We start from the raw sequence: 127,254 nt of genomic DNA on the forward strand, positions 1-127,254 counted from the left end.
CCCGCTTCACGGCAGGTGGCGCCCAGACTCTCCCAAGGGCACAGGCCTAATGAGGGGGACCTGAGGGTGAAACAGTTGTGTGTGGAGACCCCAAGCAGGGATGTTCCAGGCATGGCCCCTGGACACCTCGGCCCAGGCTGCCTCATGAAACCAGGAAGCTTCCCTCCACGGAGATGACTCTGAGTTGCCCCAGACCACGACCTCACAAAGAACAGAAATTGGTTTAGACAGAGATCAGGCTAAGAATCTCTGCTCCAAAAATAACACTTGTGTCCTACAGGGAGAGAATTCTCGGGCTTTTTCTTCACAAAGCAAGGCTAAGGCAGCTTAAAAACAAAGTCATTCAGTATTATGCCAGAGTGTTTCAAAGGGAAAAAAAGAGAGAGAGGAAGGAGGACGAGGGGAAAAAAAAGAGTTGGTCGGTCTTTTTCCAAACAAACAACCTCTAGCACACTCTCTGTCAAAACATCACTGTGATGGCCGTGGTCGGCCTGAGCAGAGCCTGCCGCCTGGCCCCCAGAGCAGATATGCGCTTGACCTCACGCTACCAAGAATTATATAATGAACTCGTGGGTGCCCTTTGGCTCTGCACTGCTGCGCCGCAAACCATTGAACCAGTGCAGAGGTGGAGGATCTGCACAAGTGACCACTGCTCGGAACCACATCACCTGCTTTGCAACCCACACTAAAAATGTTGGTACTTTTTTTTTTTTTTTGGTCTTTGACAGGTCAGCCCAGGTTCACAATTCTGAGTAGAGAAAAATCAGTCTCAGACTCTCCGCTAAGTGGGAAATGACTTTCCTGTTTGTTTGTTTTAAGAGTAAGGATCTTTTATTTATCTTAAATATTTATTTACTTATTTGTCTGTGTTGTGTCTTAGTCACGGCATGTGGGATCTAGTTCCCGAGCAGGAATCAAACTTGGATCCCCTTCTTTGGGAGTTTGGGATCTTAGTCACTGGACCACCAGGGAAGTCCTTCCTATGGTTCTTATGAACATAGTGGTAATCCAACAGGGCAGAACTTTGAGAAAATGGTACGGTTGTCATCACATCACTATTTAACCTTCTCACTGAAAAAAAGATGTTTTTCACTGATGCCTATACCTGCTATGAGCTGCTTGATTCCACTGGCGTCGATACTTACTTTTAATCACTGAGTGATCACTTAACCCTGCACAGTCCAACAGATAAATGCAAAGCCACAGATGTAATTTCAGATTTTCTAGCCACCACATTGAAGAAAGTAAAAAGAAACAAGTTAAATTAACCTTAATAAGGTATTTCACTTGGCCTAATATGTGCAAATCTTTATCATTTTAACTTGTATTTGATATAAAAATTGCTAATGGGATATTTTACATCTTTTTTTGTATCCTGAGTTTTCAGAATTGACTTTGTATTTTACACTTACCAATTCAAGTCAGTCACATTTCAAATGGTCAGTAACCACATGTGGCCAGCGGCCACCTTGTTGAACAGTATGGACAAACTTTCTTCATGTAGCTTTGTCATTCATAAATAAGAGAAAGTTTTTCTTATTTTTTTTTTTTCTAATCAGTAATATTATAGACCATCTGGGTAAAAAAACTCTCTTAGTAATTAAACATGATCTGACTGATGAGAATGGAATTTAAATAGTATGGTATAAAGTTTAGAATTTATAAAATGATTATACATCAACTCCTGCAATTTTAAAGAGTACCATTATTTTTTAAATTTTACCCACTTGAAACAAAAGAGAGGTCTAGTTAAAATAGAACACTTGATGTGATTACTAACAATTAGGATTCAGGGCTTTTCCCAACTTGATGAAACAGTAACTGTAGATCAGTTAAAAAACAGCACTAAATCCTTAGCTTAGAAGCAGAGCCAAGTGCTGGGCACATTCAAGGTACACTGTGCCAGTTGGGAAAATCATCAGAAATCTTGGACTGGAGATGTGGCCCTATGGTTATAAGCACTGCTTGGGAGAGCTGAGTCCTGGTTCTAGCAAGTCCTAGCTGTGTAACCTTCTGCAAGTTACTTAACTTCTCTGAGTCTCAATCTAATTATGGGGAAAAGAGATGATCTATGTTTATTCTTTTAAAAAATTATAGTTGGTATACAAATTATACATTGTAGGTATATAATATTATATGCTGCAGGTATACAATATAGTGATTCACAATTTTTAAAGGTTATACTTCATTTATATCAATGTCGATTTTTGAGTAAGTTCTTGAGAGAATTAAATACAAATAAGTTACTGGCACAAAATTGCCAACAAAGGTCCATCTAATCAAAGCTTTGGTTTTTCCAGAAATGGTATGGACCTAACAGAAGCAGAAGATATTAAGAAGAGGTAGCAAGAATATACAGAAGAACTATATAAAAAGATCTTCACGACTCAGATAATCACGATGGCGTGATAACTCAACTAGAGCCAGACATCCTGCAATGTGAAGTCAAGTGGGCCTTAGGAAGCATCACTACAAACAAAGCTAGTGGAGGTGATGGAATTCCAGTTGAGCTACTACAAATCCTAAAAGATGATGCTCTGAAAGTGCTGCACTCAGTATGTCAGCAAATTTGGAAAATTCAGCAGTGGCCACAGGAGTGGAAAAGGTCAGTTTTCATTCTAATCCCAAAGAAAGGCAATGCCAAGGAATGCTCAAACTACTGCACACTTGCACTCATCTTACACACTAGCAAAGTAATGCTCAAAATTCTCCAAGCCAGGCTTCAACAGTACGTGAACCGTGAACTCCCAGATGTTCAAGCTGGATTTAGAAAAGGTAGAGGAACCAGAGATCAAATTGCCAACATCCATTGGATCATCGAAAAAGCAAGAGAGTTCCAGAGAAACATCTACTTCTGTTTTATTGACTACGCCAAAGCCTTTGACTGTGTGGATCACAACAAACTGTGGAAAATTCTGAAAGAGATGGGAATACCAGACCTCCTGACCTGCCTCTTGAGAAACCTATATGCAGGTCAAGAAGCAACAGTTAGAACTGTTGAACAGGGAACAACAGACTGGTTCCAAATCGGGAAAGGAGAACGTCAAGGCTGTATATTGTCACCCTGCTTATCTCACTTATATGCAGAGTACCTCATGAGAAATGCTGATCTGGATGAAGCATGAGTTGCAATCAAGATTGCTGGGAGAAATATCAATAACCTCAGATATGCAGATGACACCACCTTTATGGCAGAAAATGAAGAAGAACTAAAGAGCCTCTTGATGAAAGTGAAAGAGGAGAGTGAAAAAGTTGCCTTAAAACTCGGCATTCAGAAAACAAAGATCGTGGCATCTGGTCCCATCACTTCATGGGAAATAGATGGGGAAACAATGGAAACAGTGATGGACTTTATTTTTGGGGCTCTAACATCACTGCTGATGGTGACTGCAGCCATGAAATTAAAAGAGCCTTGCTCCTTGGAAGAAAAGCTATGGCCAGCCTAGACAGCATATCAAAAAGCAGAGACATTACTTTGCCAACAAAGGTCCATCTAGTCGAAGCTATGGTTTTTCTAGTAGTCATGTATGGATGTGAGAGTTGGACTATAAAGAAAGCTGAGTGCTGAAGAATTGATGCTTTTGAATTGAGGTGTTGGAGAAGACTCTTGAGAGTCCCTTGGACTGCAAGGAGATCCAACCAGTCCATCCTAAAGGAAATCAGTCCTGAATATTCATTGGAAGGACTGATGGTGAAGCTGAAACTCCAATACTTTGGCCACCTGAAGCGAAGAGCTGACTCACTGGAAAAGACCCTGATGCTGGGAAAGATTGAAGGTGGGAGGAGAAGGGGATGACAGAGGATGAGATGGTTGGATGGCATCACTGACACGATGGACATGAGTTTGAGTAGGCTCCAGGAATTGGTGATGGACAGGGAGGCCTGGTGTACTGCAGTCCATGGGGTCGCAAAGAGTCGGACATGACTGAGCAACTGAACTGAACTGAACTGGCACAAAGAAGTAATCAAAAAGTATTGTAGTGGTTTCTGCCATACATTGACATGAATCAGCCATGGGTGTACATGTATCCCCCATCCTGAACCCCCCTCCCACCTCCCTCCCTATCCCCTCCCTCAGGGTTGTCCAAGTGCACTGACTTTGAGTGCCATGTTTCATGCATCAAACTTGTACTGTTGATCTATTTTACATATGGTAATATATATGTTTCATTGCTATTCTCTCAAATCATCCCCTCCTCTCCTTCTCCCACAGAATCCAAAAGACTGTTCTTTGTATCTGTGTCTCTTTTGCTGTCTTGCATATAGGGTCATCATTACCATCTTTCTAAATTCTATATATATGGGTTAATATACTGTATTGGTGTTTTTCTTTCTAACTTACTTCACTCTGTATAATAGGCTCCAGTTTCGTCTACCTCATTAGAACTGATTCAAATGTGTTCTTTTTAATGGCCGAGTAATATTCCATCATGTATATGTACCATAACTTTCTTATACATTTGTCTGCCAATGGAGATCTAGGTTGCTTCCATGTCCTAGCTATTGTAAACAGTGCTGTGATGAACACTGGGGTACATGTGTCTCTTTTCTAGTTTCCTCAGAGTGTATGCCCAGCAGTGGGATTGCTGGGTCGTATGGCAGTTCTATTTCGAGTTTTTTAAGGAATCTCCTCACTGTTCTCCATAGTGGCTGTACTAGTTTGCATTCCCAGCAACAGTGTGAGAGGGTTCCCTTTTCTCCACACCCTCTCCAGCATTTATTGCTTGTAGACTTTTGGATAGCAGCCTTTCTGACCAGCGTGAGGTGGTGCCTAATTGTGGTTTTGATTTGCATTTCTCTGATAATGAGTGATGTTGACCATCTTTTCATATGTTTGTTAGCCATATTATGTCTTCTTTGGAGAAATATCCGTTTAGTTCTTTGGCCCATTTTTTGATTGGGTCGTTTATTTTTCTAGTATTGAGCTGCATGCTGCTTGTATACTTTTGAGATTAATTTTTTGCCAAGTTGCTTCGTTTGCTATTATTTTCTCCCATTCAGAAGGCTGTCTTTTCACCTTGCTTATAGTTTCCTTCATTGTGCAAAAGTTTTTAAGTTTAATTAGGTCCCATTTGTTTATTTTTGCTTTTATTTCCATTACTTTGGGAAGTGGATCATAGAGGATCCTGCTGTGATTTATGTCAGAGAGTGTTTTGCCTATATTTTCCTCTAGGAGTTTTATAGGTTATTGTCTTAAATTTAGATCTTTAATCCATTTTGCGTTTATTTTTGTGTATGGTTTTAATAAGTTTTCTAGTTTCATTCTTCTATAGGTGGTTGACCAGTTTTCCCAGCACCACTTGTTAAAGAGATTGTCTTTTCTCCATTGTATATTCTTGCCTCCTTTGTCAAAGATAAGGTGTCTATAGGTGTGTGGATTTATCTAAAAAGTATTAACTTTTAAATAATGACTATCAATCATCAAAGTTCAGTTCAGTTCACTTGCTCAGTCTTGTCCAACTCTTAGCGACCCCATGAATCGCAGCACGCCGGGACTCCCTGTCCATCACCAACTCCCGGACTTTACTCAAACTCATGTCCATCGAGTTGGTGATGCCATCCAGCCATCTCATCCTCTGTCATCCCCTTCTCCTCCTGCCCCCAATCCCTCACAGCTTCAGGATCTTTTCCAATGAGTCAACTCTTCGCATGAGGTGGGAAAGTATTGGAGTTTCAGCTTCACCATCAGTCCTTCAAATGAACACCCAGGACTGATCTCCTTTAGGATGGACTGGTTGGATCTCCTTGCAGTCCAAGGGACTCTCAAGAGTCTTCTCCAACACCATAGTTTAAAAACATCAATTTTTTGGTGCTCAGCTTTCTTCAGAGTCCAACTCTCACATCCATACATGACCACTGGAAAAACCATAGCCTTGACTAGTCAGATCTTTGTTGGCAAAGTAATGTCTCTGCTTTTTAATATGCTGTCTAGGTTGGTCATAACTTTCCTTCCAAGGAGCAAGTGTCTTTCAATTTCATGGCTGCAATCACCATCTGCAGTGATTTTGGAGCCCCCAAAAATAAAATCTGACACTGTTTCCACTGTTTTCCCTATCTATTTCCCATGAAGTGATAGGACCAGATGCCATGATCTTAGTTTTCTGAATGTTGAGCTTTAAGCCAACTTTTTCACTCTCCTCTTTCACTTTCATCAAGAGGATTTTTAGTTCCTCTTCACTTTCTGCCATAAGGGTGGTATCATCTGCACATCTGAGGTTATTGATATTTCTCTCAGCAATCTTGATTCCAACTTGTGCTTCTTCCAGCCCAGCATTTCTCATTATCTACCTTGCATATAAGTTAAATAAGCAGGGTGACAATATACAGCCTTGACGTTCTCCTTTTCCTATTTTGAACCAGTCTATTGTTCCATGTCCAGTTCTAACTGTTGTTTCTTGACCTGCATATCTGTTTCTCAAGAGGCAGGTCAGGTGGTCTTGTATTCCCATCTCTTTCAGAATTTTCCATAGTTAATTGTGATCCACACAGTTGAAGGCTTTGGCATAGTCAATAAAGCAGAAATAGATGCTTTTCTGGAACCCTCTTGCTTTTTTGATGATCCAATGGATATTGGCAATTTGATCTCTGGTTCCTCTGCCTTTTCTAAAACCAGCTTGAACATCTGGAAGTTCACGGTTCATGCATTGCTGAAGCCTGGCTTGGAAAATTTTGAGTATTACTTTACTAGCGTGTGAGATCAGTGTAATTATGCAGTAGTTTTAGCATTCTTTGGGATTGCCTTTCTTAGGGATTGGAATGAAATGGACCTTTTCCAGTCCTGTGGCCACTGCTGAGTTTTCCAAATTTGCTGGCATATTGAGTGCAGCACTTTCACAGCATCATCTTTCAGGATTTGAAATAGCTCAACTGGAATTCTATCACCTCCAGTAGCTCTGTTCATAGTGATGCTTTCTAAGGCCCACTTGACTTCACATTCCAGGATGTCTGGCTCTAGGTGAGTGATCACACCAACGTGGTTATCTGGGTCATGAAGATCTTTTTTGTATAGTTCTTCTGTGGATTCTTGCCACCTCTTCTTAATATCTTTTGCTTCTGTTAGGTCCATACCATTTCTGTTCCTTATTGAGCCCATCTTTGCTTGAAATGTTCCCTTGGTATCTCTGATTTTCTTAAAGAGATCTTTAGTCTTTCCCATTCTGTTGTTTTCCTCTATTTCTTTGCATTGATCGCTGAGGAAGGCTTTCTTGTCTCTCCTGGCTATTCTTTGGAACTCTGCATTCAAATGGGAATATCTTTCCTTTTCTCCTTTGCTTTTCACTTCTCTTCTTTCACAGCTATTTGTAAGGCCTCCTCAGACAACCATTTTGCCTTTTTGCATTTCTTTTCCATGGGGATGGTCTTGATCCTTGTCTCCTGTACAATGTCACCAACCTCTGTCCATAGTTCATCAGGCAGTCTGTCTATCAGATCTAGTCCCTTAAATCTATTTCTCACTTCCACTGTATAGTCATAAGGGATTTGATTTAGGTCATACCTGAATGGTCTAGTGGTTTCCCCTACTTTCTTCAATTTAAGTCTGAATTTGGCATTAAGGAGTTCATGATCTGAGCCACAGTCAGCTCCTTGTCTTATTTTTGCTGACTGTATAGAGCATCTCCATCTTTGGCTGCAAAGAATATAATCAATCTGATTTCGGTGTTGACCATCTGGTGATGTCCATGTGTAGAATCTTCTCTTGTGTTGTTGGAAGAGGGTGTTTGCTATGACCAGTGCATTCTCTTGGCAAAACTCTATTAGCCTTTGCCCTGCTTCATTCCGTACTCCAAGGCCAAATTTGCCTGTTACTCCAGGTGTTTCTTGACTTCCTACTTTTGCATTGCAGTCCTCTATAATGAAAAGGACATTTTTTTTGGGTGTTAGTTCTAAAAGGTCTTATAGGTCTTCATAGAACCATTCAACTTCAGCTTTTTCAGTGTTACTGGTTGGGGCATAGGCTTGGATTACCGTGATATTGAATGGTTTGCCTTGGAAATGAACAGAGATCCTTCTGTCATTTTTGAGACTGCATCCAAGTACTGCATTTTGGACTCTTTTATTGACCAGGATGTCTACTCCATTTCTTCTAAGGGATTCCTGCCCACAGTAGTAGATATAATGGTCATCTGAGTTAAACCTGACCCAAAATTATGCTTTCTGATATGCAGATTGGAGATGGGAGCCTGCATGCATGCTAAGTTACTTCAGTTGTGTCCGACTGTTTGCAACCGTATGGACCATAGCCCACCATCCTCCTCTTTCCATGAGATTCTCTAGGCAAGAATGCTGGAGTGGGTTGCATGCCATCTGCTAGGGGATCTTACTGAATCAGTGTCTCTTACATCTGCATTGGCAGGTGGGTTCTTTACCACTAGTACCACCTGGGAAGCCCGGAGATAGGAGAGATCTAGGCAATGTGAAGAAGGTGAGTGCTGGTGGGTTCCATGCCCACTTAGCGTGAAGCTGCCAACTCATGGTCTCATGACCTTGAAAAGCTGTGGGGGCCTGTGGAGCTGGAAGCCAGGGAGATAAGATTCATTTAGTGAGGTGCAAGACTTAGAACAGCAAACTATTTCAACTAAGAGATTTACTACATTCTGCCATTAAAAAAAGACTAAACTCTGTCATGTGAAAAGAGGAGAAATTTCAGTTTGAAAGAAAAAACAACTTTGATGCTCAGGAAAAAAACAATGAAAGCATTTTAGTATCTTTTATGTCTAATTTTGTAAACTAAAGAAAAGAAAAATGCTCTTTACCCAGGTCTTCCAGTATATTTTGCATCATGTTATTTATGATGTGTATACTTCCAAATTTTAAAATACTCTGATATCATACAACATCAGAAGCACAAAAAGACAATTTTTAAAAGCTTAGGTTATGGTTAATAATAGGGTAGGCTTGGTTTGTTTCTCTTTCTGAGAATTTTTAATTTTGAAAATATACTCTATGACAAGGAAAATGTAAAGCTAGGTTTCTAGGAAGACCATGACCATCCTTGACAACAAAAAATTCTCTGCAAGTTCCAATAGTGCATCTGCTTGTGCTTCAAGAATTATGAAATAATTAAACTTGATATTATGTGGTCTCAGAAACAAAAGCTATTTTGAGCAGTGTAAGTTCAGAAGAAGACTAATATGTTAGCATTAGGATACCCAAAGAATCTAGATTCTTCTTCAACTTCTGATTTAAATCCTTGCAGAGTAAAGCTTTTGCTTTTTTCATTCAGTAGCAGCCCTCTACTGGAAGAAAAAGCAAAAGGGTCTGTATCCTTTCAATGGCAGCTGACCACACTTCACTTTTTTTCTTTCACACTTCACTTTTTAATAATTTGAAGAAATCAAGGATATTCCTTGATGGTTAAAATTCACTGATACTAAATGGAAAAAAAGGTGGAGCTAGATAAACTTTATTGCTTCGATGTGGTCACAGAATTTTCTCTCAGAAATTTAGATTTTGAGTACTTTGTCTTTTCTATTGAAATACTGAATGGTAAGACCAACTGGTGTTCCTGCTGAATTTTCTTCAGCAGAGTTCTACAGACAATAGATATTTTCTTAGTGAAATAAGAAAGAAGTGATACATAAGGTATTTTCATAGAACTAAGTATAAAAATCCTATAGGGGATAAATCACCATTCTATCACACTATTTTTAGAGATTTTTTGTTGTTGTTGTGGAAAATCTCAAATGTACATATAAGTAGTGAGAATAGTAAAAGAAACACCCATATGCTCATTATTCAACTTTATTGTCAGCACTATTAGCATTTTCCCAGTATTCTTTCACCTTTATCTAACATCCCTCTTGTTTTGTTTTGAATACTCAATTCTTTCCTTTCTTCTTTTTGTTTTTGGCCTTGAGACTTGTAGGATCTTAGTTCGCTGATCAGGGCCCTTAGCTGTGAATGCGTGGAGTCCTAATCACTGGACCGCCAGGGCATTCTCAATATTCATTTTTTTTTTTCAATATTCATTTTTTTTTAGAGCAGCTTTAGATTCATAGTAAAAGTGAGAAGAAAATACAGAGATTTTCCATATATTCCCTGTTTCCACACATACATAGCCTCCTGCATTGTCCACATCCCCCAAACACAGTGAGACTTTTCTTACAATTCTTGAATCTACATTAACATATCATACCTTTGACTGTGTGGATCACAACAAACTGTGGAAAACTCTTAAAGAGATGAGAATACCAGACCACCTTACCTGTTTCCTGAGAAACCTGTATGCAGGTCAAGAAGAAACAGTTAGAACCCGACATGGAACAACAGACTGGTTCCAAATCGGGAAAGGAGTATGTCAAGGCTGTAAATATACATCCTGCTTATTTCACTTATATGCAGAGTACATCATGAGACATCCTGGACTGGATGAAGCACAAGCTGGAATCAAGATTGCCAGGAGAGATATCAACAACGTCAGATATGCAGATGACACCACCCTTATGGCAGAAAGCGAATAAGAACTAAAGAGCCTCTTGATGAAAGTGAAAGAGGAGAGTGAAAAAGTTGCCTTAAAACTCAACATTCAGAAAACGAAGATCATGGCATCCAGGCCCATCACTTCATGGCAAATAGATGTGGAAACAATGGAAACAGTGAGAGATTTTATTTTTTTGGGCTCCAAAATCACTGCAGATGGTGACTGCAGCCATGAAATTAAAAGATGCTTGCTCCTTGGAAGAAAAGTTATGACCAACCTAGACAGCATATTAAAAAGCAGAAATGTTACTTTGCCAACAAAGGTCTGTCTAGTCAAGGCTATGGTTTTTCCAGTAGTCATGTGTGAATGTGAGACTTGGACTATAAAGAAAGCTGAGCACCAAAGAATTGATGCTTTTAAACTGAGGTGTTGGAGAAGACTCTTGAGAGTCCCTTGGACTGCAAGGGATCCAACCAGTCCATCCAAAAGGAAAGCAGTCCTGAATATTCATTGAATAACTGATGGTAAAGCTGAAATTCCAATACTTTGGCCACCTGACGTGAAGAACTGACTCATTGGAAAAGACCCTGATGCTGGGAAAGATTGAAGGTGAGGAAGGAAAGAGAAGGGGATGATAGAGGATGAGATGGTTGGATGGCATCACTGTTGCAATGGACATGAGTTTGAGTAAGCTGCAGGAGTTGGTGATGGATAGGAAGGCCTGGCGTACTGCAGTCCATGGGGTTGCAAAAAGTCAGACACGACTGAGCGACTGGACTGGAACTGAATCAAACAAAGTCCACAGTTTACACTAGGATTTCCGCCACCCCCCCTTTTTTTTTGCTGGAATATTTTAAATAAAATCCCATCTGTAAATACTTTCGTATTATGTATATATACTGGGTACATATACGTACATAAATATTACACATCTTTTGCAATACAGAGAAGTAGGATTTGGTGAAGCAGCTTAGAGATGAGCTTGAGCAGAAAGCTACTCCCAATCCAGGAGCTGGGGAAGTGTTTTCCTAGACCTTAGGGCCACGGACACCTAGTGATGTGGCTGTGGGAGGTTGAATGAAGCATTCAAGTCCTAAACCCTAGTATGTGTGAATATGGCCTTGTTAGAAAATAGGGATTTTCACAGATGCACTCAAGTCAAGATGAGGTCACACTAGATTTGGGTGGGTCCTAATTCTGGTGACTGGTGTCTTTTTTAAAAAGGAGCGATCTGAATACAGAGACATAGAAGAGATATACAGAAAAAGACCAAGACACAGATTGGAGTAATATGCCTAGAAACCAAGGAAGGTGAAGGATTGCTGACACTGACCAGAAGTCAGGAGATAAGCATAGAACATGTTGTTAGAGACTTCAGAAAGAACCAACTGCTGACAGCTTGATCTTGGACCTCTGGTCTCCTGAGCTGTGAGAGAATAAATTTCAGTTGCTAAAGCCAGTTTAGTCTATAGAATTTTGTCAGCAGGCTTAGCAGGTTGAAACAGCGAGGAAAGCTGGGAGGTGAGTCCTCTGAGATGTAGATCAGAGAAGGGCAAATTTAGAGGACATATCTGAGAATAAGCAGATCGATAGTCAGCATAAGTATCATGCCATTATCCCCCCATCACTGTTACCAATTCCTTAATATCATCTCATATCCAGAATAAACCTATATGTGTTAAGTGTTGAGATTTGGATGTTTTGTTTCCCATCAAAATGGCAGACTTTCTAGTTGTCAGGCTTCTATGGTATTATGGTATAACACCAAGAATTTCATTTAGCTCTATTGCAGTTGATAATGAAACAGTCACTGTGCATCTGAAGGAAAAATCCTTTCATTGGCAGGAATCTTGACCTTCTTTAAAAGCTATAACAGACTTCCCTGGTGGACCAGTGGGTTGAGACTCCATGTTTTCACTGCAGGGAGCATGGGTTCAATCCCTGACTGAGGAAGTTCCACATACTATGCAGTGTGGCAAAAAATAAAATAAAAGCCATACCAAGAAATTTTGCTTTTGAGGCTACTTGGACTAGAAGATTCATTGGAAAAGACCTTGATGCTGGGAAAAAATAGAAGGCAGGAGGAGAAGGGGGCAACAGATGACGAGATGGTTGGATTGCATCACCAACTCAATGGACGTGAGTTTGAGTAAGCTCCAGGTGATGGTGAAGGACAGGGAAGCCTGGCATGCGGCAGTCCATGGAACTGCAAAGAGTCAGACACAACTGAGTGACTGAACAACAACAATAAGACCAGAAGAGGTTGCAACGACCCAAAGAATCTGTAGACATTGTTTAAGTTCATAAATAGTGATTCTTAAGAGCCATAGTCTGGCATTATATAAACATCTTCCTCTCTAAATAGGACTCTGATTGTTCTAATAATGACTACACACCCATAACAGAAGAAATTCTTCTTAAACAAGGAGTCATAAGAGCTGAAAGAGAAAATTAAGTAATTGGTATATTTGGAGGAAATAGAAAATACTTCCTGTTAGAGGTTCAGTTTGAAAATGGATCATGACAGATGCACGAAAGAAAATGGACTGTGTATGTGTTTGCACAATGACACATCAAACATTTGTAAACAGTTCTCCAGAGAGTAAGACATTTTATTAAAGAAGGATAAGAGATTATTAGAGAAGACCAAACAATATAATGTCAACAAAGAAAAAGCAAAGTAAAGTCTACTAAATATTGCTATATATTTGATATATGGGGGAAATGAGAGAAACAGCAAGAAAAAGCTCTTGTGGTTATGATGAAGAGTAAAACCAGGAAACAAAGGTTTTGGTAGAACATAAAAGACTATTGTGGAAGTATAAACTATCAGGTTGAAGATAAGGTACAAAGATATATCAGACATAGGGCTTCCCTGGTGGCTCAGTGGTAAAGAATCTGCCTGCCAATTCAGGAGACGTGGGTTTGATCCCTGGATTGAGAAGATTCCCCTGGAGAAGGAAATGTCAGCCCACTCCAGTGTTCTTGCCTGGGAAATCCCATGGACAGAGGAGACTGGTGGTCTACAGTCCATGGAGTCAAGAGTCAGACACAATTTAGTGACCAAACAACAACAAATATATTTTACAACACAGGGAATATGGCCAATATTTTATAATGACTATAAATAGAGCATAACTTTAAAAAATTGTGATTCACTATATTATACACCCGTAACTTTTATGATATTGTACATCAACTATACTTCAATTTAAAAAATCAGTTGTACTTTATCTTTCTGGCTTACTTCACTCTGTAAAATGGGAACACATGTAAATCCATGGCTGATTCATGTCAATGTATGACAAAAACCACTTCAATATTGTAAAGTAATTAGCCTCCAATTAATAAAAATAAATGGAAAAAAAATCAGTTGTAGTGAGTCCCAGTTTAAAAGAAAGACTATATTATGGAATGGAATGGAGAAGTGTTAAGTGTTTGCCACAAATCTTGGTAAGTCTGCTTCTAAAATATTTTCTTTTTTCATATTAAGTAAAGAATAAAATATTAATAATTATGAGTTGAGAAAATAAGAGAATTGTAAGGAGAACTGAACCAGTTAAGCATTAGATCCCAGCTCAGGGTCATCTGGTGGGGAGGGGAGGTTATATTAAAAATATTTTCAAGTATATAAATACTGTCAAGTTTGATAAACAGTGGTAACACTGGGGTCATTTGGTAATAGCACACAAGATGAAAGCTTTATTTCCATATACAGTGCATGCATGCTCAGTCTTGTCAGACTCTGCGACCCCATGGACTGTAGTCAGCCAGGCTCCTCTGTTCATGGAATTCTCCAGGCAAGAATACTGGAGTGGGCTGCCATTTCCTCATCCAGGGGATCTTCCCAACCCAGGGATTGAACCCGAGTCTCCTCTGGCTCCTACATTGGCAGGCAGATTCTTTACCACTGAGCTACCTGGGAAGACTTCCATATACAGGAGGGGCCATAATAGAAGGCTGGACTCTGGCACGGGGTAGCCTAAAGACAATGCAACATGATTCAGCTGGTGAGCCTCAAGCATCTCAAATCTGATATTCCATTGCAATAATGACCTTGATGTAAAAAAAGGGGATTAGTAAAGGTGGACCTGAGGACTAAGTCATGCATGTCAACTAAAATCCTTATATAATTCTCCTGACATCTTTTCATTTGTTTGTTCTGTGTATTCATTCATCCCACTGGTAGAGGTAGATAGATAGATAGACAGACAGGAGGTTTCCCTGGTGGTTCAGTGGTTAAGAATCTGCCTTCCTTGCAGGGAACAAGGGTTTGATCCCTGTCGGGGAACTAAAATCCCAAGCGACGCAGGGCAATTAAGCCGGCACACTGTAACTACTGTGCCCACACACTGCAGTTAGACAGAAGCCCCGAGCCTACAGCTAAGACCCCGTGCTACCAAGTAAATCAAACATAGATTGAAAAAAAATAGATAGATAAATAAAACATATTATGTCAGATATTGTTCTCGGCACCAGGTGTGCAACCCTAAACAAAGGAGGAAAAAACCCCTGTCTTATGGAGATTACATTTAGTGGATGAGAATATCAATAAACAAAATAAGTAAAATGTATAGTGCATTAAATGGTGGCATTACAAACTACCCAAAACATCGTAGCCTAAAATCACGACTTATAACTTCTCAGGATTCAGTGTTTCATTGGGCAACTCTCTTCGAGCTTCACTCAGTGACCTCATTCAACTGGTGGGTTGGCAGATGGCTGAGCTCGGCTGGGACATCTGGAAGCCACTGGAAGTTTTCAGCAGAGGAATGCTCTGCGTGGATGGACATTTTAACAAGAGCACAAGCTGAAGGGGCCAAGGGCAGAAACAAAATCAATTTGGAGTCTGTGGCGGTAACTCTGATGAGAGGTCAGTGGAGGGGGTGAGAGGGTTTGCTCCTGAGTTGAGTGTGGGGTTCAGCAGGAAAAAAAGGACAAGATCAACTCCGGGGTTTGGGGTCTGAGTAACTGGATGGATGAATTTCCTGTAAATGCAGCTGGAAATCCTCCAGAGGGGTAGGTTTCAGGGAAGATGAAGAACTCCATCTTGCATCCATTAATTCTGAACTGCCTGTGGGGCAACTGAATGGAGATCTTAATTCATCTGCTGGGTCTGTGGGTCTGGAGTATAGGGGAGAGGCCTGGACTGGACATGTTCACTGTCGCCAAGCATATAAATGGTATTTAAGGCTGTGGGACAGGATTGCAACACAGTGCGGTGAAAGCAGAGAAAGTTAAGGACTGAGCCCTAGAGGTCAGAGAGGGGAGAAGGGCAGAGGATGCTAACCTAGGAAGGATGTCCAGGAAGACAGTAATGACAGATGCTGCTGATAGACCAAGAAGCAGGATAAGGATTGAAGAATTGATTGTCCTTGACAGTTTTATTGGCTTCCCTGTGAAGCTGAAAAAGAATATAAAATGGGATGAAGAATGCTGATTTTACTTATAAAAGTGGGTACTTATAAACAACAGGTTATGCTATGTATAAAGGAAAGCCAACCAACCAACATCATAGTATTTTCAGATGAGTGGCACACCAGCATTTACTATTTGCAGATAAACGAACTCTGCTTGACACTTTTAATTCAGAATTTCTCCAAGGTGTTTTTAATAGCAAACTTGACTTTGAACTATTTCTGTTGGTCACCGTGAACAAGGGTATTGACATCACTACTATGTCATGCTGCCTATTTTGGCAGGGTAGGGTGGTGGCAGACAAGACAAAGTTCACATAGTTTTGATGAACAGTGATTAAGTATGCTATTTTAATAAGATACTGAAACAGAAAATTTGCAATTTAAAGTTCACTGGGGAACTTGGCAAGAGCAGTTTCAATGGAGTGATGTGAGGAAACACTTATTAGACTCAGTTAATAAGGAATGGAAGGAGATAAGTTGGAACCAGGCAGTATAAGCTTCTCTTTTTTTTAAAAAAATTATTTATTTATTTATGGTTGGGCTGGGTCTTCGCTGCTGCTCAGGCTTTCTCTGGTTTTGGCGATGGGGGCTACTGTCTAGTTGAGGTACATGGGTCTCTCATTGCCGTATTGTCTCTTATTCCAAGCTCTAGGGTGTTCAGGCTTCAGTAGTTGTGGCACGTGGGCTGAGTAGTTTTGGCTCCCAGGCTCTAGAGCAAAGGCTCAATAGCTGTGGTGCACTGGCTTAGTTGTTCCACAGCATGTGGGATCCTCCCAGACCAGGGATCAAACCCATGTCTCTTGCACTGGCAGTCAGATTCTCTACCGCTGAGCCACCAGGGAAGCCCAGTGTAAGCTTTTCTTTTAAGGAGTTTTACTCTTGGGTGTGGCCACTAGAGTGAGTGTCCAAGGTATGGGTGGAGAGCACACGATCACTGGAGGACAAGAAGTCGGGTGTTGAGAAACCAGGGTATTCGTAGCATCATTCATGTGAATGTTGAAGTCAGCAAGAATGACCCAAAGAGTAGTGATGAGGAGATACACAGAGAGCCAGGAGCTAGTCTTCATCCAACAAAGGGGAGTGATTATGAGGCCATTAGTGAGAAGTGGAATTTAATGACATAAGCATCAAAGCTGGTGGTTTTAGGGAGGGAAGCAGCAATAGAGAGAAATGAAGACATCCCACATATCACCAAACCCATCCATATGAGCGAGCAGAAGGATTGAGAGGAAGCAGTGTTCTAGGTGGAGAAGCAGGCTTCAGAGAGAATAAGAAAGTGAAGTGGACTGGAAAAGGATGAAGATGGAGGAAGCTTTTAAAAATAAAGTTAGCTTTATTTTATTTTTTTGGTTGTACTGGGTCTCAGTTAGGGCACGCAGGATCGTCAGTCTTCGTTTTGGGTTGTGGGCTCTTTAGTTGTGGCATGCAAACTCTTAGTTGTGGCATGTGAGATCTAGTTCCCTGACAAGGGATGGATGCTTTCTCATTGGAAGAAAAGATATGACCAACCTAGACAGCATATTAAAAAGCAAAGACATTACTTTGCCAACAAAGGTCTGTCTAGTCAAGGCTATGGTTTTTCCAGTGGTCATGTTTGGATGTGACAGTCGGACTACAAAGAAAGCTGAGTGCCAAAGCATTGATGCTTTTGAACTGTGGTGTTGGAGAAGACTCTTGAGAGTCCCTTGGACTGCAGGGAGATCCAACAATCCATCCTAAAGGAAAGCAGTCCTGAATATTCACTGGAAGGACTGATGTTGAAGCTGAGACTCCAATACTTTGGCCACCTGATGCAAAGAGCTGACTCATTGGAAAAGACCCTGATGTTGGGAAAGATTGAGGGCAGGGGGGAGGGGACGACAGAGGATGAGATGGTTGGATGGCAACACCGACTCAATGCACATGAGTTTGGGTAAACTCCGGGAGTTGGTGATGGACAGGGAGGCCTGGCATGCTGCAGTCCATGGGGTTGCAAAGAGTCGGACATGATTGAGCAACTGAACTGAGGGATTTGGAACCCAGGCCCAATGCATTGGGAGCTTGGAGTCTTAGCCACTGGACCACCAGGGAAGTTCCAAGACAGAGGATGTTTTGTTAGTGTGAATATCAGAGATCACAGAGGAAGAGTTTCAGAAATTGAGGAGGAGTTGGACTGTGTGTGTGTTTAATTGCTCAGTTGTGCCTGACTCTCTGGGACCCCATGGACTGGAGCCAGCCAAGCTCCTCTGTACGGGGAATTCTCCAGGCCAAAGAGTGGGTTGGCATTCCCTTCTCCAGGGAGTCTTCCTGACCCAGGGATTGAACCCAGATCTCCTGAATTGCAGGAGGATTCTTTACTGTCTGAGCTACCAGGGAAGCCCCAGGAGTGGGAGATGAAGGAATAAAAGGGAATGTAAAGGACTACTTGGGATTAGAGTTAAGAGAATGGGAGGTAAGTTGGAAAGCCTGGGTTTCTTCAAGGGCAGGGTGGTCTCAAAGCATAGGGTGGTACCCAGGCCCTGAGTTTTCCAGGCAGGGAGGGGTGCACACACAGTGCTGGAGCTCCCACGGGACCACCACGGCTGGAGTCGAGGGAGGTCTTCTGTGGAGCACTTGGCCCCTTCCACCTGGTCTATGTAGGCAGAGCTTGCAGAGGTTTGGTCTGCCCTAAGCTGGGAGGAGCTGGTGTATTTGCATAGGTAGATGATGGGTTTGAAGGCTGCCTATGAGGACTTCATAAGGGGCTTGAAGAGTAACTCCTTGACTTTGCATCTGCCTTAAGGGCCAAATGGCAGGGCTGTGGAGGAGTTGGAGGGACTTCAGCACTCCTAAGCTTTAGGAGGTATCTGTGTGCACTCATAAAACTCCAATTCTGGACCATCAGTCAGACAGAAACTCAACACTACCAGCCTCAGGGCTGTTGAGGGCTATTTTAAGCCCAAGATCTGGAAAAGATACACATCCATATCTTTATCCTTAAGATTTAAGCTTGTCATAAAAATTCAGTGTTAGTGTGTTCAATTTAGAGTTCAGTGAAGAATTTCAGGCTACCCTAAAATCTCCATCTTATAATTGGGGGAAGCTGCAAGATTTTGTACATTTAAAACTCTGAAAAACATACTAGAAGAGAGTTGGAATGAATAAAATGTCTGCTCTTTTAAAAAGTCACTTCTTCCTTTACTTATTTCTTCTGTATTTTGATAAACTTCTTGAAAATGTAGCCCTTCTAATGAACTCCAAGGAGCTTTCTCAAATTACCTCCACAGGGGACCAGAACAAGATGAGAAACACAATTATTTTGATTTGAGTGCTTTCTTGAAGAGTTGGACAATAAGACAAATGGAACAACCATTAGTGAATTTTCTTGTATTTTCCACTTAGTAGCAAATGTAAAAAGGTGTTGGTTATGATCTTAAATAATAATATCCATTTCTGTTTTTAAATGCAGGTTTATTTTATATGGATTAAAATGTATAGCTCTTAAGTGTACAGTCTAAGAATTTTGACAAGTGTATAAACTCATATAGCCATTACCCAAGTCAATTTATAGAACTTTTCTTTCATCCCTGAAAGATTTCTTGTGCCTTTTCCAGTCAATAGCCCCTCTGAAAGCCTACCATTCTTCTGATTTTCATCACTATAGTTTAGTTCTGCTCTTTATTGAACTTTGTAGAAACAGAATCATACAGTTAAATACTCTTTTATGCCTGGAAGCTTTTGCTCAACAAAATGTTTTGAGATTCATTCATGTTGCACCATGTATCACTTTTTCCTTTTATTTTTTTAAACTGCTATTCTATTCATTCCATTCTATGAATAGAATGTTATTCTTCTATTGATGGACATTTGGTTTGTTTCCAGTTTGGGGTTAGTGTTTTAAGTATGAAAAGTGCCTTTAAAGATACATTGACTGTTTTTCGTGGGCAAATGTTTTCATTTTTCTTGGGCAAATACCCAGGAATAGAATTGCTGGATCATAGGGTAGATGCATATTTAACTTTTTATGATACTGCCTTTTATTTTCCAAAATGGCTGTTTCATTTTTTATTCCCACCAGCAAAGAAGGAGAATTACAGAGCCTCTGCATCTTCACCAAGACTTGGTGTTATCAGTCTTTTAAACTGGAGCTATTCTCATTTCATGGCAACTTTAACTTACACTTCTGATGGGGAATATTAGGCATATTTTCATATGCTGACTCTCTATTTGTATATCTGCTTTTGTGAAGTACCTTTTTAATTCTTTTGCCCAACATCTAGTTCTTTAATTAAGCTTTTGTTGACAATATGGTCTTATTAGGCAGTATTCTGTTGAATGACCACGTTCTTTAGTAGAGAAGCTGAATGTTTTGTAGACCTTGAGGCAGTGAAAGCAGCAATAAGATAGTTAGATAAGAGCTTTAGGTTTGTATCTTTCTAAACAGCTTACATTTCTCAGGACAATTGTAGAAGCAATTAATTTTATCTGTGAAAGATTTCATGCACTATTTCAGTTCAAAGTTTCAAAATATAAAGACTAATGACTCTATAATCTCTGCATAAAATTAGTCAGGAAAAATATCTAAAAGTGGTATTATAGCCTGGATGACATGATTTTTATAGAGTTATATTTTTGAGACATATAATTTTATTCGAGAACTATCCAAATTCATGTCGTAAGGAACATGTACCCAGGCTCATTAGTTTTTTGATTTCCAAGTCAGCATATTAAAAAATACAAACACAAAGCTGTCATTTCAGAGAGAAAATGAGCTCTAAGATCCTTTCCAATTCTAGGAGTCTGAAAAGAAAGTGCATGTGCTACAAAACCAGGCTGGTTTGCCTGATGCATAGCAAGCCAAACCCTGAGATGCCAAGGGTTTGCAGCAGAGAAAGTTTATTGATGAGGCAGCCAAGTGAGAAAATGGGAGAACAAGTCTCAGATCTGCCTTCCTGAAGGCAAGGGACCTGAGACATTTACGGGATAAATGAGTAGAGTGGTCTCAGGAGTGGAGAAAGGTGATTGGAGGTAGGGAAAGAGTGAGGTAATCGGTGTTCTGTACAGGTGTATCGTGCTTCTTGTGACATGCTTGGTCAAAAATAGAGGTGCTTAGCATGATCCAAAGGTGGAGTTTTTGACTCTCCGACATTAGAAAAAAGTCATTCATGGACACCTATACAGGCCCAGTTTTGTTTTTTCAGTTGCAGCGTGTGGAATCCAGCTCCCTGACCAGGGATTGAACCCAGGCTCCCTGCATTGGGAGCGCAGAGCCCTAGCTACTGGGCCACCAGGAAAAGTCCCAGGCCCAGTTATAAAATCAGTGGTCCCAACCAGTCTTAGCTGGCTTGAACTGGACAAGAGCTGACTCTAATTCCCTAAAAAACAACTTATGCTCCAGTTACTAGCAAGCCATAGGTCAGAGGTGTTATCTATAAAGGTAGTTTATGACTCTTATGATAGATTACCTAGGCCTATGTGAAGCTTGGAGGTAGGCAATTAAGGAAGAAAAAACAAAAAACTAAAGTGAGCTTTACTTTGGCCACCTGATGCAAAGAACTGACTCATTGGAAAAGACCCTGATGCTGGGAAAGATTGAAGGCAGGAGGAGAAGGGGACGACAGAGGACGAGATGGTTGGATGGTATCACCGACTTGATGGACATGAGTTTGAGTCAGTTCTGGGAGTTGGTGATGAACAGGGAAGCCTGGTGTGCTGCAGTCCATGGGTTCACAAAGTGTCGGACATAACTGAGCAATTGAACTGAACTGAAAGCAAGCTTAACCAGTAAGGGCAGGTTATAAGCAGAGGGATTTTAACAAGTTGTTCCCTTATTTATTGTTTCATAAGACAAGCTCAAGAATTTCTGTTAGTCACCAGCTTCTGAGGATGGAGGGCATGGTTTTACATGTAGCAACAACTCCCCAAGTATAAACAACTGTTAAGTTACTTGCTAACATGAATTGTAGCAGTTGATATAGGTTGATTCATCCAACACCTGTTCCCAATGACTTTTCCTTTTTTATTCCTCTACTGTAAAAGTTGGAAAGGCAAACTTCATCTCCCTTTCCCTTTGCTTTAGAAGAGGCTGTATGACAAAATTCTAGCCAACGAGTAATAGACTAAAGACAGTGGGAAGGGTGGCCCTTCCCAAGTAAAAGTCCAAATCTCCTTAAGGAAAAAAAATCCTTCCCCTACACCCCCTCACTTTTCCCCAAGAATGTGCATATGAGTCATGCAAAACAGCAGCAATCCTGGGACCATGGGGGAGAGGGAGTGAGAATGAGATTTTAAGATGAAGATGTCAAGGCCAGAAAGGAGAGAGTCTGGCTCCTGATAGCACCACCAACCATTGTACTAGCCCTGCTTCCTACCCCGGGGTTCTCACTGTGAGACAATTACCGCCATCTTTTAAAGCTACTGTGCTCAGGTTTTCTGACATTTGCTGCCAAATGTATTGCCAGCTGGTTCACTAGTGTTTAAAAGAGACCAGAACAAACAAACATAACTCTACATCATGCACCATTATCTATTTATTAAACCTGATTTATTAAGGATATAACTAGGTTTTCCAGGAACTTCAAGTATTGAGACATAATTATACTTTTACTTGGGAAGAAGGGCTTAACATGTTTTACCATATTATTTACCCCAGAACTTCCGGATGTACAAGCTGGACTTTGAAAAGGCAGAGAAGCCAGAGATCAAATTGCCAACATCCACTGGATCATAGAAAAAGCAAGAGAATTAAAAAAAAAAAAAAATCTGCTTCATTGACTATGGTAAATCCACACCAGTTTGTGTGGATCACAACAAACTGTGGAAAATTCTTAAAGAGATGAGATACCAGACCTCCTTACCTGCCTCCTGAGAAACCTATATGCAGGTCAGGAAGCAACAGTTAGAACTGGACGTGGAACAACAGACTGGTTCCAAATCGGGAAAGAAGTACATCAAGGCTGTATTTTGTCACAGAGTACATCATGTGAAATGCCGGGCTGGATGAAGTATAAGCTGGAATCAAGATTGCCGGGAGAAATATCAATAATCACAGATATGTAAATGACACCACCCTTATGGCAGAAAGCAAAGAGGAACTAAAGAGCCTCTTGATGAAGGTGAAAGAGGAGAGCGAAAAAGTTGGACCACAGAGAAGGCTGAACGCCAAAGCATTGATGCTTTTGAACTGTGGTGTTGGAGAAGACTCTTGAGAGTCTCTTGGACTGCAAGGAGATCAAACCAATAAATCCTAAAGGAAATCAGTCCTGAATATTCATTGGAAGGACTGATGGTAAAGCTGAAGCTCCAATACTTTGGCCACCTGATGCGAAGACCTGACTCACTGGATGCTGGGAAACATTGAAGGCAGGAGGAGAGGGCAATGACAGAGGATGAGATGGTTGGATGGCATCACTAACTCAATGGACATGAGGATGAGCAAACTCCAGGAGATGGTGAAGGACAGGGAAAACTGGTGTGCTGCTGGCTTACAACTTGGCATTCAAAAAATGAAGATCATGGTATACGGTCCCATCACTTCATGGGTGGCAAAGAGTCGGACACGACTGAGTGACTGAACAACAACAAAATCAAATTTTGGGCTGCCCTGTGGCTCAGTGGTTAAGAATTTGCCTGCCAACGCAGGAGACAAGTGTTCAATCCCTGGCAAGTGTTCAACAAACAAAATTTGGTTTGTTGTTTAGTCACAACCCCATGGACTGTAGCTCAACAGGCTCCTCTCTTCATGGAATTTCCCAGGCAAGAATACTGGAATGGGTTGCCATTTTCTTCTCCAGGGAATCTTCCTGACCCAGGGATTGAACCCACCCCTCCAGCACTGGCAGGTGGACTCTTTGCCTGAGCCACCAGGGAAGCCCACTGGGATAATATAAGCTAGTGATAAAAACACAGATTCTGGAACCAGTCTGCCTGGATTTTCATCCTGCTTTTCATTCCCTAGTGTTTTAAAGTTGGGCAGGTGTCTTAGCTCAGGCTGCCTTAACGAAATACCATAGATTGGGCAGCTTAAACAACAGGAATGTATTTTTTCAGAATCTCAGAAATGTATTTCTACAGTTCTGGAGGTTGAAAACTCTAAGACATCAGCATCAGTGTCTGGTGAGGGCTTTCCTTGGGTTGCAGATGACTACAGATGCTGTGTCCTCACATGGCCTTTTCTCAGTGCATATAGGAGTGCCAGGGTAGGAGGAGACACACACACACACACACACACACACACACACACACAGAGAGAGTGGGGGAGAGAGAGATGTCTTTCTCTTCTTAAAAGTTCATAATTTCCATAGGATAGAACATATAAATCAATTTTGGGGGAACACAATTTAGTCCATAGCAATACTTGGCTTCTTGTGTCTATGTTTCCTTAGCCAAAAAAACCCAGAGTTCATGATAACAGAGAAGGGTTTTGTAAGGATTAAGTGAATTAATACATGTAAAGCTCTTAGAAGAGAATTTGGCACATCGTGTTATACAAGGTTTATCATGGTCCTGTTTCAGCAGGATTCTAATAGGGAATTCTACCTTCTCAAAAAAATTATCAAAACGTATATAAATTAGCATTAACCAGGATTTCTCACCCTCAGAGCTATGGGGCCCCATAATCCTTTGTTGTAAGGGACAGTCCTGTGTCTGTTGGGTGTTTAGCAGCATCCCTGGCTTCTACCCACTAGATCCCAGTAGCACCCCTGATCCTAGCTGTCACAACTGCAGATGTCTCCGGACATTGCCAAGTGTCCCACTGCTACAAATCTATCACGGACATAGAAGCAGGTACTTGAATTTACAGTTACATATATATGACCAGGAATAGGATTGCAGGATCACATGACAACTATATGGGGCCTCCCATGTGGGGCAAGTGGTAAAGAACCTGCCTGCCAATGAAGGAGATGTAAGAGAAGGGTTTGATCCTTGGGTCAGGAAGATCCTCTGGAGGAGGGCATGGCAACCCACTCCAGTATTCTTGCCTGAAGAATCCCATGGACAGAGGAGCCTTGTGGGCTATAGCCCTTTGGTTGTGAAGAGTCAGAGATGACTGAAGCAATTTAGCAGCATAAAAACTAAATACATATATATAATGGACTATTGCTGAACCATAAAAAGAATGAAATCATGCCATTTATAGCAACATGGATGGACCTAGAGATTATCGTGTTAAGTGAAGTCAATCAGAAAGAAAAAAGCAAATACTATATGATATAACTTATATTTATTAATAGAATCTAAAATACAGCACAAATGAATGTATCTATGAAACAGAAACTGACTCACAGACATAGAAAACAGACTTGTGCTTGCCAAGGGTAGGTGGGGTGGGGAAGGAATGGAGTGGGAGTTTGGTGTTGCCAGATACAAACTATTATATATAGAATGAATAAATAACAAGGTCCTACTGTATAGCACAGTAAAATACATATGATTTACATGATAAACCATAATGGAAAAGTATATAGGCATATCATCTTAGTCGCTCAGTCATGTCTGACTCTTTGCTACCCCATGAACTGTAGCCTGCCATGCTCCTCTGTCCATGGAATTTTCCAGGCAAGAATGCTGGAGTGGGTTGCCATTTCCTTCTCCCAGGGCTCTTCCTGACCCAGGGATCGAACCCAGGTCTCCTGCACTGTAGGCAGACTCTTTTCCGTCTGAGTCACCAGGGCCTTACATGCGTGTGTATATACATAAATATGACCGAATCACTTTACCATAATAGTAGAAATTATCACAACACAGTAAATCAGCTATACTTCAAAAAGTAAATACTTTTAAAATGTTTAATTCTTTCTTTTTTGCCAAGGATAATATTTAATTAGTAAAATAAGGCTCATGTTCAACATTCTAGTTTCCAGAGATAATCTTTTAAAGGGAAGGTGGAAGGACACTTAAAACAGAATTTAATATACCTAAGGCTCCCATGGAAAGACCTAATGGAAAGACCCATTCTGATGGAAAGACCTTATAAAATGGATGGTCTATACCAACACTGTCCAATAGAAATTTCTCGCATGAGGGAAATGTTCTGTTTGTGATATCCAGTATAGAAGCCGTCACCCATATGCTACTGCTGGGCTCTTGAAATGTGGCTGGTGTAACTAAAGGACTGAATTTAAAGCTTTACTTTAATTAATTTAAATTTATTGGCTAGTAGCTACACTATTTTTTTTTACAGTCTTTTATTTTTAATTGGGGGATCATTACAATATTGTGATGGTTTTCTGCCATGCATCAACATGAATCAGCCATAGGTAGAGATATGTCCCCCCTTCCTGAACCTGCCTCCCACCTCCCTCCCCACCCCACCCTCTAGGTTGTCACAAGGCACTGGCTTTGGGCTCCCTTCGTCATAGAGCAAATTCCCACAGGTTATCTACTTTACATATGGTAATATGCACATTCCAATGTTGCTCTCACAAATCATCCCACCTTCTTTCTCCCCAACTGTGTCCAAAAGTCTGTTCTTTGTGTCTGCATCTCCACTGCTGCCCTGTAGATAGGTTCATCAGTACCATCTTTCTTGACTCCATACATATGAATTAATATACAATATTTGTCTTTCTTTCTGACTTAACTTCACATTGTATAATAGGCTCTAGGTTCCTCCATCTCATTAGAACCAACTCAAATACATTCCTTTTTATAGCTGAATAATATTCTATTGTATATATGTACCACAACTTCCCTATCCATTCATCTGTCAAAGGACATCTAGGCTGCTTCCATGTCTTAGCTATTGTAAATAATGCTGCAGTGAACATGTGTCTTTTTCAATTATGAAAAAGACATAATTGGTTATAAGGTAAGGTTATAAGGCCAGTAGTGGGATTGCTGCATCATATGGTTGTTTTATTCCTAGTTTTTTAAGGAATAGCCATACTGTTCTCCATTGTGGCTGTATCAATTTGTATTTCCACCAACAGTGCAAAAGGGTTCTCTTTTCTCCATGCCCTCTCCAGCATTGATTGTCTGTGGACTTTTTGATGATGGCCATTGTGACAGGTGTGAGATAATACCTCGTTGTAGTTTTGATTTGTATTTCTCTAATAATGAGCAAAGCTGAGCATCTTTTCTTGTTTATTGGCCATCTGTATGTCTTTGGAGAAATGTCTGTTTAGGTCTTCTGCCCACTTTTTGATTGGGTTGTTTGTTTTTCTGGTATTGAACTTCATGAGCTGCTTGTATCTTCTGGAGATTATTTATTTGTCAATTGTTTCATTTGCTGTTATTTTCTCCCATTCTGAGGTTTGCCTTTTCACCTTGCTTAGTTTCCTTCGTTGTGCAAAAGCTTCTAAGTATAATTTGGTCCCATTTTTTTACTTATTTTTTATTTCCATTACACTCGGAGGTGGGTAATAGAGAATCTTGCTGTGGTTTACGTCAGAGTGTTTTGCTTGTGTTTTCCATGAAGAGTTTTATAGTTTCTGGTCCTACATTTAGGTCGTTAATCCATCTTGAATTTATTTTTCTGTATAGTGTTAGGAAGTGTTCTAATTTCATCCTTTTACATGTAGCTGCCTAGTTTTCCCAGCACCACTTATTGAAGAGAGTGTCTTTTCTGCATTGTATATTTTTGCCTCCTTTGTCAAAGATAAGGTGACCATAGGTGCATGGATTTATCTCTGGAATTTCTATCTTGTTCCATTGTTCTATATTTCTATTTTTGTGCCAGTACCATACTGTCTTGATGACTGTAGTAGCGACCCTACTAAACAGCACAGATCTATACCCTTCAAGAAAGAAATGATTTCACGTTTTCTTCCTTAAGGGAGTCTGATTTGTCCATGGGCAGGCCCCCTTCTCCCCTTACCTTACATAGAAGGTTACTACCAGGCAAATATGAGGGTGTGTGGAGTGTTGATAGAACCAAAGGTGATGTCTTTTTGGAGATTTTTTTTGTGATTGAAAACTATGGAGTGCTTCATGTATTGGCGTGTCCTTCTTGCTCAGGGGCCATACTAATCTTCTCTGTATCATTTTTTGGAGCTTTCTGTAACTTTTTTTTTTTTTTTTTGAGAATACTTTTGCCCTGGTTGGTTGAATCCTGGATGTAGGAGCCGCAGATATGGATGGCTGATTGTACTGTATATGTTGCAAGAGAATGTGTTATGTCCCTCCTAATTCCTAGAGCACTGAGTGTCTCTTACAAGGTCCATTACATTCTACTCCACAATGCTATTGTAAATCCAACACTCCCTAACAGACCTGCCACCTCTGAAGAGAGAAAACTTATTTGTATTCAAATTATATTGGTATGGCAAGCAATAAATAATAAAATTTTATTATAAATATGTAATGTTATTCCCAAGTGGCACAGTGGTAAAGAATCCGCCTGCCAATGCAAGAGATGCAAGAGATGGAGATGCAAGAGACTGGGGTTTGATCCCTGGGTAGGGAAGATCCCCTGGAGGAGGAAATGGCAACCCATTCCAGTATTCTTGCCTGGAAAATTACATCGACAGAGGAGCCTGGCGGGCTGGGGTTGAAAAGAGTTGGACACGACTGAGTGCGCACACACATTTACAATGTTATATGTAACTTTTTATAAAAGTAGAGAAAAAGCACAGTAGTAGTTAGCATTATAGGGTTTAATGTACAATAAAGGTCTAAGAATTGCTATTATAACAACCACACAAAGCTTGTTTTATGCTATGTATTATTTGGATTTATAAAGTCACATCCCTGGTGGTCTGGCAAAAATTGTGATTATTCTATTACACTAAAATTTTGGTACAAAGAATTTATATTTTCTTTGTAAGTTCCAATAAATTAAGACAGTAGGCATCTTCTTAGAGGCTAGGATAAAATTCAACTGGTGTAGAACATTTCATCTGTGCTAAAATAGTTCCAACTTTTTTTTTTTTCCTTGGCCAAGGTGAGTAAGTAGCATGTGGAATCTTAGTTCCCCAATCAGGGATGACACCCGAGCCCCTCAGATTGGAAGCTCGGAGTCTTAACACCGGACAACCAGGGAAGTTCCAGTTCCAAAATTTTTACCTAAGATTGTCATCTGGGCAGTTTTTCCCTACTCTCCTCCCTGCCTGTCTGCTACACACATCCTGTTTTGAAAATCTTTCTGGGAGATCCCATTGTTACTGATGAAATGTGCTTTTCAGATGTGTTGAGGTGGTTAAACAAAAAAGGTTGAAAACCATTCTTCTAAAAACCCATGTTGACAGTTCTTTACACATTGTAGGGACACACAAACATCAGGATTCTTACAAGCAGCAAACAAGCCTTTCTGAAAGGCCATTCTCTAATTAAGGCAGAGGTCTGCAATGGCAGTAGTGATCTACTGGGTTGGCTAAAATTTCCTTCAGGTTTTTCATAACATCTTGCAGAAAAATCCAAAGGAACCTTTTGGCCAATACAATACAATGATGGCTACCATTTATGGAGTGTGTACTCTGTTTCAGGCATTGTTCTAGGCAGTTAACATGCACTAATTCATTTAATCTTCATAGCAGCTCTATGAGGTAGATAATATTGTTATTCCATTTTAGGTGAGGAAATAGGCACAAAGAAGTTAAGGACTTTGTGCAATATCACACAGATACAGCTGTGATTCCAAGCCAGGCTGAGCGGCTTCAAAACAGGCGGTCTTACTACTATGCTGCATGGCAGCTACAGCCACTCAGGAAAGCTTATTTTCAGCCAACCTGGGAAAAGCAGCTTGAGTTCCAACCAGTGACTCAGGTTTATCAAGTGCATGGGCAAGAGAAAGTATCAGATTGATCGTAAAGCTTATTCCTAGAAAATCTAGGAAGATGAAAACCGAGAGCAATCAAAAAAGATTGTTTTTTCTAAATGTGTGGATACGCCCCAAATCAAGTGGTCAAAAAATGTACTGCTTGATAACAGAGAACAGATTTGTGGTTGCCAAGGGGGAGGTGTGGGGAATGAGGGATGAATTGGGAGTTTGGGATTAGCAGATGCAAACTATTAAACATAGAATGGATAAACAAGGTCCTATGTATCACAGGGAACTTTATACAGGCTTCCCTGGTGGCTCAGAGGTAAAGAATCCGCCTGCAATGCAGGAGACCTGAGTTTGATCCCTGGGTTGGGAATAACCCCTGGAGTAAGGGAATGGCAACCCACTCCATTATTTTTGCCTGGAGAATTCCAAGGATGGTGGTGCCTGGTGGGCTACAGTCCATGGGGTTGCAAAGAGACCGACACTTTGCAACACTCAGTAGTCACTGAGTGACTACTACGTTCATACACAAAACTGAATCACTTTGTTGTACCGCAGAAATTAACACAACATTGTAAATCAACTGTACTTCAATAAAAATTTTTAAATGTACTGCTATATTCATATCTGCAAGGTCCGAAGAAATACTTCTACTGAGATGGGAAACCTAAAATTAAAGAGAGCTCAACATTTATAAAACCTTTTCTTAATATAAAATCTAGAAATCTTGTTGACATGAATTAGAAAAAAATGTAACAGGCAAGTCATGAAGGTCTCATTACCATCCTCCACAAAAGCTCACAGTGCTACAAGAAATCTGTTTATAACAATTTTTCCTCACAATACTTTTATTCAGAACAGTTAGGAATGTTTTACGCCATAACTAAAAGCACATTATTTTTTAAAGTTCCACTTCTGTTAAAGCATCTTCCAGAAATCACTAAAATGAAGTAAACAGTAGCACTTACCATGCACTAGAAGCTGTTTTCAGTTTTACATTTGTATTCATACATTTGGTCCTCAAAACGATCTGATAAGGGAGGTATTGTTATTGTTATCTACACTATACATGAGGAAACTTAAGTAAAGGGAGAAGTAACTTGTTCAAGGTCACACAAGAAAACGTTGGCACTGGGATGCAAATCCAGGTATTCTGGCACTAGAGTTTCAGCTCTCAGGCTTTAAACTCAATATCAAAATGCAGAGAAAAGACTTTTCCTGTAAGATATTTTTGTTGAACAAAGCCTGACCATGGCAGAAATGTAATGACATAAAGATGGCTATGGAAGAACCATCATGTAAGCATTTCTCATGTATTTTGTTACACCATTCAAACATCCAATATAGAAATCTTACATTTATTTGTATTTAATTCTAATTTTCCTTACATCCAAACCAGTAATATTTTTAAAAATAAGGACTCACTAAAGTAAACATGGAATTTTTCTTTCTTTTCAGAGCGTTACTCAAAGATAGCCCTTGGCAATATTCTGAAAAGCAACAAAGCATTGTTTTAATATTTCCTTTCTTATCAGATGTCTACTAAACTTCTAAAGGAACACTTAAGACACTTTTTTCTGATCCTAAAAGCTTTCTATATTAGCTTCATTTAAATAATTTAAGGCTTATTCTTTAAGCCTAAAGTGAATATTCACCATCACGAGTATCCCAGGTATTGGACACTAATTTAATAGTGGTTCATACCTTTAGAGAACAGGGCATGGATCAGTAAGATTTGGCTCTATGAACTCTTTAGAATAGCAGTTATTCAAGATTCTGAACCCTATATACTTAAAACAATGTATTTTCTGTGTCGTATTAGCATGTTTCTCCGAAATAGTGGCAGCAAAGAATACATCGCAATACATCAGTACAAGCACTGAAACCAGTGTCCCTCCAAACAGCCAATGCTACCTCTAAAGGGGATGTTTGGAAATGTTTTCGTTGGGTGGCACAAGGATCGATGGCACCACTGGTGTTTGGTGAGTGGAAGCCAGGGAAGTGTGATATCTTGTAACATGTAGAGTCTCATAGGAAGAAACATAGTTCAACATCCTACATGACTTTCAAATGTCCACTCATGTAGTAGAAAAATCTATGATTATCTGTGGCTAGAATCTAATTTCTTTCTACATGTAAACACAAAGCACAGTTCTGCCTAGCTTTAAAATCCATTGAAGTTACCGAATATGCAATTAAAATGTAAATCAAGATTGTACATTTGTTCAGAACTTTACTAGTACAGTCCACCATCTTAGGAGGAAAATGTCTTATCAATGGAAAAGCTCCTCACGTTTCTGAGTCACAGCAGTCTACATTGTTGCTGTCTTCCTGCGGTGATTACACACACACAGAGACACACACTCATCAGCCTACTTCATTATGTCTTCTGGTATAATTGTGTCTAAGAATTTACATACTGAAAAAGAAATGAATTATACTTTCATTTCTACTCTATATTACAATTATTACTATATACATTTTAATTATGTGTGGAGACATTTACGTTATTTTACTGCAGGAGAGTAAAGAGAACATATTTTATTAAAAAGCCAGTAATGGGCTTGGTAGGATGATATCTACTCAGATGTCAGCTGTAATACAAGAATACAACTTGCAGAGATAGAAAATTAAATAGGCCAAGATCACAGATGTGTTTCCAATACACTAGTGAGGTAAAATTCAACACTGTTTAACCAAATGGAAGGAAAAACCTGTTCAATGCTTAACTTTTGCACTTGAACTCATGTCACAGTGCGTCCTTTCTGATGAAACAACGTATATTCAACTTTCAGATGGCTATGCAGATGAGCTGATATCACCCCAGATGGGAAGGATCAGGGCTGTATTGTCCCAGTCCCTCCTCCTCTTTTACCCTCAGATACTGATGTGTAATAGAAACAGAGCTTTTGTCTACGGCCATACCACCCTGAACGCGCCTGATCTTGTCTGATCTCGGAAGCTAAGCAGGGTCGGGCCTGGTTAGTACTTGGATGGGAGAAACAGAGCTTTGTTAGGAGGTGGGCCTGTGGTTTTGCTGTGTGGAAAATCAACTTATTACCACCATTCTCCGGATTTCCTTTACATACTGTCCTACAGACTGAAATAACTCAACATTCTTACTATTTCTCTCTTTATTGCAAAGCCAAATATTTGGTTCACATTTTATAGACACCACCTTTTAAGAAGGTCAAAGAGAGGCTAAAATAGCTTATTGCACAAGAAACACATTCAAATGGTCCAAACATTTAAAAAATCCAAACATAATTGTATACTGTAATTAATTCTTTCAGTAGCTAATTGTGAAAAGAATAATAAAGCAAAATTTACAAGAAATCTAATAGTAGGTAAGTTGAAAGCATGCAGAATTCTAATTTCTAATTATTATACTTTTAATATTCTTTTATGTATCCACATTCCTTAGATTCAAAAAGATTCAGACTGGCAAACTCCACAACTGCAGAAGTGAATGGTTAAGATTTGAAGATTTTAGTTTTCTAAATGCATAGCAATAGCCTATGTTATGACAAATTCAAAATGAACTTGTGGTTCCTAAATTATCCTAAGATATTTCCATTGAATGTGAATTGACTTGATAAAATTTAAGTATTTTCTCACACTTATGTTTGCAGGTAATAAAGTTATTAATACAATTTTATTATCACCAAAGAAAGAGCAAATTAATATTTTTTCAAATTAAACAAAAGCATTCACTTGCCAAATTAGTTTAAGTTGAAAGTTGAGCATAAACTTGCAAGAATGACAATTCAAATGAGGTAAACATAATAAACCATTTATTAAAACATCATGTGGTAAAATTAACTTTTTGACCCAATGTGACAATGGTAAACATTTTCCCCTTGTTAACATTCCACCTAAAACACAATTAAATTATAACACAATACAACCAGAAGCTGAAAAAAACTTCTGTCCTTTACCACTCACTAGGTAAGTGCAGATCTAGGTTTTCTTGATGAGTCAGAGAGAGAGGATTATAAAGACACTTGAAATCCCATATACCCAAAGGTTAAATTTTATTTACCCTGTTCCCTGGTCCAAACTTAAAATTGTATCAAATAAAAATTTCATTAATTATCCTCCCCCCTGCCAAAAATAAATATTAGGAACACATTAAGGATAAGAACTGGGTTTTAAACTGTACTTTATTTGTTACTGTAACATTGTCTTTTTAAAAAACTGATCAACCATAAGCATGCAAAAAATTCTCTTCTGAATGGAACCGCTTCAATAACTCCTTGGATATCGGTAAGTAAATTATGAAGGTTGTTCAACGTATAGTCCTCTCCTTTATAGCACTTCTAAGCAGTGTGTGAGACACATACCAGAGGTAGGAAAGACCATCCTTAATAAATTATCGTAATTGTAGAGAATTTCTGAAAATAAAACTGAAAAAGGCTAAACCATGCCTTTGATGAGTCCCAAAAGACCACAGATCCATCTCCTATTCGAAGAATTAGTCCCCTGGAGAGTTCTAGCCTCTGTAGAGCAATTGACGACAAGACCCACCAGGGCTCTGAACAGCTGACTGCGTGAAGAACACCTTCGTTTGCTCTCACTTGCCGATTCTCTGGACCACCCAGTCCTGCTGGCAGAGAGGGCAGCGATTGTTCTGTTTCACCCACAAGGACATGCAGCAGTTGTGGAAGGAATGATTACATTCGCCCCAGACAACTGGGAAAAAAAAGAATATCTGACATTACATACTTCAATTTAACTTACTGAGCTCAACATTCTATTTTATTATGTAATAATTATGGTTCATAATCTTAAATCTGGCCAAAATAATTTTTTTTAGTCATAAAGAAAAAGAACCTTACATATAGAAATTACACTTTAAAAATGAGGTAAGGGGACTTCCCTGGTGGTCCAGTGGCTAAGACTCTGTGCTCCCAATATAGGGGGCCTGGGGTTCAATCCCTGGTCAGGGAACTAGATTCCACATGCCACAGCTAAGACCCAGTGCAGCCAAATGAAGAAAAAAAAATGAGGTAAGGCGCTATGCTTGGAAACCTGACATCACTGTTAGAATCTGAGGCTGCTTCGGTGGCTTCTCACTCCCACACAGCTCCACATGCTGTCAGTCTTTCTCACGTTGGGAGATTAAAAGACCTGTGTGTGTACTAAGTCGGTTCACTTGTATTTGACTCCTTGTAACCCTATGGACTGTAGCCTGCCAGGCTCCTCTGTCCATGGGATTCTCCAGGCAAGAACACTGGAGTGGATTTCCAGGCCCTTACCCAAGGGATCTCTCAGACTCAGGGATGGAACCCACATCTCCTGTGCTTCCTGCACTGGCAGGCAGGTTCTTTACTAGCACCACCAGGGAAGCCCTAAGAGATGAGTCTTCCTTAGATACCAAACCACTCCACCCATGCACTGACCTTGGAGACATTTTGGGCCTTTAAGTTAGTTTATTGAAAAATGTCCTCCTGATTTTTAAATTTTCTTTCTTTATTTTTGGTTGTGCTGGTCTTTGTTGCTGCTTGGGCTTTTTCTCTAATTGTGGCAAGCCAAGGCTACTCTCTAGTTATGATGCATGGACTTCTCATTGCCATGGTTTCTCTTGTTACAGAGCACAGGCTCTAGGCATTCAGGCTTCAGTATCTGCGGTTCCTGGGCTCCAGAGCACAGGCTCAGTAGCTGTGGCACGTGGGCTTAGTTGCTCCACAGCATGTGGGATCCTGCCGGACCAGGGATCAGACACTGTCTTCTGCACTGGCAGGGGGATTTCTTACCACTGAGTCACCAGGGAAGTCCCCTTCTGAGTTTTATCTACCAAGATATGTTGAGTTTTAAATGTTTTCGGCTCATAGCAGGCTACTATAAATAGGTGGCATGCTTCTAAACATTATTAGTGGTACCTCTGAACTGTTTTCTGGAAGTGGTGATGATTTGTGTTAAGTCATTCATAGGCAGTGCAGTTCCTCATGTGACAAACAGAATGGAATTTTCAAAGTGGTTGGCTTTGAAAGAGAGGTCTATTTCAAGAAAAAAAGGGCCTCTCTGTGATCAAAGATAGCTGGCCTACCCCTCACAATTCTCAAATTAATATTTTTAAAACAGCCTCAAAGAAAAAATTTAAATCAAGGGAAATCACCCATAACATGGAATACAACCACAAACATGGGCTTCATTTGTCCCTTGCTTGACCAACTTAGCTATATAACAGAACAATGAAAGAAGAAAAAAAAACCTTTTAATGAAAATTAGTTGTAGGGGTTGGAAGCTAGGAGGACTCATTCTAAGTCTTTCAGAAGAAAGAAACAGGATTTGATTAAAACTACATGAATCATTCAGGAGCTGTATGTAAACCACACAAACAAAAGTACAAAGTTAACCTTTCATTCCAGGAAAATCTTTATACACTTTTATATAGCAATCTTAGAAGTGGTGACCTCAAGAGCTAGGGCATAAAAATCTGAGTTGCTTACAATATTTAACCTAAGACAACTTTTTTTTCCCCCTAAGACAACTACTGTAGTACCACATGTAAGTAAAATTTAACAGATTTCTATCAATAAGCTACATCCAAAGGAATCTGGAGATTTAGAATTATTTTCAACTTAGTAGAAAAGTTAAATACTGGATCATAAGAGTACTGAAAACTGAAATGCTTTGTTAGAACAAAATCCTGACTGACCAAAACTAACCTGTAACATACTCAAAATTTAAAGGATGTTTTGGCAAATTCCTTATTTTATATTTTTCTTAATAGAAGAAAATATATTTCTTTTTTGATTATTAAAACGTTTACCATGCCCATGTCTATAATATATAACCAAGTCTTCTGAATTACAAGCAATTAAAGGACTTACAGACAATCCCATTAAGACCCTTTGAGAACCAACACATTTTATATTAAATATGAATCACTGCTTTACAGTTTATTTTTGTGTATTGATAAAGCCAATCTTAATTGCAAATTCAAACATCCCCACTGAGAGAAAACCTTCAGTTGAAAAAGCAGAACAAAATTACAACATACCAACACAATCCTCTTGTTTGTTTTCAGCTTGACATCTAAGACAGGCATCTAAAAGTAAACAAATAGCAATTCTCATTCTGATGCTCAGAATGCAATTTTTAAAACCCCATACACTTCAAAGTCAAATAAAAGGCCCAAAGGGTTAGAGATGTAGATTAAAAGACTCATACTATTAATTTCTCATCTGAACATAACTGCTTAAAGATGAATAAAGTACAAGGCACTCTACTAACTTACTTATGACCAGGAGCAATTTCCCAAGGGTTACTGACCCTTTATTTTTACAAGTGCTGATGAAAAGATGTCCTGACAGTGGATGTAACCACTAGGGAAAAATATGCTATATTCCACTATATTACTCACTGGGCACATGCACACAGATCAATTTTACACATAGTTTATTTTCAAGACATCCTTTTAAATAAGCCATACATATATGTTGGTATTTGCTTAAATATATATAGAAACTCTAGAAGGATATTCAAGAAACTAATAATAAAGTTCACCTGGGAGGAGATGGAATGGGAAGGGGTTTTTCACCACATACTTTCTCAAGTTTTGAAGTTGTGACTGTATAACCTACATAAAAATTAAATTTAAAAACTCCAAAAAATAAAATAAAATAAAAAGTCCTAAATATTAGGTTCTCTCTCTTATTTTTCCTTTTTAAGGAAATGCTCCCTTTACAAATAATCTGAGCCCAAAGCATTTACCCAACAACGGTAAAGTATTTTAATAAATTACCTGGGAGTAAACATGAGGAATGGAAACCAAAAGGATATACTAGAAGTTTTCAAAATTCAGTCTGTACTACCATTTGCTTGGTGAAGAAGGTAATATGGAATATTTTAGGAACCAAAGAAATGGACTCATTCACTAGCTGAAAGCAGGCAAAGTTGGGTGAAAGTAAGTTCAAATTAACAGAAAAAAATAGATTTTAATATGAATTAGAGAAAAATTCTATAAAAATAGAAACAGGATAGAGTTGAAGCCTGCTTCTTTTCTTACACTGGATTATGCTCAGGCATTTGTTTGCTCCTCTCTGCATGCTTTTACCCTTAAAAAAACACACCACCCTGGCCTCTTCAGTGTGGATTAAAAACAACCACTGCCTCCTGAGGCTTTCTTCAATTTCACAGTTACTGAGTATATCTACCCTGTGCAAAGAGTAATGCCCGGGGTCTGGGTCCCTGGTCTCACCAGTAAATGGGAAAGTGGATAGGTAAACAACTAAATATCGCAAGCATCATGATATAAGGGGGAAGACATGCCTCTGGTTCTGTGCAGTCACGGAATTAGGGTTCATGATCCCAACAGTCTCTTTTACAAATTAGGAAAACAAGGCTCCAGAAGGTTATGTCAAACATCCAAGTTAACAGATAGCTGTGGAAGGTTACTCTGGCTCTTTAACCCTTGACAGTACAAGTAAAGCTAGTCCCCTCTTCCTCACCAGTGCTTGCTAGCTGCTCCTTTCACAATACAGTAGGCAGAGTGGAAACCAAGGAAGAATGTGTTAACTACATTAGAATGGGCTGACTGGAAACTCTTAGATCAAGAAGTTATAACAAATCATTTAGGTGTATGAGATGAATTCAAATATCAAGGACACAGGATTAAGTTATAGAATCTAGAAGTCTCTGAATCATGCCTACAGCTTTGATTTAGATTCACTATCAATAACTGACCTCAACAGATAAAAACTCCTAAAGTTTCAGATAAAAGAAAACATTTTCTTTTGATGATGTTCTTACTATCTAAAACAGCGCACTTCTAAGGAGTACAGTAACACCTTTTAGAATGATGCTAGAAAACAAACTTCCTTCTGCTGTCACCTGACCACTAAATGGATTTTAACACCTCATAAACAAAATACAGAGGTCTAGCCCAGAATACTTTCCTGAACCCAAAGTACAGCTGCTGTAAATCTGCAACATTAATCCACAGTAGCCAAATACTTGCTATAATTAGAAAGTTAATGTGAGCAGTGAGTCATTTATAGCCCATACTTCGACTTACCTTAAATATCCCAGTAAAGTTTATTTCTTGAAACTTTCAACTATTATTTTATATTTTGCATTTCTACCTACTGATTTAAATTTTTTCTTTGGGGAGAAAATAAAATGCTCTTTTAGGAAAAATTTTTTAAGCTAAAAAAGAACAAAAATCCCTCAAACTGAAAGTTATGATTCTAGCTTTCAAGAAAGGGTTAGGGCAAGGGGGCTGTATTTCAGGCCCATAAACTAAGTACCTAAAAACCCGATGCACAAAATAAGTGGATCACATCTGAAATCTAGTTCTTTTAAAAAGTAAAAAAATATTTGAATCCCACAGTTGCAAATTCTCTTTAAAACAAATTCCTATAAATGAAAAACATAAGCGCATACTGCAGAGAGTAAATTGAGAAACCTCTTGTTTCTGGTAGGTCTGAATTTTCAATGCTCAAGAAGGGAAAGCCACTTTTAAGTTATTTTCTCCAAGGGTCTCATTTTTCTGTGCAAGACACAAAGTTTTCAAACTACAGAAGCCTCAGTTTTCTCCAGCTACCTTCAAGAAATGACATTTAAGGCGCTCTTAAATGCTGTAGTTTTAAATGCCCTATTTAAAAATATAATGTGCATTTAAACAGCAACTCTTTTTTAAGGTCGTCTAAGAGCTTAAAACAGAGACCATATAAAACACAACCAGATGAAGCTGTTCTGAAAGGCTTCACTTGGTCCAATATTTTTATTAAAAATATCATAGAAAGAAGTAACAAGTTTGCAAAAGAGGGCTTTCCATAAAGGCCGGATTTGAGGGCACTACCCTTCTCCAAGAGATGGAATGCTACGATGGGGAGTGGCCAGGAAAGAGATGAAGCTTCATGCCTCTGAATAAAAGGGTTTACATTCTTCTAGTTCAAGCCAATCGAGTGCTATCCGACCAATCTTGAATCATCCAGGTTTAAAAGCCAGCAGAACAGTAGCCAATCCAGAAAGGGGACGGCTAGGAACACTCTTCTTCCCCGCGCCTCTCCAGAGCACGACTAGTGGTCGTTTTAGTGGAAGATGACTCCGGAGCATCACTTTGGTGTGTGACCAGAAGCATCAGACTGATCCGGTGACTCAGGGCCTTGACCTTGACGTCTGTGTGGTTTGTTTTCGGCAAAGGGTGGCGTCGCTGGCCACACAAACCGAAGTGGTTTCTCCCAGCTCCCATTAAATCACCTTTTATTGTCGTGATCACACCGATCACTACTGGAAATGACCTTGTTTAACTGTCCTTCCTGCTACCCCCTTTTCTCCCAGAATACCCGTCCCCGGCACAGGTCGCCTGCTGAACGACCCCTCGGCCCCTGGCAGCGGCCGCAGCCCTCGGATCACCAGCAGCTCGGGCGTGGCCCGCGGTCTCCCGGCGCCAGGGCAGGGCGATCCCGCCCCCACTCCTCCAGGAACGGTCTCTCAGAGGCTTGGTCCTTCCCCCCACGCCCGGAGCCGGGCCTGCGGAGGCCGCAGCACAGCCGGGGCCTCGCGTGCTGCGCTTACCCATCACCTGGACCCTGCAGATGGCGCACGTATCGCACTCCACGTCCCAGCTCCACATGGCCACAGCGTTCCACTTCTTGAGAGAGAACATTTTGTCGCCGCCCGACTTGGATCCTGAGCTCCCCGAGTGAGACGACAGGGCGCAGGGTTCCTCACCGTCTTCCACGTCGGCCATAGCGGCGGCGCGGAGCCGGCGGCGGAGACGTTGGGTCGTGGGAGGCGGGCGGCTATGGCGGCTCCGTGGGGCCGCCCGACGGGCCACAGCGCCGCCCGCAGGCCGCGGGCCGCCGCGGGGGTCTAGGACGGGGGGGCGCCCGCGATTGGCTGGCGCGGCCCAGTGACGTCACCATACGCCGGCACCAGCGGCTTCCCGGTGTCCAGGTTCCCGGTACTCACGTCCCCAGCGCCCGGCAGGCTCAGCGGGCTGAGAGACCCCGGGCTGACCCTGCGCGGTGGAGGGTTTCACTGCGCAGGAAACACGTGTCCTGCTTTATGTCTTCATGACACCGCTTTTAGAAGCTGTCTTGTTGATATATTCGTTTGCCGTCCTTCTCAAATGTAAACGCCCTGGGAGCGGGGACTATTTCTCGATCATCGCCTTCGTTAAGAAATGCAGCCTCGGGAGGAACAGTTATTTGTTGAGTGAGTGAATGACGAGCTAGGAATCTGGTTCAACAGTTCTCAAATTTTTTGGTCTCGGGACCCCTTTACACTTCAAAATTACTTAAGGACATTTAAGAACTTTTGTTTGTGTAGGATGGGTGTGTACATATACACGCTTATACATATGTATTTCCTTTTTAAGAAAACGGGAAAAAATTAAATATATTAATTCATTTCAAAACAGTAAGAAATCCATTCCAAGTTATCCTTAGAATACCAATATTGTACACTCACAAGAGAGAATGAAGAGAAATAGCTATGACTGCTGTGCTGTGCTCAGCCGTGTCCGACTCTGCAGATACCATGGACTGTAGCCCGCCAGGCTTCTCTGTCCATAGGATTCTCCAGGCAAGAATACTGGAGTGGTGTAGCCATTCCCTTCTCCAGGGGATCTTCCCAACCCAGGAATCAAACCGGGGTTTCCTGCATTGCAGGCGAACTGTTTACCAGCTGAGCTACCGGGGAAGCTCATAGCTATGAATACTGGTATGTAAATAGTTTTGACCTTGTTGGTCCCCTGAAAGGATTCCAGGAACCCTGGAGAACACACTCTAAGAAACTTAAAGGTAGTTTAATTTTTTATATGTAGAAATAATGAAGTCCCCAAATGTAATTTATAGTAATTCTGCTATATTTGTAAAAATATTATAAATAGCATTATAATAAATTAATTAAAACAAATAATTGCTAATATTTAATAATATTAAATTAATTTAAAATAAATTTATAATAAATAATTATAAAAATTATAAAAAGTAATTTATAGTATTTTAGAAAAGTAATTCTGCTATTCTGAGAAGATGACAGTGGAAGCCAGGGTTCTTCTATTACTAGCCCAGGGTCATGTTATGTTTTCTCAAGCAAAGCAGGTAACATCTCCATTTAAAAGATACCAAACCTGAGGCACGGAGACCGGAAGATGCTTGGTCACCACTACCACCTAGTGGTGGACACCTGCTGTGTCAGGATTAGGACTCAGAGCTTCCCACCTCTATTGGGCCTCATCATTCCCTCTTTTCCTGGTGTCAGGCCTTGTGCCCCTGGGTCTAGGCTAACCAAACTCCAGAAATCTGGCAGAGGAGACAAGGATGCATTAAATGTGTAAGAATACAATTATGGACATGGGGACACGTTTGGCCAGATGGTAATAAGTGCTGTTTGTTGAGTGGTGCATTAAGTGCTCTTATAAGAGGCAGAAACCTTCCTCAAGACAGATGGAGTGAGGGCAAACCTCATAGAAGAGGTAAAGTTTGAACTGGGGGGGAGATGGGAGGCCTTGGAGGCCAGGAAGTAAATGGAGAAAGCAAACGGACAGAGCAGTAGTAGTGGTAGCAGGTATAAATCTGACCACAGTAACTTCAGGAGCCAGACAAAAATGTCTGTAAACAAACCCAGATGAACCATCCAGAACATGTTTCATTCACATTAAGCTATTGCATATCTGACTGTAAATGACTATAAATGCTAGATAATTAATTTAAAAAAAAGAAGACTGGAACAAGAAGAGGATAAAAATGCCCCACTTGGTGTGAACTGGGCAGTTTGAAAGAGAAAAAGAGGGACCTTAGATGAAAGGCCAGAGGATAATTAAGAAGGAGTGGTACCTGTTGGTGTTGAGTCTGAACCTCACCTCGCTGCCCCTGGATTATTGTGTCCTGACTTCCTTCCTATCTCTGCTCCCCACTCTAGCATTCAATCTAAAATGCCTGTTTAATTTTCCTATACTCCTTTTCCACCCAGCACTCTGCTGCTCAAAATGTTCCACGGCTCTGCATTATCATTACAGCAAAATCTAAATGTGCCAGTTGGTCCTTTAAATCCTGCCACAATATAGCACCAATCCACTTTTCCAGTGTCATTTCCTAAGCACTCCTCACTGAGACCCTCATCAGGTTAGTTAGCTCAGGCATCCAAACACACTGAGGACTGTCTTTTTCCCCCCTCTCACATTTTAACATCTCTGAAATTGGTCAGAACTTCTCTACCTGCTCCAGCTACATTGCTTCTGCACTGAGGAAAAACTCACTCATCTTGTTGTCCTTAGTGACCATTCTTTGCCACTATTCATTCCTCTCAGAAAAATCATGACACGTGGCACTTATTGTGTTTCTTCCTCTCTTTTGGCACCAGGTCATATAACAACCCAAAAGTGCTGTTACTGATGTTCATCAAACAATTGTAAGGTTTTTTTTTTTTTTTAACTGACAGCTTATAAATGGTAAAAACCTTAAAATAGTAAATTGAGTACCCAATGGGAAAAAAGCAAGTACTGTTAATAGACTCTTCAGAAATTGCTACATATATACTAGCAGACATGTAACACATCAACTCATTTAAAAACTTAAATTGTGGTAAAATATATATAACACAGAGTTTACCATCCTAAAGATTTAAAATTTATTTATTTATTTATTTTTGGCTGTGCTGGGTCTTCATTGCAGGCGGGGGCTATTCTAGTTGCAGTGCTTGGGCTTCTCATTGCAGTGGCTTCTCTTGCTGTGGAGCACAGACTCTAGGGCGCAAGGGCTTCAGGAGTTGTGACTCCTGGACTCCAGAACATAGGTTCAGCAGTTGTGGTGCATGGGCTTAGTTGCTCCACGGCATATGGGATCTTCCTGGATCAGGAATGGAACCAATGTCTCTTTCATTGGCGGGTGGACTCTTTCTCCTCTGAGCCACCAGGGAAACCCCCATCCTAACCATTTTTAAGTGTATATAGTTCAGTAGCATTAAGTACATTCACATTGTTATCAACCAATCTCTAGAACTTTTTCATCTTCCCAAACTGAAACTGTATTGCATACCCATTAAACAACTCTGCATTTCCCCCTTGTCCCTCTGGCACCCACCATTTTCCTTTCTGTTTCTGAGTCTGAGTAACCTAGGTACTTCACATAATTGGAATTATACAGTGTTTGTCTTTTTGTAACTGGTGTACGCAGCATAAAGTCTTCCAGGTTCATCCATGCTGTAGCATGTGTCAGAATTTCCTTCCTTTTTAAAACTGAATACTATTCCATTGTATGTATTTACCACATTTTGCTTATCTATTCATCCATCAGTGGATACATGGGTTGCTTCTATCATTGATTATTAGGAATAACACTTTATGAACACAGGTGTACAAACATCCCTTCGTGATTTTGCTTTCAATTTTTTTGGATATATAAACCCAGAGATGAAGTTGCCACCTCATATTATATCAGTTCATTTTAATGTGAAATTTTCACATTCACTATTCTCCAGGCTGCTCTTTTTGTTTAAGAGTATGACTAGCGCATCTCTCCAGATAAGCACTTCCATATCCACATTGTTCTTCCTAATGACTGCACAGTATTCCACTATATACATTTCCTGTGATTTATGTCTCTGAGAGCCAGTTGAGAGACATTTAGTTGTTTCCAATGTATAACTAATAGTGCTGCTGTGAACATCTTAATATGTATTTCCTTGTACGTGTCTGTGAGTATATCTATCTATATATTATAATATATATTATATTATATTATATATATGTCTATATAGATAGATAGATATACTTCCAGACATGTGCAAGGAAATACTTATGATGCCTAAGTCAAGGTTATGGTTTTTTGTTTTTTTTTTTCATTTTGATAGACATTGTCAAAATATACCTAAATGAACACACAGATTTTACACTCCCATCCAGTGGATGTCAGTGGAAAATCTTTAAAACATTCTTTTTTTTTTTTTTTTTTTGAGCAGAAACAATTTATCAGGAAGCCTCACACATCTTACACATTGGATACATAAGTTCTGGAGATTTGTTAAGTTGATGTCACTATTCCATAGGTTTGCTTACCCTGACTATTTCAACTCATGCCCTAATGTTTGCTTTTAATGTATGAGGATCTTGACTTCCTTGCTAGGTGCTAAGATCCTCAAGAGAGGACATAATTTACCATAACCATCCTCACTTCCACAATTAGTTTTTTGCCCGGAACATACCAGAACTTGTTACATTATACATAGAATCAATGGCAGTTTCTAAGTGCTAAATGAAGAGATCTTAAGCCTATTTTTTTCCTGTTTTTCCTGTGTAGCTGTTGTAAGTGAAATAACTGGAATCACTCTGTTCTAACATCAGCAATAATACCAGTCATTAATATTAATTTTTGAAAGTGTACAATGAAACAGGTATTATCTTAAAATACTTGACATGTGTCACATCATTCAATGCTCACCATTGAATATGTGCTCTTCTTATCTGTATCTTATGTAAGGAGAAACTGAGGCACGGTGAGGTTAACTGACCTGAGGTCACCTGAAAAGGAGCAGGTTTCCACAGAGAATTCTGGTTTCATATTAATTGCCCAATCTATGCTTTTTATCCCTGCAACATGTACAATTTAACACATCCAATTTATCATCAAAATATTGATCCATGACACCTCTTCCATTTCCCATGGAGCTGTCTGAAACTTTAGGGTACAGGTTGCAGTAAGCGAAGGTTTCCTCATTTGGGGTAAGATCTCTATTTTTAGAGATGTTATCTTTCAGAAAGTGGTTATTATTTCCCAAATTCCTGTTGTTCCCGACCATAGATATATTTATGAAAGAAGAGTTTTTCTTTTCTAGATAAAGATCATGTCTTCCTTCAAATTATAAACTTCACATGCACAAGAGCCCCAGAGAAGAATTCCACTTATTTTTACTAAGACCTGTTTGTGAAACCCACATTTTAGAAAATGACAAGCATGATAAGACTAACACTAGTCTGAACTTTCATAAAAGAGTCTTATCAAATTTTAGAACTTGAAAGGGGCTTGGTTACAGTGAAAAATATTATTATAGTACAAGCAATATTTTTCCAGGCACATCTAGTTGTCCATGGAAATAGAATCCATATGGATATATGGTATTTGTATTCAGTTTTTAGCCTGTGAAAAAATGAACAGGAAATCATAAATAGGAAAAAAAAAAAAAAGGAAGTTCAACTTCATACAGTAGAAAGGAAGCATATGTAAATCATTACCCGCCCTAAGAGGCAGAATGCTGAACACTGAAGAATTGGTGCTTTTGAACTGTGGTGCTGGAGAAGACTCTTGAGAGTCCCTTGGACAGCAAGGTGATCAAACCAGTCAATCCTAAAGGAAATAACCCTGAATATTTGTTGGAAGGAGTGATGTTGAAGCTGAAGCCATCTGATGTGAAGAGCCAACTCACTGGAAAAGATCCTGATGTTGGGAAAGACTGAAGGCAGGAGGAGAGGGGGTGACAGAGGAGGAGATGGTTGGATGGCATCATCGACTCACTGGGCATGAATCTGAGCAAACTCTGGGAGATGGTGAAGGACAGGGAAGCCTGGCATGCTGCAGTGCATGGGGTCACAAAGAGTCAGACACGACTTACTGACTGAACAACAACAAAAAGAGGCAACACAGCACAGCTTCATAAAGAATTAAGATAAATTCTCCGTTTCAGACCCACAGTAGGCTAATGGGAACCAGAATGTGTGTGTTGGGGGGGAGGCAGGCGTTGGTGGGGGAAGTTCAAAGAGAGGCGGCAGAGTTTGCACTAATCTTTGAGAGAACTGTGCTGTTCTCGTCCGGCTTGTCCCTTGGTACAGTCATCATCCGTCAGAGGAGAATGATGGTCTAGGGGAGTGTGACTTCGAACGCAAATGCTCATGCTCTCCTCAAGCCCGTGTGCTTGCTACTCATGGCGCCATCTACCCCAACGGAGTACCCAGGCTCCATACAGTTGCCCCCTGGTGGCTGCTACTCACAGGCATAGATAGCCAAAAGCATACCTTTTTCTTCTTTTTATGAGTAATACTAGATTTCTTGCTGTTTTTCCAAATAGATTTGAAGGTGTCTGAAGAGATCTGAGGAGTGACTGTAATCTTTAAGACTGGCAGTTTACCTGAGAGGAGGAAGAACATAGTAGTGATGGGTAGGCTATCACAATTCCATCTGATGGACTGGATCTTAGCATTCTGAGCAGGGCATTCTCCCACATTTTATTAACTGGGCAACTTTCCTTTTACCTAATACCTTTTCCTTATATCTCCTTGATGTGAGTGATCATAATAATTTCTGTAATAACTTCTTGTACTAGTCCTTTCTTTTTCTATTCCACTGTCATATCCTTTACCTGGATCATTCTAGTTGCCGTCTAACTAGTCCTCCTAACCTCAGACTTGCACAATCCCAAATTCATCCTGGACCCAGGTTCCAGATTAATCATCCAAAAGCAAAATTCTGATCTTTTAGTTCATCAGCTCTGATAACATTATTGACTCTCCATCTTTAGCAGATATCTCTTATATTTGTGCTTGCCAAGCCTCCACTGTAGCTTCTTGGCAGAACAGAACATTGAGTTTCCTTTGGGGTTCCACTCCCCTGCCCTCCAGGGGTGGGTATATAACTTAGACCTGGCTGATTCATGCATTTCTTCTCCCTGGCAGTGACTGGTCAATGGGTGTACGTGTAACTTGCGGTGGTCCAATGAATGTGAAGAGAAAGGGTCTTTCTTAAGATTAAACAGGCAGAATGTAAACTCCTGGCTAGTGCTGCCCTACCTGCCACTGTGTGGAAAGAACCTGCCTAAGAATAAAGTCAACCTAGAAGCAGGACTTCCAGGAGGCGGGAGTAGATGGCATCATTTGAATCCCTGACTCTAAGGGAAACTGTAGCTAGAACCAACCCTGGCCTTTCCATTATATGAGCCAATAACATTTTTTTTGTAATGAAATCAGTTGGAATTGATTTCATATAACTTAAAACCAAGATTTCTTACTGATTTTCCTGTATAGACCTGTGATATTGGTGGCACTAGTGGTAAAGAACCCGTCTGCCAATGCAGGTAGACTTAAGAGATGTGGGTTCAGTCCCTGGGTCAGAAAGATCCCCTGGAGAAGGGCATGGCAACCCACTCAAGTATTTTTGCCTAGAGAATCCCATGGACAGAGGACCCTGGCAGGCTGCAGTCCATAGGGTTGCAGAGAGTCTGACATAACTGAAGTGACTTAGTATGCATACATTATGATTTATAAGAAATATATTTGGTCATTCAGGTGACCAAATATATATATGAGAAATATACATTTCTTGTATTTGTCCAGGGTTCCTGGCTCAGAGCTCCCACAACCCTTGGAACTTCCTGAGAGATAAGAGTAATGGGAATAGCTTGTATTATATTTGGTTTCCAGTCCTGAAAACCCTTCAAAGCCATCAAGGTGAAATTAGTGTCTTTTTATTCATAACAAGCCCCTTCTTACCACAGGCTGGGGCTATGTTAATAAAGTGACTTTCAGAAATTCCCTAAAGAGCGGGACTGCTTGCCAAGGGAACCAACCTGGAATGGAGGTTTGGAACTTTCAGTCTCTGATTCCAGGGAGGGGAGAAGAGGCTGGCGGTTAATGGCCAACGACCGGCCATTGGTTAATGGCCATCAGTGGCCAGCGATTTAACCAACCATGCCTATGTGACGAAGCCTTTGTCAGAACCAAAAGGATGAGGTTCAGAGAGTGTCTAAGTTGGGGAAACAGAATGCTTCCATGTGTCACTGTGCTGGGTCCCAGACTCCAGGAGGACAGAAGCTCCTTTGGGACCTCACCCTGTGTACATCTTCAGCTGGCTGTTGATTCATAGCCTTTAATGTCCTTTGCAATAAACTGACAATTGGTGAGTAAACTGGTTTCCTGTATCCTAATTGAACCTAAGGAGGGGCTTGTGAGAGACTCTGATTTATAGTCAGTTGGTCAGAAGTACAAATAACAAGGGGCTTCCCAGGTGGCACTAGTGGTAAAGAACCCGCCTGCCAATGCAGGAGGCATAAGAGACTCGGGTTCAATCCCTGGGTTGGGAAGATCCCCTGGAGGAGGACATGGCAACCCACTCCAGTATTCTTGCCTGGAGAATCCCCATGGACAGAGGAGCCTGGCGGGCTACAGTCCACAGGGTCACAGAGTTGGACACAGCTGAAGTGACTTAGCATGGCACAGAAGTAACCACCTGGATTTGAACTGAGGTTGAAACTTGAAGATGGCTGTAAAAGTGTGGGATGAGGTCAGGCTGGGTACAGTAAAGGGTGGTGAAGGGTGAGGGGCTTAGAGCTGTAAGACAATATGGTTTATAATTTCAGAACTTGGAAAGGATCAGAACCTAGGTCACTGAGGGCCTGGGTGATAAAAATGTGCCTGGGAGAGAAAGGAGTCAGTATCCCAGCTGGATGATTTCCCCCGGTGATCGATGGTTATCAGTACTTGGTGTGCTAGGGGGTCCTTTCATCCCATGGCTTGTATGGAAAATCAGGGTGTGTTAATGTGGTGGGGGGTCTGCTCTGATACTCCACAGTGGGGTTTGTCCAGGACAAAATCTAAGGTAATCATCTTCCAGGGGCATGCCTATATTGGGAGGGCGTGGAGTAGCCCCTTGTATTTCCTAGGTCTATTTTTTAATTAAATTAATTGATTTAATTAATTAAAATTTTAAACTAAGTAATTTAAAAATTAAAGGTCAATTTAAATTTTAATTAATTAAAGGGTTAATTAATTTTGCTGTGTTGAGTCTTAGTTGTGGCTTGTGGGGTCTTCCTCGTGCCAAGTGGGATCTTCGTTGCGGTGCACAGACTATCTAGTTGTGGTGTGGGGTCTTAGTTGCACTGTGGCATGTGGGATCTTAGCTCCCCAACCAGGGATCCAACCTGAGTCCCCTGTATTGGAAGGTAGATTCTTAACCACTAGGCCACCAGGGAAGTCCCTTCTTGGGTCCACTTTTGGCCCAGGTGTGTGTCTTCTACATTCCCTCGTTGAGCAGCAGGTTATACAGATGCAAGTTGACTCAAGGGGCCATGCCGAATGGCTAATAAAGAGGCTAGTTTCTCACATGGGCCACTCTGAAGGGGTCACTGGCTTCAAGGGCCTTTGACAAAGGACTGGCACAAAGAACTGGCTGACTGATCTATAGCAATCTAAAAGAGTTTGAGGCAAAGACAGCTAACTCCCTGCTTGATCTCTCTTCTCCTCTTCTTTTCTAAAATAACTCATTTTTTTTTAAAGTGTAACAATGTGCCCAGCTATAAAAAAAATCTATTTTCCAGTCCTCCTTGGCATTAAGGGTGGGCATGTGACATACTTCTCACCAACTAGACATAAGCAGAACTCTCCTGGGAATTTCAGAGATTTTCCTTATATGGTGTCCACAATTTCTCCTTATCCCTTCCTTCTTCGGGTGTGGGATAGAAATGGGAGGCTACAGGTGAAGCAGCCACTTTGCAACCATGAGGATAAACCTTGAGGATAAACCATGAGGATAACCTTGCTGAGGTTAATGGTGAAGAAAGAGAGAGGGAACCTGGGATGTGAATGACATGGTGGAGTGTCTGTTACCTCCCCAGTCTTCCTCTACCTTATTAAACCACTGTAGCTGGTTCTTTTCCACACAGCCAAGCATCATCTCAATAGGTGTGAGTCATAGTCAAGGAGAGAAGCAAAGCTCAGAGTTTACAAGAAAGAAATAGGATAGGTCCAAAGTAGAGGAAGAGAAGGTCTTCAATAGGAAAACAAGGTCCAAAGTCTTGATCACTGAGAAAGGCAGGAAGAGTGTGGGATTCATCTGGCTGAAAGGAGTTTCAGGGGTTGGAGACCATTTGAAATGGGGCCAGCAGTATGGTTTGGGGGCCAGCCTGAAGCATCAGAGTGTTGGTGTAGCACCCAAACCCACAAAAGACTGTCATGTTCCCCGAACATACTTTCACACAAAAATTTCTTCTCCTTGTAAAGTTCTACCCATTCTTCAATGCTACAAGTCCTTACCAGAAACCGAGATGACTTAAGATAGTATTAGATACTGAGATGGAATTATATAATGGTGACTGGTATGGTGAGAAAGCTATGCCCTGTTCAATTCTGTAAAAATATTTCAATCAAAATAATACTATAACTAAACAATTAAATACCTATTTGAAATAGTCCCCTTAATTTCTTTTATTTCTCACATAGCTATCATTATTTCTTTCAAAATACCTAAGCATTTCCAATCCCCTGTTAATTCAGTTTTTAATGCAATATTCCCCCTTTTTAAAGTCCTCCATTTTTCTGACCTCAACCATCATCTGGGACTCCCTTTTCTTCAGTTCTTCTGATTTCTGGATTCTGTATTCTTTGTCTATGTGATTTATTCCCTCACTTTGCTCAAGTATATTCACTGGAAGCTTTCTGCGAATACAGAGTTTGAGTCCTTTCAAGCTACAAACATCTCTAGTTTACACTCACACTTGGTTAGGAGTCGGGAATGTGTAGAGTTCTCACAGAATTGTCATGGCAGAGCTCCTTGTCCTCGAGTTTTCAGTTACAAAGTCTATGATTTTCCTGACTCCCAGTCCTTTGTGTGCAATTTTTCTTTTTTCTTTTTATATACTGTTGTGTTTGCTAGTCGCTCAGTCGTGTCCAACTCTTTGTGACCCCATGGTCTGTCCATGGAGTTCTCTAGGCAAGGATACTGAAGTGGGTTGCCATTCCCTTCTCCAGGGGATCTTCCCAACCCGAGGATCGAACCTGGGTCTCCTGCATTGAGGGCAGATGCTTTACTTTCTGAGCCAGTAAAGGCAGGCAGATTCTTTACCATCTGAGCTAGCAGGGAAGCCCCGTGTGTTGTTAGGATCTATCTTTTATTCCTAGCATTCTGAAAGTCATGATTGTCATGCACTGCGCTGAGTGCTCAGTGGGCTCTTTCAATATGCAGATTTATGTCCCTTGGTTCTGGGAAAGTTCTTGGTTTATTCTTTGATAATTCCCTTCCCTCACTTGTTTTTGTTCTTTCTGAAATTAGGAGTTAGCTACCGGTGCTCTTAGACGGATCCTCTTGTTCATATTTTTTCACCAATTTTTCACCTCCCTATCTTTTGCTCTACTTTTGAAGACTTTCTTGACTTCATTTTTCAACATTTGTTTGAAGTTTTTATTTTCACTTTCTAAGAACCTAGTTTTTTTCTAATCTTTTTTCATAGCATCCTGTTCTTGTTTTATAGATGCCTGATCTTCTGTTTCACTGAGGGTGTTATAATTTATTTCATTTTAAAGTTTTCACATAGCCTCTATATCTTCAGGGCTCTTTTATTCTCTTTGTTTCAGGCATGGTTTCCTGTGTTGGATAATTGCTTCATGTCTCTGGAGATTCTGAGATTTCTGTTCACAGTGAAGCAAAAGGCATCCAAAGGCTGATGGGAAGCTCCTGTGTATGTGCAGGGCTTTTTTGAATGTTGAGGGAGTGGCCAGCTGTCACCATCTGGAATTCCTTTCTCTGAGGCTGTTCAGTTTTTCAAAGAATACCCCAGTCTTCTACATGACTATCAGCCTTCTGAAAGCAAGGCAGACAAAGATAGCTTGGGTGAGGAGAAAGGCTGAATTCCAGATGTTCAATGTGTAGAATTTTCCTTACTCCTCCTTTTTCTAGCTTCTCACCTCAAGCTCATTGCTGGGTGTCCTGGGTCTGCTAAAAGGCTGTTTCATTTTTTCCAGAGAAAACTCCTTAAGTGTTCTCTCTGCTTCTACCCTTGCCTCCCCCTGAATCTGTTTCAATTTAGAGTTGGAATGATCCTGTTAAAATGTGGGTCAGATCAGGTCACAGCTCAGCTTAAAATTCTCAGGTGCTTTTCCATTTCAACAGAGTTAAAAACTAAAGTTCTCGTAATTGTCTAGAAGGCCCCTCGCCCCCCACACTTACTTCTTGGAATTTTTACCTTATTACCTTCCCGTTCTCTCTCATTCCAGACCTGCTGGCCGCCTTACTGGCCCTGGCACACACCAGGTAGGCTCCTGCTTTATGACGACTGTGCTTGCTATTCATTTACCTGGAATGTGCATCTCACAGATATTTACATGGCTTGCTCCTCTCCTCCTTTGGGTCTTTATTCAAATGTCCCTTTTCCCTGGCAGCCTCCAGCCCCTGACATATACACACTATCTCCTTTTCTTGCTTTATTTTTCTTGGAAGAATAATCTCCATATGATACACAATCATATATATTTTCCTTCTTTTTGAAGTAGCTGATTTACTGTCTGTCATTCTCCACTAGGAAGTAAATCCCATGAAGGCAGGAATTCATTGCTCAATTACCAGCATTTAGAATAGGGCCTGACACACAAAAGGCATTTAATAAATGTATGTGAGAGAAATAAGTATGAATAAATAAACAAAGTGATCCTGAAGTAGTCTAGTTCTTTAAAAAAAAATTAGTTAAAAAACAGTGCTGTAAGATGTGGATAGAGACTTGTCTTTCTGTTAAATTTTTTTTTTAAACACATGGAGTTGATGTTTCTGAGGAAACATCATTATTGTGTGTATTCCATCGTTAAAATGGGTCATTAAGAACTCCTTGGCTGGCAAATAAATAGCCTTAGGTTATTAATTTGGATTTCATGAGAGAAGGAGAATTAGAATTAAAAATTAGCTTAATAACTTATTAATGATAAGAACACAGAAGCAATCAGAAGAACATTAGTTCTCTAACCAGTGATATTACTAATTGCTTTTAATGTTTAAAATGATGTCATATTAGGGCTAAATGGCAAGATATTTTCCCTGTAGAATCCAACCAAGTTACCTTGGTTTGAAGAGTCTTTTCTGGTATTCAAACTAACAAATCTGATTGAACTGCTCCAGCAGAAATACCTCATAATTATTTGGTTCAAAATATGAATGCATTCAAACTACTCATATGTACTACCACATTTGGGAAAAGCTGATTTCTTGAACTAGAAAGGACATTTTAATGCCTTTTAAATGAATATTTTCAGGCAGGTATTTCATGATCATCTTCCTACTTATGCAAATTGAACCATTTACCAAGCAAGCACTATGTTTTGCAGCTCCAAATATGTACTCAGAGATAATTATTTTCCATCAAGCCATCTGAGACCACCCATCATTAGCACGCACTGCGGTCTTATAATGTCTTCTGGTGCAGTGTGTAATGAGAAAGTTGCTACAGTGTCAAGGAAAACCAAATGAAATCATTAACCTGTCTTCTGTTTATTGAGCCTAAATTAAAGTTAAATTTAAATTAATTTTAACAGAATGAATCTGTTTAGTTTAAATTCAACTTAAATGGACTAGGAAGTAGATGTTCTGTTTCTCTAAAAACAAAGGGATGATCTTAAAATCCTGGAATCATTTGATTGGCTGTTAAATGGCAATGCAGTAATTTCAGTTTAAAAATGACAGTAGGAAAAAAAAGTGACAGTGAAGTAAACAGTAATATAATTCTCTCTAAAGCTGCCAGTGTTAAAAAAAAAAAAACTGCAGTGAAATTATGTCATGTCTCTAAGACTTTTATTGTAGAAATGATAGAAGACTGGATGCTTATATCATTTCATTCTCTCCACATAATCTACCAGATAGTGTACCAAGATGTGTCCCATGTTTTAACGTTGAGTGGATTTTCAATGTGTCTATGATGTCTTTCATTGAGCTTTATTGAAAATGACCTTTCTTTGTACACAATGCTATTTTTAAAATGGATAACCAATAAAAACCTACTGTGTAGCACATGGAACTCTGCTCAGTGTTATGTGCCAGCCTGGATGGGAAGGGGATCTGGGGGAAAATGGACACACAGACATGTATGGCTGAGTCCCTTCACTGTTCATCTGAAACTGTCAAAACATTGCTAATAGGCTATACCCCAGTACAAAATGTTTTGGTGTTACAAAATAAATAAATAAAATTTAAAAATAAAGTAAAATGATCTTTCCTCATTTTTCCACCAGCAGTAAGAGTGGCTATCATTAATTCTGGACATGTGTATTGTGAAGGAGAGGACAGGTATGGCCAATACTAAACAGCTGGTTCCATATGTGATCCTCTCACTTTCAAAGTTTTTTTGTTGTTGCTCAGTGGCCCAGTCGTGTCCAACTCTTTGCAACTCTATGGACTGCAGCCTACCAGGCCTCCCTGTCCCTCACCATCTCCCGAAGTTTGCCTAAGTTCATGTCCATTGCATTGGTGATGCCATCCAGCCATCTCATCCTCTGATGCCCTCTTTTCCTTTTGCCCTCAATCTTTCCCAGCATCATGGACTTTTCCAATGAATCAGCTGTTTGCATCAGATGACCAAAATATTGGAGTTTCAGCTTCAGCATCAATTCTTCCAATGAGTATTCAGGGTTGATTTCCCTTAAGACTGACTGGTTTGATCTCCTTGCTATCCAAGGAGCCCTAAGGAGTCTTCTCCAGCACCATAGTTCAAAGGCATCAATTCTTCGGCATTCTGCCTTCTTTATGGTCCAGCTCTCACAGCTGTACATGACCACTGGGAAGACCATAGCCTTGACTATACAGACCTTTGTCGGCAGAGTAATGTCTCTGCTTTTCAATACACTGTCTAGGTTTGTCATAGCTTTCCTGCCAAGAAGCAAATGTCTTCTGATTTCATGGCTGCACCATCTGCAGTGATTTTAGAGCCCAAGAAGAGGAAATCTGTCACTACTTCCACCTTTTTCCCCTCTATTTTCCATGAAGTAATGGCGCTAGATGCCATGATCTTAGTTTTTTTAATATTTAGTTTTAAGTTGGCTCTTTCACTTTCCTCCTTCATCCTCATCAAGGGCTCTTTGGTTCCTCCTTGCTTTCTGCCATTAGAGTGGTATCATCCGCATATCTGAAGTTGTTGATGTTTCTCCTGTCTATCTTGATACCAGCTTGTAACTCATCCAGCCTGGCATTTTTCATGATGTGCTCAGCATATAGGTTAAGTAAACAGGGTGACAGCAGACAGCTCTGTCATACTCGTTTCTAAGTGTTGAACCAGTCAGTTGTACCATACAGGGTTCTAACTGTTGCTTCTTGACCCCTCCCCCCCCCACAGGTTTCTCAGGAGACGGGTGAGGCGGTCTGGTATTCCCATCTCTTTTAGAGCTTTCCACAGTTTATTATGATCCACACAATTAAAGGCTTTGGCGTAGTCGATGAAAAAGATGTAGATGTTTTTCTGGAATTCCCTAGCTTTCTCTATGATCCAGTGAATGTTGGCAATTTGATCTCTGGTTCCTCTGCCTTTTCTGAACCTTGCTTGGACATCTGGAAGTTTTTGGTTTGCATAATGCTGAAGCCTAGCATGCAAGATTTTAAGCATGACCTTACTAGCATGGGAGATGAGTGCAATTGTCTGATGGTTAGAACATTCTTTAGTACTACCCTTCTTGAGAATTGGGATGAGGATTGACCTTTTCCAGTCCTGTGGCCACTGCTGGGTCTTCCAGATTTGCTAAGATAATGAATGCAACACCTTGATGACATCATCCATTAGGGTTTTGAAGAGCTCTGCTGGAATTTCATCACATTCACTAGCTTTATTAACAGCAGTGCTTCCTAAGGCCCACTTGACTTCGCTTTCCACAATGTCTGGCTCTGGATTACAAAAGTATTACATGATCAAAAAAATACCCTTAATGCTCTCTCTGTACCTATCACACTTGAACCAGGCTTTGATGATCCAGGAAGCACATCAGAATCTTATGAGGGCTGTTACTTTAGTTTTCCAGTTGATACCTGGAGAAATCTTTGAAGGTCAGGTTGGGAAAAAGAAGAGAGAACAGGAGACAAGTCCTCAGAGAATAGGTGAGGATAAGAGTACAGGGCTTCCCTGGCGACTCAGATGGTAAAGAATCTGTCTGCAATGCGGGAGACCCAGGTTTGATCCCTGGGGAAGATCCCCTGGAGAAGGGAATGGCAACCCACTTTGGTATTCTTGTCTGGAGAATTCATGGACAGAGGAGCCTGGTGGGCTACAGTACATGGGGTTGCAAAGAGTCAGACATGACTGAGTGACTAACACTTTCACTTTTCAAGAGCACAAGAGGAAAGAAAGAGCAATGGAGAAAATTTCGTTTCAACATTTATCACCTAGATCAAAGCCTACATATCACATCCTAAGAGCACTTGAACTTAATGCAAATCACAGGCCACACGACGGTGCCAGCCTGTGACAGTGATCCTGGTCATCACTTAGCTCCAGCCAGTTATTCAGTGGAAAAAGTGGAGCAAGTTGTGAGTGGTGCAGCATTTGGGAAGGAGTGGATGTGGCCAGGTGATGGGGAATACCAACTGAAAACACCTACCTGTCTTTCTGGCTCTCAGTGCTTCAAGTAGGTCAACAGCAGCCTTTTCTCCCAGGACGTTGTTTCCAAGGTCAATCTCCTTTAAGTGGGCAGAGTATTTGATCAGGCTGACCAGAGAAAGTGACAAAACAAAATGCTGTTGTACCAAGCATGGTTACGCAAAGAAACGCAATCCAGTTATTTTGGAGTATGCTCTTTTTCCTTTTTTTTTAAGGTCCTCTCCACCGCCCCCTCCCCTCCCTCCCAAAGATGCGGCACTGACCCAATTTGAAACTGAAGACAGCCTGAATACAGTTTTTTCCCCCAATTTAATCTCTCTAGCTTTGGGTGCCTCTCCTAAGTAAGCTGGTACGATAAGGATTTAGTTGCCTTAAATATTCCATGCATTTATTCAAAAGATATGGCATGTTATTGCACAGTGTTTCTCACTCTTTTAGATTTTACACACCAGTAAAACGTCAGATAACTGGGGGGTGGGGGGACAGACAAGCGTCACTTTGGTAACTTTTGGTATGTCTAATAACTTTCACCTAGTAACACTATAGAAGAACATATATTTTTATACAAAATTAGGAAGAGTACAGTCTCAAAATAAAGGATATTTTATTTTTAAATTGAGTTTTTAAAAACGTTTATTTATTTGGTTGTGTTGGGTCTTAGTTGCGGCATGCAGTATCTTCCGATGAGGCACACAGACCCTCTAGTTGTGGTGCATGGGCTCAGTAGTTGCAGCACGTGGGTTTAGCTGCTGTGTGGCATGTGGGATCTTAGCTCTCCCGCCAGGGACTGAACCTGTATCCCCAGCATTGCAAGGTGGATTCCTAACCACTGGACCACCAGGGAAGCCCCCAAGGTTAGTTTTTTAAATGAAATAAGTTTAGCTTTATGAAAAGTGAACACTCTACCTATCTTTATTTTCCTAGTCTCTTTGAGGATCATTGAAACTTCATTCATTTCCTGGCCTTGGCCTGCCAAGTGGACTTAGGGAATCTCTGGCATTGTAAGTGGGCATGGAATCTGGGTGAGGTCCTAGGATCTGAAGTCCTGGGCTCTGGATCAGCTTTTATCTTTTGTCAATCCTGTGATCATGAGCAGGCCACATGCCATCTTGGGTCTTACCTTCCTCAACTGTAAATTTGGCCTCAAAAGCATGAGTTTGCCTATTTCACAAGGTGTGGAAAAATAGAATGAAGCCATTTTTATGAAAGCATCTTGCAAAATGCAATACCAATGATGCTATTAATTCTGGGTGCATAGTTACTAAGTGCACGTTAAGTGCCTGACATTGCAGGGACTAAAAGCAATTTAACACATGGTCTTGGGACTTCCCTGGTGTTCTGGTGATTAGGAATCCCCTTCAGCTGCCAATGCAGGGGACACAGGTTTGACCCCTGTTCCAGGAAGATTCCACACGCCATGGAGCAACTAAGCCTGTGTGTCACAACTACGGATCCTGTGCTCTGCGACAGTAGAAGCCACCATGGTGAGAAGCCTGCATGCTGCAACCAGAGAGTAGTTCCCACTTGTTGTAACTAAAGAAAGCAGGAAGGAAGACCCAGGGCAGCCAAAAATAAATAAATAAGTAAATAAATAAAATAAAAACAACCCATGGCCTGTGCTCTGAGAGAAATTATTATAACTATCAATAAAACAATTTTAAGCCTTAACCATGTGCTGGGGATATGAAATTTCAGTCAGGGTCAGTAGTGAATACAAGGTCATTCTGTTGCTTTCTGTACACATTTTCTATTGACTGAGGAGCCAGAATTCAAAGCCAGGGCTGAATGGTCCTGCCAGACTCTGCCTCTCGAAGATCTCACTCCCAAGGAAACAGCCTGCCTAATCAAGACTTGACAGGCTTTGGCTTCCTGAACTGCCTGGCTGTGTCCAATCCCTTCAGAGAAGATGAGGGAGAGCTGGGATGCTTCAAGGAGGAAACGGAGAAAGAGAAGCACCAAAGGAGAATGGAGGGTGTTGAAGACAAACTTTATAACTCAACAATTCTATATCTAGGACTGATTCCGGAGGCCATGGATTTAACCACTATGCTACACAGGCCTCACAAGAGCTTTGGTTTTACGGAGCATTCACTATGCATCAGATGCGATCACGGCCACCCACATGTTTAAGTACTGTGCTTGGCACAAAGGGGCCTTCCAAAGGTATGAGTGGGGCTGAAAGCCAGCCAAGGTCTGTTTGCCAAGTCCTGGGCATGAAGCATAGACCTGGAAGGGATAACTTCCTCTGACTCATTGGTGAGAGGAAGTGCCTTTTAATTCCTGTACCCAAAGGGGCTCTTTTTCTAACTCATATAGAGGTGCTAGCTGGAGCCTGAGGCACTATATTTAGCACCTCATATATGATCTCATTTACCCTACAACAATCTTTTTAGTTAGACATTGTTACTATCCCCAATTTTACAAATGAGGGACTGAAATACAGAGAAGCTATGTAACTTGCCTGAGATTAAATTGTGACATAGGGATGTGAAAGTAGGCAGTTTGCTTGAAAATAACCATGAAGTATGATTCAAATATACCAAGAAAATGTTTTAGTTTTCAGTAGTTATTAATATTTACAGTTTAAAAAAGAGAACAAAGAGCTCTAAGTATTTAGTGTCAGAACTAAAAAAAAAAAAAAGAAAAGCATGCAAAAGGAATTCCTGGTCCTGGTGCACATTGTTAAGTTGTATTTATAACCCTGTCACACACGGCCAGCAGCTGCACAGGACCCTCTGCTCAGAAGGGCTCCTCATTGGTTTAGCGCTCTGTCATCCTCTTGAAATTCTTAATAATATTTGAACAAGGGCCCATGAGTTTCCATTTGCACCAGGTCCCTGCAAATTCTGTAGTCATTTCCTGTTGTCACGTCTAGTGTGGTCAGAGCAGAAAGTAAAATCTGACAGTCAGCTTTAAGTAATTGTATTGTTCTGTCAGCCCTAGAGACCACTGTTAGAGGAATCCTGGTCAGAGGGAGGTGTGGTTCATGAGATGGGGAACCAGCAGGGTTCCTGCACCCAAACCAGCATTTGAGTTTCTGCCTTGAAGTCAAATCCTCTGATACTGCCTTTTGGGGTAGGCTTAAGCAGCAGAGCTAGGTAAAGACTCATTACATACAAAAGGCATGATATCTCTTGACCCTGGTTCAGTTAATCTGATGGTGAGGCTAGACCCAGGTGCTACCAACGGTGCATAGTGCCAGTAGGCAGGCAATTGGTTAGTGTCCCATGATCTCCATCACCAAACCTTACCCCAACATAAATGCATATGCATAAGGCACCCCAAGTAAACATTTAATTACGCAGACCCATGAAGCTGACTTTGCTAGCAGGCCCCCTCACAAGTCCCTTGCCTCCTCATTCATCCACTGAGCTCCTCCTTTGTAAATCCTCAGGACATTCAATGATAAAAGGTGAGGAGCCATAAATCTGTTCTCCAAAGTTCTCCTGGAGCCCGTTTGCTCATCCTCCAACTTGCTCTACGGCTGGCCCAGAACTGGACTTGCCAGAGTGTGGGTGGAGGGTTGTGAAGATGGTGCTTCTGCTTCCAGGGCACCAGCCTGTCAGTTATCATAGAGCTGAAGAAGGAAAATGAGTGTTAGACCTGCAGATATAGAAATATGGAGGGGAGCTATCCTTGAGGTGACTATGCAGCTTACTTCAGAAGTCACACCAGAAAATAACACATGATATAGAGTGAGGCTAAAAAGCCCCAGAGAAGATGAATGATACAAGGACCATAGATATTAAATTTGGCCTAAGCTGTCTTTATGAGGTTATGTTGTAGGTCACTAGAGTAGTAAAGAGAAAGTCTTAAAGGCAGGTGAAGAAAAAGACAAATTATGTTCAAAAGAAAAAAGATAAAAAGTAACTGCAGACTTCTTTTCAGAAACAATGGAAGCAGAAGACAGTGGAGCAACGTCCTGAAAGTATTAACTGTCAGCCAAGTGTTCTACATCCAGGAAAAAATCTTGAAAAATGAAGGCAAACATACTACACATACTACAACTCAGAGAAGTCATCACAAGTAGGTCAGGACTATAAGAAATCTATGAAGAAAGTCCTTTAGATAAAAGGAAAATGATACTCGTGTTGTCTTTGGCAACACATATACTAAAATTGGAACAATAGAGATTAGCATGGCCCCTGCACAAAGATGAGGCACAAACACATAAAATGTTAAAAAAAAAAGGGGGGGTGGAAATGACACTAGAGAGAAATTTGGATACATCCAAAGGAATGAAGAAGACTAGAAATGGTAAATGTGTAAATAAGTATAAAACACTTTCCCTTCTTTTTAAGAAAATATTAACTGCTTAAAACAAATGTAATGATAATATGTTTGGGGATTTATAACATTTATAATAGTAAAATATATGATAACAGTAAAACAGTAAAGAATGAGAGGGAATGGAAATGTACTGTTGTAAGATTCTTAAACTATAAGTGAAATAGTATATTACTTGAAGGTTAATTGTAATAAACTAAAATGAATAGTGTTAACATTAGAGCAACCACTAAAAAAAATACAAGTATAGCTAATGGAACAATAAAAGAGATAAAAATGGAATTATAAATATTACTCAATCAAAAAACAGGCAGAAACATAGTTTAAATTGAACAAAAAAACACATGAGACAAAGAAAACAAATAACATGATGGTATGTTAAAATCCAGTCATATTGATAATCATATTAAATACAGCTGTCTAGATAAGCAACAATTAAAAGACAGAGATTGTCCAAATAGGTTTTTTTAAAATAAGATCTCAACTATATGCTGTATATAAGAATTTAGATAAAAAATATAGATAGGCTCAAAGTAAAAGGACAGAGACAGATATATCATGCTAATATCAATCAAAAGAAGATTGGAGTGGATATATTAATATTAGTCAAGCTAGATTTCAGAGATGGGAATAAGACAAGAGATAAGAGAAAAATATTACTAGGGATTTCATAATGATAATGAGGGTCAATTCTTCAAGATACTTAAGAACCCTTAAGAACCTAATAACGGTGCTTCAAAATACATGAAGTAAAATTGATTAAACTGCAAGGAGATATTTGTTCTTGTTGTTCAGTCTCTAAGTCATGTCTGACTCTTTGCAATCTCATAGACTGCAGCATGCCAGGCCCTCTGTCCTCCACTCTCTCCTGGAGTTTGCTCAAATTCATGTTCATCGAGTCGGTGACGCTATCTAACCATCTTATCCTCTGCTGTTCTATTCTCCTTTTGCCTTCAAGGTTTCCCAGCATCAGGGGCTTTTCCAATGAATCAGCTCTTTGTATCAGGTGGCCAAAGTACTGGAGCTTCAGCTTCAGCATCAGTCTTTTCAATGAATATTCAGGGTTGATTTCCTAGAGGATTGGCTGGTCTGACCTCCTTAAAGTCCAAGGGGCTCTCAAGAGTCCGCCAGCACCACAATTCGAAAGAATTTTTCCACTACTGGAAAAACCAAAGCTTTAACTATACGGACCTTTGTTGGCCAAGTGATGTCTCTGCTTTTTAATACACTGTCTAGGTTTGTCACAGCTTTCCTTCCAAGGAACAAGTGTTTTTTAATTTCGTGGTTGCAGTCACTGTCTGCAGTGATTTTGGAGCCCAAGAGAAAAAAACCTGTCACTGTTTCCACTTTTCTCCCTTCTGTTTGCCATAAAGTGATGGGACCAGATGCCCAGACTTTAGCTTTTGTTAATGCTGAGTTTCAAGCCATCTTTTTCACTGTCCTCTTTCAGTCTCATCAAGAGGCTCTTTAGTTCCTCTTCACTTTCTACCATTAAAGTGTATCATCTGCATATCTAAGATTGTTGATATTTCTTTCAGCAATCTTGATTCCACCTTGTGATTCATCCAGCCTGGCATTTTGCATGAGTTCTCTGCAAATAAGTTAAATGAACAAGGTAACAATATACAACCTTGTTGTACTCCTTTCCCATTTTAAACCAGTCAGTTGTTTTATGTCCAGTTCTAACTGTTCCTTCTTTGCCCACATGCAGGTTTCTCTCAAGACAGATAAGGTGGTCTGGTACTCCCATGTCTTTAAGAATTTTCCAGTTTGTTGTGATCCACACAGTCAAAGGCTTATCATAGTCAATGAGGCAGAAGTAGATGTTTTTCTGGAACTTCCTTGTTTTTTTAATGATCCAAGGAATGTTGGCAATTTGATCTCTGATTCCTCTGCCACTTTGAAACCCAGCTTGTACATCTGGATGTTCTTGGTTCACACATTGCTCAAGACTAGCTTGAAGGGTTTTGAGCATAAACTTGCTAGCATATGAAATGAGCATAATTGTATGGTAGCATGGACATTCTTTGACATTGTCCTTCTTTGGGATTGGAATGAAAACTGATCTTTTTCAGTCCTGTGGCCACTGCTGAGCTCTCCAAATTTGCTGACATGTTGATATTTTAAAAATCACAATTCTCTCTATCTCAGTAATTTATACAGCAAGTTAACAGAAAATTTGTAAAGATACAGCAGACGTTACAACACTTGAGCAACACTGCTGACCAACTTGACCTAACTGACATTTATGGAACACTTTCTTCCAATAATAGCAGAATACACATTCTTTTCAAGTGCACATGGAAGATTTACATGATCATAAATTTTGATCAATTGGGCCATAAAACTTGTATGTTTTCTACCCACAGCAGAATTTACTTAGAAATCAAAGAAAAATATATGAAAATTTAACAAATATGTGAAAACTAAACAGCACTGTTCTAAATAACCCATAGGTCAAAGAAGAAATCAAGAGGGCAATTAGAAAATAGCTTGAGCTGAATGAAAATAAAGATACAATATATCAAAATTTACAGGATGCAACAAAAGAATAGTTCAGTTCAGTTCAGTCACTCAGCTGTGTCTGACTCTGCAACCCTGTAGACTGCAGCACTCCAGGCCTCTCTGTTCATCACCAACTCCTGGAGTTTACCCAAACTCTTGTCCATTGAGTCGGTGATGCCATCCAATCAGCTTATCCTCTGTCATCCTCTTCTCCTCCTGCCCTCAATCTTTCCCAGCATCAAGGTCTTTTTTTTTTTTTTCCACTCCCACCCCCATGGGTCTTTTCAAATGAGTCAGCTCTTCGCATCAGGTGGCCAAAGTATTGGAGTTTCAGCTTCAACATCAGTCCTTCCAATGAATACCCAGGACTGATCTCCTTTAGGATGGACTGGTTGGATCTCCTTGCAGTCCAAGGGACTCTCAAGAGTCTTCTCCAACGCCACAGTTCAAAAGCATCAGTTCTTCAGTGCTCAACCTTCTTTATAGTCCAACTCTCACATCCATACATGACCACTGGAAAAACCATAGCCTTGACTAGACGGACCTTTGTTGGCAAAGTAATGTCTCTGCTTTTTAACATGCTGTCTAGGTTGGTCATAACTTTTCTTCCAAGGAGTAAGCATCTTTTAATTTCTTGGCTGCAGTCACCATCGCAGTGATTTTGGAGCCCAGAAAAATAAAGTCAGCCACTGTTTCCACTGTTTTCCCATCTTATTTCCCATGAAGTTATGGGACTGGATGCCATGATCTTAGTTCTCTGAATGTTGAGCTTTAAGCCAACTTTTTCACTCTGCTCTTTCATTTTCATCAAGAGGCTTTTTAGTTCCTCTTCACTTTCTGCCATAAGGGTGGTGTCATCTGCATATCTGAGGTTATTGATATTTCTCCCAGAAATATTTCTCTTGATTCCAGCTTGTGTTTCATCTAGCCCAGCGTTTCTTATTATGTACTCTGCATATAAGTTAAATAAGCAGGTGACAATATACAGCCTTGATGTATTCCTTTCATGATTTGGAACCAGTCTGTTCCTTGTCCAGTTCTAACTGTTCCTGACCTTTATACAGGTTTCTCAAGAAGCAGGTCAGGTGGTCTGACCTGCTTCCCATCTCTTTCAGAATTTTCCACAGTTTATTGTGGTCCATACAGTAAAAGGCTTTGGCATAGTCAATAAAGCAGAAATAGACGTTTTTTCTGGAACTCTCTTGCTTTTTTGATGATCCAGCAGATGTTGGCAATTTGATTTCTGGTTCCTTTGCCTTTTCTAAATCCAGCTTGAACATCTGGAAGTTCACGGTTCACATATTGCTGAAGCCTGGCTTGGAGAATTTTGAGCATTACTTTACTAGCGTCTGAGACGAGTGCAAGTGTGCAGTAGTTTGAGCATTCTTTGGCTTGCCTTTCTTTGGGATTGGAATGAAAACTGACCTTTTCCAGTCCCGTGGCCACTGCTGAGTTTTCCAAATTTGCTAGCATATTGAGTATACTTAGCATTAATATAAATATTTCTATTTGAATTAAAAAGGTTTAAAGTCAATAACTTAAACTTCTACCTTAATAAACTAGAAAGAGAGGAGAGCATATTATACCCAAGGTAAGCAGGATAAAAGAAATAATTTAAAAAAAGAATAAATCAAGAAAATTGAATAAAGAGAAACATTAGAAAAAGCCAGAAGTTGTTTTTTTGTAAAGATCAATAAAACTGACAAATTTCCAATCAGATTAATTGGAAAGGAGAAAACAAATCAACAATTTCAAACATGGAAGAAGAGATATCACTACAGATCCCACATGAAAAAGATTATAAGAAAATATATGAATAACTTGACCCCAGTAAATTAGAAAACTTAAATGACATGAACAAATTTCTTGAAAAGACACAAAGTTTTACTCAAAAAAGAAAAAAGCCAAAACAGCCATCTATCGATTAAAAAATTGAAGTTGTAGTTTAAATATCTATCCATAAAGAAAACTCTAAGTCCAGATATCTTCACCATTGAATTCTATCAAATATTTAGTGATGAAATAATGCCAATTCTACACAACTTATTTCATTAAGTAGAAGAGGAGGAAACACTTCCTAACTCATTCTGTGAGGCCAAAATTACCCTGATCTGCAATACCAGCTGAAGACATTACAAGAAAAGTATAGACTGACATCCTTCATGAACATAGATACAAAAATTATTTTCTTTTTTTAATAAAAAAAAAATCTTTTTTGGCTGCACTGGGTTTCACTGCTGTGTGTGGGCCTTTCTTGAGTTGCGGTGAGCAGGGGCTAGTCTTTGCTGCAGCGTGAGGGCTTCTCATCATGGTGGCTTCTCTTTTTGCGGAGCACGGGCTCTAGAGTGTGGGCTAGTAGTTATGGCACATGGGCTTAGCTGCCCCATAGCACATGGAATCTTCCCATACCAGGGCTTGGACCTGTTATCTCCTGCATTGGCAGGCAGATTCTTAACCACTGGACCACCAGGGAAGTCCAATGCAAAAATGCTTAACAAAATGTTAGCAATATACTAAAGGATAATACATTAGCAATATAGTAAATCTAGTGCTGTATTATGGGTTAACAAAACTAAGTTTATTAATATATTTACTATAAAAAATACCAGCAAAGCTATCCAAGTTGTAAATCTTCTCATCCTTCCTGAATAAGGAAATACTTTAGGGAAATAATTTATTACTTTATAAATAGGGACTTCCCTGGTGGTTCAGTGGTTAAGAATTAGCCTGCCAACACAGCAGATGTGGGTTGGATCCTTCGTCTGGGAACCAATATCCCATGGGGCAACTAAACCCCTGCACCAAAACTACTGAGGCTGAGCTCTAGAGCCTGCAAATCACAACTACTGAAGCCTGTGCACAGCAACGGAGTGCAGACAAAAACAGATAAATATACAAATAATTATTTTTTAAAAATAGCTTTCAATCAAGCCTTCAAGCCCCAAATCTTGGCTATGCTCTATCGCCCTTGATTGCCCCAAGATGCTATAAGTACTTATGTCCTAAAATGGTGTAGCCTAGAGCCAATCCAGAAAGCTTTCTCACAGGGCTACACATGCTCACTTATGGCTTGGCCTACTGGGTGTGCATTTTCAGGAGAGTGGACAGGGAGACAACCAAGGGTGAGAAGATAAAAGGGGCAAGAAATATTCTGTTTTCTAGAAGCTTCTGAGAATAGCTCTTTCTCCTTTTAAGGAGGTTGGGACAACTTTGTAATCAAACACAAAGGAGTATCCACTCTTGAGTAGGCTGCCTTTCTTCCTCACGTCACATTGCTTAGATTTACATCATATCCTGACCATGGGGAAGAAAAATCTGGAAGTCATACCTCTTGCCTTGCCTTAGCTGTCAATTTTTTAAAATGGGGCTTCTAATGAGGTCTTCAAGACCCATTTGTGGGCTAACATACAACTATCTGCCATGTCATTTTTATGATTTCAGGCCTTCCCACAGATCAGGTACCAAAGACAAGACAGACCACTGCTTTCCTCTCAGCTGAAAATCTCACTTGGCACCACTAACAAGCTGCAATTAAATGATTGTCCCCATGATTTAACCCAGGCACCTCGTTTTGGAAGGTGAACAAGTAAAGCATTTTAATTTTCTACTCACCATGTTAATATTTGAGTGAATTCCAACAAGTCATTTTCTCCTTCTTTTCCCTTTCCATCTATGCCATTATCTGCCAAATACAGCTTCACTAACCAAGGACCAGTTTCAATCAAATCTTTAATTTTTTTCTTGATTCCTGTAGGAAGATCAGAGTATTTGATTATTTTTAGACAATAGTTCTCCCATTTCACCACCTTAATTGATTTTAGTTTTTAAGATTATACTGATCTAACTTGTGTGAGTAGATGCATTTAGCAACATACTGAAGGAAATGCATATAACTTAAGAAGTCCTTTAAAAAATACTCAGAATATCCTTTTTCTTTATAATAGCAAGCTCTCTATGAATGAAAAATCTCATTTAAGATTTAAATTGTTGCCTTTACTTTGGCTAAAGAGAAAATCAACATCTCTGGAAATTTCTCAGTAGAAGGTGTTGTCTGTTGATTCTGAAGAAGTGGTAGCCCTTTTATCAGGTTGGTGAATACATAACTGCAGTTTTGGACCATAAATTTTAAATCATTATAACTAGGGTGAAACACATCTTTATTAATCAAAATAGGAACCATTATAAAATCAACACATTTTTGCCAACGAGAAATAAGTTTGCTTATTCCTGTAGCATAAAAATCTGTAAATAGGATTCGATGAACTCTTTCTTGGAAAGCATCTTCTATTTCCTGCTGCTTGTGGAAGCATTTTCCCTGCAAAAAGTTGTCTAGATGCTTGAAGAAGTGGTAGTCAGTTGGCGAGAGGTCAGGTGAATATGGAGGATGAAGCAAAACTTCGTAGCCCAATTCATTCGACTTTTGAAGCGTTGGTTGTGCAACATTTGGTTGGGCATTTTCGTGGAGAAGAACTGGGCCCTCTCTGTTGACCAGTGCCATTTTGCAAGTGTTGCAGCTTTTGGTTTATCTCATCGATTTGCTGAGCATACTTCTCAGCTGGGATTCAGAGAACGGTAGTGGATCAGACAGGCAGCAGACCACGAAACAGTGACCATGACCCTTTTCTGAGTGCAAGTTTGGCTTTGGCAAGTGCTTTGGAGCTTCTTCTTGGTCCAACCACTGAGGTACTCATTGCTGATTGTTATATACAATCCACTTTTTGTCACACATCACAATCCCATTGAGAAATTGTTCATTATTGTTGTGTAGAATAAGAGAAGACGACTCTTCAAAATGATGACTTTTTGATTTGTGGTCAGCTCATGAGGCACCAACTTATCAAGCTTTTTCACCTTTCAAATTTGCTTCAAATGCTGAATGACTGTAGAATAGCTGACACTGAGTTCTTTGACAATTTCTCATATAGTCGTAAGAGGATCAGCTTCGATGGTCCTCTCAGTTGGTTGCTGTCAATTTCCGATAGCCAGCCACTATGTTCTTCATTTTCAAGGCTCTCGTCTCCTTTGCAAAAGTTCTTGAATACTGTACGTTAGCAGTTCCTGAGCCAAATGCGTTGTTAATGTTGTGACTTGTCTCTGCCACTTTATGACTCATTTTGAACTCGAATAAGAAAATCATTCAAATTTGCTTTTTGTCTAACATAATTTCCATAGTCTAAAATAAATATGAAATGAACAGCTAGTAATAAGTCATTGACAAACAAACAAAAAGAAAGAAATACATATTAAAATGATGTATAACATAACCACATTTATTTAAGAATGTATTCCAATATGAAATGGCAAATTTCAACAATGCAAAACTGCAATTACTTTTGCACCAACTTAATACAAGGATTCAGCCTTCTAAAAGAGCCTGCATAGTTATCACATTTTTTGAGTTCTAGAAGCACAAATTTGGAGGAAGAATCATCCTGCCTGAGTTCAGTGGTCCTGGAGTCTGGTTCACCCTCATTCTATACAGCTTTCACAAAATTCACATTTTGAGGGGTATATCATTTTTATTGGAGTGCAGTTGATTCACAATATCATATTCACATTTGATTTATAAGTTTAGGAGTTTGGCAAAGGAAAAAAAAAAACAGGAAGGGGATGGAGAAAGAGAAAAGAGTTACGGATATAATGCTGGTTTATCCACTCGTAAGTGTGAGATGAGACAGCTGAATCTCCAGTTAGGAAGCTGATCACTTCCCCCAGGGCCTCCAAGAGTTTGTAGGTAAACGTTTTGTGTGCACTGTGACCCTGGGAATCCCAGCCAACTACTTCACGAGAGGCTTGACTGAAAACCAATGACCTGTTCCAAAGTCAGGAAAGAAAACGCATGGAACTTAGAGATAACAGATATCTATATATTGTCTTGTGTTGGCAGTTCAAAGGATTATAAAGGCTCATTTAGGGACTTTCCTGGTGGTCTGGTGGTTAAGACTCTGCACTTCCAATGCAGGGGGTATGGGTTGGATCCCTGGTGGGGAAACTAAGATCCCCACATGCTGCCTGACCAAAAAAAAAACAAACAAAAAAGAAAGAATGAAGAAACGAAAAGGGAGATTTTAAAGGCTTATTTAAGGAATTTCCTGGCATTCTAGTGGTTAGGACTCAGTGTTTTCATTGCCATGGCCTGGGGTTCAATTCCTAGTCAGGAACTAAGATCCCACAAGCTGTGCATCCAAAAAAAAAAGCTCCTTTATCTACACACTAATTTTGCCTGACATACCGACTTGAGAATCTAACCCCAGGGCTGGATGGGACTCTTCTGTTCTTGAATTCATTCAGCATTCAACAAATATTTTTGAGCTCCTATTATGTGCCAGCCACAGTTCTAGCTGCTGGGAGTTTAACAGAGAGCAAAAGAGACAGAACTTACTACCCTCATGAAGCTGAGGCAGTACGTTACCTAGTGTGTCGGAAGAGTTTTCAAGTCATGAAAGATAACTGACTTTTTAGGGAAAGATGACAAATGTGGACATTGGATCATTCTAGCTTGCCAATTTAAAAATAAAAGCATGCTTTTAAAAAAGATTCAATTGGTTTATTTGGATATAAATGTAATCTGCTGAGTTACTGAAGGAAATAGGATTTATTTTCCTTCAAAACATAGTTAGAGGGATGACAACAAGCCCATCCTTTAGTTTTACTGAAGATAAGCCTAACTGGTCCACATCTCATTTGTCCTTACATTCAGGTTATGAGAATGATAGCTAATGACAGCCATTATGAATAATATAACAGTGCCAATGTCCTAGCACAGTATCTGGCACACCATAGGTATTTAATAACTGTTTCTTGAATAAATGAGTGAATCAATGAATAAGTGTAACCATGTTGCAGAAAATTTTATCTCACTATTCATTGTATTTCCAAGCCTGGTGTAGTTAGTACCTTGAGACAACTCATGAACATGAACAAAGTATGATTTTTCTATTTTGGACATCTCTTCACAAATATAAATGCCTTTGAGAAGTTGACTACCCAGAATGATTAACAATGTGGATACTGATTGCAGGTGGCACTCATTTCTGTTTGCCCCCTCCTGGCATGCCAGAAAGCAGCAGTGATGAAGCATGAGGCCAAGGGGGCCAAGGCCAAAGGCCAAATTCCTGTGCAGCTGCTCAGCTTTGCAAGGAAAGAAACAAAATGGTCTCAGCCAGTCATCACTCTGCACCGAGCTAGTGTGGCATAACTGTGTGCAGTTGGAGAGGAAGGAGGCTCCCAAGTTTGTGATTGTCCTGGTCCAGCTTGCATCCCCATGGGTAAAACATTCCAAATCTCACTCCAACTGGTGGTAAGAAAGGTAATAATGTCATCTGGGCCCATGAAAAATAACCAGTTTAGAAAATGCTAGTCCAAGGCACTCTCTAGAATTTAGACCTCTAGGGAGTCCCACATGCCCTGTTAGACGGTAGGAAGGCTAATGCTGCCTTAGGTCAGGGATTTCCTGCTCCAAGACCCTAACTAAATTTCAAGCAGAACCAAATTCTTTTCTTTGAATGGGAAACAAATTCCTTGGAGTAAGAGTAAGTCCATGCTCAGCTCCTGGTAATACTTGATCCACCCCAGCTGTATTCACTCCAACCTAGTTTTACCTAATCTTCCACTTCTTTAAATAAAAACAAGCTCACTAACAATGACCACTTTACGTGACCCTCCTCTGTCTCAGAGACCTTAGTAGTGGTATAGTGATGCCTGCTATGCCTGAGACAGAGTGGTGTACTGAAATGAGAAGAATCTCCAGGTTTGAAACCTCTCTGAAAAATAGTGTGTGACTCCCCAGAAAGTCACTTAACTCCTCTGAACCTAAATGCCCCCATTGCTGACATATAGATCATAATACTCATATCCTGGGCTTCCCAGTTGGCACTAGTGGTAAAGAACCTGCCTGCCAATGCAGGAGACATAGAGATGCATAGTTCGATCCCTGGGTTGGGAAGATCCCTTAGAGGAGGGCATGGCAACCCACTCCAGTATTCTTCCTGGAGAATCCCACGGACAGCGGAGCCTGGCGAGCTATAGTCCATAGGGTTGCAAAGAGACGTGACTGAAGCGACTTAGAACACACATGCACACTCATATCCTAAATGCATCATACTCAAATCCTAAATCAAAGACTGACTTGGGAAGCATGGTGGAATAATGACTGTAGAGTCATGTAGTGCACAGCAAATATTACTGCCTAGCTTTCCAGCTTCATTTCTGGAGTGTGTGTCATTGAAATCCTTGGGTGGGTACAACCTGATGGAGAACCTCCACATATAAAAATGTCCCCACTTCTGCCAGTGCCTCCCTGAGGATCAGATACATGTTTCTGACAACTGTGTGCCTCACCAGGGAGCCATACCACAGATCCAATGTAGATTTGCCCTACCTGCAGCTTCCTCCCATTTTTTCTTCAATTACTCTCTGAGATTCCCCAGCTTTTCCTGATTCCAGAACCTTTCTTACCACCCTCACTAGGTCCTGTCAGTTCTCCCTCCTAAATATATCTAGACTCTATATTTCCATCACTGCAGTCTCAGTTCTGCCCTCTATCTTCTTTTGCCTGATCTACTGTAATAGCCTCCAAACTAGTCTCCCATTGTCCCAATGTCCAACTCTAAAACAAGTGCTGCAAAGCTGCTGGAGATTCTTTTTAAAAATCCAGCTCTTATTATGTCACTGTCTTGTTTCAAATGCATCATGGCTCCCCCTCTGCACACAGAAGAAAGTCCCGTTCCTTAACAACATTCGTGGCTTTTGGCCATTTGTGTCCACTGGCCTCCAGCCCTCTCCCCTGACCACTCTGCAGGGAATGTCACACTTTCCAGATGCTGAACGCTCCAGGCACTTTCACCCCCGAGCCTCTTCTCACCTGGTTCCCTTTGCCTAGAATGCTCTTTCTTTCACAGCTGATGAACCTCTTCTCATTCCTTCCAGCTGCTGGGCTGTGCTGTGCTCAGTCGATTCAGCTGTGTCCGACTCTTTGTGACCCTGTGGACTGTAGCCTGCCAGGCTCCTCTGTCCGTGGAATTCTCCAGGCAAGAATACTAGACTGGGCTGCCATGCCCTCTTCCAGGGCATCTTCCCCACCCAGGGATCAAACCTGCGTCTCCTCTCCTCCTGCATTGGCAAGCAGGTTCTTTACCACTAGCGCCACCTGGGAAGCCCCATTCCTTCCAGTGAGAGCTCTGTTTCCCCTATAAGCCCACACCAAAGATCAAGTGTAAATTTTCATGGAGCCAGAAATTCCCATCTAGCATCTTCTGAGACCAACAGATGGGTATCACACATTTCGGTGGGCATCAGAATGTGAACCATTACTCAGTGTTCATCTGTGGATGCCAGGTCCCAGTAGGACCTTCTTCTTGAAGTTGACTTTTGTTTTTCTTAACTTATTAAAACAGCTTCTTTCCATAAAGGAGTATGTGTGATTTTCTGTGTGATGACCAGAGGTTTATCAGCCAGAATATAAATCCTATTGATTGCAGGACTTGAGGAAGCAAAGTGTAATTAGTGCTGGGTGATTCACACCTTGGACCTTGGAACCTGTCCACAAAGATTCCATTGTCTAGCTATCACTCAGGATAAAATCTTAAGTAGAACAATTTCTGGATTATAACCAGTAATTTCCTGACTTGGAACTAATAAAGCTGTTTTGAAGATTACATCTTGACTTTTGAACTTGAACCTTGCATTCCTTAAAGCCACTAGCATTCCTATGGTCTGTGGCAATGATATATAGTTTATTTGGGGAAGTGAATTTGCCACCTGAGTGGCTTTAGTCCTGTAGCACGGGTCTGTCTGGAATAGAAAATGGCAACCTACTCCAGTATTCTTGCCTGGAAAATTTCATGGATAGGGGAGCCTGGTGGGCTACAGTCCGTGGGGGTGCAAAGAATCGGATACAACTGAATGCACATGCAAGCTTGGGGACTGAGCACGTGTCAGATTTTGCTCCCTGAACACATCTAAGTCATATGCTGGGGCTCCCAGTCCTAAATCCTTGAGAGTTAAGACAATCCTGGGAACTACGGTGTGGGGCTTGGGCTGGGAAATGGAGCAGACCCAGGGGACAGAGCACTCCTAAGTCCTTGCTGGGTCTTCTGAGAACTTTGAGGGCCTTGAAGTGACATGACATGTCAAGCTGAATGGGGCCCAGGGGAGCTGTCTTATTTGCAGATGACTATTTCTGATGACCTCTCAATGATTTTCAGTGTTCAGTCATCCTCTGGATCCTTATGGACCTGACAAGCGTGTGACTAGGGTAGGCCAAGCCAGACCTCACCCACGTGAGAGCTGATGTGGTCAAGTTCCTGTAATCATTCATTTGGAAGGAATAGAAAGGGTGTCAGGCTTCTGAATGGGGGTTTTGATTCATACCGTATTGAGTTCAACTTTCCAAGCAGCAGACCAAAAGCCTCTTGTCCACAAAGAGGCGAGCATAAAAATAGTTCGGCTGTTTCCAATTGGGACCAAATGGAAACCATCTGGACTCCTCACCCAGGAGGCTGATGTAAATCAGCTCAATCTGACTCTTATTTTGAAACATGTAGAACTCTTCTACCAAAGACCAAACTCATCCTCAGACAAATAAACACCTTATGACTGTGAAAATAATTATCCAGTATAGGAAACTGTTTTTTAATTTGCTTTGTGAAGTCTGGGTAGCATAAAAATGCTCTACTTTGACAAGAGGCTAGAAAGTAAATAAATACTAGATACAAAGTGGTTTCTATTGATCCCAGGCACAGAATTCCTTGGGAGACAAAAGACTTGAATGGCTCCCATTGTCTATTGGATTAAGTCCAAGCTCTTGGTCTGGCATGCAATCCTCCTTAACGTGACCCACCCCTCTTGTCATGTCTACCCTCCCACGTACTCTTGTTCCAGCTAAGATTATAGGCTTGTGGCTTGCATTGCTTTTTTTTTTTAATTTTAAAATTTTATTTATTTATATCTGTACTGAGTCTTCATCACCGCTGTATGGGCTTTTCTCTAGTTGTGGTGAGCGGGGGCTCCTCCCTAGTTTCCGAGGGGGCTTCTCGTTGCCGTGGCTCCTCTTGTTGCAGAGCACGGGCCATAGAACGTGAGGGCTTCAGCTGTGGTTCCCAGGCTCCAAAGCACTGGTTCAGTAGCTGTGGTGCACAGGTTTAGTTCTTTCTCCGAGTATGGAATCTTTCCGGATTGGGGATTGAACCCATGTCTCCTGCATCGGCAGGTGGATTCTTTACCCCTGTGAGCTGCCAGGGAAGTCCTGCATTGTTTTTTAATTAAAAAAAAATTTTAAATAGTGCTAGTAGATTTTAGAAAATCTACTAAAGGGGGAAAGAGGAAGAAGGGAGAGGAGGAGGAGGAGCACCATAGTAGGTTATCATTTGTTTTATTAGACAGTTGCCATTTGGGAATATTTTCAACCAAGATGCCCTCAGAGGAGTTGGCTGGGGTTCCTCTGGGGATGAGGAGGATCAGTGTGTCCAAGCCAGGTCACCGTACAGAGGACAGTCCTTACACTGGGCTGGATGACATCTGAGGGGATAGGACTGTTGAGTCACTATTCAGCAGAAAGACTATATTCACATCAGACAACAGAGCTAGGGCCTGATAATTGTTCTCACTTTACCTTTTCATCTGGCTTTTTTAGATCACTAAATTATATTTTTTTCAAATTCAGTGAGATTTCACAGAAAAGCAACAAGGATAATTCAAGAACAGAAAAAAAGACCACGCAAGAACAGATTAAAATTGGGGAAGAGAAAGCCAAAGGGTGAAAAGCTTCATCATAAGGGCCTACTACCATAAACTACAAAACAACAACGAAGTGGACTAACACAGAGTAACAGAAATTTAGGTTAGCCTCCACGAGGAATTTCCCCAAGACTGCTCATGACACACCCAGTGATCAATCATCTTGTGCTGTCTCTTCGTAACTTCAAAATGTTAAAGCTAGAGTGGAATTTAGGAAGCTATGAGCACAAGTCCTTGACTTGCAAAACAGGAGGCTGAGACCATCAGGACGAGTACTGGGAACGGAATCCTGGTTCCCTACCATTTAGTGCAAACCTTTAATACTTGGACAGCTTCTCTCTTAGTTTAATCCTGCTCAGAGGTTATGGAGCTGGTGACTTCTTGAAATTCCCTCTAAATTACCCTGTTTCTACCTTTTTTTAACTGGAGCATAATTGCTTTACAATGTTGTGATGGTCTCTGATGTGCATCAATGCGAATTAGTCATGATTTTACATATGTTCCTTCTCTCTTGAGTCTCCCTCCTCCCCTCATCCCATACTTCTAGGTTGTCACGGAGTGCCAGGCTGGGATCCCTGTGTTATATAGCAGCTTCCTGCTAGTTATCTATTCTTCACATGATAGTGTATATATGTCAATGCTCAATTTGTCCTATCCTCTCCTTCCCCTGCTATGTCCAGCAGACTGTTTTTCTAGATTCCATATATATATGTGTGCATGTGTGTTAATATACAATATTTGTTTTTCTCTTTCTGACTTACTTCACTGGATAAGGCTCTAGGTTCATCCACCTCACTACAACTGACTCAAATTTGTTCCTTTTTATGGCTGAGTAATATTCCATCGTATACATGTACGACAGCCTCTTTATCCATTCATCTGTCGATGAACATCTAGGTTGCTTCCATGTCCTGGCTATTGCAATTAGTGCTGCAATAAACACTGGGGTGCATGTGTCTTTTTGGATTGTGGTTTTCTCAAGGCATATGCTCCATTTCTACCTCTAAGGAATGAGCATCGGAAAAGAGTTTCCAAGCTGAATTTATCAGGTCCTGCCTGCTGTTTACTGCAGATTATTCCCATAATTGTTTTTTTTTTGGACTTGTTGAATGTGGCAGAGTCATATTCCTCTGGCGGTTATAGTTCCGGTGGGTATGGCTAAGCTGTTCAGTACTAGGTTTATATGAAGCCATCAGACACTGAGTCTTTTTCTCCACTTGAGTTTTTCTATTTGGGATAACTACTTTAGTAATTACACAGAGCCTATGAAAGGAGGAAGTGATTTACAAGATGAAGGAAGTAAGAGGAATAGTTTAAACAACCACAAAAATACCTTTTTTTCTCTTCTTCCCTGAGGTAGTTTTCACTGTTACAGCCCTGGATGACTCTGTAATCTGGTTCAAAGTTGAACTTCCTCTCTGTCTGGCTGTATGAAAAAAATTAAAAGATTAAAAAAATAATAATTCGAAGTTGCATGCATGGATTTTTGACACTCTTTAATATCATTTATTGCCTTCATTTTATGTATACTTTGGGCAGAGGTATTTCTCATAAGAGAGAATTATCTGTCCCACTGACTTCACTTCTGTCCTGTCTTTTTCATGTTTCTCCCCTCAAAGGCTTGAAGAAAGTATGCAACCAGGCAACACCTGAAGAACCAACCTGAGGGCCGTGTGTAAATCCTTCTTTCAGTTCCACAGTTGCCCTCTATACCAGTAGCTCCAGTCTTGGGAATTAGTAAGAACATATCAGATTAGAACACATTTTTGGCACATTTAAGTACATATATTGGAGACAACCCTAGTGGCCCAGTGGTTAAGAATCCATCTTCCAAGGCCAGGGACACAGGTTCGATTCCTGGTCCAGAAAGATTTCACATGCCGTGGAGAAACTAAGTCCATGCGCTACAACTACGGAGCCTGAGCACCCTAGAGTTCCACAACTTCTCAAGAGAAGCCACCTCCGTGAGATGACCTCACACTGCAACCAGAGAGGAACCACCGCCTGCTGCAACTAGACAACGCCTACATGCAGCCCCAGAGACCTGCACAGTCAAAAATAAAAATAAACAAATAGATAAAATTATAAAATAAGTACACATTCTGATATATTATCACACTAGGGTCATTCTGGACCCTTCTTTCCCTCTCTCACACCCCACGTCCCATCCACCAGGAAGCAGTGTATATGCAGAACCTCCTCTGCTGCTGTCCTCGTCTTACCCGGGTGGAACCCTCTCACCTCTCTCCACCACCGCTCATCTGAACGACAGCAGCCTCCCAGAAGGTCTCTGTGCCCTCCACCCACACCAAGTCTGTTTGCCACACAGATTGAGTGATCCTTCTCAAACCTAAGTTCTGACTCAGTCCTGATTCCTCTGTGCTTTCCTAGCTAACACGGCAGGCACGTGACTCCTGGCCCCTGGGACTGCCCAGGCACCTGCTGCTCCTCGTGTGCAGACCTTGGGGTGTTCCTGGAACACTCCTCATTTATCTGCAGGCTCGCTCCCTCCTCTCCTGTGTCTGTTCATAAATGCCACCTCTTCAAGGAAGCCTATACGCAACCGTCTATTTAAAGTCACTCTAGGGACTTCCCTGGTGGTCCAGGGGTTAAGAATCTGCCTTGCAATGAGGGTGATGCAGGTTCGATTCCTGGTTGGGAAACTAAGATCCCACATGCCAGGGGTTAACTAAGCTCCTGTGTTACAATTACTGAGCCCACGCACTCTGAAGCCCATGTGACACAATGAAAGATCATGCAACAAAGATCCTGAGTTCTGCAACTAAGACCCAACACAGCCAAATAAATAAAGGCTAAGATAAAAATAAAATCACTAAATTCGCATGCCTTTTGGCCCTATAATTCCACTTCTAAGAATTTTCCATATTGCTATATTTGCACCTGAAAGTGTGTGTGTGTGTGTGTGTGTTAGCAAACTATAAAGCTATTTGCATTTGAGGATAAAAATGAAATAAAATCACACCCCAACAATTTCTCTCTTCCCCAGGTTCCCAAACTGACTTATCTTGATTGTTTTTTTCTTTTTTCCATAGAAGCTATCATCTTATAGTAAACCATAGCTGGTATATATTTATTATGCTTTTTAAAAGTTGTCTGACTTCCCGCACCCCTCATACACACACAGGTGTGTTCCCAGCCCTCTCCTCAGGGGCAGGGATCTTTGTTTTATGCTCTGATGTGTGTAAGGAAAGACACAGGTGAACACACACACACATACATATGATGAAGGAAGGGAGGAGCGTTATTCCTAAAATTGCATTTTATACGTTATAACAAGTAATTAAGAAAGCAAACTTGTCATTGGATAGTGAGGCATTCATGCCTCCTTAGTGGTCGGCAGCAGAAAGCTTCTGTGCCCATCTCTGGGGAGAAGTCACTAGGAGCCTGGGAGTAGCTCACAGAACAGGAAAGGAAATCAAACATTTGGGCCTTATGAAACACTGGCCTCAAGACATTTTTGCCTTCAGTAACATCCTAGAGGGAAATGGAAAAGTTATAAACAATCTTGTAACTTTTTAGTTTGGTATCTACACTTGTTCATCATAAGTTTTAAAATTTCAAAGAATGAAATTTCTAACATATAGAAAATATTGACATTTAAAAATAAAATCTAGGGTGAGGAGAGGGATAAATTAGGAGTTTGGGATTAACATATACACACTACTATGTATAAAATAGATAATCAACAAAGACCTCCTGAATAGTACAGGAAACTATAAACAATATTTTGTAATGACCTATAAGGGAAAAAAAATCTGAAAAAAGTTATATATGTATATGTAACTGAATCACTTTACATGATTCCCTTTTTTCCTGTGTTTTTACTGGTATTTTAATTTTAATAACTTGGTAGAATTTTATATTTGAAAGTCATTTATGGGTCATTCTATAATACTTCTCTGTAAAAAAAATGCTTCATTTACAAACATTTAAATTTTAAAAATTTGCTGCAATCATAAGCCTCTAAAGTATTAAAAAGTCTTCTGTAGTTATTACTCAATGTTTGCTGCAGCTGCTGCTGCTAAGTCACTTCAGTCATGTCCAACTCTATGCGACCCCATAGACGGCAGCCCACCAGGCTTCCCCATCCCTGGGATTCTATGTTTAGATGTATGCAATTGATGAACATGATATATTTTATATATTTTGATAAATCCTAATTAAATACAAAAATAAAATTTTATTGACCACCTCTCCCAAAGAGATGGATGGTGCTGTTTTATTTATTTTTATAATTAATTCATGTATTTATTAAAGAATATCACTGCTGAAATGAAGCCGACTTCAGCATCAGCGCTTTTTCTCTTTTTTATTGCTATAGTAGTAACTGCTGAGAAATCTTATTCATATGGATGGGAATGGAATAATAGGATTGCCAGGTTTACTCTCTCTTGTCCTCCAAATACAGGACACCCAATTAAATGTCAATTTAAATGTCAGATAAACAAAGAATAATCATTTTAAGTGTATCCTAAACATTGGATGGAACATACTTATAATTAATTATTTCCATCTAGAATTCAAATAAATCCTAAGAGTTTTATCACAGCAGTATTATTCAATTCTTTGAACTCCTGTGTGTGTGTCAATTGCTCAGTCATTTCTGACTCTGCAGTCCCATGGGCTATAGCCCATCAGGCTTCTCTGTCCACAAGGTTTTTCAGGCAAGAACACTGGAGTGGGTTGCCATTTCCTCCTCCAGGTGATCTTCTTGACCAAGGGATGGAATCCATGTCTCCTGTGTCTCCAGCATTGCAGGGGGATTCTTTACCTGCTGAGCCATCAGGGAAGCCCTTGAACTCCTGAGTTATGGGCTAAAAACTATATAGTGATTGACCAAAAAAAAATTTTTTAATGATCTGTCTGTTTATAGCTTAAGTCCTCCTTCAATTTTGTTAAAAGCAAAAATTGGGAGCCATGTGACCTGTAAAACATGATTTATTGCTGACTCATTAGAGTCATGCATTTTTTTTTAAACACTTGCACTCATATTTTGAACTATCTCTTTGTTTCTGAACCCTAGGGGAGATACTCTGCTCAGACACTGGATGGTGGACAAGTGTGCCTTTCTTTCACAAAGTAGAATGTTGGTTGTGACCAATGATACCAACCACAGGTACTGGGTCATTATGAAAGGTGAGAATCTGGACATTTTAAGAAACCATCCACATTCCCACAAACATTGCTACTGGGAAGTTTGTGTGTACTCTTTGTCTTAATGTGTTTGGGCTGCTATAACAAAACATCATAGACTGGGTGGCTTATAAACAATAATTATTTTTCACAGTTCGGAAGAGGCTGGGAAGTCCAAGATCCAGGTACCAGCAGATTCAGTGTCTGGTGAGAGCCTGCGTCCTGGTTCACAGATGGCTGTCTTCTTGCTATAATCCCACAAGGTGAAAGGAGTAAGGAAACTCTGGGGTCTCTCTTTTTTTTTTTTTTTGGCTGTGCTGGGTCTTCATTGGGTTTGCTTGTGGCTCAGCTGGTAAAGAATCCGCCTGCAATGTGGAAGACCTGCGTTTGATCCCTGGGTTGGGAAGATCCCCTGAAAAAGGGAAAGGCTACCCACTCCAGTATTCTGGCTTGGAGAATTCCATGGACTGTACAGTCCATGGGGTCTGTGCACGGGTTTTCTCTAGTTGCAGAGAGTGGGGGCTACTCTCTAGTTGCAATGCTTTGGCTTCTCATCGTGGTGGCTTCTCTTGTTGTAGAGCATAGACTCTAGAGCACACGGGCTTCATTAGTTGCAGCTTGTGGGCTCAGTTGCCCTGCAGCATGTGGAATCTTTCCATGTCTCCTGCATTGGCAGGTGGATTCTTAACCACTGGGCCACCAGGGAAGCCCACAATTAGTGTTCTTGTCAGAAACCAGAGAGCTTCCTCTGTCTGCCTGCACACACCTAGGAAAGGCCCTGTGAGGACATAGCGAGAGGGTGGCCATCAGCTGGCCATGAAGACAGCTCTTACCAGGAACCAAAGCAGTTGTAACAGATGACCATAAACTTAGTGGCTTAAAATAGTACATGTGTATCATCTTACAGTTCTGGGGATCAGAGTCCAAAATGGCTCCTATAGGCAAAAGTCAAGGTGTCAGTGGACCTGCATTCCTTTTGGAGGCTCTGAAAAGAACTCGTTTCCTTGTCCCTTCTAGCTCCTACAGGCCACCATGGCTTATGAACCCTTCCTCATGTCATTCCAACCTCTCCTTCCACTGTCACACTTCCTTCTCTCAGACTCTAACTGCCTGCCTCCCTCTTACAACGATCTTTTTGCCATGTGAGCTGACATAGTCGCAGGTTCTGAAGATTAGGACAAAGACATCTTTGGGGACCTGTTATTCTGTCCCCACACATTCTCAGGAAGAAGAATCTCCATGGATCACTGGGAAGGTCACCTTTAATTGCAAAACAAAGTTTCTTTCTTTTAGGTGGCCCCAAATGAGCCTAGGACCAAGTTTCCCACAGCTTACCTTGGAGCAGCTGAGGGGGGTTCCTGGTGTCTGGTGAGGAAGTGACCAGTTGATCTTTCCCCTGCGTCTCTGCATACTCTGCCAGGGGTCTGAGGAGACCCAGAACTCCAGTACATTGCAAGTAATTGCCACCGAGGTGCAGCTCACTGGGGAAGGGGCAAAATACACTGTTCATTTGATATTTTTTCCACTCTGTCAAATTTAAATTTGAGGTCTTCACCTCATAAAATGATAGACCTAGTTACAAAATAATACATAAATAATCATAATAAATAATAATAGACCATGTCATAAAAAATAGACCTAGTAACCACACCAGCCGGCCAAAACATGCATTTAGCACAACACCCTTGATTCTCAAACATAACTAAAGGATCTTTCTATTATAATTAAGAAAAGAAAAACAAAATAACTAGAGGAGGAAAAGATGATATGAAAAACATAATAAAAAAAATCTAAGGAACTCATGGGTTAGCAGGCTCTGTAAGTAAGTGTTTATATAACTCAAGATGCAACAGTGCCAAGATGTGATGGGGAGGGTGGGGAGCAGGGGACCCTCTCACCGAATGGCACTGTGGCATACGATGGAGCCCAGCCTCGGTCCATTCTGTGGCCCCAGACCACAGTAGCGCAGACTGAGTCTTTGAAGCCTTTGGTTGTTCTCCAGGCCTGAGAAAATACTCTCAATTTCTTCATGTGTAAATCTAAAATGAAATGATAGGGACTTTAAAATTTATGTTACCCATTGGAATACTAATGTTAAGTACTCCCAAGGCAGTGAGCGACACTTTTGCTGGTCCTCAGTTTAGGTTTCCAGGGCTAGGGCTGGCTGTGGGGGTGGGCTGGGATGATTGAGGGGGGCAGCCTGCATGTGGAGGAAAGGGGACCCGGAGTCTGCCTCCTGGGCAAAGAGAGCAGGGGACCGTTTGAAGTACCCATTCAAGGGAGCAGATGGAGAGCAAGTTGTGAATCCTGACGATGAGAGAGCTGGCCCAGTTGGCAGTCTAGGAAGACCCAGTGGTACCAGGACTCCGTAAGGAGAATCCTCTTAAGCCATGTCCACAGCAGGTTCAGGAAAGCTAAACCTCTCAGCCCTCCTTGGCCCTGAGGTCCTCTTGCCTTAATCTGCACAATCCCTAGAGTTTCAAAGTGAAATCACACCCATCATCTCATTCATGCCAGCAACAGCCTCTGCGGGTAGGTAGGGATTAGGTCAAGAAACTGAGGCCCAGCAACATGTTTGGGGAATTTGCAAAGTCAAAGCTTGAACTTTAAAAAAAGGTGAGAACTTCCCCAGTGGCACAGGGCTTCCCAGGTGGCTCAGATGGTTAAGAATCTGCCTGCAACACAGGAGACCTGGGTTGGATTCCTGGGCTGGGAAGATTCCCCGGAGGAGAGCATGGCAACCCACTCCAGTATTCTTGCCTGGAGAATCCCATGGATAGAGCAGCCTGGCAGGCTACAGTCCATGAGGTCACAAAGGTCAGTCAGACACAACTGAACAACTAAACTCATACATACTCCCTGGTGGCACAGTGGATAAGAATCCACCTGCCAGACACGGGTTCGATCTCTGGTCCAGAAAGATCCCACATACCACAGAACAACTAAGCCTGTGTACCACAAGTAGTGAAGCCCACACGCCCAGAGCCCAGGCTCTGCAACAAGAGAAGCCACCGTGATGAGAAGCCTGTGCCCATCAAGGAAGAGTAGCCCCTGCTCGCCACAACCAGAGAGAGCCCTCACAAAAGAAACGAAGACCCAGCACAGCCAAAAATAAAAATAAATAGAAATTTTAAAAAATGAAGTGAGCGGTATTGACAGAAATAACTTTAAAATTTATAAATTTATTCAACAAGTAGTTATTGAGGACCACAGTGGCTGACGGGACACAGCCGTGTATGATAAAGAGGGGCGTCCTGCCTGCTGGACTTCATAGTCTATCAGGGAAGACGCCGAGGACAGAGCTCCAGTCCCCAGGGGGCAGGGACCTGCACTCTGTCCATGTTGAGGTCTCGGTGCAGACGCCCAGCTACCCAACCCTGACAGCTCTAGGTGTCTTAGCAGCAACAGTATTTCCACTGACCATTAAAACAAGCTGTTTCTTAAAAGTGGGAATTCCTTCTTTCTTCCCCACAGTGCAGGTCTCTGGGTTCAGCACAGCAACTGGAGTCTAGAGGGTCTCCTAGCAGTGGGGTTGGTTCTACTTGGTCCATTTTGGGAACTCTGTGGCTGCTCCCGTATCACTGCGTGGTGTCCCGAGGACCCTGTCCTTCTGCTGCCCTGAATTAGGAGACCCTAAAGCTCCTGGTGGTGAAGTGGTAAGGAATCTGCCTACAGTGCAGAGACATAAGAGATGCAGGTTCGATCCCTGGGTCAGGAAGGTCCCCTGGAGGAGGGCATGGTAGCCCACTCCAGTATTTTTGCCTGGAGAATCCCATGGACAGAGAAGCCTTGCCAGGCTACAGTCTGTAGGTTTGCACAGAGTCAGACGTGACTGACGTGACAGCACAAGGCTCCTCCCAGCATTTCAGAAACGCAGAGAATCTCCACAGGATACTGACTTTCCCCAGCCTTTGCTGATGGACTTGTTCTCTGTCACCACCAGGGCCCCAATAAGATCCCAGTCCTTTAAATGGGGTCTTTGTATCACTGAGGTACCACTTCTCAGGCATGACTTCGCAGCCCACTGGCCTTTTGAGTACAAGGCTCCACCTGGCTCCATGGCAGGAGTCACAGAATCATAGACTTGGGAAGTGGAGGAGATCAGCTCATAGATCAGAGAGGCGGCATGACTGGCCAGAGATCACATAAGCAGTTTGAAATGTTTTATGGATTGTAAATTAAGACTCCAGCAATCTAGTACCATCGATCAAAGGTGGACTCTGAATCAGACACCTGAATCCACATCTAGCCTCCCCAAGAACCGAATGGCCTTGAACAAGCCAATTAATCCCCCTGAGTTTTTCCTTACCTATAGTCAAGGGTTAGAAATGGTACGTATCAAAAAAAAAAAAAGAAATGGTACGTATCTACCATTATACATCATACATCTCTATGTAATGGTATATATTGATACATATCTACTGTTGGGAGAAAAAAATGAGGAAATCCATGTACTGTGCTTGGCACATAGTAATAACCATTAGCAGGTATTGTCATTATGAGTATTATTGAACTTGACCTCCCCTGACCACTCGGAGCCCAGCCCTCTGAAGGACTTGCTCTGCTCTTGTCTGGCACCACACCTTTCCTCCCACCTTCTCTCCTAGTGAACACTGACCATCTCTGTGGAATTGCAGTTTCCCTTATCCAAACTACTGCTAAAATGTATATCAACAACTTTTGTGATACTCAGACTTTCTGCCTTGTGCTTTACATAATCAAGAGCATGTCTCCTCCCTCTATACACTAAGGACTCGCTTGGACAGGGGCAGTGCCTTAAGTACACTATATCTTCCTTAGCAACAAGCATTATGCCTTGTACAAACTAGCCTTCGACAAACATTTGTTGAAAGAATAAATGAATGACTAGAGACTCTTTTTGAGAACCCTAACATTTACTAGGAACATGAACTCTAAGGAAGTTTTAAGGTGTCCTTTGCAGCAATGACTTGATTAGACACAAGGAACTGGGACATTTCCCTCCCCTGCCTTAGCCTCCCCCAGCTGCCAGCAGGGGCGGGGGTAGGCGTGGGGAACCTTGGAGGAACTCTGCATTCCAGCCTTACTTGCAGTAGTCGAGGACAAGAACATGCAGACTGCTGAGATGCAAAGCCTGCCCAAGTCTCCCCAGAGACCATGGATCCATCTTGCAGTCAATGAGTTCCAGGGTGGTAAACGGGCAGGGGGTGTGCCCCTTCGATTCTAGAAGCAAAGCCTGAGAATGCAAGGTTAAAAGTGCAGACACAATGAAAACAAACATGATCTGTGTTTGTTTTTTTTATATTCGAGTTTATTCTTCATTTAACTTTTAAATACTACTATGGTTGAATATGATCTGTGTTTTTAGAAATTACTTCAAAGTCACTTATGTTAATTATTCAACATTTTGGCCTCAAAGATAACTTTCTAGTTCCTCAAAGAGAAAGTGGCATGAAAACAAAATAATTTCCCTTTAAAATGAAGACTCACTAGAAATTCCCTGGCTGTCCGGTGGTTAGGACTACATGCGTTCACTGCCAAGGGCCAGGTTTTGATCCCTGATTGGGGGACTAAGATCCCACAAACTGCTTGGCATGGCAAAATAAGTAAATAAATAAAATTTTAAAATAAAAGATAAAATGAAGACTCATTGAAGAAATGTACAGGAAACATCAAGCTTTATGATGAAAGAAAATATACGGTAGCACAATATAAGCACACGTCTAAGGCAAGGTCATTTCTTGCTGTAATGAAGGATCCCAATGATAGTGAAATTCCAACCTGACAGAAAAGAGTATTTAAAGCTAAAAAACATGAAAGCTGCCTTTTTAGCAATTAGAATCACCACAACCCGAGGATTCCCTCAGTTCAAAATTTAAGCCTGAAAGTGACTTTGGTAGGGTTTGGAGGATGTAGGGTTTCGTGAGGTAATGACATGTGGGTCAGAGACAGGATTCCAAATTACAGCTTGGCTGAGAATAAAAAAGCCCTTGCAATCTTAACTACAGAGCTGGTGCCTGAGGCTTCTTTAATGAGAGAAAGTCTAGTTTGAGTGCTGGATCAGATTTCTCCAGCTGTATTTCTGACAGAGGAGGCCATGTGGCACATCCCTGCTGATGTTAACATTGGTCTGTGCAAAATAAACTCTGGACCAAGTCCTAAAGATCTCAACCAGTGGTTTGCAGGGTCACCCGCCCTGCTGTGGGCAAGACCACGGCTGTCTGATAGAATTTCTCAGCAGCCTTCAGATTACAGAGAAAGTGAAAAAGTAAAAGTGTTAGTTGCTCAGCTGTGTTCGACTCTTTGCGACCCCATGGACTATAGCCCACCAGGCTCCTCTGTCCATGGGATTCTCTAGGCAAGAATACTAGAATGGGTAGCCATTCTCTTCTCCAGGGGATCTTCCCCACTCAGGGATCAAACTCAGGAATCTCCTGCATTGTAGGCAGATCCTTTACCGCCTGAGCCACCAGGGAAGCCTGTAGATTACCAAGAGGGCTACATTTTAAGGAACTGCTAAGAGTCACTTTTAACATGCATGAATAGCATTCTCTTTCCAATCTGAATGGACTGAGCCTCTGAATAAAAAAACTAAAAATTCTGTTTATATAATTAAAATATCTTTTTAAAAGTTCATTTTAAAATTCTAGTCAAAAGCATATAAAATTTACCATTTTAGTAACTTTTAAGTGTACAACTCCATGGCTTTAAGTGTATTCAGACTGTTGTGCAAGCCCCATCACCATTCATCTCCTGAATGTTGTCCATCTGTCAAAACCGAAACTCTGTACCCATTCAACAGAAGTTCCCACTGTCCCCAGCCCCCAGCCCCTTGCAACTGCCAATTCTACTGTCTGCTCTATGAATCTGACTACTCTAGGTACCTAATATAAGTGACATGATACACTATCCTTTTGTATCTGACTTATTTCACTCACTTCAAGGTTCATCCATGTTGTAGTATGTGTCAGAATTTCCTTCCTGTTTAAGGCTGAATAAGATTCCACTGTATGTATATACCATATTTTGTTTACCCATTGGTCTGTCAGTGGATACTCGGCTTGCTTCCATCTTTGGCTACTGTGAATAATGCTGCTATGAACATGAATGTATAAACATCTCTTTGAGACCCTTCTTTCAATTCTCTTGGGTATGTACTCAGAAGTGGAATTGCTGGATGGATATAGTAGTTCTATTTTTAATTTTTGGAGGAGCCGCCATACTATTTTCCATAGTGGCACCATTTTACATTTCCACAATAGTGCACAAGGGTTCCAATTTCTATATATCCTCATCAACATTTTATTTTCTGCTTTTTTAAACAGTAACCATCCTAGTTGACACGGGGTGGTATCTCATGGTGGTTTTGATTTGCATTTCTCTAACGATTGATGGTGTTGAAAATCTTTTCAAGTGCGTCTTGGTCTTTTGTATATCTTCTTCGGAGAATATTTAAGTCCTTTGACCATTTTAAAATTAGGTTGCTTATTTTTTGTTGTTGAGTTATATGAGTTCTTTATATATTCTGCATATTAACCCCTTATCAGATATATGCTTTGCAATTATTTTCTCCCTTTTCACTCGGTTGATTGTGTCCTTAGAAGCACAGAAGTTTTTTCATTTTTATGAGGTCCAATTCACCTAGTGAGTGTGTGTGTGTGTTGCTTGTGCTTTTAGCTTATGTCTAAGAAATCATTGCCAAATCTAACATTATGAAGCTTTTCCTCTATGCATTTTTCTAAGAGTTTTAAACATATCTTTTTAAAATGTGTTGATTGACAGGTAGATTAGGGAGGAATACCCAAAGGTCAATGAATGAGAGGAAAATGACTCAGAGAGGTATGCAGGGCACTGAAGCCAGCTTTCCCTTTGACAGCATCGTTAAAGCAATAGATTTGAGCTTTGATTTTAATGGATCATACAGTCCAGGGGACAAGGTGAGCAGTCCAGCAGGAAATCCTGAATAGAGGTGTGGCTCAAAGCATAAAGTGGATGGTAGTGCTATGTCCTTAGAGTAACTAGAACTAGAAATAAACCCAACTCTTCCCTTCCCAAAGGATCCCAGGGAAAAATGGCCCATCTCAAACTGAGTATATGGGAAAAAATACATCCCCTGAGAACTCACAAAACTAGCCTTAGCACAGATTTGCAACTTGAATTAACATCATCAGAATGGTTCAAAGAAACCTTGAAAGTGAAAGTGTTAGTCACTCAGTAATGTCTGACTGTTTCCATCCCATGGACTGTAACCTCCCAGGCTTCTCTGAAAATGGAATTCTCCAGGTAAGAATACTGGAGTGGGTCATCATTCTTTCCTCCAGGGGATCTTCCCAACCCAGAGACTGAACCCAGGTCTCCTGCATCACAGGCAGATTCTTTGCCATCTGAGCCACCAGGGAAGCCCCAAAGAAACCTTAGATCAAGAACTTAATGTCTGGACTTCCCTGGCAGTACAGTGGTTAAGACTGCATTTTCACTGCAGGGGACACAAGTTCCATCCTTGGTTGGGAAACTAAGATCCCAAATGCCATGTGATACAGCCAAAAAAAGAAAGAAAAAAAAAAAAACCAAAGGGGGGGAAAAAAAAAAGAATTGAACAGCTCTGAGTGTGTGGCAGAAAAAAACTGTAAATCTTCTCTGGAGACAGCTATCTGCAAATCAGAGCTCAAGGAATTGCCATAACTATTTTTGTCCCCACAAAATATGAATTTATAGTTAAAAAAAAAAAAAGAAATCACATAAACATACAAAGAAATGTCCTCATAAGTAAGAACCAGTAGAAGCAAGAGTCAGAAATGTCAGACTCCAAAATAATTCAGATTATTGAAATTATTAGACACAGATTATAAGTTTAAACATTCAGAGAAATAAGGGACTTTCAAAAAGCCTAGAAACTGGAAATATTAGTGCTTTTTGTGTCCTGTTTGAGTTTTTCTCTACCCCAGAATCACGATTCTGGAGTTGTTCTATACTATCTTCTAGAAACCTTATTGTTTTGCCTTAAATGATATATAATCCATCTGGAATTGATTCTGGGGTATGATGTGAAGTAGAAGTCAAGGTTCTTTATCTCCCATATTGTATAATTTAGCTTATCTTTTTGTCCTCAGTGAAAGGATTTACCTGAATTATCTAATTAGCCCTTGCCAGAAGTAAAGTCCTATATATAACATGACTCACTATAAAGGAAGCTCAATATAAAAATAATAATATTTAATCTATAAGTGTGTATTCAGCAAAACCATCATTCAAGAATAAAGGCTATGTGTTATACAATAGCAGTCAAAATTAATAAACATGGAGAAATCTTGACAACATAATGTGAGTAAAAGAGGAAGTCATAAAATCACACACAAAGTGCAATTCACGTAGGTAAGTAAAAACATACATGCATATGTAATAAAAGCATAAAAACATGCATGGGGTTGATACATGTCAACTCTAGGCTAGTGGTACCTCCGGGAAGTAGATGGGCAAGAAGAAGAAAGATAGCACTTTAGCTCTTGTATTTGTAAATATCTTCAATGTCCATTCCTTAAAAAGTATATTACGCGACGGTGAGTACATAGATGTCAGTTCTATTATTTTTTACACTTTTATATGTCTGAAATATTTCACTAAAAATACTTGAAAAAAAGAGTACTTTGGAGCATATCAGTCAACAACCAAATAAACTATAGCTGGAACACATGATATAATATGCTTATGCTCAAGTTTAAGGTTAAATGGAAAGCTATTGTTAAAATGCATGACTCACAAGTCCGGCGATCTCTGGGTTGCTCAGCTGAAAGCCCCAGAGGCAGATCTCTCTCCCCAGCATGTAACACTCATCTCGAACAGTCATGAGCAAAGGTTCCAAGGAAATTGGCAGGATGCCTGGCGGGGAGTCATCAGGTCTTACCAGTACAAACTAGAATGTTAAAAAAAAAACTACAGGTGGGCATCATAAACGGAGGTTCATGTATCCAAATATGTAGAGAAAGAATATCATCATTAGACAACATTAGAAGGACATTACTTATTAACTTTGGATCAAGTGTGCATTGGAGTGATACTTCAGCACAAACTTAGGTAGTTCCTGCCTAAGGTTCATGAAAAGTCCCACAAGGCAGAGATTTTTCCAGCAGGTCACTGCCCATAACTGGGTCAGGAAATCAATTTAGTGGGTTGTTACCAGCTTTTTCTTTATTTCTTTAATGAAACAGAAAATAAGGGAAATTATCTGAGTATATACTATGCAGTAAGGAATAACTGTCTCATGACACTTCTGTCTTAGTGATGTTCAAAATCAAAATGGAGACCCAACCGAAGCAACCCACCCAACATAAACAGCTTTGGGGGTCATACTGATTCCAGTACTTAAATACTGGGTCATAATGTTAATTATATTTCTGATGGTGATTGTAATTAAAAACATTTGGAAAATACTGTTGACATGGTTATAAATTTGAATAAGATTTATGATTAACCCTATGATTAAGTAGTGCAGCCTAATTATAAAACTACAACAGGAAAAAATGAATTAGGCCAATGCAGGAGACACAGGAGACTTGGGTTCGATCCCTGGGTCAGGAAGGTCCCCCAGAGGAGGGCATGGTAACCCATTCCAGTATTCCTGCCTGGAGAATCCCATGGACAGAGGAGCCTGGTGGGCTACATACAGTCCATGAAATTGCAGAGTCGGACACGACCGAAGCGACTGAGCATGCGCAAGAGCGCAGGTCGGGAAGAGGAGCGTAGAAGTGGAGAGTGAAAGCCCGGCGGAGCACAGGGGGGTGGGCAGCTGCCCTGAGAATGGGAGTCAAGAAAGAGAGAGAGATTTAGACAGGAACTCTGGGAGGGTCTCTCTGTGGAGGGTGCAATGGAATCACCCTCCCAACCCCAGAAACATTCAGGAAAAATATGGGTGGAATGGATTTGTGTCAGAGTCTTGAGTAATGGTATTTAAAGTACCCATCTCTATCTAATTATTTTGTTTAATTTGTTGTCTTGCTTAGCACTCAGCATTTTATGAAATCAGCAGGTATGTGGTTATTAAAACACAGACTGTCTTTCTGGGCTGGTGATAGAGAAGTTGTGAAGCTGGACGGTCCGTCTTTGGGTGCCAGGCTCCCCCTTCTGGTCTCTAAGGCTCCCCTTCCTGAGCTGACCGCTTATGCTGGCCTCTCTTCCTCCGCCCTGACATTCAACCACTAGATTTAATCTCAGGAAAGATATGACATCAGGTGTGTTTTTCCTGAAATCTAAATGATATGCTTTCTTACTCCAAGTGAGATGGGAGGGGTGTGGGTATTTGCAGGTCTGGCCTGATGGCTTGGATGCATCAGATGTCAAGACAAGGAGACATTCTTTTGGAGGGTCGGGAGTGCCAGGGAGAGAGGTTCTCCAATGATGACAAAAGGGATGCTTTTGAGTTGGACTCTCCAGACATAGAGTGGGAGGAGCGGCAGGCTGGCCATTCCAGAGGTGAAGCGGGGGTGAGAACAGGCAGAGATGCTCGAAGGATGAAGGACTGGGATGGGCAGACTGGGAGAGAGGGGTGGGAAGGTAGGAGGAGTGTTGAGCAGACCTCGGTGCCAGAGTCAGGCTCTGGACAGCATGCAGGCAGGAAGAGCGGGCAACCCCACCAATTCTGGGCTTGAAGGGATTGAGGACCCATGTTCCTTGGTTCCTTGAGAGGAAACACTCACCTTCCTGAGAATCCGTTCATGGTTGATGCTGGCTTTCAAGTCCCTTTTGATGGCTGGACACACAGACGTCTGAGTCTGTACACAATGCTTCTCGTATGTTTTCAGGAACTTTTGAAGAGTGGAAACAATGGGCAGGGGTGCTCCTTTAGTTTTTCGTTTTCCTTGCTTTTCTCTTGGCATCGTTTCATAGTGTCAGATTCCACTTGGATTCTGAAAACTGTAACTTGCCCCGAAAGCCAACACACAGATATCTTTTTAAGGAGGAGATCACACTTTCCCCACTAAAAACGAGCAAATATTGCTGCACACCTTCTCTGAAAATCATAAAGTACTTCACTAATCTTAAAACGAGAGTGGAGAATCAGAGCAGAAAATTTCAATTTGCAAGGACTCTACTCATGGAACTGGATTCTTTCTTTTAGATTGTTTAAAATGGGGGAAATTCATGGAATTCAGTTATAAAGAAACACAATTAACATTAATAGTGGGCTCTAAATACTTCCAAGTTCATATTGATTTAAAAGTGGCATAATTTTCTTTTAGACATAATTCCTGCAAGGCAGTAATTATAGTGGTTAAGAATGTGGGCTTTGAAAGGTAGCAGACTTGGATTTTAGTCTTGTCTCCACTCCTTGATCTACTGTGTGGCCTTAGAGAAATTATAAACTCTTCAAGCCTCCATTTCCCTATCTGTAAAATGGATTATGGTTGTCATAAAGGTTAAATGAGATGAGTTTATAAAGCACCTGGCATGTAGTGATAAGGAAACTTTTTTATTATTATTGATGTTATTATTATTACTGATGTATTTTTATTCTGCTGGCTGCAAGAATCAGTTCTAATTTTTGTCAGTGGGATTGCTGGATCAATCGGAAGTTTTAGTTTTTTAAGGAACCTCTATGCTGTTCTCCATAGTGGCTGCACTAATTTACATTCCCACCAACAGTGCAGGAGGGTTCCCTTTTCTCCACACCTTCTCTATCATTTATTAATTTGTAGCGCAAATTTTTGTTTTATATATTTTGGCACTATGGTATTAATACTAGGTACTTACAAGTTTAGAACTGATAAATTTTCCTAGGAGATGTATGCTTTTGACATTACTTAGCATCCCTTTTTGTCTCTAGAAATGCTTCATGTCTCAGAGTCACAGATCCCAAAATGTACTGAGATGCGTGGAGGCACCACACACTTACAGGGCTGCTGCTGAGTCGCTTCAGTCGTGTCCAACTCTGTGCGACCCCATGGACGGCAGCCTACCAGGCTCCTCCATCCCTGGGATTCTCCAGGCGAGAATACTGGAGTGGGTTGCCATTTCCTTCTCCAACAGGGCACTTGGGGATATTTTAACTTTTCAAGGGAAAGCTAGCATCATCGTTAGATGCCATATGAACTACTGAGGGTAGTTCACATTTTCAGTTTAGGTCACACTTGCATTAGTATCCTATTGCTGGAAATGAGCCCATCACAAGTGAAAAACTTTCTAAAAAGGGAGAGTAAACCCAGTAGCATGTAGAGACACAGGTACTGGGGTGAGGGAAAATCAAATTCTTAATAGCTCTGGTTGGGGCTTTATCTAATCCAAGTAAGCCATCACTGGGATTACCAAGTGTCTCAGGACTTTAAGTGCTAACACCAGGAAAATACCGGGCAAAGCAAAATGGCTCTTCACCCTACCACTCACCAACCGACCCGTGGCCAGCACCCAGTTGTAGCTCCACCATTCTGTTCATGGTTCTGCTCCAGCAGCTCCTGCAGAGCAACCAGACTTGGCAGCTACCCCAAATCTATTTTTCATCTTGGGGCTGGTCTAACTTCTTTTACATGGAACAAAAATGAGGCCTAGGAAGGGAGAGAAGGGATTTGCTCTGGCTGAAAACAGAACTGAGCGTACCGATTCCCAAGGCCATTAGAAAAATTTATTGGCATATAGTTGCTTTAGAGTGTTGTGTTAGTTTCTACTGTACAGCAAAGTGAGTCAGAGAATCACTTTCAATCACCTATCTATCTATCTATATATATTCCCCTCTTTTTTGGATTTCCTTCCCATACAGGTTACCACCAAGCACTGAGTAGAGTTCCCTGTGCTATGCAGTGGGTTCTCGTTAAGTTTTCGCTCAGTCACGTCTGACTCTTTGTGACCCCATGGACTGTAGCCTACCAGGCTCCTCTGTCCCTGGGGTTTTCCAGGCAAGAGTACTGGAGTAGGTTGCCATTTCCTTCTCCAGGTATTTTATACATAGTAGTGTATATATGGGGCTTCCCTGGTGGCTCAGAGGATAAAGCATCTGCCTGCAATGCGGGAGACCCGGGTTCGATCCCTGGGTTGGGAAGATCCCCTGGAGAAGGAAATGGCAACCCACTCCAGTATTCTTGCCTGGAGAATCCCATGGCCAGAGGAGCATGGCAGGCTACAGTCCACGCGGTCGCAAAGAGTTGGACACGACTGAGCGACTTCACTTCCGTTCTTTCTTTCTTAGTGTACGTATGTCAGGCTCCCCCAGTGATTCAGCAGTAAAGTATCTGCCTGTAATGCAAGAGCTGCAGGAGACTGGGGTTCGATCCCTGGGTTGGGAAACTCCCCTGGAGGAGGGCATGGCTACCCATACCAGTATTCTTGCCTGGAGAATCCCATGGACAGAGGAGCCTGGCAGGGTATAGTCCATGGGGTCACAAGAGTCAGACATGACTGAGTGACTTAGCATGCACGCAGTGTATTTATGTCAACCCCAATCTCCCAATTCACCCCACCTCCCTTTTCCCCCTTGGTGTCTACACATTTGTTCTCTACTTCTGGGTCTGTATTTTGGTTTTGTAAATAAGAATGTTTACAACAATTTTTTCTAATTCCCCATGCATAAATACATGGTATTTGTTTTTCTCTTTCTGACTTACTTCACTCTGGATGACAGTCTCTAGGTCCATCCATGCTAAGACCATTTTTGGAAAGCGTCTCTAGTGCTGCTTATCATCAAGCAATTGGCAAACACTGCATAGCACCATGGGAGACTGTGTGGGTGGGGAGAGGGTGGCCCAGGTTTTGGGTCAAGCAGAGCAGGTTTGAATCCTGTTTCTGTCCATTATTAGCAGGGTGATCATGGGTAATCAACTTCACTTCCTTGAACCTGATTTTCTTCATCTATAAACATGGTGGGAATATTTACTCTTTGACATTTGTGAGGATTATATGAGATAACAAATGTAAAGGTTTTTTTCATCAGTAAGATGGAGATGATGGTGACAAAGAAGTGTTATAAGGAATGAGTTAGTACATGATAAATGCTGAGAACAGAACCTGACACATAGTAAATGCTAAGGAGGGAACCTGAGGCATACTGAGTTTATGTGATTTGCCTAAGGGCAGACACTGGTAAATTGTGTAGTTGGGATTCAAATTTAGACCATCTAGATCCACAGCCCCAGTTTGTAACCACTCTAAGGTACCATTTGTTAGAAACTGTTATGAATTGAATGTTTGCACCTCCCCTCCCCCACAAATTCAAATGCTGAATCCCCAGTGGGATGATATGGGTCCTTTGGAAGGTAATTACGGTTAGACAAGGTCATGAGGGTGGGGCCCTAATGATGGGATTAAGAAGAGACACCAGAGCTTACTTCCACCCTCAAGCTGTTGAATGGGCCATCACCTACAAACCAACGGGGGCTGCCCTGGTGGCTGAGATGGTTAAGAATCTGCCTGCAGTGCAGAAGACCTGGGTTTGATCCCTCAGTTGGGAAGATCCCCTGGAGAAGGGAATGGCTATTCACTCCAGTATTCTTGCCTGGAGAATTCCATGGACAGAGGAGCCTTGTGACCATGGGGTCACAAAGAGTCAGACACAATTGAGCGACTAATACTTTCTTTCCCTTACAAGCCAAGAGAAAAGGCTTCAAAATGAAATCTATCGTACTAGTATTTTCATCTTGGATTTCCCAGCCTCTAGAACTGTGAAAAACAGATTTCTGTTGTCGGTATTCTATTATGGCAGCCCAAGCTGACTAAGATGGTACTATCCAATATTGTTTGTTCAGTCGCCAAGTCATGTCTGACTCTTTGTGACCCCATGGACTGCAGCATGCCAGGCTTGCCTGGCCCTTACCATTTCCAGAGTTTGCCCAAGTTCATGTCCATTTAATCAATGATGCCATCCAACCATCTCATCCTCTGTCACCCTCTTCTTCTTCTGTCTTCAATCTTTCTCAGCATCAGGGTCTTTTCTAATGAGTCCACTCTTTGCATCAGGTGGCCAAAGTACTAGAGCTTCAGCTTTAGCATTAGTCTTTCCAATAAGTATTCAGAATTGATTTCCTTCAAGATTGACTGGTTTGATCTGCTTGGTGTCCATGGGACTCTGAAAAGTCTTCTCCAGCACCACAGTTTGAAAGCATCAATTCTTCAGCATTCAGCCTTCTTTATGGTCCAGCTCTCACATCTGTACATGACTAGCCTTGACTATTTGGATTTTGTCGGTAAAGTAATGTCTGCTTTTTAACACACTGTCTAGGTTTGTCATAGCTTTCCTGCCAAGAAGCAATCATCTTCTAATTTCATGGCTGTGGTCACCATCTGCAGTGATTTCAGAGCCTAAGACGAGGAAATCTGTCACTGCTTCCACCTTTTCCCCTTCTATTTGTCATGAAGTGATGAGACTGGGTGCCATGATCTTAGTTTTTTTAATATCAAGTTTTAAGCTGATTTTTTTCACCCTACTCTTTCACCCTCATCAAGAGGCTCCTTAGTTTCTCTTCTGCTATTAGAGTGGCTTCATCTCATACCTGAGGTTGTTTTTATTTCTCTAGGCAATCTTGATTCAAGCTTGTAACTAGGGGAGGGAACGGCAAACCACTCCAGTATACTTACCATGAGAACCCCACTATACAGTATTACTGTTCACAGTATCAAGTATTTCTCATAAGCCTCTTCTGGGTATATACACATATATTCTATAAATATTCTACTTAGATCCTCTTAAATCTTGAGTTTTTCACTTACTATTTTAGCATGAGCATTTCCTTCTGTCATTTCTATAAGTGTGTGGCCCAGGTTAGCAACTATCTAGGTAACTGGCTGGTAAGTTAATATTCATTGGAGGTTTCGGGAGTGACCCCCACGGATGCTAGATTTTCTCATCTTGTCTGGTTGTGATTTTCCTGGAAATGGAAGGTGGGAATGAGGGGTGAGCGGGTGAGAGGAGGGGCCTGAGGGTCCTGCCATCTGGAGAAGCGGTGAGGGGAGAAGTGTCCCTGCCCTGAGTTCTGAGTGCCCTGCCCGCCCACCTCCAACAGCGGCTGGCTCCCAGAGGGCAACTACATGGGAGGCCTGGAGGGGCTGCCTTTTGCTGCCTTCTTCAAAACCCCTGATGCACACAACAGTTTCGAAAGATTCCGGAAAGAATTCCCACTACCCACCGATGCTGGAAATCCCTACCCTGGGGATGTCTGGGCGGGGAGGCCTGTGTCCCTGGGACCGGGGAGGCGCAGGCCAAGCACGACCTCCACCGAGCCCAGGTCTCAGCGTGTCTGGAGCACCTCATCATAGTTCGGAGTGCCGGAGCAACCTCGCCCTCACCCCGCACGCTCCCGGCCCCTGGCCCGCGCCCCGCACTCACTCATGCACCCGGTCCCTGCCTCCCTCCACCGCCGCCGGGTGGCTTCCCGCGTCCGGTGTGCACCAGGGAGACGGCTGCGCGGCAGCGGCTAGGGGCGCGGCCGGGGGAGGTCGGTGACCCGCGGGGGCCAGAGCGCCGGGAGGAGAGGAGGAACAGCGGGAAGAAGGAAGGAGGAGCAGCAGGAAATGGCGTTCCAGGGTTCGCTGGGGCTCTGCCCGGGACCGGGAGAATTCCAGGTGCCCTTGCTGCGGATCTGGGTCCTCGCAGCTGATGGCGCTGCGAGGGACGAGGTCTAGGAGGGGACAGAGTTGGGGACCCGCGTCCCTGGTTATCGGTGGGGCATTGGGGGACGAGGAGCAGAGGTCTCCAAAGGGTGGATGCCTCGGCCTATTTCCCGCCCACGCGATGTCAGCTGTGGACCGCACCCAAGCCCGTAACTGGGTTCTTCAAAGAAACCGAGTTATAAATGGTGGTTACAGCCCACAGCAATAAGCAGAAACCAAGGTGAGAGGACTCGCCTGCGCACTAGCGAGGTTTCCTTTGCGACTTTTTGTCTCCCCACTCCCAAGAGGAAGGGGGCACCAGGATAAAGTGGGCCGCTCAGGGGCTGGGCCTGGGAGGTTTCCTGGGGAAAATGGAGGACAGAGGTGCAAAGCAGTTGGAGCTTTGGGAAGAAGTGGTTGGGGGAGGAAAAGGGATTTTTTTTTTTTTAAGATTTTTTTTCTTTTTGGTCATGCTATATGACTTGCGGTATCTTCCCCTACCAGGGATTGAACCCATGCTCTCTGCACTAGAAGCATGGAATCCTAACCACTGGACTGCCAGGAAAGTCCCTGAAAAGAGACTTTTAAGAAATCTTGTGTGGGCAGTGGCTTTGGGGCTTGCAAATTTAAAGCCCCCAAAGATATCTATGCCCCAATCCTGGAAACCTATGAATATGGTATCTTACATGGCAAAAGGGACTTTGTAGATGTGATTAAAGTTATAGACCTTGAGATGGGACTGCTATCCTTGATTCCCTGGGTGGGGCCCATCTAAGTCTGCGAACTTGAAGTAGGGAAATTTTCGTTGCTGTGCTAGAGATGAGTGATGAAAAGAAAGGTCAGAGAGATGCAATGAGAATCACTCAACTGGCTGTTGCTGGCTTTAAAGATGGCAAAGGAGCCAAGAAATGTGGGCAGTTTCTAGGGGCTCAGAAGGAGTGGAAATGAATTCTTTCAAACCTGCATAAAAGAACTCAGCTGTCCTGACACCTTGCTTCTAGTCCAGTGACACCCGTCTGGGACTTTGACCTCCAGAACTATCAGATAATAAATTATCTGTATCTATCTATCTGTGTATCTGTGTCTCTCACGTAGGGTATAGAATAGGCTCTTAGTAAATGTTTAATGAAACAATGAATAATGAAATAAATTGAATTAAACAAATTCACAATAAACTGCAAATGGAAAATAGTCCCGCAACTCCTCCACACTGACTATAGTTTTTTAAGTGTATAATTTAAACCCAAAAGTAAACTGAAGCAGTGGGGAAGGTCAAGAAGGGCAGGGAGGGATCCTGCTTGGACAGACGGGACTGTCCGGTGAGCTGCCCCCTAAAAGTTGTCACCCCAGGTCATTTCTGCTTTGTGCAGCCTCTTCCTTTCCCCTGCTGGGCCCTAGTCCAGGCTTCCTACAATGTAACCAGAAGGACAGTGAGAGAGGAGGAGTCTGGAGTGGGGTGAGAGACTGCACTTACTTCCCAGACCAGGACTCAAAAGGAGATGCTTAGGAAACAGAGAATGATCAGGAAGGTCAGAGCCCATGAGGACAGGGAAAGAGCAAAGTCAGAAAATAGACCATCAGAGAGGAGATGAGGAGGCCCTATGCACAGTGGGCAGGTTTGTAAAGGAAATGTAACACTAGGATTAGGATCGGCTGCAAGTGTCAGAAACCCATTAACACTGGTTGGAAAAATATAGAAGTTAATTTCCCTTTCATGTTAATGAAACTCATTGGATAAACAGTCCTGAGCTGCTACTGAAGGCCCAAGATCATGAAGAATCCAGGCTCTTTCTACTTGGTTACTCTGCCATCCTCAGTGTGACTTTCACCACATGGCCCCAAATGGATGGTGAGCTCCAGGCAATTTTGTTCCTATTTCAGATAAAAGGAAGGAAAACTGGGCAAAGAAGGGCACTTTTTCTCCCTTTAAGGACATTTCCCAGATATCGAGTGTAACACCTGTGCTTCTATTCCACTAGCCAGACCTATGGACACGATCACGTGCTGCAGTGTGCTCAGTCGCTTTAGTCGTGTCCAACTCTTTGCAACCCTATGGACCATAGCCCACCAGGCTCATACCTAGGGCAAAGGAGGCTGGGAAAGATGGTCTTTGTTCCAGGCAGACATGAGCCCAAGGAAAAACAAGAACTGTTATTTACAGAAGAAGGGAAAGACAGATATTAGGAGATAACTAGCAACCTGAGTCACAGCAGCTGTTAGCTGCCAGGACCACAGGGATGGCTGGGGCAGTGTGTGTGATGGGCACCAGTTTGAGAATATTATATGGATTCCTCGTACATCCAGCATCTGTGAGTCAGGGCAGCCCAGAGCTCATTTCTCAGTTGTTAACATTTTAGCATGTGACTCACCAGAGCTGAATTACAGGACATGCTAAACATGTGTTTTGAGCTCCTGCAAAGCTGGGAGACAACAACAGAAAATGCAAGGACAGAATTTGATATTTCATGTTTTAAGAAAAATCCTATCAAAATAATTTTGGGAAAAGTCAGAACATTGTTGAACTTCACTATCTGTCTTTTGCAGTGTAATGTTTTGGCTTTCTATTTATGCATAGGAAGAGGGTAGATGTTCATGATCTTTTTGGTTCTCAGAGCCCTGATCAGACCTTAAGAATCAACACTGAGGGACTTCCCTCGTGGTCCAATAGCTAAGACTCTGTGGTCCCAAGGCAGGGGGCCCTGGTTTGATCCCTGGTCAGGGAACTGATCCTGTATGCCATAACTAAAGATCACGTGTGCCGCAACTAAAAAAAGATCCTGCAGCCAAATAAATAAATGAAAATAAATACTAAAACCCCCCAAAACTACAAAAAAGAATCACCCCATAATCATTAGTTGTTCCCCATTGCATCTGGCAACTAGAGTCTTAGAAGGGCTTTAAGATGAATTTGGCTTTTGGGGGAGAGAGGCTGTTCTACCATAGAGGAGGAAACTCAGGAGACCTGATGATGGAAAAGAAAAAGAAAGGAAAAGGAGAAAGAAAGAGGGAGAGTGAGCAGAGAAAGGAAAAGATGCAAAGGAGGGTGTGAGGTGAGAGGGGGCAGAACAGCTCAGGGGCTGTCCACCCCAGAGGAAGTGGTTTATAAATGTCTCCACAACTATATCTACTCCTCCCTTCAAAAGGTAGAAACTAATCACTCTTTCCTTGAGTGTGAGTTGAAATTAGTGTCTTGGCTTCTACCAAATAAAATATGATGGAAGCGATGGTGTGCGACCAGGTCATAAAAGGCACCCTCCTTGTCTCTTCGTTGGCTTCTCTGGGAAAAGCCAGTTACCACTTGGTAAGGTCACCCAAGCAGCTCTGGGAAAGGCCCCCGGGGTGAGGAATTGAGGCCCCAACCTAGGGCTGTGTGAATGAGACATCCTGAAAGTGGATCCTTCAAGTCCATTTAAGCCTTCAAGTCCTGTAGCCTTATGAGCAACTCTGAGCCAGAAACACCCAGCTAAGCTGCTCCCAGAATCTCAACTCTCAGAAACTGTGTGTAATCATAAACATTTGTTGTATTAAGCCATTACATTCTGGAGTAATTTCCTCCACCTCCAATATATAACTAACACACCTAAGGACTTCTCAATAAAGGTGGTTTACAGGGTGCATGACTCAGCCACTGGTGAGTGGGGAACATCCACTCTCTACTTCCACCTTGCTGACTGAACTCGATTTTGGCCTAGGGGTTAGTAAGCCAGGCATCCCTTCTTTTCTCAGCTATTTGTAAGGCCTCCTCAGACAACCATTTTGCCTTTTTGCATTTCTTTTTCTTGGGGATAGTCTTGATCACTGTCTCCCATACAATGTCATGAACCTCCATACATAGTTCTTCTAGCACTCTATCAGATCTAATTCCTTGAATCTATTTGTCACTTCCACTGTATAATCGTAAGGGATTTGATTTAGGTCATACCTGAATGGTCTAGTGGTTTTCCTTACTTTCTTCAATTTAAGTCTAAATTTAGAAATAAGGAGTTCATGATTTGAGCCACAGTTAGCTCTCAGTCTTATTTTTGCTGACTGTTTAGAGCTTCTCCATCTTTGGCTGCAAAGAATATAAACAATCTCATTTCAGTATTGACTATCTGATGATGTTCATGTGTAGAGTCATCATCTCTTGTGTGTTAGAGGAGGGTGCTTGCTATGACCGGTGAGTTCTCTTGGCAAAACTCTGTTAGCCTTTGCCCTGCTTCATTTTGTACTCCAAGGCCAAACTTGCCTGTTATTCCAGGTATGTCTTGACTTCCTACTTTTGCATTCCAGTTCCCTCTAGTGAAAAGGACATCTTTTTTGAGTGTTAGTTCTAGAAGGTCTTGTAGGTCATCATAGAACCATTCAACTTCAGCTTCTTCAGCGTTACTGCTTGGGCATAGGCTTGGATTACTGTGATAGTGAATGGTCTGCCTTGGATACGAACAGAGGTCATTCTATTATTTGCACCCAAGTACTGCATTTCGGACTCTTTTGTTGACTATGAGGGCTACTCCATTTCTTCTATGGGATTCTTGCCCACAGTAGTAGATATTATGGTCATCTGAATTAAATTCACCCATTCCAGTCAATTTCAGTTCACTGATTCCTAAAATGTTGACATTCACTTTTGCTATATCCTGTTTGACCACTTCTAATTTACCTTGATTCATGGACCTAAGATTCCAGGTTCCTATGTAATATTGTTCTTTACAGCATCAGACTTTACTTCCATCACCAGTCACATCCACAACTGGGCTTTGTTTTCGCTTTGGCCCCATCTCTTCATTCTTTCTGGGGTTATTTCTCCACTGTTCTCCAGTAGCATATTGGGCACCTACCAACCTGGAGAGTTCATTTCTCAATGTCATATCTTTTTTCCTTTTCATACTGTTCATGGGGTTCTCAAGGCAAGAATACTGAAGTGGTTTGCCATTCCCTTCTCCAGTGGACCACATTTTGTCAGAACTCTCCACCATGGCCCATCTGTCTTGGGTGGCTCTACACAGCATAACTCATAGTTTCATTGATTTAGACTAGGCTGTGATCCATGTGATCAGTTTGGTTAGTTTTCTGTGATTGTGGTTTTCATTCTATCTGCCCTCTGATGGATAAGGATAAGATTATGGAAGCTTCCTGATGGGAGAGCTGACTGTGGAGGAAACTGGGTCTTGTTCTGATGGGCGGTGCCATGCTCAGTAAATCTTGAATTCAATTTTCTGTTGATGGGTGGAGCTGTGTTCCCTCCCTGTTGTTTGGCTTGAGGCCAAACTATGGTAGGGGTAATGAAAGCTGTATATTGTCACCCTGCTTATTTAATTTATATGCAGAGTGCATCATGTGAAATGCCAGGCTGGATGAAGCACAAGCTAGAATCAGGATTGGCCAGAGATATATCAATAACCTCAGACACGCAGATGATATCACCCTTACGGCAGAAAGTGAAGAGGAACTAAAGAGCTTCTTGATGAAAGTGAAAGAGGAGAGTGAAAAAGCTGGCTTAAAAGTCAACATTCAGAAAGCTAAGATCATGGTATCTGGTCCCATCACTTCACAGTAAATAGATGGGGACACAATGGAAACAGTGAGAGACTATTTTCTTGCGTTGCAAAATCACTGCAGATGGTGACTGCAGCCATGAATTTAAAACACATTTGCTCCTTGGAAGTGAAGCTATGACACACCTAGACAGCATATTAAAAAGCAGAGACATTACTTTGTCAACAAAGGTCCATCTAGTCAAAGCTATGGTTTTACCAGTAGTCATGTATGGATGTGAGAGTTGGACCATAAAGAAAGCTGAGTGTCAAAGAATGATGCTTTTGAACTGTGGTGTTGGAGAAGACTCTTGAGAGTCCCATGGATGGCAAGGAGATCCAGTCAATCCTAAAGGAAATCAGTCCTGAATATTCATTGGAAGGACTGATGCTGAAGCTGAAACTCCAGTACATTGGTCACCTGATGCAAAGAAGTGACTCACTGGAAAAGACCCTGATGCTTTCCAGATCAGAAAGATTGAGGGCGGGAGGAGAAGCGGATGGCAGAGGATAAGATGATTGGATGACATCACCAACTCAATGGACATGAGTTTGAGCAAGCTCTTGGAGTTGGTGAAGGACAGTGAAGCCTGGCATGCTGCAGTCCATGGGGTCACAGAGTCAGACACAACTGAGCAACTGAACTGAACTGAACTAGTAAGCCAGGCTAGGAAAACAACATCCCTGGCGTTACTTGCACATGGGGTAACCATGTGACATTGCAATGCTGGTTAAGACAGAAGCAGAAGTTAATAGATGAGGCTTCCCAGAAAGCTCTTCAAACAGGCAGACCCAAGTCGTATGAGTGCTTGTCTTTTGTTCTTCCATTTCTTCTCACTCAGAATACAATCATCACAATGAAGGTGAAGCTGCTGTCTTGTACATCACCCCCAGACATCAACTGCAGCCTGGATGGCTGAGAAGATGGATGGAAAGAGTCAAGTCTCTGATAGCATCGTGGAGCCACTGAACCCATCCAGGTTGACCACCTCTGGGTTCTCATTAGATAAGGAAAAGGACCCCTGGTTTAGTTAAGGCAAAGCCGATCAGATTTCTGTTACCCCCAAGCACAGTGGGGATTTCTGGAAAGAGGAACTCCTTGATTGATGCATCTTCAGAGAATGTGAAGACATTCAATTACATGATGAAAAAAGGGTGCAGTGAGCAGGTTTCACAGTTTTGATTGGGATCATTTTATTTAGAAGTTTTATTGTTGACCCCCCTCTGAAAGCACATAGTCACTGTTGTGAAGAGAACAGGGATTGCAGAGGCAAGAAATGATGACATAATCTCTTTGAGTTCTCAAGAAGAACATGAGGTTTTAAACCAAAAACGTGAAAGCCAAGCCAGACCTGCTGGCAGCCAGACTGTAGGCTTTCCCACCTGCGTGGCAGCGATGTTCAGGCAAGCCCCCCACCCTCCAAAACGTTCAGAAGGAGACTGAACAAGGCCATTCTCTAAACACAAGAGTGATTGACTGACACCCCTCTTCTGATAAATCTGACTGCTACCTCTCCATCAGTTACAACCAAGTCTAGTGCCCACTGGTTTCTAGATAACATTAGATGTCCAGTTACCAAAATGCTCTGTTCTTGATAGCATCTGGCTAGGACTGTCCCCCACCTTCCTCATGCCATCTGAGAATCACTCAGCGCTGGGTGGTCCTGTGAGAAGTCCCTCCCAGCTCCCCTCTCCTGAGCCTCTGGGCCCATCCTCTCCTGCAAGCCCAGTAAATCTACTATCTTTATCTTTGACTGCAGGTAATTTTTGACCTGGTAATCTTTGGTCAGCCGACTTTAACAGAATACCTGAACGCCAAACTTATAAGCCCCTACCACCTCTAGTAGGGCTTCCCAGGTGGCTCAGTGGTAAAGAACCCACCTATCAATGCAGGAAGTGCAGGAGACACAGGTTCGATCCATGGGTCAGGAAGATACCCTGGAGGAAATGGCAACCCACTCTAGTATTCTTGCCTGAAAAATCTTGTGGACAGAGGAGCATGGTGGGCTGCAGCCCATGGGGTTGCAAAGAGTCAGACATGACTGAGTGACTGAGCGCACGCGCGCGCGCACACACACACACACACACACACACACACACACACACACACACCCCTCTAGTGGTCCAAAGAGAGGTTCAGGAATGGGTGCCAAGAGCTCCCGCAGCGTCCTGGGGACTGGGGCTGTTGTAACTTTGTCTCCACACCCGTGTGTTCTTCCAGCACTGACTGGAGGCATAAGGAAAAGAGCAGACACGGCCACCACACCCTCCCCAGCGCGCGCCCCCTCCAGAGTTCTTGGGAAGCCGCCTTCTCCTGTTTGTTCTCGTCAGTCAGTCCTGACTGGGTCCACGTGGAAAAAAAGACAAAATGTTCAGGGGGGAAACGGTGAGGCCTTTGCACCAGGCAGGGAAGCTGGGAGTTTTTAGGAAGAGGAGGTTTTCCTGGGGTTGGGCAGGCCTGAAGTTCATCAGCATTAGATATAGGAGGTTCACTGAGCACTGGACTTGCAGTCGTGTGCAGGTGTTTCTGAAACATGATCTGATCAGAAAAAACATCCCAAATGAAGATTGTAACTAAAAGGGTCAAGGAATATTTTCCAATGAGAGACTTCATGGAGACTTCAAATAGTTTTTGAAGGTGAATAGGATAATGATTAAAAACACTGTCTTCAATATGGGCTATATCAGTGCTTCTCATCATCGTCTACATGTTAGAATCAGCTGGAGGGTCAAAAGAATGCCCATGCCTGGGACCCTTCCCCAGACCAATCATGTTAGAATCCATCAACCTAGGAGACAATAAGAAGCCCCAGGAAGTTTCTTTTGTGCCACTTTCTCTCTTTGTGTAATATTTACCAACTCTTTTGTCCCATCAGCTCTAGGCATCTTCACTCTTAGAAAGTCTGAACGGTGAGTGTAAAGGAATGCTTCTCAAAGCTCGAGACCAATCACACCCCCTCCTTTCCTGGGTGGGATGCCACTAGGCTGTCTTACACCAAGTCTGGTCATACCTTGCTTCACCAAATGTAGATGAACAAATACCAATTTTGAGTTGTAAGTTTGCCTATCAAATTAGCAGTGATTTTTTAAAAAAGCTCTTACTCCTTGGGTGACTCAGTGTTGAGAAGGTTGCAGTGAGAATGTGTCTCACTATGGTCATGGGAGTGTAAATTGGATCTCTTCTGGAGTGAGATTTGTGTGTATGTAGCAATAATTTAGAAATTCCCCACTTAGGATCCTACTCTAGGAAATCATTTCTATTTAGATTGTAGGTATTTCTAATTGAATGCTTTCAGCTGCCAACAGCCGAAAATTCAATTAATATAGCAGCAGGAGTCAGATATTTATTGATCATGTAATGAGAAGTCTGGGCTTCCCAGGTGGCACTAGTGGTAAAGAACCTGCCTGCTAATGCAGGAGAAATAAGGTTCCCTGGAAGAGGGCATGACAACCCACTTGAATATTGTTGCCTGGAGAATCCCATGGACAGAGGAGCCCTGCAGACTACAGTCCATTACATCATACAGTCAGACACAACTGAAGTGACTTGGCACTCAGGCAACAAGAAGTCTGGTGGTAAGAAGTCCCAGAGGTGGTTTGGTGTATCCATGATATAAGGAAGGACCTCAGAGCTTTCTTTTCCCATTCTGCAATCCACAGTTTGTCGTCTCTCCTGATGGTGCCGCTATCAGCTGTTTGCAACTCAAAGTGTCCTGTTCTTACATGACAGTGGCCAAGCAGAAAAGAAGAGAAGGGGGAAAACAGACCTTCTTCAAGAAATGCATTCCCAGAAGCCTCTGCAACACTTACCTTCTCATTTCATTGCTCAAAATAGGACAACATGCCTGCCCCTCAGACATCTCATTAACAAAGGGACTGAGGTCGCCATGATGGATGCACCTGCCTACCCAACATCAGGGTACTTTTGGAAAAGAAGGAGGGTGAGTGCTGGAAATTAAAATTTTCATATAACATGTTTGATGTAGTGTTATTCATAAATATTAAGAAATGTGGGCTGTGGGGTTATGAAATTACAATGTATTTGGATGAAGGAACTGCTACAACTAAGGCACAAAAGCTGGCCTCTAATCATTTCTGTTTGACTCCAAACCCACTTTGTCAGCTGCTACTTCCTCCTTGGATTTAACAAAAGCATTCATAACAATAGAAGCAAAAGCAATAGAAAATCTTCCAAAACATATTAGGTTTCTTAATTAAAAAAACAGCCAATGCAATATATACCCCTATTCTTCAAGGGTGAGGTTTAGCCAAGAGGTTCCTGACATCCTTAGCCCAACTGTCAGTTTTGAGAGATTAGTAGACTCTTCTGAAATTCTTTGCCTGATTCCTGCTGAGAGACCAAAAACAGATAAAAGTTAAAACAATGTCAGTTTATGTTTCCATGGCCTTTCCGCCAGCCTTACTGGGTTGCTTATAATGTAATTCAAACACCAAAGACCTTCAGCCAAGCCCAGAGTATGTGAAAAAGACTGACTAAAGAAAATGAATTACTGGGGGATTTAAATAATGGTAACAAGGTTTTCTAACAATAATGGAAGATAATTGTCAAAGTTGAAGGGATTCTTGTGGGTCTTTGGCTCAGGCCCTCTCTCTGGATGGGTCTGCCCATTCTGTTCTATATAGACCGACTGGTTGTGAATGTGGCAAACCCTACTGGCCTGTTACTTGCCTTCCAGAACTGTGCTGTCCCCCTTCCCTCTTTTAGTTTTTCTATCAGAGAACAGAAAGGGGTGTCAAGGGAAAGCTAGATGCCAATTTAGTTATTTTGTTAATTAATAGGTCTGGCTATATTTTTGCTGGGGAAGAAAAATTGCTACCCTCTTTGGCACTGTGATGTCGTTAGATGTGAAGTATCAAAAATCTAGGCAGATCTCAAAATTCACAATGTCTTTTCCTCTCAAAGCCACCGTTATGTTTACACAGAATAACCACAACATTTTTCTTGGGCTTTGCAAAGGCCATCACAAACTCATTCTGTTTGCTTTGTAAGAAGGGTGCACAGTGAGACCTGCAGTCTGATAGGATGGGGGAATCTCACCACCTTGAGGATGGACGGACGGACCCACACTTGTCATGGTTACTTGACCATTTCACACTTGTTTCACAGTCTCATTTATTTCAGAGGTTCAATTTTCAATTTATAGGTGCCAGGCCTGTGGATGGCTTGGAAAACCACAGCAAGAACAATAGCAACAACCATTTTGCCTTCAGCCTAACAGCAGAAATGAACGTGTGACGTGGACCCCTTTGTGAGAGCAAGTCTTGAACACCAAGTCCTTCTGTGGAGGATTTTACCGATGCCTTAGTGCAGTCATGCTTTAGCATTGTTGGCTTTCTTAGTTTTGTATTCTCTTATAATTCTGACTTCTGAGGTTTTCTCTTAATTTCATGCCAACTTAGCCACAAATTTTAAAATATTAAAAAAATATATATGTTCCCAGAGTATTAGGTGTTTTATGGTGGGAAGGTTTGGTGTTATCCAGTCTACCATATTGCTCTATGTGGGAGGGTTTTTTAAAAATTAATTTTTAAAAACAATTTTTTGAAGCCTAGGTAATATAATCACATTTCAAAATTCAAAGGTGCAAAAGAGTGTATAGTGAAAAGTCAATCTCACCCTTCGCCTCCCCCAGTTTTCTCCAGCCAATGTTAAATTTTTCTTACATAGTCTTTCAAAGAAATTCTATGCATAGAGAAACAAATATGTTTATACAAATGATAACATACTGAACCCACTGTTCTATATGTTGCTTTTTCTTTAACCTAATATTAAATCTTAGTTTTGAGAGAGTTAACAGGTAGGAAGACCCGAGGTCCTCAGGCGGCAGGAGTAAATAAACTGCAAGTGGCAGACATTTCCCCCCCCTTCTCTACACAAAATTAAAAGAGGCTTCTTTTAATTGTGTGTTGATGACACGTGGTTCCGCTTAAACTTCAGTTCAGTCGCTCAGTCATGTCCAATTCTTTGTGACCCCATGAATCACAGCACGCCAGGCCTCACTGTCCATCACCAACTCCTGGAGTTTACTCAAACTCACGTCCATTGAGTCTGTGATGCCATACAACCATCTCATCCTCTGTCATCCCCTTCTCCTCCTGCCCCCAATCCCTCCCAGCATCAGGGTCTTTTCCAATGAGTCAACTCTTCGCATGAGGTGGCCAAAGTATCAGCTTTAGCATTAGTCCTTCCAATGAACACCCAGGACTGATCTCATTTAGGATGGACTGGTTGGATCTCCTTGCAGTCCAAGGGACTCTCAAGAGTCTTCTCCAACAACACAGTTCAAAAGCATCAATTTTTCGGTGCTCAGCTTTCTTCACAGTCCAATTCTCACATCCATACATGACCACTGGAAAAACCATAGCTTTGACTAGATGGACCTTTGTTGGCAAAGTAATGTCTCTGCTTTGTAATATGCTGTCTAGGTTGGTCATAACTTTCCTTCCAAGGAGCAAGCGTCTTTTAATTTCATGGCTGCAATCACCATCTGCAGTGACTTTGGAGCCCCAAAAAATAAAGTCTGACACTGTTTCCACTGTTTCCCCATCTATTTCCCATGAAGTGATGGTACCGGATGCCACGATCTTAGTTTTTTGAATGTTGAGCTTTAAGCCAACTTTTTCACTCTGCTCTTTCACTTTCATCAAGAGGCTTTTTAGTTCCTCTTCACTTTCTGCCATAAGGGTGGTGTCATCTGCATATCTGAGGTTATTGATATTCCTCCCAGCAACCTTGATTCTACCTGTGCTTCTTCCAGCCCAGCGTATCTCATGATGTACTCTGCATATAAGTTAAACAAGCAGGGTGACCATATACAGCCTTGACGTACTCCTTTTGCTATTTGGAACCAGTCTGTTGTTCCATGTCCAGTTCTAACTGTTGCTTCCTGACTTGCATATAGGTTTCTCAAGAGGCAGGTCAGGTGGTCTGGTATTCCCATCTCTTTCAGAATTTTCCACAGTTCATTGTGATCCACACAGTCGAAGGCTTTGGCATAGTCAATAAAGCAGAAATAGATGTTTTTCTGGAACTCTCTTGCTTTTTCGATGATCCAGCGGATGTTGGCAATTTGATCTCTGGTTCCTCTGCCTTTTCTAAAGCCAGCTTGAACATCTGGAAGCTCACGGTTCACGTATTGCTGAAGCCTGGCTTGGACTTTTCTCAAACCTTGAGTGAACCAAAGCGTTTTTCTTATGGAACTATGTATTTGCTTTGAAATCTGCCTTTTGGTTCTACCTAAGACTAACCTTTTTTCTTTTCTCAAATCTTGGGCTGATAATGGCTCAACAAACCAGTATTCCTGTGAATTGTTTTATGGCTGGCGGGTGACATGCCTTGTGCCATTCTATCTCAAAAATGCATATTCTGGGAGAAGGGCCTGGTGACACTCCCTCAGCCTTGAGATGTTTCCCTTATCTGATTAGCAGCTTTCTAACAGACCTAAAATGCCTTGGTAAAAACTAACAAAGGGGCATTCTTTCTGTCCCCTTCTGATGTCCTTGTCGGAAGATTTCCGTGTCTCTTTTATACTTTAATAAAACTTTGCTATACAAAAAACTCTGAGTAGTCAAGTCTTGTCTCTGGCCCAAGATCGAAATCCTCTCCTCCGGAGGTCACGAATCCTGGTGTAGCACAAGGCCTGCAAATGCAACCTTTCAGTGTCATACTACATAAAAATCTTTCCCATTAAAATTCTTATGTAGACATAACACTTTTTAAAAACTTTATTTTTTATTAAATAATAATTGATTTACAGAATTTTGTTGTTTTTTGTCAAACCTCAACATGAATCAACCATAGGTATACATATCAGTTCAGTTCAGTTCAGTTCAGTCACTCAGTCGTGTCCGACTCCTTGCGACCCCATGAATCACAGCACACCAGGCCTCCCTGTCCATCACAAACTCCTGGAGTTTACTCAAACTCATGTCCGTCGAGTCAGTGATGCCATCCAGCCATCTCATCCTCTGTCATCCCCTTCTCCTCCTGCCCCCAATCCCTCCCAGCATCAGGGTCTTTTCCAATGAGTCAACTCTTCCCATGAGGTGGCCAAGTATTGGAGTTTCAGCTTCAGCATCAGTCCTTCCAATGAACACCCAGGACTGTATACATATATCCCCTCCCTTTTGAACCTCCCTCCCCATCCCACCCCTCTAGGTTGATACAGAGCCCCTGTTTGAGTTTCCTGAGCCGTACAGCACATTCCCGTTGGCTATCTATTTTACATATGGTAATGTAAGTTTCCATGTTACTCTTTCCATACATCTCACCCTCTCCCAATGTCCCCAAGTCTATTCTCAAAGTCTGTTTCTCCATTGCTGCCCTGTAAATAAATTCTTCAGTACCCTTTTTCTAGATTCTGTATATATGCATTAGACTATGATAGTTATCTTTCTCTTTCTGACTGACTTCACTCTGTATAATAGGCTCTAGGTTCATCCACTTCATTAGAACTGACTCAAATGCATTCCTTTTTATGGCTGAGTAATATTCCATTGTCTATATGTATCACTAATTCTTTATCCATTCATCTATTGATGGGCATCTAGGTTGCTTCCATGTTCTAGCTACTATAAATAGTGCTGCAATGAACAATGGGATACATGTGTCTTTTTCAATTTTGGTTTCCTCAGGGTATATGCCTAGGATTGGGATCGCTGGGTCATATGGTGGTTTTATTCCTAGTTTTCTAAGGAATCTCCATACCGTCTTCCATAGTAGCTCTATCAATTTACTTTCCCGCCAACAGGGCAAGAGCATTCCCTTTTCTCCACACCCTCTCCAGCATTTATTGTTTGTAGACTCTTTGATGATGACCATTCTGACCAGTGTGAGGTGATATCTCATTGTAGTTTTCATTTGCATTTCTCTAATAATGAGCAATGTTGAGCATCTTTTCATGTGCTTGTTAGCCATCTGTATGTCTTCTTCAGAGAAATGTCTGTTTAGGTCTGTTCCCCACTTTTTGATTGGGTTGTTTGTTTTTCTGGTATTGAGTTGTATGAATTGCTTGTATATTTTGGAAATTAATCCTTTGTCAGTTTTTTCATTTGCTGTTATTTTCTCCCATTCTGAGGGTTGTCTTTTCACCTTGCTTAGAGTTTCCTTTGCTGTGTAAAAGCTTTTAAATTTAATCAGTTCCCACTTGTTTACTTTTGTTTTTATTTCCATTACTCTAGGAGGTGGGTCATAAAGGATCTTGCTTTGATTTATGTCAATGAGTTTTCTGCCTGAGTTTTCCTCTAAGAGTTTTATAGTTTCTAGTCTTACATTTAGGTCTTTAATCCATTTTGAGTTTATCTTTGTGGGTGTTATGAAGTGTTCTAATTTCATTCTTTTACATGTAGCTGTCCAGTTTTCCCAGCACCACTTATTGAAGAGGCTGTCTTTTCCCCCATTCTATATTCTTGCCTCCTTTGTCAAAAATAAGGTACCCACAAGGGTATGGGTTTATTTCTAGGCTTTCTATCTTGTTCCATTGATCTAGAGTTTTACTTTTGTGGCAGTACCATACTGTCTTGATGATTGTAGCTTTGCTGTATAATCTGAAGTCAGGAAGGTTGATTCCTCCAGCTCCATTCTTCTTTCTCAAGGCTGCTTTGGCTGTTTGGGGTCTTTTGTGTTTCCATATGAATTGTGAAATTTTTTGTTCTAGTTCTGTGAAAAATGTGATAATTTGACAGGGATCGCATTGAATCTGTAGATTGTGTTTGGTAGTATAGTCATTTTCACAGTACTGAGTCTTTCTATCCAGGAACATGGAATATCTCTCTGTCTGTTTATATCATCTTTGATTTCTTTCATCAGTGTCTTATAATTTTCTGTGCACAGTTCTTTTGTCTCCTTAGGTAAGTCTGTTCCTAGATATTTAATTCTTTTTGTTGCAATGGTGAATGGGATTGATTCCTTAACTTCTCTTTCTGATTTTTCATTGTTAGTATATAGAAATGCAAGTGATTTCTGTGTATTGATTTTGTATGCTGCAACTTTGCTAAATTCACTGATTAGCTCTAGTAATTTTCTGATACTATCTTTAGGGTTTTCTATGTACAGTATCATGTCATCAGCAAACAGTGAGAGCTTTACTGCTTTTCCAATCTGGATTCCTTTTATTTCTTTTTCTTCTCTGGCTGCTGTAGCTAGGACTTCCAGAACTATGTTGAATAATAGTGGTGAAAGTGGACATCCTTGTCTTGTTGCTAATCTTAGGTGAATACTTTCAGTTTTTCACCACTGAGAATAATATTTGCTGTAGGCTTATCATACTGTGTTGCGGTAGGTTCCTCCTATGGCCATTTTTTGAAGAGTTTTAATCATAAATGGGTGCTGAATTTTGTCAAAGGCTTTTTCTGCATCTATTGAGATTATCATATGGTTTTAATCTTTCAATTTGTTAATATGGTATATCACATTGATTGATTTGCATATATCAAAGAACACTTGCATCCCTGGAATTAACCTAACTTGATCATGGTGTATGAGCTTTTTTATGTGTTGCTGAATTCTGTTTGCTAAAATTTTGTTGAGGATTTTTGCATCTATGTTCATCAGTGATATTGGCCTGTAGTTTTCTTTTTTTGTGTTGCCTTTGTCTGGGTTTGGTATCAGGGTGATGGTGGCCTCATAGAATGAGTTTGTAAGTGTTCCTTCCTCTACAATTTTTTGAAAGAGTTTTAGAAGGATAGGCCTTAGCTTGTCTCTAAATGTTTGATAGAATTCTCCTGTGAAGCCCATTTGGTCCTGGGCTTTTGTTTTTTGGGAGATTTTTTATCACAGCTTCAATTTTAGTGCTTGTAATTGGGTTGTTCATAATTTTTATTTCTTGCTGGTTCAGTCTTGGAAGATTGAACTTTTCTGAGAATCTGGCCATTTCTTATGGGTTATCTATTTTATTGCCATATAGTTGTTCATAATAGTCTCTTATAATCCTTTCTATTTCTGCATTGTCTTTCATAACCTCTCCTTTTTCATTTCTAATTTTGTTGATTTGATTTGTCTCTTTTTTTCTTGAAGAGTCTGGCTAAAGGTTTGGCAATTTTGTTTATCTTCTCAAAAGACCAGTTTTTAGTTTTATTAATATTTAGTATTGTTTCTTTCATTTCTTTTTCATTTATTTCTGCTCAGATCTTTATGATTTCTTCCCTTCTACTAATTTTGGTTTTTTGTTGTTGTTGTTGTTCATCTTCTTCTTTTTCCAGTTGGTTTAGCTGTAAAGTTAGGTTGTCTATTCGACGTTTTTCTTGTTTCTTGAGGTAGGATTGTGTTGCTATAAACTTTCCTCTTAGAACTGCCTTTGCTGCATCCCTTAGGTTTTGAGTTGTCGTGTTTTCATTGTCATTTGTTTCTAGAAATTTTTTTATTTCCCTTTTGATTTCTTCAGTAACTTGTTGATTATTTAGAAGCATGTTGTTTAATCTCCATGTGTTTGTGTTTCTCACAGTTTTTTTCTTATAATTGATATCTAGTCTCATAATGTTGTGATCAGAGAAGATGCTTGATATGATTTCAATTTTCTTAAATTTACTGAGGCTTGATTTGTGACCCAAGATGTGGTCTGGGTCATATTCCATGTGCACTTGAAATAGTCCATGTGCACTTGTGTAGTCTTCTGCATTTGGATGGAATGTCCTGAAGATATCAATGAGATCTGTCTCATCTAATGCATAATTTAAGGCTGTGTTTCCTTATTAATTTTCTGTTTTGATTATCTGTCCATTGGTGTGAGTGGGGTGTTAAAGTCTCCTACTATTACTGTATTACTGTCAATTTCCCCTTTTATATCTGTTAGTGTTTGTCTTATGTATTGAGGTGCTCCTATGTTGGGTGCATAGATATTTACAATTGTTATGTCTTCCTCTTGCATTGGTCCCTTGATCATTATGTAATGTCCTTCCTTATCTTTTGTAATCTTCTTTATTCTAAGGTCTATTTTGTCTGATATGAGGATTGGTACTCCAGCTTTGTTTTGCTTCCCATTTGCATGGAATATATTTTTCCATCCTCTCACTTTCAGTCTATATGTGTTTTGAGGTCTCAAGTGGGTTTTTTGTAGACAGCATATATATGGATCCTGTTTTTGTATCCGTTCAGCCAGTCTGTGTCTTTTGGTTGGAGCATTTAATCCATTTATATTGAAAGTAATTATTGATATATATGTTCCTATTGTCATTTTCTTAATTGTTTGGGTTGATTTTGTAGATCTTTTTTCTTCTCTTGTATTTCTTGGCTATATAAGCCCCTTTAACATTTGTTGTAAAGCTCGTTTGGTGGTACTAAATTCTCTTAACTTTTGCTTGTCTGAAAAGCTTTTGATTTCTCCATCAATTTTGAATGAGATCCTTGCCGGGTACAGTAATCTTGGTTGTAAATTTTTCCCTTTCAGCACTTTAAATATATCCTGCCATTCCCTGCTGGCCTGCAGAGTTTCTGCTGAAAGATCAGCCATTAAGCGTATGTTACTTGTTGTTTCTCTCTTGCTGCTTTTAATATTCTTTCTTTCTGTTTAGTGTTTGTTAGTTTGATTAGTATGTGTCTTGGTGTGTTTCTCCTTGGGTTTATTCTGTATGGGACTCTTTGTTCCTCTTGGACTTGATTGACTCTTTCCTTTTCCATGTTGGGGAAATTTTCAACTATAATCTCTTCAAAAATTTTCTTTTTCTCTTCTTCTGGTACCCCTATAATTCGAATGTTGGTGTGTTTGATATTGTCCCAGAGGTCTCTGAGACTATCCTCAGTTATTTTCATTCTTTTTAGTGTATACTGCTCTTCAGAAGTTATTTCCACCATTTTGTCCTCCAGTTCACTGAATCGTTCTTCTGCTTCAGATATTCTGCTATTGATTCCTTCTAGAGTATTTTTAATTTCAGTAATTCTGTTGTTTGACTCTGCATATTTATTCTTTAATTTTTCTAGGTCTTTGTTAATTGGTTCTTGCATTTTCTCCATTTTGTTTTCAGGGTTTTTGATCATCTTTGCTTTCAGTATTCTGAATTCTTTTTCAGGTAGTTTGCCTATTTCCTCTTCATTTATTTGGACTTCTGTGTTTCTAGTTTGTTCTTTCATTTGTGTAGTATTTCTCTGCCTTTTCATTTTTTTTTTTTTTTAACGTATTGTGTTTGAGGTTTCCTTTTCCCAGGCTTCAAGGAAAGTTGAATTCTTACCTTGAAGAAGGTTGAATTCTTTCTTCCTTTTGGTTTCTGCCCTCCTAAGGTTGGTCCAGTGGTTTGTGTAAGCTTTGTATAGGGTGAGATTTGTGCTGAGTTTTTGTTTGTTGTTTGTTTTTCCTCTGATGGCAAGGCTGAGTGAGGAGGTAATCCTGTCTGCTGATGACTGGGTTTGTATTGTTGTTTTGTCTGTTGTTTAGCTGAGGTGTTCTGCACAAAGTGCTCGTACTGGTGGTTGGCTGATGTTGGTCTTGTATTCAAGTGGTTTCATTTGTGTGAGTTCACACTATTTGATACTCCCCAGGATTAGTTCTATGGTATTCTAGAGTCTTGGAATCAGTGCTCCCACTCCAATGGCTCAGGGCTTGATCTCAGGTCAGAAACAAAAATCCCACAAGTGGCATTAAGTGAGATTAAAATAAATACTCAAAAACAAGAAGCCAAAGATGAACCCCAGACAAACGGCAAAATAAGTCAGGCAAATAATAATTAAAATACTGGAATATACACATACACATATACACCCATGAGCAAAGTCAAAACAGTCCAGCAAAAATCAAGTACAGTAGATTGACCCAGCAAACAAAGGAAATAAAAAATTATATTTACCAGTTAAGAACAAAACTAACTAAAGCACAAACTGGAAAACAAAACTAAAGCAAGGTGCCAAGTGGAGAATAAAGCAATGAAAACAAAACAAATATGTTGTTCAGTTCAGTTCAGTAACTCAGTTGTGTCAAACTCTTTGCAACCTCATGGACTGCAGCACGCCAGGCCTCCCTGTCCATCATCAACTCCTGGAGTCTACTCAAACTCATGTCCATCACGTTGGTGATGCCATCTAACCATCTCATCTTCTGTTGTTCCCTTCTCCTCCTGCCCTCAATCTTTCCCAGCATCAGGGTCTTTTCAAATGAGTCAACTCTTCACATCAGGTGGCCAAAGTATTGCAGTTTCAGCTTCAGCACCAACCCTTCCAATGAATATTCAGGACTGATTTCCTTTAGGATTGACTGGTTGGATCCCCTTGCACTGCAAGGGACTCTGAAGAGTCTTCTCCAACACCACAGTTCAAAGGCATCAATTCTTCGAAACTCAGCTTTCCTTATAGTCCAACTCTTACATCCATACATGACTACTGGAAAAACCATGGCTTTGACTAGACGGACCTTTGTTGGCAAAGTAATGTCTCTGCTTTTTAATATGTTGTCTAGGTTGGTCGTAACTTCTTCCAAGAAGCAAGTGTCTTTTAATTTCATGGCTGCAGGCACCATCTGCAGTGATTTTGGAGCCCAAAAAAATATAGTCAGCCACTGTTTCCCCATCTATTTCCCATGAAGTGATGGGACCAGATGCCATGATCTTAGTTTCCTGAATGTTGAGTTTTAAGCCACCGTTTTAACTCTTCTCTTTCACTTTCATCAAGAGGTTCTTTAGTTCTTCTTTGCTTTCTGCCATAAGGGTGGTGTCATATGCATATCTGATGTTATTGATATTTCTCTTGACAATCTTGATTCCAGCTTGTGCCTCATCCAGACTGGTGTTTCTCATGATGTACTTGCATATAAGTTAAATAAGCAGGGTGACAGCATACAGCCTTGATGTACTCCTTTCCTGATTTGGAACCAGTCTGTTGTTCTATGTCCAGTTCTAACTGTTGCATCCTGACCTGCACACAGATTTCTCAAGAGGCAGGTCAGGTGGTCTGGTATTCCCATCTCCTAAAAAATTTTCCACAGTTTTTTGTGATCCACACAAAGGCTTTTGGCATAGTCAATAGAGCAGAAGTAGATGTTTTTCTGGAACTCTCTTGCTTTTTCTATGATCCAACGGAAGTTGGCAATTTGATCTCTGGTTCCTCTGCCTTTTCTAAATCCAGCTTGAACATCTGGAACTTCATGGTTCACGTACTGTTGAAGTCTGGCTTGAAGAATTTTGAGCATTACTTTGCTAGCATGTGAGATGAGTGCAATTGTGCAGTAGTTTGAGCATTCTTTGGCATTGCCTTTCTTTGGGATTGGAATGAAAACTGACCTTTTCCAGTCCTGTGGCCACTGTTGAGTTTTCCAAATTTGCTGGCATATTGAGTGCAGCACTTTCACATCATCATCTTTTAGGACTTGAAACAGCTCAACTGGAATTCCATCACCTCCACTAGTTTTGTTCATAGTGATGCTTCCTAAGGCCCACTTGACTTTGCTTTCCAGAATGTCTGGCTCTAGGTGAGTGATCACACCATCGGGATTATCGGGGCCGTGGAGATCTTTTTTGTATAGTTCTTCCGTGTATTCTTGCCACCTCTTCTTAATATCTTCTGCTTCTGTTGGATCCATTTCTGTCCTTTATTGAGTCCATTTTTGAATGAAATGTTCCCTTGGTGTCTCTAATTTTCTTGGAAAGGAAAGGAAAGAAAGAAAGAATAGATATGCAAAGTTAAATATAGGTATATGAAGAAGATTATATATATTAAAGATTAAATGGAAGGGGAAAAGAACAGTAGGAAAGGCAAACAAAGGAATATATGTATAAAAAATATAATAGGTTTAAAAAAATTGAAATTATAAAAAAGAGAAGAAAAAAAGAAGAAGAAGATGAAAGAAAAAATGGGAAAAAAGGAAAAACTCCTCAGAACTGCAAAAGCCCAACATAGAGGCAGAGATTTATAGCAATAAAAATTGTGGCTGTATATACACATATACATATATGTCCACAAGTAAAATTAAAACATCCCAACAAAAATAAAGTACAATAGATTGACCCAGTGAACAAAGGAAACCACAAATTATATCTACCAGAACAAAACTAACTAAAGCATAAACTGCAAACAAAACTAAAGCAAGGTGCCAATTGGGGAATAAAGCAATGAAAATAAAACTAACAAATATGTTGAGAGGAAAGGAGAGAAAGCAAAGGAAAAAAGAGTAGATATACAAAGTTAAATAGTGGTAGGCAAAGATTTATATATGTTAAAGATTAACTGCAAGGAGAAAAGAACAGTAGGAAAAGCAAACAAAGGAATAAATGTAGAAAAATAATATTAGTTTTAAAAAATTAAAATTAAAAAAAGAGAAAAAAAAGGAAAATTCCACAGAACTGCAAAAGCCCAGCATAGAGGCAGATGTTTATAACAACAATAAAAAATGTGACCGAGAAAAAAAAAAGTTCAAAAGTTTAATTGGATTTCATAGTGCCAATAAAATTGACAACTGCAACAGAGGGGGAAAAAAGAAAAATCCAAAAGAATCTACAGAACAAGTCAAAACATAAGAATAATAAATATTTTTCTTGAGTCACTGCTGTCAGAGTCCTTTCCCTCGCTGGGAGTCACAGCCCACCTCACCTCCCTAGGAGGCCCTCCAACACTGTGCTGATCTCTGGACCTGCTGTGGGGGCAGCTCAGATTCTAATCTGGTCCTACTCCTGTGTGTTCTTGCCTCCAATGTCCACAGCTATCAGAGCTAGTGTGTTTTCTTTTGTGGGAGCTCTCAGTGACCTTTCATATATTCCATAGACACAGAGTCTGCCTAGTTGATCGTGTGGATTTAATCTGCAGCTTGTACAGCTCCTGGGAAGGTTTTGGGTCTTCTGCTTTAGCCGCACTGCCCCTGGGTTTCAATTGTGGTTTTATCTCCACCTCTGCATGTGGTTCGTCCTCTGGGGTTTGCTCCTGAGACTGCCCTGGAGGATTTGGGTTTGCCCCTGTGAGGGCCAGGTGAGGAGGTGGTGCAGCTGCTTGGGTCGCAGGGGTTCTGGCAGCACCAGGTACTCAAGGGAGTTGGCAGCTATGGCAGCAGGAAATACAGTGCTCTAGAAGGGTATGGCAACCAGTATTGGCCAATATGCTCCAGTATTCTTGCCTGGAGAACCACCCTCCCTGACAGAGAAGCCTGGCAGGCCACAGTCTGAAAGTGAAAGTGAAGTCGCTCAGTCTGTCTGACTCTTTGCGACCCCATGGACGATAGCTTACCATGCTCCTCTATCCATAGGATTTTCCAGGCAAGAGTACTGGAGTGGGTTGCCATTTCCTTCTCCAGAGGATCTTCCTAACCCAGGGATTGAACCCGGGTCTCCCGCATTGTAGGCAGACGCTTTACCGTCTGAAACACCAGGGAAGTTTGGCCAACGCACTCCAGCATTCTTGCCTGGAGAACCGCTCTCCCTGACAGAGGAGCCTGGCAGGCCACAGTCTACAGGATTGCAAAGAGTCAGACATGACCAAAGCGACTCTGCATGCATAGACATAAGACTTGTTTTTGCCTGTGGCAGCTCTGCCCCAGTGAGTGCTGAGCGTGAAAGTGGCTCAGCTGCTTGGTTTGTGGCGACCCTGGTGGTGCCAAGTGTGTAGGGACACGGACACGTCTCCACTGCAGAAGTTATGGCCCTATCAGAGTCTTTTTTTTTTTTCCTTTGAATTAATTTTCTTTTCTTTTTTATTTTTTTTTCCAATTATTTTCATTAGTTGGATAGAGTCTTTTTTTAGCATCTTGTAGCTGGTGTTCAGAAGGCCTCTTTGGCCAGTCTTTCTCCATAGCTCCGCCCGTTCAGGCACTTACAGGGCTCCCTTGCCTGGGGTCCTTCTCTGTTGTTTGGCACATCAGGCACATAGAGGGGCATCCCTGGCTGGGGCCCGACTCTGTAGATCTGGGTCAGGCATTTAAAGGGGCATATGAGGTCCTGTGCTGTAGTTCAGTGCATCAGACATTTGATGGACCAGCCTCTCTATTGTTCAGCTGCCTTTGCTGGCATGTGGGGTGAGAGAGGCTATGGTGATGGCTCCACCTTCTATGTGTGACTAGCAGTATCGCCTTGCCGCCATGGCTGCCTGGCTTTTCTCCACCTGCATTTCCCATCATGATCTCCTCCCTCACCTCCCCCTCGATCTGTCTCTCCACAGTCAACAGCAGCCTTTGCCCTGGGATTTCTTCACAATCCTGAAACTCCAGCTCCCAACTGCTGCACCTTCCAGGGGACCAGCATTCCTGTCCCGGGTATGTATGGCTGTGGCAAGGACTGTCTGATTCTCATTCCATTTAGGCTGCCACAGATCAGTTGTCTCACTCTCAGCTTTAAGTGTTTCTCCTCTGACTCAGACAATTGCCTCATGTGGGGATCAGACCCCTGCTTCAGTTCCCCCACCCACCGAGGGAAGGTCCAGTCCTAATAACACTCCTGTTTTTCCCACTAGTTCCTTTGTCCTACCGAGTTTTGCGTGGTTCTCTATATTCTTTTCCACTGGTCAGGTACTCCTGTCTGCTCTCAACTGGTGTTCTGCATGTACTTCTGTGTCTGAAGGTGTGTTCCTGATGTATCCATGGAGAGACATGTACTCCTCATCCACCTACTCCTCTGCCATCTTGTTCTTCATTCAATAGCACTTTTTTGAATAGACCTGGTGGATATTTAGGATTTTCATCATCTTCTGCCATTTCACGTGGGGCTGCAGAGAAAAACCTGTACATAAGATTTCATGCTCATGTCTATCTGTATATTCATAGGACAAATGTCTGAGTGAAACTTGCTTCATCGGCAGGGATGTATATTCATAATTTGGTTGACATTGCTGAATTACCCTCTGTATCAAATAATTCTTTTTTTTCCCCTTTATTTATTTTTTCAGTGGGTTTTGTCATACATTGATATGAATCAGCCATAGATCAAATAATTCTTATAACAATTTCTAAAAGTAATTATTTCTTCACACTCTAGCAAATATGGTATAAGACTTTAAAGTTCTTTTTCAAACTGGTAGGTGGAATATGGTACCTTGTAGTAAAAAAAAGTACCTTGATGAAAAATCAAATAACAATCAAGCTATGAAAAAGGAAAGAGAATTTTGAGTCAAACTGAGGATTCCAAACCCAGGAAACAGGTTATCAGAAGTTCTGAGAACTGTTCCATGGATCAAGAGTTAGAGATGCAGTTTTATACATATTTGAAATGAAGAAATTATGTATCATACTGACAGGTTAGCATTATGTACACAGTTCATCAAATTTTTTTTCTTTGTCAATAATGCATCTACAGACAAGCATTTGGGCAATGCAACCCCTTATTTCAGATGAAAAAGAAATACATTAATTATAGAATTATAATGCTGGCACCTGAAGAAAGGGGCCAACTTTTTCTCAAAGGTTGATTTCATTCTCCTGCTTTGAGGAGGTCTGGTTAATATATAAATAATGTAGATGCACATTGAGCATTGGGAATGGCACAAAAGGAGCATGTCATTTTTTTCCCCTTTCTTTCTTTGATCATCCTGCCCTAGAAAATTTATGGTATTCCTCATCAAGTTTTAATTTGTATTTTTTATTACATGTGAGATTTAGCATTTCTTCATATACAAAAAAGCCATATTTCCCTTCCTGTGAACCTACTGTACATATCTTTTTATTATTTTTTTCAATTTTTTTCTTATTTTGGTGTTTATATTGATTTCTAGAGGTTCATTATATATCAGGGGAGATGGAATATTTTTATTCTGAGTAATTAGCAAACATTTGGCAGATACCAGATACTCTCCAAAATGTGTACGGAACTAATTTTTCAAAGCAATTTCTGTTGTATTAATTGTGATCAAACATAACATATGCCATGTGTTGTTGTTTTCCCTCTACAACATAAATGATATGGTACCTTTCAGGAAAATCTAGAACATACCAACAAACAAATCTACCACTCAGTAATTTCATAAGATACTTTTCATAGGCATAGAGGCATGTTTTTAAGGCTGTATAATAGTCGAAGTGTGCGAATCCTTGGGGAAATTACTACATCCAACAAAGGACTTTTATGGGTGTCACAGTCAGGCTCTCATAGAAGGCAACCTTGCAGCTAGTGTGAGAGAAAAGGCCTACAGGGATGAAGACTGAGTGCAAAGCGGTGCCATCCTGAGCAGTGCAGTTCTGTGGATGTTGATGGCCCTAGAACTGTTGGGGAGGAGCCAGGAAATTCAACTGTCAGCTCTAAGAATCAAGTTTTTGGTCCCTCATGCTTCCAGGTAGTGGCTCTCAGGGCAGCGGTTCCTGGGGAGCAGATCCCAGGCTCTGAAGCATGTATGTCATCTGAGGTGAGAGGGGGTGGAGATGTAGAGTCTCAGGGGGTTCTGGCATCCTGGGTTGAACAATGCCAAACCAGAGAACAGCCTGCATGCTGGAGCTGAGATGAGGTGACAACAGTGTGGCTGAGGTCTTTACTGAGAAAGCAACTGAGGGCCAAGAAGGCAGGCGGGAAGCACAGACTTCATACATTCGTGGCCATCAGTGTATTAATGTGTGACTTTCAAGTTTCAGTCCAAGTTGACCCACCATCATCCCAGGGAGAAGCTCCTACAGCAAGAGTTGGCAAACTTTTTCTGTAAAAAGCCAGACAGTAAATATTTTAGGCTTGCAGGCCATCATCTCTGTTGAAACTACTCAACTCTGCCACTGGAGTGTGAAAGCAGCAACCATAGATATAAAAATGAACAAACATGCATGTGCTCTAAAAAAACTTTCTTTATGACACTGAAATTCAACCTATATGTCACGAAATATTATTTTTCTTTTAACTTTTTTAAACCATTTAAAAATGTATAGGAAAGCTACTATCAACAAAAACAGAACATACGTGTCAGCAAAGATGTGGAAACATTGAAACCTAGGAGCACTGTTGGTGAGAATGTAAATTGGTGCAGCCACTTCAGAAAACAGTTTGGAACTTCCTCAAAAAATTAGAAGTAGAGCTATCATATATGTAATACAGTAATCAACTTTCAGGTATTTATCTAAAAAAAATGAAAATACTAATTCAAAAAATGTATGCACCCCCATGGTCACTGAAGCATTATTTATAACAGCCAAGACATGGAAATAATGTGTCCATTGATGAATGAATGGGTAAAGAAAATGTGATATTTATGTGCAGTTATCTATATATACACAATAGAATAATATTTAGCTATAAAAAAGAATGATATCTTGCTGAAAATTCAGCAACATGAATGAAACTTGAGGGTGTTATGCTAAATGAAATAAGTCAAACAGAGACAAATACTATATGATCTCACTTACATGTGGCATCTAGAAGAAAAAACCAAACTCAAGCTCATGCAGAACAATTGGAGGTTACCAGAGGCAGGGGGTGAGAAGAGGGAGAAATGGGTAAAGGGGGGTCCAGTTATAAAATAAGTAAGTCATAGAGATGGGCTTCCCTGGTGGCTCAGATGGTAAAGAATCTACCTGCAATGTGGGAAACCTGGGTTTGATCCCTGGATTGGGAAGATACCCTGTAGGAGGGCATGGCAACCCATTCCAGTATTCTTGCCTGGAGAATCCCTATAGACAGAGCAGCCTGGCAGGCTACAGTCCATAGGGTCACAAAGAATCAGACACCACTGAGTGACTAAGCACACATGCATAGAGATGTAAAGTACAGCATGGTGACTGTAGTGGATAATACTGTACTACATATTTGACAGCTGCTAAGAGAATAGATCTAAAGGTACTCATAAGAAAAAAAAATTTGTACCCTAAAGACTCTACCAGAAAATTACTAGAGCTAATCAATGAATATAGTAAAGTTGCAGGATATAAAATTAACACACAGAAATCCCTTGCATTCCTATACACTAACAACGAGAAAACAGAAAGAGAAATTAAGGAAACAATACCATTCACCATTGCAAAAAAAGAATAAAATACTTAGGAGTATATCTACCTAAAGAAACAAAAGACCTATACATAGAAAACTATAAAACACTGATGAAAGAAATCAAAGAGGACACAAACAGATGGAGAAACATACCGTGTTCATGGATTGGAAGAATCAATATTGTCAAAATGGTTATTCTACCCAAAGCAGTCTATAGATTCAATGCAATCCCTATCAAGCTACCAGTGGTATTTTTCACAGAACTAGAACAAATGATTTCTCAATTTGTGTGGAAGTACAAAAAACCTCGAATAGCCAAAGTAATCTTGAGAAAGAAGAATGGAACTGGAGGAATCAGCCTGCCTGACTTCAAACTCTACTACAAAGCCACAGTCATCAAGACAGTATGGTACTGGCACAAAGACAGAAATGTAGATCAATGGAACAAAATAGAAAGCCCAGAGATAAATCCACGAACCTATGGACACCTTATCTTTGACAAAGGAGGCAAGGATATACAATGGAAAAAAGACAACCTCTTTAACAAGTGGTGCTGGGAAAACTGGTCAACCACTTGTAAAAGAATGAAACTAGAACACTTTCTAACACCATACACAAAAATAAACTCAAAATGGATTAAAGATCTAAATGTAAGACCAGAAACTATAAAACTCCTAGAGGAGAACATAGGCAAAACACTCTCCGACATAAATCACAGCAAGATCCTCTATGACCCACTCCCAGAATATTGGAAATAAAAGCAAAAATAAACAAATGGGACCTAATGAAACTTAAAAGCTTTTGCACTACAAAGGAAACTATAAGTAAGGTGAAAAGACAGCCCTCAGATTGGGAGAAAATAATAGCAAATGAAGAAACAGACAAAGGATTAATCTCAAAAATATACAAGCAACTCCTGCAGCTCAATTCCAGAAAATAAATGACCCAATCAAAAAATGGGCCAAAGAACTAAACAGACATTTCTCCAAAGAAGACATACAGATGGCTAACAAACACATGAAAAGATGCTCAACATCACTCATTATTAGAGAAATGCAAATCAAAACCACAATGAGGTACCATTACACGCCAGTCAGGATGGCTGCTATCCAAAAGTCTACAAGCAATAAATGCTGGAGAGGGTGTGGAGAAAAGGGAACCCTCTTACACTGTTGGTGGGAATGCAAACTAGTACAGCCGCTATGGAAAACAGTGTGGAGATTTCTTAAAAAACTGGAAATAGAACTGCCATATGACCCAGCAATCCCACTTCTGGGCATACACACTGAGGAAACCAGATCTGAAAGAGACACGTGCACCCCAATGTTTATCGCAGCACTGTTTATAATAGCCAGGACATGGAAGCAACCTAGATGCCCATCAGCAGATGAATGGATAAGGAAGCTGTGGTACATATACACCATGGAATATTACTCAGCCATTAAAAAGAATTCATTTGAACCAGTCCTAATGAGATGGATGAAGCTGGAGCCCATTATACAGAGTGAAGTAAGCCAGAAAGATAAAGAACATTACAGCATACTAACACATATATATGGAATTTAGAAAGGTGATAACGATAACCCTATATGCAAAACAGAAAAAGAGACACAGAAATACAGAACAGACTTTTGAACTCTGTGGGAGAAGGTGAGGGTGGGATATTTCAAAAGAACAGCATGTATACTATCTATGGTGAAACAGATCACCAGCCCAGGTGGGATGCATGAGACAAGTGCTCGGGCGTGGTGCACTGGGAAGACCCAGAGGAATCGGGTGGAGAGGGAGGTGGGAGCGGGGATCGGGATGGGGAATACGTGTAGATCCATGGCTGATTCATGTCAATGTATGACAAAACCCACTGAAATGTTGTGAAGTGATTGGCCTCCAACTAATAAAAAAAATAAAAAATAAAAAATAAAA

At 41.1% G+C, this 127,254-nt stretch overlaps 2 protein-coding genes, 1 non-coding gene and 1 pseudogene across 10 annotated transcripts; 1 reads left to right on the top strand and 3 right to left on the bottom strand.

Moving 5' to 3' along the window:
• Positions 1 to 27,714: 27,714 nt before the first annotated feature.
• On the bottom strand, positions 27,715 to 27,790 carry LOC122445646 (annotated as a pseudogene).
• A 5,488-nt stretch (positions 27,791 to 33,278) lies between these two features.
• Positions 33,279 to 40,432, bottom strand: RNF7 (ring finger protein 7). 2 transcript variants are annotated; one of them, XM_043474226.1, is made up of 3 exons: positions 40,041 to 40,432; positions 36,513 to 36,560; positions 33,279 to 34,198 (listed from the first exon to the last, which is right to left on the bottom strand). In XM_043474226.1, the coding sequence occupies exons 1-3, from the start codon at positions 40,206 to 40,208 to the stop codon at positions 34,142 to 34,144; spliced, it is 273 nt and encodes a 90-aa protein (XP_043330161.1). In that variant the 5' UTR covers positions 40,209 to 40,432; the 3' UTR covers positions 33,279 to 34,141. The 2 variants fall into 2 exon arrangements, with proteins under 2 accessions (XP_043330161.1, XP_043330160.1); XM_043474225.1 differs by having other exon boundaries at positions 40,034 to 40,409.
• A 2,687-nt stretch (positions 40,433 to 43,119) lies between these two features.
• Positions 43,120 to 98,055, bottom strand: LOC122445252. Of its 7 annotated transcripts, none has more exons than XM_043474230.1 (10): positions 92,131 to 94,077; positions 90,198 to 90,350; positions 85,528 to 85,676; positions 82,360 to 82,500; positions 81,797 to 81,942; positions 76,641 to 76,733; positions 67,184 to 67,319; positions 56,781 to 56,887; positions 46,470 to 46,582; positions 43,120 to 43,311 (listed from the first exon to the last, which is right to left on the bottom strand). In XM_043474230.1, exons 1-10 carry the CDS (start codon positions 92,308 to 92,310, stop codon positions 43,261 to 43,263), a joined length of 1,269 nt encoding a protein of 422 aa, XP_043330165.1. In that variant the 5' UTR covers positions 92,311 to 94,077; the 3' UTR covers positions 43,120 to 43,260. The 7 variants fall into 7 exon arrangements, with proteins under 7 accessions (XP_043330165.1, XP_043330166.1, XP_043330164.1 ...); XM_043474231.1 differs by lacking the exon at positions 43,120 to 43,311 and adding an exon at positions 45,345 to 45,597; XM_043474229.1 differs by lacking the exon at positions 43,120 to 43,311 and adding an exon at positions 97,740 to 98,055 and having other exon boundaries at positions 46,021 to 46,582; positions 92,131 to 92,347.
• LOC122445642 lies at positions 60,868 to 60,969 on the top strand. The gene has a single exon (XR_006270608.1). It is a non-coding gene; the product is annotated as a U6 spliceosomal RNA (small nuclear RNA).
• Positions 98,056 to 127,254: the final 29,199 nt, after the last annotated feature.

The sequence above is a fragment of the Cervus canadensis genome, chromosome 7 (assembly GCF_019320065.1).
Source record: "Cervus canadensis isolate Bull #8, Minnesota chromosome 7, ASM1932006v1, whole genome shotgun sequence".
NCBI lineage: Eukaryota > Metazoa > Chordata > Mammalia > Artiodactyla > Cervidae > Cervus > Cervus canadensis.

What these genes read in the sequence shown, in the direction of transcription:
- RNF7 (XM_043474225.1), bottom strand. Translation starts at nt 40,208, where the DNA reads ATGGCCGACGTGGAAGACGGTGAGGAACCCTGCGCCCTGTCGTCTCAC. An exon ending in CTGCAGGGTCCAGGTGATGG is followed by an intron (nt 36,561 to 40,033) that starts GTAAGCGCAGCA and finishes GTTTACTTTTAG; the next exon opens with ATGCCTGTCTTAGATGTCAA. An exon ending in CAAACAAGAGGATTGTGTTG is followed by an intron (nt 34,199 to 36,512) that starts GTATGTTGTAAT and finishes TTTTTTTCCCAG; the next exon opens with TTGTCTGGGGCGAATGTAAT.
- LOC122445252 (XM_043474229.1), bottom strand. Translation starts at nt 92,310, where the DNA reads ATGCCAAGAGAAAAGCAAGGAAAACGAAAAACTAAAGGAGCACCCCTG. An exon ending in ATGAACGGATTCTCAGGAAG is followed by an intron (nt 90,351 to 92,130) that starts GTGAGTGTTTCC and finishes TTAACATTCTAG; the next exon opens with TTTGTACTGGTAAGACCTGA. An exon ending in GTATGCCACAGTGCCATTCG is followed by an intron (nt 81,943 to 82,359) that starts GTGAGAGGGTCC and finishes CCCCTTCCCCAG; the next exon opens with TGAGCTGCACCTCGGTGGCA.